At 51.9% G+C, this 141,965-nt stretch overlaps 1 protein-coding gene across 4 annotated transcripts; it reads left to right on the plus strand.

Moving 5' to 3' along the window:
* The first annotated feature begins 16,921 nt into the window (after positions 1 to 16,921).
* Positions 16,922 to 93,261, plus strand: PAX2 (paired box 2). Of its 4 annotated transcripts, none has more exons than XM_035020617.1 (11): positions 16,985 to 17,027; positions 20,546 to 20,714; positions 21,511 to 21,708; positions 48,060 to 48,145; positions 49,683 to 49,802; positions 55,375 to 55,443; positions 73,613 to 73,788; positions 76,054 to 76,180; positions 90,238 to 90,339; positions 92,562 to 92,648; positions 93,140 to 93,261. In XM_035020617.1, exons 1-11 carry the CDS (start codon positions 16,985 to 16,987, stop codon positions 93,259 to 93,261), a joined length of 1,299 nt encoding a protein of 432 aa, XP_034876508.1. The 4 variants fall into 4 exon arrangements, with proteins under 4 accessions (XP_034876533.1, XP_034876508.1, XP_034876519.1 ...); XM_035020628.1 differs by having other exon boundaries at positions 93,121 to 93,197; XM_035020642.1 differs by lacking the exon at positions 55,375 to 55,443 and having other exon boundaries at positions 16,922 to 17,027; positions 93,121 to 93,197.
* Positions 93,262 to 141,965: the final 48,704 nt, after the last annotated feature.

Below are 141,965 nucleotides of genomic sequence, written 5' to 3' on the forward strand. Positions count from 1 at the left end.
ACGCCGAGGGGTCTGAGCTAAGCGGCCGAAGCCCTCCTGCCCCGGGTCCCCGCCTCCCTTCGCGCCAGGGCAGGACGTCCTAGGCTCCCAAGGCGCGTCCAAGAGAGCCTTGCGCCTTGTATCTACCCATCCCCTCCTCCGCCGTGGATCCAGGGTGACACCCCACACACAAACACCATGCCTTCCGGGGTCAGATACTCCTGTGCGCTCAGCGCCCTGGAACTTCAACTTGGAGTCGGGTTCTGCGCCCGACCCGACCCAGAGCCCCGAGGGCGGAGGCTGCGCTGCACGCCCGGGCCTCCCGGGTCTGCGGCCCTGGCGAGGGATCCTTGGCCGCCGCGGGGCGCGTTTTCACTGCCGAGCCTCTGACAGGGGAGTTTCTGTAGATAAAAGCATTTGTTCTTTTGGTCTTCTTTTATTTTCTTTATTCTTTTGTCCCCACCTTCTTAATCTCCCCTCCGCGCCCTCCTTTCTTCTTTAACTTCCCCTTCCCCTCATTTTCCCTTTCTTTTCGTTAGCTTTTATTCCTCACTCTCTGTGTCCGTCTTTTTCTGTATCTCCCTTGCTTATTTTGGCCCCTTCTCTGCCGCTGGGTCCCTGACTTTCTTTGGGTCTCCCTTCCCGGACCCTTCGCTGTCCCTAGACTAGGGTTGCGCCATCTCGCTGCCTCCCTTTCCCCCTGACGCCGTCCCCTTTTCACTTTTTCGTTCTCCCGGCGGCCCCAGTCTGGCGGGCTCCGGTCCGGCTCCCCCGCCGCCGCCGCCGCCGCAGTGATTTATTCGCCTCACCCGGCGGAATCAGGTGCTGAACCGAGCCCCGGAACGAGGGAACAGATTTCTCCCAGGAAGGGTTTGTGAACTAAACGATGCTAATTACGGGGTGGGGGTCGCGCCGCCGGAGGAGGGGAGGCGCGCCAGGCCGAGTGCGCCGGGCGAGGGGAGAGGCCGGGGTCGGGGCACGGCCCTCCCAGGCCGCCTCCCCGGCCTCCTCCCCTGCGGCTCTCGCCCTGGCTTTCGCCTTTCCCTGGGAACTTTCCTGTCTGAGTTAACTATTAACCGCTGGCGAGAGGCAATTTTCTTCGGAATTCAGCGATTTCCTTTCCGCGGTGGAGGCAGATTAACATGCAAATGGGAGATGCTCGGCCTGAGTCTGCGCGCGGACAAGGATGCCTCCGTCCTTCCAAACAGGGTCCTTCGCGACCGCGGAAAACTACAGCCCCGGCCTTCGCGCCCCACCCCCCCACCCCCCGCCCCGTGCCGACGCAGGAAGCCGTGACCGAGCCAGTGCCCGGCAGGTGCCCGGAGTGAAGGTGGAAAAAGCCGAACGCCCGTGCTTGGGGGCGGGGTTGAGGGGGAAGCGTAACCTGGGCAAGCCCGGGGCACCTCAGACTCGGGGCTGGGCACGGCCACCCGAGGAGTCTGGGACCAACACAGCCTGGTCCTTACTCGGAGCCTCGAGTGCGGGGACGCTCGTGGGGGCGTTGGCAAACTTTCCCACCTCCAGAACCCCAAGACTGCGCCTCACGTCCTCCCCCTTCGCCACTGCCGAGCACCCCGACACACTTGCACACACACCCTGCTCTGGCTTGTGCCCGCTGCAAACTTTGTCAAACTTGAGCCGTTGGGCACAACTCCTCGCCTTTTCCTCCTTTCCTCTTTTGCCCGGGCCGCTCTTCCTGGTGCAGGACGGGAGGGGTTCTCGGCTTCCACACATGGGAGAGGACAGTTTGTGAAAGTGCTGGCCTGGCCTTGCTGGGATGCTATTCCCTGCCTCCCTCCAGGCCGCCGGACACCCAACGCGTTCCACCGCAGAAGGCGCTGGTCGTTGCGGCTGAGAGGCTTAGCAGGGCCCTGGCCCACAGCCCCCGCGGTCGCCCCGGCCGGCCCCTCACTGTCGCGTCGGGCCGTGCTGGGCGTGGAGGCCCGCTTCAGGGCTCCCAGGCCCTCGCCAGCCGTCCTCTCTGCGCTCCCTGTCTTCCCAGCTTATTCTCCTCCCCACCCCACCCCCCCAAGCCCTCGCCCCGGGTTAGCTCTCTCTCCTGCCCCACTCGCCAGCTCCGTCTCTGGCGGGCTGCCTGTCTCTCTGTCTCTCCCTGTCTCTCTGTCTCTCCCTGTCTCTCTGTCTCTGTCTCTCTTGTTTGTTTCAACGCGCGGACACTGATTGCGCCTTATGAAGTTCTAACTGGTTTTGTGTCAGGAAGATCTTTCTCGCTGCTACCCAGCCTGGCGTGACGGATTAAACATCAACTAGTTAAATAAAAATTAATATCAACTGCCTCCTAACTTCTAATGTCATGTTGTTTATAACTAATGAACTGATTAGGGGATAAACACATCACGAAGACATTCGGCTCTCCTGCCTGGGCTCCGCCGCCTTCCGGTGCCCGCTCCCCGGGGCAGCCTGCGGGCTGCCAGGCCAGGAGAAGGGCGGTGTCCGGAGGGGCTGGGAGCTCCCCCGGGCTTGCTCCTCTGACTGCCTTGGTCTCTTTCCCGTTCTTTCTCTGTACATTCCTCTGGACATTTCCTTTTCTCAGCCTCTCCTCTTTTCCTTTTCTTTCCTTCTTTCTTTCTTCTGTCTTCCTTCCCTTTCATTCTTCTCTGGCCTCTGCTTTTCTGCAAAGACCAGTCCCTCAGACTGTCCCTGGTTGTGTCTGTCTGTCCGTCTGTCTGTCTCTGTCTCTCTTCCTGTTAGTCTGGGCCCCCAACCCCCCTTTCTCTGTGGGAGTCTACCTCTCCCTTCCCACTTCTCCCCCCTCATTTGGATTCATTTCTCCCCCAGCTCTGAGTGTAATGATTAAAGGTGTCCTTGTGACCGGGCTTCCACCCTGCTACAAAGCAAGAGGCTGTCACCTCTCTTTCAGCACCTTCTCAGTTATTTAGGGGAAAGAAGAGGGTGGAGTTCGGTTTTTTATTTCTCTTCTATTTAATCTGGAACAGGAGAGAGAAAATAAATGTGATTTTTAAAACTTTCACCTTTCCTCTTGTCCCAGAAGCAATTAATACAGGTTCAAGTGCTAAATTTAATTTTCAAGGAAAGAAAAACTGCTCTGATGTTCTTCCTCCAGGGGCTTCAGAGCCCTCTCCACACACACCCATCTCACCAGCCAGTCCCAGTCTGATCTGAGCAGCCTCCTGCAGGGCTCTTTCCCTAAAGATACTTAAACCTAATCACAATTGTCATCATGACAACAATAAGTCAGGAGAGCAAGTAATCACAGACCTGGCCTCAGTGATTTTTTTTTTTCCTAAGAAGCCACAACGTTTAAACTTGGTTTGCCCTGGACCGCAGGGTCTGACAAGACAATAACAACAGAAAAGGCTTTTAAAACCAATTTAGCACACGTGAAAATGTAATTCTAATGAAGAATCAATAGACTGGTGGTTCATTTTTCCTGGGACTCCTTGGAGAACCTGAGAGAGACTTTCAATCAATGGGACAGGCAATGGGCAAAAAGGCCCAAGAGACAGTGTGGGACAGGGGTGAGGGCTGGAAGACAAAGAGAAGCAGAGCCTGAGGGAGGAGGCTGGAAGGAGGCTGAGGTACAAAGCTGGACCCTTTGGCATCACTTTGCAGGCTTCGGGAGTCCCCAAGGCTCCAAGTGTATCAGAGCCAAGAGCTAAGAAAGTTCCTTCCTCCTCTTGGTCCCTCTGGTATGCGACAGGCTACTTAGCACAATGGCCTCAGCTGCCTTCCCCTGGGCTTGGGCCCCAGCCCTGGCACTGCCCCAACCCTGGGTCCAGTGTTCAGGTAACTGTGACGAGCTGGCTCAGGAGCAGGCAGGGACACTGATCCAAGTGTGTGTGTCCCCAGTTCAAAACATCTGGTTTCCCAATGGGTGCCTCCCTGCTATGTGTGTATCTGGAACATTGGGGTCTCAGTTCCTGTCTCTGATAATACAGAAACAAGAGAAATGAATGTGTGTGTAGTCACACTTCACATTTTAGAAATCACTTCCACACAAGTTATCTCTTGAGAAACCTGTGAGAAGTGCAAGGATTATTAACACTATTTTATAGTGGTAACAAAGGCACAAAGAACTATGCAGAGAAGGTGTGACTCAGCAGGCCCTGGGTGATGACTGGGTGTGGTTCTGAGTAGGTGACAGGGTAGGGGGCTGTGTGTGTGTGTGTGAACATCTCGTGGGTGTGTAAAATAGTGACCGCATGAGTGTGATTTGTGTGTGTGTGATTAGGGTTTCATTTATGCATACTGCTTTCCCATCCTTGTTCTTAGGAATGTTGCTCTGTGTATAACAAAAAGCAAAAAAGTAAAATAAATAATGTTTTTTTGCCTTAAGTTTTTGTGCTCTTGGAATGGAAAATCACTGTTTAATTTTTTTAAACAAAGACAGGAAAGAAACACCAGCAAAGTCTGATGTTTAAAATCACAAATGTTGGTAAGATGATAATTTTGCCATGATTTTCCTAAAAAGGGCAGAAATTCTTGTTCCTCTAGGAAGATTTTTAAAAGTTGAGGAACCATGATATAGGTTTTCCCTCTGTGCCACGCCCCCCCCTTCCTGTGCCTGGTCACACAATCTTGAGGAACTTTTGCTGAAATGGATAGGACTCCCAGAGAAGAACTTCCAGTTCCTTACCTAAGTGGGCTCAGTAGGCCCCGTGAACCTGGTCCCTGTCCTTTGCTTGATGCCTTTCTGCCTGGGGCCTGGAGGTGTACGTACAGGAGATGAAGCCAGCCATAGGCTTACCCAGCACTTTCCTTGGCAGCCTCTGAGTGTTACTCAACACATGTGAGCAAGGCTTTGTGAGTGTGGGAGGCCCAGGGTGGGCAAGTTGGTGGGGGTATAAAGCAGGATAAATGAGAAAGGGGTACATGGGGGTTAGAAGGGGGAATATAGTGCTTGAGAGGTGTGTGATTATGTAAGTAGGAGTACAAGAGAGTGCATATGTGAAAAGTGGTTTATGAGAGGTTTGAGGGAGAATTTGTGATAAGGATGTGAGGTGCAAATTCTAGATTGGGGGCGCCTGGGTGGCTCAGTCGTTAAGCGTCTGCCTTCGGCTCAGGTCATATCCCAGGGTCCTGGGATCGAGTCCCACATCGGGCTCCCTGCTCGGCGGGAAGCCTGCTTCTCCCTCTCCCACTCTCCCTGCTTGTGTTCCCTCTCTCGCTGTTTCTCTGTCTGTTAAAAAATAAATAAAATCTTAAAAAAAAAAATTCTAGATTGGGAGGGCATGATGTGGACAAAGCTAAAGTGAGACCTTGATCAGGGCTGAAAGCATGAGTGTGCTTGGAGATGGTGTGAATCTGAGGGTCCAAGGGCCTGGAGAAAGAGGACCAGAATATTTTGGAATGGTGTGGCTCAAGTGGGTGGTTATTTGAGTGAGGCCAGAGCTAGGGAGGGATCTGGTCATTTTCCCTTTCTTCCCTTTCCTGAGGCCCTGATCATCTCCTTACCAGCAAAGAAGCCAAGACTTTTTCCTTTTATTCTAAGTTAAAGGAAGGAGGAGGAGGAGAAGAAGAGGAAAGGGGAGAGAGGAAGGGGAAGGAGGAAAGGGAAGGGGAAGGCAAAGACGAAGAAGGAGGAGGGGGAGAGGGAGGAGAAGGAGGAAGAGGAAGAAAAAGAAAAAGAATCCGCAACAGGAGAGCTTGTGAATGTATTAATGACAAGGACCTTCAGGGAGCGACTATGGGTTCCAACAGAGTTGGGGTGCGTTTGTTGGGCTTGGAAACTGAGGCTGAGACGGGGGTTGGGGGGCTGGCAGGCTGTGGAGCCCAATATCGGGAAAGCAGAACGGGGCAAAGCTGAGAGTGGGGGCGGGAAGGGGGCCGCACAAAGTTGGGGAGTGCACGAGAGTGAAGACGCCCCTGCGTGTGAGGCTGTGCGACTGACGGGGAGCGTGTGACAGTGAAGAAGAGGGGGTGGGGTGAGAGGGTGTGCCGGCATCTAGGCTGGGGATTCGGTCTCTGGGTGCCTCTGGCAGCGCGGGTGGCGGCGTGCCGGCGGCTGGCTCCGGGCCTGGGTGCGTGTGCGCGCGTGTGCGCGGGGCGGAGAGCCGGGGGCTCCTCCGCGCGTGGCTGTGCCTCGGCGCGGCGGGCTGTGCGAGCGCGGGCGCGAGCGGACGCACAGCCCAGGCGGCGGGCAGCCTGGGTTATCTGAGCCGCTCGGTCTTGGGTGGCTGCGCCCAGATCTCGGGGCGGCCGCGGCACAGGCGAGACGCGTTGTCGGGCTGCGGCGGAGCCGAGAAGCGAGACCCGGGCCCAGACGGCAGCGGCGGGGCGCAGAGCATGGAACAGCGCACGGGCCGGGCAGGTAAGAGCGAGTGAGCGCCACAGGCGGGGGTGGGGGTGGGGCGGCGTGTGAGAAAGATGGGGCAACCCGGCCAGCCGAGGACAGACCCCACTCCTCTTTCCTTCTGTGCTTGCCCTGTGGCGGGGGGGCCACTGTAATCGCTGGGGACCGGGGCTCTGCGGCCTCTCCCCACCCGTGGGACCTTCTGGGCCCTCCCTCCCGGTGTCCTCTAAATCTGCTGAAAACTTTCCACCCAGAAAACGTGAGTTTTACAACTTCTCTTGGTCTCTTTACAGAGCCGGGCTTTTCCATTCTGTTGTGCCTTTAGGACTTTATCTTTCCACTTTCCAGTGTATAAATGTTTTGCACAACTTCCTCCAAGTTGGGTGCACAAGGAAGGTCTTGGTTTCTAGTGGGAATGGAGTGTGGGTGTGTGTGCACATGTGTTAGTGGATGGGGACACGCTGTATGCACAGGTGTGAGGGTCTTGTGTCTTTGAGTATGAACCAAAGTGTAAGCACTGGTGTAGGTGTGTCTGACGTTTGCAGAAAAGGCTCTGCCCCCAAAAGAAACAACTCAAGGGAGGCCTGAGGCAAGGGGAGGGATGGCAGGCCTCAGGGGACCCAGATGGAGAGAAGAATCTGAACCTGCTGACCCAAAGGGCTAAGGGAGTGGAGGGCTGCTCCTTTTTTTTTTTTTTTTTCCCCTCCGTACCCCTCTCCTCCAGGCCTGCCAGTTCAGCTCTGTCTGCCCATTAGGTGCCCTAGAGTAATGCAGAGGTGGGAAGCCAGGGACCCAAGTTTAGTTTTGGATTGATGAGGAGGGGGAGGGTTGGATCAGTTTCTAAGTTTTCCAAATAATTCTACAGAGGTCAAGGACCTACTCCCGGCCCTTTTTTGCCTCATTCCTCAACTTTCCCAACTCCCCCCACCCCCCTTTCACCAGACCCCAGCAGCTCAGGTTCTAGTTCTTTCAGCTGATAATCCAGTCTCAGCATTGGTCTTCCTCTAAGCTTCTTGGCCCAGTCCCTAGGCTGCCTCCATTCCCCCTTGGGGGCCTGGACCCACTAGGGAACCTGGGCCCCCAGGAGTGTCAACTGTGGCCTCCTGGGCTTTTAGGGTTCTGGGCCACCCCTCTGCACCAGAGGTTTAAGTAGGGAGATCAATAGCAAACAGTTGTAATGATCTAATTAATTATGGCAAAATTAAAAGCGAGTACAAAATCAATCTCTGATGGTGTTGAAGATGGAATTCAATTGAGAACCCATCTGTGCACCCCCTCGACCGTATAAATATGCAGCCCAAGGACAGACCTAATGGCTAGGCCTTCCTGGAAACCTCTCTCCCCCTTTCTTCCTCCCCTGTACAGGGCTTCTCCCTCACTCATAGCATCTATTTTGCTTCCTACCACCTCCTGCCCCCACCCCTCCTTCTTTCCCTATCCCTCTGCTCAGGCTCTCAACACTCCCACTTTTCCATTTTCCCTCTCCGAAGGCGGCTCTTTTCTGCCTTGCAGACCTGAGGTGCGCGGACCTGGTTCCCAGTCCTGGCAAGTCTCCCAGCCAGGCACCCTCCCCAGTGCCTCGGAAAAGAGAAGGCAGAGCGGGATGGGGAGGCATCCCTGAGCTCTGTTAGGGCCCTCACCCCACGTTTCTGAGCGCGGGATACTCCAGAACGGACCAGGGCTCTTACCCAGGGTCGCCTGCGCCTACCTGCACCAGGCCTGGTAGCCGCTCTCCCAGCGCGGGTGGCAGAGGGGCCGGGCAGACCAGCTGTGCACCGTGCTCCCTTTCCCTTCCCTCCTTTTCCCGCTTTGGCCGGTGTGGGGACTGCACTCCCGCCAGCCGCGGCTTGGGGAAGAGTGGGGAGGAGCTGCGGAGCTGGGCAGGAGGCAGGACTGTGTTTGAGAGAAGGAAGCCACCGTTCCCTTCGAGGCGGCCCCACGGAGCCCCGGAGCCCCGGAGTCTTCTGCCCTCCGAGCCGCTTTCTCTCTTTCTTTCTCTTTTCACCGCCCTCCTCCTGCTCCTCTGCCCTAATTTCTACTTCAGGCACGTCTGGCCGGGGCACAGCTCCCCGGGGGCTCTGCGGCCCCCAGACGGTCCCCACGCCCCTTTGGCTTCATCCGGCTAGTTCAAAATGACAATGACAGGCGCGCGCGAGCGAGCGTGCCTGGCTGACGCCCTGGCGCAACCGCCACAGCCGGGTTTGCGAAGGATGCGGGTTTTATTTAGTCTCGCTGAGCCAGATCGGGAGCAGCGAAAACCACCAGAAAAAGGCCAGGTATGGGGGAAGGAGAGAGAATTTGCAACTAGATCAATTGTGGTCTTTGGCCATCGTAGCCTATACCCCCAGAATCATAAAAATAAGACGTTTATTTGATGTCCGCTGGCCTGTCCTAGTTGGTTCTCTGGCTCCCTGTCGCTGGTCCCCTGCCTCTCCCTCCTGGGGCTCTGGGCCCACTCCCTGGCCCACACTGAGTTTCCAGGTTTCTTTCTGCCCTCGGAGACCCCTCCCACTCCCTGGTCCTGCCCCCCGGGCCCTCAGAGCCTGGGGGAGACACAGCCCGACGCCTCCCCGCCCTCTTTTGCCAGGCCTCCTCACCCCGTTATTAATTGCTGTGTTGACCTGCAGGATTGATTGGCGGCCCCGCAGGAAAAGGCTGAGAAGGCCTTGGCCTCCGAGCAGCCTCGGCGGAAGGCAGAGGGAGGAGGAGGAGGTGCTGGATATGGGTCCTGAGCTCCAGTCTCAGCCCCGCCTGGGACACAGCTGTTTGCCCAGACACCCTTCTCCACCCCCTCACACACACACACACCTTCCACGCACCCTCACAACACACTCAGGCGATCCCCTCACCAAGAGATGTTCAGCCCCCAAGGAGACGCATCAGAAATTCTCCTTAATTGATTTAGAAACGGAAAGAGGCTTCCTCCCTCCATTAGTCAGTTTCTTCAGTATGTTCGTTAGCCGCGGGTCTAGACCTAACCGCCGGTCCAGACATGGCGGAGCAAACTGCTGGGACCAGGGCTTTTTTCTGTCCAAGATTCACTTTGCGTCTTTTTTTTTTTTTTTTTTTCTAGGAACAGTTACAGAAAGTTAAGAAATAATCCTGGATGCAGTGACCTTTAGAGTTTCAAACCAAAGCACTTTTTCCAGAAAGAGCCCTTGTCCTGGCTCCTCAGGGATTCGGTGCAGCCCTTTTGTTTCAAGTTCGGGGAGTGGACGGCTCTGGACCAGGAGGGTGGAGGGCGGAGGCTTGCAGCCTCCTGGGGCTGGGGTCTAACCCTACAGCCGAGACCCTCCCTCCTCCCCACCCCCACCCCCGCCTGCTTAAACCTTAGCGCGCGCGCGGGCGCGCGCGCGCACACACACACACACACACACACACACTCTCTCTCTCTCTCTTTCTCTCTCTCTCTCCCTCTCTCTCTCTCACGGCCCCCACAGCAACACCACTCGCCCCGACCCCAGGCCACAGGCCCACGGGCCAGGCACCCAAGCAGGAGTGAGCCCTCAGACGTCCCAGCTTTGGGCTGGGGTGGGAGGAGGTGGCAGGAGTAAGACAAACCTCCGCCGGTCCCCAGAAGGCCCCCTGTGCTTGGGTTCTCTCCCTGTCTCAACCAGCCCCACTCGCTTCGGTTTTCCCTTCTCCCCTCCGCTCGGGTCCTTTGTCTCCAGCCACTTCGCGGCGCCAAGCAGCCTGTCCCCCGCCTTGGCGGCCCTGCTCTTCGCTTCCCTGTTCCGCTGGCGGGTCCCCCCCCCCCCCCGCCTTACCCGCTCCCGGCTCTGGCGCGTTCTCCGCCTGCTCCTCACATCCACACAGCTGCTGCGAGAGGAGGAAGGGAGGGCGGGCGCGCCGCGGATGGATCCGACAGAGTGGGTTTGGTGCCTGCTCGCAACTCCGGCAAAACTCAGCCCGCCGGGGTGCTCCCGCCCCTCTCCAACTATTCCTCAGCGCTGCCGAGCCGCGCGCCCTCGCCCGCGTTTGGCCCCTTCCTTTCCTTGTACGTCGGCTGTGGCTCTTTCGCTCCCCGCTGGCCGGCCCAGCATCTGCAGTTGCGCTCCCCCTCTGCCCTGCACTCCGAGCCCTTTCGGCTGCCCCCTGCTAGCTGCCGCCTGCCCCCTTTCTCCGCAGGCCCCTGCGTCGCGGTGGCGGTGGCGGTGGCGGTGGCGGGGAGCGCCGGGGCGGTCCGGGGCCCGTCGGCACTGTCTCCCTCCACCCCAGTCAGGTCAGGCTGCGGGCTCGACGTCTGGCTGAGAAGGGGGTTAATCATTACTTGGCCACCGGCACAGCCTCACTCGCACTCTCTCACCCGGGCTTGGGGAGGAAGGGAAGAGGTAGTTGGCCGGCTGGGGACCTCGGCTTTGCCCCAACCAGCCTCTTGGGACCTTCCAGAGACAGGTGTCTTCTCCGTTCCCTCGGCACCCCTTTCATGTCCCTTTTCTTCCTCTCCTCTCTCCCCGCCTTCCACGCCTCCCCTTCAGCAGGCCTCTCCCCACCGTCTCATCTCTGCTCTGGCTTTGGCAGGTTGACCGAAGGTCCTGGGAGGACCAACTTTCTTTGTTTGGAACTGGACTGGACGGGATTTCCTTTCCCAGGTCTCCGTGAATGGGCCAGCCTCCTCCCAACGGTTTTGGCCGGCTGGCCCGCAGGGGACCCCGCCTGAGGCTACAATTAACCTGGCTGTTGGGGGGTGGGTGGGCGGTAGGACTTTAACGGATCCTCTAGCATCTGCCTGACGCAGCGGGGCAAGGGTACTGGAAGAAGTGAGAATGGAGTGGCAGGAAAGATAGATGAGAGCAGAGTGGCAAATATGGACAGGGTGTGGTATAGTCAAAGGAACACAGGAGGGGAGGCAGCAAGGAATCCTCTTGTTTCCTTTATAGGATAGAAGTTGGATGGAAAGCACCACCCCTTGCCCTGCCTAACCAGCCCAGATCCCTCCTTCTCTCTTTGTGGAAGGGTAAGGGCTCAGAAAGCTGGGCACTTATTCCTTAATCTACCACAGAAATGTTTGGTTTTCAAAGTGCTTTGGTCCACGGAGTAGGCAAGACAGGTAATCATCCCTATTTTACAGGTGAGGAGACTGAGGCTCAAAGAGGGAACGGGACCGTGCATGTGGTGGCTGTTGCTCCTAATCATGGGTTGTGGGGTGAGTGGCCCCTTTAGCTGTGCAGAGGTCCATGAGTGTCTGGGGGGTGTGGGACAGGCTGTATGCAGGTCTGAGCTGGGAGTACCACGGCCTCTGTGGGCCTCTTGCCTCCCCCCCCCCACTTTGTTTTCTGTTACACAGGGCCCTCCACTCCTACCCTGTAGACCTACTGGCCCAGTTTCTCCTGGTTTGACAATTTTTTCAGCTCCCCAGTCGGGTGGCCCACCGGCGGCCGCCACCTGGCAGGCCCGTGCCGCTAAGAGGCCGCTTTAGTGGCCAAGTGGCTTGCATTGTCGTTTTCCCTCAAAGGGGCTGCGAAGGGCCGGGCAGGTCGCTGGGACCTCTTGCGAGGAGCAGCCGGGTTAAAGGGGGAGGGGCCGGCGAGGATAAAGGCGCAGCACGTGCGCCCGGCCTCCACAGGACCAACAGACCGAGCGGGCGGGGCCAGCCGGGAGGCGCCCCCCCCCCCAACCCGGGCTTCACGCAGGGAGCCCAAATATTGGGAACAAAAGCGGGAAAAGAACTGAGAGAGCAGGAGGGAGGGAGGGAGCAAGGGAGGGAGCGAGGAAGCAGAAATTAGGGGGTCTTAGATGAAAAAAAAAAAAAGAAAGTAGCTTTAGGGGGAATGTGCCGTGGAGTGTGAAATTGCAGCCCATGGTGCTCCATATTGTACCAGAAGCTCTTCCAAAAAAAAAAAAAAAAAAAGCCATCCTCCAACGTGACCAGAGGGCTAGGAAGGGGGAGGGGCGGGAGAGAATGGGGAGGAGGAGGGGAGAGGGCTGGGCGGGAGCCGGTCAGGCCGAGCTGGAGAGGGGGCCGGGTGCGTGCGCCGGCTGTCCGGGATCTGGTCGCGGAGAGTTGGCGCCCCGGGGTGCGCCAGGACCCAGAGGGCGAGTGGGCCGCGGCCGTCGCGCACTTGGATTGTCAGCGAACTTTTTTTCTCTCCGCCTTTTTCTTTTTTCTGGTGGTAGTGGTGGTGACTTCCAAAACTGGGACTGATTCAGAAAAGGAGCTCGGCTGCGAAGCTGCTACTCTGCTCTACCTTCCTCTCTTCCCTCCGTTTCTGCTTCTCTTCCCTTCGGAGTAGTTTTTCCCCCCTTGGTTCTAAACAGCTTCCCCCCCCCCTCCGAACTTTAATGCGTTTAATTTGGTCCGCGCTGTGGGGAGCATTTCCTAGGGAGATACATTTAATTTCGGAATTTCTAATCCCCTCCCTCAGAGGCCGGGCCCTGGCTCCCTTCGCCGCTCCCCAGGAGGTGGAAGGAGTGGAAGGAGGAAGACAAGCCCAGGCCAGGGGAGAGGGGCAGGGCGGGGAAGCTCCTCGCGGCCCCCAACCCTCCCCCCACGTGGCCCAGCCGCCTTCCCAAAGTGCTCGAGGACCCGGGGTCTGGGCTCTGGGTCAGGGCCCTGCCTTCAGCGGAGAGGCAGCTACACCTCTGCCTTTCCTCACCCGGACGGAAAGCGCTGGGCCAGGGAATGGGAAACCGGAAAAGGAGCAGAAGGGTGGAGAAGAGAGCTGGTGCAAGCCGGGGCAGCGGACAGGGTCTAGATGAGCACTTGACTTCATGCACAATCTACCCAGAAATGCATTTGGTAGCCCTGCGCGCTAGTCGTGCTTGGCTTGCCTTGGGATGCCTGTGGATGTGTACACGTGGGGTGCGGAGGAGGAAGTCAACGGGGGCCCTGCTTCTCCCACACCTACACCCTGCAGAGCAGGCCCTGGACAGCACGAGAGTTAGGCCAGCTGCAGCTCAGCAGCCAGAAAGGAGGCAAGGGCTGGGGCAGCCGAAGAGCCTGGCTGAGCGGAGAAGGCGAAGGAAGGGAGATCCACAAGGAAGATTTATTGGGCAGATCAGATGCACAGAGGCGGCTAATGAAGCAAATCCCGAGATGGGTATCAGAGCAACTCCCCAAAAGTTTATTTGCCTTTAAATTTCCGCAGGGAGGCGGGCGCCTTGTTTGAAGTGTAAATGCCCCTAGGTTGGGGGGTGGAAGGGCCGCTTTGAAAACACCAGAGAGAAAAGGTTCATTTAGAGGCAGACGGGAAAAGCAACCAACCCTGACAGGTCGGAGCCCGGGTTGTGTTTGAGGTTGGGTTGTTTTCTTTCTTTCTCTTTCTTTTCCTCTTTCCTCTACTTTCTTCTTCCCTTTTCCCTTTTCTTGCTTTTTTCTCCTCTACTAGACTCTATAGAAGAAGAAAGGGAAGAACAGGAAAGGGAGCATCAGAGCTGGAGAAGCCAGTGTCTGGAGAGAAATCTGCAGGCCAGCCCTGGAGCCATAGGAGAAGGCAGGGCCTTGGTTAAAAGCGTTTCTAATCATCAGGGATCATTGCTCTTTAACTTTCCAGACCCAGGAATGGGCTGGAGCTGAGGAGGAAGCTGCCAGGGGCTGGGTTGGTGGGAGGGTGAGTGTCCAGCTAGTGCAGTGCTGGGGAAAGGGTCCCAGAACTGGGGGTGGCTGGGGTGGGGGTGATTCTGGAGTCTCAGAGGCTACCTGGGAATTGGACTGTCCGGGAAGGGTCTTCGCCCCTCAGGGGGTGCATGGGAAAGATAGGCGTGTGGGTATAACTTGCAGCACACTCGGCGCATCCAGTCGCCCCAAGTCCCCTTTCACAAAATGTGAAATCCCTCTTGCCCAACACATGAAAATGCCTGTTGTCTGCACCCACACTTCTTCATAGTATGCGCAACACAGACATATGTCTGCTGGTTCTAGAAAAATCAGTGAGTCTATGTGTGGAGGGGGATTCTGTCCACAGTCTTATTCCTCAGTAGCTCAGACTCCCCAAGACTTATTGACTTTCTGGACCAACATAGGGAGACCTGGGGCAAAGGGTTTCTTTAGTTCTGAGCTCCGCTCAGTAAGGATCCTTCCTCTGTACCTCTCCTTCCACCCCCATCTTGGTTAATCACCTTCCTGAAGGAAGCCCAGAGCTGCACCAGGTGATACCACCTGAGAGCCCCTTTCTCCCAGGCCTGGGAGCCTTTCCCTTTAGGCTGCCCGAACGGTATTTTCCTTTTTTTCTCTCCCCACACGAGGTTAGTGCCGGTACAAGGGGTTGTGAGGCCAAAGCAAACCCGGGAGCGCCATCTGCAGGTCTCTAGAGGAAGAGACTGACCTTCGGGGCTGGACCCTGCGCCTTCACCCTCCAGCCCAAGGGAACCAGCCTGGCCACCCAAGGAAGAGGGAGTGAGGGCTGGGAGGGAGGAGCCTGGAGGGAGGTGGGTTTTTGTTTGTTTGTTTTTTGGTTTTTTTTTCCCTCCCAGAAGTTACTCCGCAGGTGGATTAAGCGGATCAGGCTCAGGAGGATCCAGGAAGGGAGTCAAATGTCCAGCCAACTCAGCCCCCTAAGGAGTGGGTGGTTCAGAGTCCTTTGGGGACTGAGCCTGGCTGGATCCCTGTCGGAGGATTAAGGGCACTCTGAACACCTGGGTGCAGGAGGCCCAGTAGGAGTCTCCTGGCTGAGTGGGGCGGGTGCGTCCTCCATCCTAGCTGCTGCCTGGGCACTCGCCAGCGGGACAGCGGCGCGAGTCTGCGGCTCTTTCACGGGCGCCAGGGTCTGCAGTCAGGGGCCAGAGGTGCCTCGAGACCGAGCAGCAAGAGCGGAGCTCGGGCTTCCCTGAGCCGCCCTTTCGCAGACCCAGGGAAGCGGGGGGAGGGAGCGAAGGAGGGAGAGAGAGTTAAAACATCAGCTGAAGTGCCAAGATGATTTATGAGACGAGGGAAAATATTTCATAAAGATCTCCCGGATATTCTGTACTTAACCAGTTAGGAGACAAAGGGCTTCTCCTGCCTGGTGCGTACCAGCGGACCCGAGCGAGTGCGGACGAGGGCTGCGGAGGCTGGGCCAGCGGCTCTGGCAGGAGCGGGACCGGGCCCAGCGCGCTGCGCCTCCTGCGCTACCTCGGGATCCGTCAGGCTGGCAGCGGGCGGCGCTCAGCCTCGTTCGCAGCCTCTTCTCCCCAGCCGGGGAGAGCAAAGCTCGTCTCCCGCGTCCTCTGCCGCCAGCGCCCAGTCGCTCCGCACTGTCTCCCCTCCCCAAGCCCTTCTCCCAGGCCACCCGAGGGTCCAGAAGCCAAGTCCCCGGGCTCTCCCACCGTCCGTTGGGTCCCACTGAGGCAGGTGGGTCCTCGCTGGAGGTCTCCAGCTCCATCCTAAACCGAGCGTTCTGGGCTGCCCAGACTCTGATGGCCAAGGGGAAGAGGGAAGCCCTGCGCGCAGCCGCGCGTGGGATGAGAGAGGACAAACTGCCGGGCACTTTGCCCCGGAATGAGAATTGGGGGTGCGTGGGTGGGGAGGTACCTCAGGAGGGAAAGGCGAAAGGGAAGGACCAGAGAGAGGAAGGAAGAATCAGGAAGGAACGGAAGGGAACTCAGAGCTGAGAGGAGGGGGTTAAGGCTAGGGATGCGGACCGGGGTCCGGGCCGCGTGGCCCACGCGGGCACTGGCCAGTGGATGGCAGGGCTGGGTGAGTTGGGACTGCGAGCCTGGCTTCCGAGAGCGGCGCGCTCCGGGGCACTCTGTCGTTGCCTGAATATTCATTAGACTGGCCGCTCTTTATCCTTATCTAACGTTTATCTTATCGGCGAGTTTCGTTTCTCAGTGCAGTTTTAATCCCGGGCTCCCCTTTCCCCTCCCCCTGGCCCGCTCCCCTCCCTCCCTCTTCCTTCGCCCACTGCTCCCTCCCTCCCTCCCGTTTCCCCCTCCCCTCCCCTCCCCTCGCCGGCACCGGAGTGACAGGCGCGGGGCCCTCCTCGCCGAAGCTCGGGGCTCCGGCGCTGGCGAATCACAGAGTGGTGGAATCTATTGCCTTTGTCTGACAAGTCATCCATCTCCCAGCGCGGGGAGGAGGAGGGGGTCTGGAGGGGGCTTTGCAGCTTTTAGAGAGACACACACCGGGAGCCGAGGCTCCAGTCTCCGGCCGAGTCTTCTCGCAGCCGCAACCCACCTGGGGCCAGCCCAGTGCTGCCGGCGCGGCTCGGCTCCCTCCCTCCCTCCCGGCCCTTCGGCCGCGGCGGCGAGCGCCTGCCTTTTCCGGAGGCGGGGGCCCGGCTCGCGCTCTCCCCTCCCGGAGGCGCCCGCTCGGACATCCCGAGGATTGCTACTTCTCTGCCAACTTCGCCAACTCACCGGCACTTGGAGCGGCCCGGCTCCCCGCCCGGCGCCCTCGGGCCGCCCCCGCTCCTCGCCCTCTCCGACCGCCGCCTCTCGGATGACCGGGTTCCAGGGGAGCTGAGCGAGCCGCCTCCCCCGCCCAGCCTCAGCCCTGGCCTCAGCTGCCGCGCGCGCCATGCGCCCCCAGATCCCCCCGGCCCGGCCCGCCGCCCTGGGGCCGCTCTGCTGACCGCCCAGCCCCGCGCCCCGACGGTGGGAAGTTGCGGTCGCTGCGGGTGCGAGCTCCGATCCGCCCGGGAAGCGTCCCCGCGGGGAGCACAGCGCGGCGTCCCCCGCCCGCCCCGCCGCAGCCGGGCGCCCGTTCACCTCCCCCCCCCCAACGTCCCTCCCTTTTCTCCTCAAGTCCTGAAGTTGAGTTTGAGAGGCGACACGGCGGCGGCGGCCGCGCTGCTCCCGCTCCTCTGCCTCCCCATGGATATGCACTGCAAAGCAGACCCCTTCTCCGCGATGCACCGTGAGTACCGGCGCCCGGCTCCTGTCCCAGCTCGGGGCTCCCCGTCCTAACCCTCTCCCGTCCAGTCCTGGCGCGGCCCTGGCCCCCTGCACTCAGGTCCCATCTTGGAGACTGCGCTGGCTTCTCCAGGCCCCCCCTTTCGTTCTTCCTCTTCCCCTCATTTTCCAGTGTTTCTAAAGCCTCCAGTTTCTCTCTTCTGCCTTAGGTCACCAATACTTCTCCCTCTACCTGCCTTCCTACCTTCCCTCGTGCCCATCACCTGTCTTCCTTTCTTCCACCTGCTCCTTCTTAGGTCATCGATCCACAGCCCCTGGCCCTGGCTCCAGCCATCCTACGCCCTGGTCACCCTCTTGCCCTGGGCTGGGAGACTAAATTGGCAGGCAGTTTTGAGGGGTTTGAGTTGTGTTGTTTTCTCTGTTCTCTCCCTCTCCCTCTCTCCCTCTACCCTCGCTTTCTCCCCCTCTCTCTCTCTGCCTCCCCCACCCTCCATTCATCTCTACCTTTCTCAAACTTAGAGTGTGCTTGTCCAGGTGGAGACTCCTAGCATGGGCAGCTTCCGTGTCAGGGCAATCAGGCAGAAGAGTGTGGGGTTGGGTGCCCCCATCTGACCCTCAGCTCCCAGCATCTCCAGGCCCTGGCAGCCCATCCAGGGCTTGATGTGAGCTGGTTTGTAATACTCCCTCTTCTTTTCTTTCCTACTTCCTTCACCTCTTCTTCTCCTTCCCCTGCTCTTCTCCTTCAGTTGGGAGTCTGAGATTGGCAGGATGTGGTGGTCATCTTTCTCCACCTCTCCCTGGGAGATGCTCTAAAAACAAAGAGGGGTTCCAAGGAGAAATTGAAGTCAGGAAGAGATGGAGTAGAGGAGCCTGCCAGGCAGCCCCTGGGCAGAGCCAAGCTCTGCTTGCAGTTCTGGAGGCGCCTTGCCGGCCTTCCACTCCCTGGTGAAAATGGTCCTGCCAGTGACCTGGCTGGTGGGTAGTCAAAGAGGGGGAAAACGAGGGGGAAAGAACAAAAGGAAGGCAAACGCCAAAGCTGGGGAGAAGGGAAAGAGAAATTTTTTAAAAGGGGAAGAAAATAAAAGAAAGAAAACAGAAAGGATGTTATAGGGGAAAGAGAAGGGGAGAAAAAATGAAAAAATAGGAAAGAGGGAATTATTTTAATGAAATTTGAATTTATCTAATTTATGTCATATGTCTTTAGCTTGGAGAACAATTCAGAGGTTTTTTTTTTTTTTTTTTTTTTAGACAAATGGATTCTAAATAGAGAACTTCTCCTCCTCTGTAGATTAATAATTAAGGATGATTTGTAACTTTTCACAGGGAAACTTTTTTAGACCTGGCTTGGATCGGTGCTCCAGACAAGAGAGCCGAGGAGGAAGAGCTCTGTTTTTCTCTTAAGCATATAATTAGCATTACAGGGGGAGCTTTAAAAAAAATACTCCTGGGGTAAAATATATTTTCCTAAATAATTTCCAAGTACAGGTAATCCAAGTCAGGGGCCTCGGGCCGCCACGGATCTCCGCGAGCTGAGCCCGAAATCCTGTCTCCTTTTCGGAGCGAGTGGAACCGGGTCGACACGCCGGCTTCGCCCAGCCCGCCGGCCTCCCTGCCCCGCCGCCTCTGTTCTCGCTCTTCTCTCGGGCAGATTCCGCGGGGGATTTGCTGAGTCCCAGCCGCCCACTGGGTGTCACTTTGAAACCCAAAGTGGGGCAAGGCGAGCTGAAGGTGGTCGGAGGAGGGAGAGACGGCGGCGCGGGCGGGCGGGCTGGCCAGCAAGCCAGAGCAGCCTGAGTCCGCGCCGGCGGCAGTGGTGCATTCCAGGCCCGACTCAGCGGCGACTCCCGGCCCTGGACCCCTGTCGTGCCCCCTTTCCCGTCCCCTTTCCTTAGATTGGGGACGAGGGGCCGGGCCTGGAGCCCGGGGAGGCTGAATTATTCATCTTTAATCTGCCCGCAGCTGCCGCCTTTTCATACCGGTAACGCGAGTTCTCCCGGGGCCTAAATTATTGATGGTCGGGGTTTGGAGGGAGGGGAGGGGTGAGGAGTGGGGCTAGAGGTAGGGAGAGTAGCGGGAATGTGAGGCAAAAATAAGAGGTTCTAGCCTCCCCCAGCCTCCAGATCTGAAGCCTCTCCCCAGGGGTTTTACCGGCCCTTGCTCTCAGTACCCCCAGAAAGGGACGGGAAAGAAATGAGCAGAGCACAGATGTTCCCGCTTTCTCCGAAAGCCGCCTGAGGCTAGCAGGGCAGGGGCTGTAGGTTGCCGGCCAGGTCAGGCTGGCCGCTAGAACTCTCTGCGCTTGGATTGCTCAGTAACTGCGGCTGCGGGTTGATCGCTCTGGGTGCAGGATTTCTAGACTGCTGTAGGCCAGGGAGAATGGGGTGCCGCGCAGCGTCCTCAGGCCTGGCATCCGGTGACCACTTGGGCTCCGAGGTTGGGGGCCCCAAGCTGGAGTCGGAATGGAGACCCAGCACCCTCCTCCTGGCCGGGAGAGCAAACGCCCTTGCTTCGCGGTGTCCTGGGAGGCTCCCGAGGTCTAAGAGGTCAGAGGGATGGGAGCCGGCTCCGGCAGGCAGCACAGGGTGCCCCGTGAGCCCTCAGCCCGTCTGGGCAACCTGCACCATGCTATCTAGGGGAAGCAGTGGGTCCCAATCCTGGCTCAAGGCGGCAGGCAGACAAGCCCCGGCAGCCTGCGTTCTCTGGCTGCTGCCGAACCGAGCGCGGCGCGGCCCTCCGCTGCCTCCCTGGCTCTGAGCGCAGCAGACTCTGGACCCCTGCGTCTTCAGCCTTCCCTCCTCCACCTGGCTTTCTTTGAACTTTAGACCCTAGGGAGACGAGTGGGAAATATGGCCCCCAAATATCTAAAGATAGAAAACATAAAGGAAAGGAAAAATCCTGATCAAAACCCAGAATAAAACAAAAACACAGGGAAAGAGGCATGAACACTCTAACTCTGATTTAAAATAGATACAAGAGATAAGGAGCAAAAGGAGGGAGTCAGACACTTAGTCCCTCTCTGTGCTCAGAGCCCTTTTGTACTGGGTCAACTGGTCCCAGACCCCCAAAATCATCTGCCTCCAAGCCCTAGCACACACCAACGACTCTCCCTTGCTTGCGGCTCAGGCGGGATCTCACCTGGCCCTGCTTCTGCTCTCTGCTCGGCTCCTCTTTTCCTCTCCTACATTCTTTCCTGCCGGCATCAATTTCCCCCCTGCCCTCTTTCTTCTCACCCTGCTTCTCCGTTCCTTCCCTCACTTTCTCCCTCGAGAGGTACTGGTCTTAGAGCCATGTTCTTCCCAGCTCTCTGCCCTGCGTCTGCGTTTCCGCGTCTCTACGGCCAATGGGTTTCAATCCCCAATCCCCCGTGTTGTGCTTGGCAGCAGACCACTGTTCTGCCGCAAGTCCCAGATCATGCCCCTCCACCCTGCCTGCTCCCTTCGCACAGCCTGGGCCTTGGACCCTGACTAATGGCCGGTCCCTGCTGTGTGTGGGGTGTTGTGTTTTTTTCTTGTCTCTCCCCAGCAGGGCACGGGGGTGTGAACCAGCTCGGGGGGGTGTTTGTGAACGGCCGGCCCCTGCCCGACGTGGTGAGGCAGCGCATCGTGGAGCTGGCCCACCAGGGTGTGCGGCCCTGCGACATATCCCGGCAGCTGCGGGTCAGCCACGGCTGTGTCAGCAAAATCCTGGGCAGGTGAGGGCCTCAGAGCTGCCCCTGGGAGAAGCCTTGCCTCCTTATCCCGCGGCCCTGGGTCTCCAGACCACGGACTTGGCTAAAAGTCCAGGATGCCAGTGGGGGTATCTAGATACTCTGGGGTATCTAGAGAGCTGCTCCTTTTGGAGAGGGCGCTTAGGTGGTGGCCATGGCCCCAGGAGCGAGGATGGAGCAGGGTCATTCAGCTCCTGCCCAGCTTCAGGGTTCTCGTGAGGAGGCTGCCAGATACCAGACTTCAGAAAGGGAGGGATTCCTCTTCAAGCAGAGTTAATGCAGACTTGGGGGGGGGATGTCGGAGGAACAGGGTGGGGAGCGTAAATGGGTCCCCAAGAGGAAAGAAAAAATCAGCATTGGGGAGGGGACAGTTCTCACCCGGGCTCTGTGTTCAGTAGGAAAGGGCTAGAGGTGGTGGCTCAGCCCTGGTGGGCCTGAAGGCCTGGAAGCGGCCGCCTCCTCTTCTTTCCAAATGCAAGGCTGGGCTTTCAGACTCCCAGGGGCACCTATCCCCGCTGGTGTGCTCGCAGCCCCCGGCATGACTGTCTTCCTGGAGGGAGTGTCCCTGTCGTCCTCCCCCGCATCCTGCGGCCCATCCCTCGCCCTAGCCAAGCGCCCTCCGGAAGCTGGCTCAGCCATGCTGAGTCTTTGCCCTCCGCTGCTGCCTCGGGTGGGAGAGTGGTGCTGCCGCCGCGGCCGGCCGCGGCTGCCCTGGAGCCTGCAGCCTCCCTGCCCCTGCCACGGCCTGTTCTCGCTGACCCCGCCGGCCTTCCCGGCGCAGGTACTATGAGACCGGCAGCATCAAGCCCGGAGTGATCGGAGGCTCCAAGCCCAAAGTGGCGACGCCCAAAGTGGTGGACAAGATTGCTGAGTACAAGCGGCAGAACCCAACTATGTTCGCCTGGGAGATCCGAGACCGGCTCCTGGCTGAGGGCATCTGCGACAATGACACGGTGCCCAGCGTCTCTTCCATCAACAGGTGAGCAAACCACCCCGGACTGCAGGGTGGGACTCCAGCTCCCAGCTCCTGCCCATCAGGGCGTCTCCCAGCTTGCAGTCTCGTTCTTTCCCTAGCTTCTGCCCTTGCTCCAGGCTCCCAGTCCCCGAAGTCCTTTGGGCAGGGAGAGGAGACCTGGAAGGCAGAGAGAGACAGACAGAGCTGTCTCCAGCTCAGGGCTGGGTATTCCCTGCCAGGCTTCTCCCGCCGGCGTCCTGGAAATGAATCCAAGTGTTTGTGGTAATTAAGACTCCAAGATTACGTGCCTCGGTATCTAGAGACAATCACAGCCCACAGCCGAAGCCTTTAAAATGACCAGTGTCTATTCATGGCTTCCAAACAGACTTCCCTTTCTAAAGGCATGCTCCCTTCCCCAGGGGCAGCCGCCTGTCCTGGCTGCCCCACCCTCCCTGCCAACTCCCACAAAGCTTGCCTCCCAGGAGCCCAGGCCTTGCTAGCCAGCTCGCACAAATTTCCGGCCTACAAGCACGAGTATCCAGGCCTGCAGAGCAAACGCCAGCCACCAGCCAGCAATTGGCAGGGAGTAGAGAAGCTGGACAAGGAGTGGGACACCAGGAGGGCAGGGAGAGAGCTCTGGACCCCAAGGCTCAACTTTAGGATGCTTAGGGCCAGGGATAAGTCTGCACCGATGACAGGCTCAGGCACATGGGCCAACACAGGCTGGAGTCATCGAGACCTGTAGTTGCACAGGATAGTCTCCCGATCCCCAAGCCACTCCAGCATGCTCTCTGGGAGAGTACACATGTATGTTCCACGTGTGTTTGCCGTGCCAGTGTGCAAATGGTCCTTTGTTGGGTACAACACGTACAAGGAGCAGTGGGATGCAAGCACCCAGGAGGGCTTCAACATCACAGAACTGTACAGTGTGACATCCCCAGAGACCCTGTACAAGTTCCAGACAGCTTGGCCAGCCTTTCAACTACTGCCCCCCATTTTAAGACAGAGTCCCAAATGAGAAGAAGGCTGAGGGTTTCTTACCCTTGTTATTCTTTGTATTCTTCATAGATTCATTGTCAGGACAACTAATAATTCAGATGGTGACTTTTTCTGAAACTGGCATCACATATCAAGGTTGTTTTTTTTTTAATATTTTGCAAATGATATGGAATTATCCCAAATCATCCTGAAAACAGCAGGTAAAATTAGCTGGTAGAATGTACCTTGGCTAAAGAAGATTCCCTCTGCCACACTCGTGCTGTAACATACTGCGAGGCGACCCCAGAAATTATCCCAGTGTGTGCCATATGTATTAAAATGGTTATTCAGTTATGAACAGGGTAACATAATACTGATCAGCTAATTATACACCCTCCGAAAACCCTCCAGCTCCCCGGGCCTGACTCGCTAGCTACTGAAAGCATAGCGGTTTGACATTCAGACACCTTCGAAGGAGCTGGAGAAAGACTCTGGGTGGTTTGGGAGAGGAATGTGTCTTTTTGCATTTAAAAGCCAGAGGAGGCTGGGGAAGCTCTGGGGCTGGGGCAGGATTGGTGGGTTAGGAACGGGCTTGGGACAAAGCATTTGTTTTCGGAGCCATCTGGAGACTCAGCCTCTTGGCTGTCTGCTGGTCCGGGAGTGAGTTGGAACGGAGATCTTGGGAGGAGAGCTGCCTGCTGAGGAGCGATGTTGCTGGGGCTGGGAGCTGGTGTATTGGGGGACATTCAAGAGAAATGCTTGTTGTCAGTGATAGGATTTGCAAGCCTTTGGAGGAACCCGAGACATGCACAGTTAAGGCAGTTTGCTTTTCTTGATGGATGGAGGATTGGAGCAATCAAGGCACTTCTGATGGCAGCATCCCTCACCTACCACCCCGTCTAGAACCCCGTCCCTCCTCTCCCCAACATATACCTTCACTGGCTGAGATGTTTTGAGAAGCTGGCTTATGCAGGAGTTTGGGGATGCTCCCATTCTGAAAAGCCACAGAAAGCAGGGAACAGGTGACCCCAGGATCAAGCTCAGAAGCCTGGGGGTGCACTCCCCAGCACTGGGGAAAGTAGAGGGGTGGGTTGAGAGTAGGAAAAGAATGGCCTCAGCTTGGTAGTGCTGACAGCTGCAGAATCTGCACTGCGTGGAGCCCCACCACCTGAGGGGCACCGAGGCTTCCTTTGGGTGTGTAGACATAGCTATCTGTGGGCAGGTGTTGCTGGAGATGGAGAGGGAGTGGGAGGAGAGGAACGGGGAATACACCGGCAGCATGGGCAGCCAGCCCTGGGTCTGCGGTTAGGCTTCCCGGCTTGCTTTGTCGACAAGGAGCAGTCAGGGTAGTGTTGATTTCACTTTGGGACAGAATCCTACCATGGTTCCAGTTTGGGAAAGAATTCTGAGGGCTTCCCAGTGTGCTGCTGAGTTGGGGCTGGAGGGATGCATCTAGGCCCCCATGTCCTCCACTTCATCCCTGTAGGTGTTTTGCTCTAAAGGGGGAAAGGTTTATCTGAGATTTGTTGTTTCACCCTGAAACCTGATAAAGGCAGGATGTTTCTTCCTGTGTTGGTGATATCAGGAACTTTGTAAATTTCCACTCACTATAGGAAGACCCTGGAGATTTTCCTCTGTGCAGAAAGTGTGGTGCATTGGGGAATGGGTGGTTCTGGAGTGTAGGGCCTTCCTGTTGGTGAGGTACCCACTTATCTTTGGTATTTTATAACCGTTGTGAGTGCATGTGCCGGTGGTTGGCAAGAAAGGAAGTCCACACATGCTCGCCCTCCTGAGCCAAATTGTGAGCTTTTTATTCATCTTCTCCTTCCCAAAACAGATGTTGTCGCCGCACTTGAAATATGCTGTTATGGTTATAAACGAAATTGCTTTTCATGCTTTAAAATTGGTTTTGGTTTTCTCTGATCCTGTCGCGATAAAGGCTTGGATGTTCCATCCATATACTCCACTGGCAAATCCTCAGAGAAATACCTCTCTGAGTCAGTGGAGTAGGTCAGGGAGGCCTCCCAAACCCACTCCTGCCCCCCAGAGACCACTGTCAAAAATCCAGAGGGTTGACAGGATTGCTTAGCACGTGGAATTTCTGTGACTCCGTCTCGATATTGGGTTACTGATCACTAAGCATGGAGTTGCCAGCTCCTCAGCTTATACACGGCCGCTGTAGAGGGCGGATGTTTATAAACAGGTTACTTGAGACTAAAACCTGGTGTGGGGAATGGCCTAGAGGGGGGAAGAGATGGAGGGGGATCCATGCTACTGAAGGGGGGAAAAGTCGCCTAGTTATATCGCTGAGCAATTGACTGGGCAGGAAGGATCTTCCTGATTATATGCCAAAGTCTTCTGATTTGGCTATTGCTCTGGGCAGAGAATACAGCTCCTTTGAAAGAATAGGCACAAACTCCAGGTAGAGTATAGGGTTACCAAGGATCCCCTGAGGGTGTTTCTTGGAATGAGCTGACAAAAAGGCCATTGCTCTCTTAACTTTTCCGGCCTGCACTACACTCTTGGGATCAGGGCCTTCCCCGCCCCTAGATCTTTGGAGTGGGCTCTTCCAGAGTCCATTTCTCACTGATCACCTGCTACCCACACTCTCTCTCAGCCTGTTTGGCTCCAAGTGAGCACGTTCACTGGCTTCAAGGCCACAGCCCCAGTGCTGTGCAAGGGTTCATCCTGTGTCATTCGTAGGCCTCATCAGAGGTCTGGCAGTGGGGTGACCGTAGTGGGCCAGCTGTTCATTGGAAGACCTATCCAAAAAAGCTGGGAATGCTGAAGATATGTTCAGGGCTGGAGTTTGTGTCTTTCTCTGAAACTCAGGTTTTAGAACATTGCACATTTGACTCGTAGACTCTTAGACCTTGCTTGGCATGAATCTGGGCCAGAAGAGCAGCTTTACCTGCCACATCTCTATGCCCTTGTAGCTATTTGGTGGTCAGGGCTGTTGGTCTCATGGCAAAGAGCCAAGGCAAGTTGGTGGGCTAAGAAGAAGACTTCTGGGGCACCTGGGTGGCTCAGTCGGTTAAGCATCTGCCTTCAGCTCAGGTCATGATCCCAGGGTTCTGGGATCGAGCCCCGCATCGGGCTCCTTGCTCTCAGTGGGGAGCGTGCTTCTCCCCTACCTGCCGTTCCCCCTGCTTGTGCTTGCTCTCTCGCTCTCGCTTTCTCTGTGTCAAATAAATAAATAAAATCTTAAAAAAAAAAAAAAAGAAAGAAAGAAAAAGAAGACTTCTGTCCTCAGAGGAGTGGGAGAAATAAGGACAGAGAACTTGCCTTCTGTGGCCCGGGGCCTACCACCCTGGGGTCACAAAGAGCAAACAAATATGCCAATTTCTGTCTGAGAAGGCTTGCTCACTTATCCTTCCCCAGAGAGGGCTCTCCTCCTGCGGAGATCACCAATCATTGGACTAACATGTGAAATAGGTACAGCTGTTGGTCTTATTTCTTAAAATGAGCTGAAGCTGTCCTCCTGAAAAGCCATTTTTGTTCCCTTAGTTACTTTAGACTTCTTGGCCCGCCGTCGTATGGGTCTGACTGTTTCCCTCGTCGGCTGGCTCAGAGCGGGTGTTCAGGCCACTAAATGGCCTTCAGGTGAGAGCAATGGCCGGTTGCCCTGAGTTCTTACCTCAGCTGCCAACTCTGGGGAAGAGAAAGACAGGAGGGGCTGTCCCTAATGAAAACTCCAGGTAGGTTTTGGAGGGCAATGCAAAGCAGAAAAGAGAGGGAAACTCCTCCTAACTAACTAAATAGTGTCCCAACTATTTTGAGAACTCAATAAAACAATCACATCAAATATGAAGAGGCATAAATCTTGTGTCTGCACAGGTAACCTACTCAATTGCTTTTATTATCGTTCAGGCTGCCTCCATTTATTACCGTCCACAGCCTGGGCAAAGGAGGTTGCGTGGAGGGTGGTCTCCAGTGCAATCCTACACCCTGAGAGGCAACAATCAGCCCATAGAGCCAGGGATTTCGATGGGAGCTCGGGAAGGGCCCATCTGTCTGCATGAAAACCAATCAATAACTCTGTAACCAGAGCCCTTGTCACAGGGAAATGGACAACACAACAGTTCAATACAGGGGCCACAGGGGGAATTAGCCAGTGGAGATGGGGCCAGGCAGGAACAGCCCCTGGAGAAGGGAAACAGGGTACCTGGAGAAAGGAAGGTTGGGGAGGGAGTGGCGCTGTGTGTATATTGGCAGATGGGGTGAATGATTGTGCAGAGTAGATCCAGGGAATGGATCTACGGTTGGACTGGTGTGAGAGAAAACAGTTGGGAAACGGGCTTATTCTGGTGCATGCGAGAGAGTGTGGTTGTATTATGTGATGGTATGTGCTTGTGGACTAGAACATTACGGCTTCCAGAGAAAGAGTAGCCATGGTAGAAACTGGTGCAGAAGATGAATCTCCCCCACCCCCCAACACCACCAAGAGCCTGCATCTGAAGAGGGGCTTGTCATGAGCCCACCTGGGAGAGGGGTCCTGCTTCCCCATCTTGTCAGCAGGACTGATGAAGGAACGCCCTAAGCCAAGGGCCCCATTTTCTGCTCCCGGCTTCCTAGGTCTCCAGCTCTGGCTACTCTGTAATTTCCCCTCTTAGTTCTCAGGTTTGTCCTTAGTCCCTCCTTGTTGCTACCTGGAGTTGGAGGTCTCATAGTAAGAGGAAACGATGTATATGTATTTCTTTTTCACTTTTTGTTCTTTCTTTTTTAAAGACTGATTTATTTATTTTAGAGAGAGAGAGTGCACGCACGTGCCAGAGTGAGCATACAGGGGAAGGGGCAGAGGGAGAAGGAAAGAATCCTGAGCAGACTCCCTGCTGAGCCCAAAGTGGAGCGGGTGGGGCTCCATCTCATGACTCTCAGATCGTGACCTGAGCCGAAAAATCAAGAGTCTAACGCTTAACCGACTGGGCCCTCCAGGCACCCCTTCACTTCCTGCTCTTTTAAAGAGTGCAGTAAAGGGTTCTAACCTGGCCTGCCACTTGTCTGAATCCCTGCTGTTTCCCCACACGCCCCAAGCCAGGTGTCCAGAGTTCAGATTCCTGCAAGGAAGGCAGTTACAGGTATAGCTATGGCCAGTGCAGCTCACCTATAGCCATGTGGGTGAGTCTAGAAAGGAGATCGGGGCCCCTGACAGATCTGAGGCGTGGGAACCAGTATCTCACAACCAATGCCCAAATCACAAGTGAAGTAAACAGAGGGGAAATGAAATCGCATTGGGTTGATCAGTCTACCAGGAAACCATGGGGTTGAATGTTTTCCTCCCGTTGAACCTGTTGTTTTGGTGCTAGCAAGGTGCAGCTTGAACATGGTTCACAATGGTTTCTAGGCATAGCGGTTGACATGCTCAGTGTGTATGGATCTGTATGTGTATGCGTGGGCCATCCTGTGTCTGCTCTTTGGTAAAAGGGCTCCAAGGCCAAGAGGAAAGGGAGGAAGTTCCAAAGAATGTGTCCCGCTCTCACAGACAAAGGCTGGACACCTTGTCCTTGGCCCAATAGGTCAATCAGTGAGGTAGTCATTGGGCCATTGGGTGATAAGAGGGCTCAGCTGAAGATTCTTTGTTTCACAATTTGGGCAAACTGAGGTCAGATTTTCCTTCAATCTTTACTCGCGCTGTAACACTCCATGGTCCTGTTAGCCCCCCAAAAGCAGGGCCTGGCTACAGTGATGTCACCTTCATATTGGAGAGCTGTGAGTTCAGCTGTCCATCCTCACTTAGCCACTCATTCAGTTCTAGCCCAGTCAGCAAGACTAGTTAGGGACCAACTGTATAAGCTGCTAAGAAGATGCTCTTCCCAGTGGGCCTCTTTGCTGTAGAGTTCTAGTGCAGAGGCCCACCAAGGGGTGCAGGTCCCTCTAGCAGGAGGTGTGGTGGCAGCTTGCGGACAGTCATTGACAGAGCTCTCCCAAGGTCCAGGTCCCGGGCCCAGCCGCCACGTCCTTCCCCAGGAACCCAGGTGCCAGGGAAATAAGGAAGAGGCTTTTTGTGAGAAACATGTAACTGGGGACTGGAGAGGCCTTGGAGACCAGGCAGGGCATGAAGGCACAGGCAGATGCCTGGGGCCTCCAGGGAGGGCCAGGCCTAGGGGAGCTCTTGGGGGTGGGAAGTAAGAGGAGAGTGACGTGGCCCTGGAGGAGAAGGAGCAAGGCCTCGTGCAGTTCTCCGTGGGTAGGAGAAGAAGGTATATAGGAGGGAGGGAGGGAGATGGGAGGGGCCTTGGAGCCAGGTTCCTCTTGTAGCTCATCCTCAGCAACTACAAAAATAACTGGACTCTTTCTTTTGGTTTTCGAGAGGTAATATGCTAAGAAGATATTTTGTGTTTTTCACATGAGAGTGAGAAACTGAGAGTCGTCAGCATTCTAGAGAGGTCAGGTTTATTGTAGGGATGTGGAGGGAGCAAAGTAGAGCTGCAGGAGCTGGGATGGAGCTGGTGAGAGCTGGACCAAAGGGCTGGGGTATGCGGGCCCAGCCTAGAGGCAGGAAGATTTGGGTTTTGAAAACTCTGTGCTGGCCAAAGAAAACACAGCTTCAGGTCTGATTCAGTCCGTGGGCCCTGGTCTGCAGCCCCAGGGCTGTGTAACCAGACTTGGCCTCTCTTCTCTGCTTCCGACCAGAGCGCTAACAGGGCAGGTGCAAGGGTGAGGGTGATGTTTCCTGAGCCCCTTAGTCCAGGAGCCCCTGAGGAAGGTAGGTCGAGGGGAGAGTCCACTCTCTACCGTGAGGACAGGGGACGGTGAGGCGCGAGTGGGAGGGGAGGGCGGAAGTCAGAAGGAGGGCTCAAGAGTGAGAAAGGAGGTAGGGAGCCTGAGGGGTGAAAGAGAGAGGCCTCGGAACTGGCTTGGCCAGATGAGAACGGAGCGCATGGCCAGAGTACAAAGCAGGGAGCTCTGAAAGCTTGAAAAGGGGGTTGGATCCTGTGCAGCTCTGCCAAAGGCCTCTGGTGGTGCTTGGAGGTGGTCGGATGGAGCCCGAGCTCTGGGCAGCTGGTAGACCAGGCTGAGGGTGACTTCAGGGAGCTCAGAAGGTGGTAAAGGAGAAAAGGGGAGGCCAGCCAGGAAGGACAAAGGTGGCGGGCAAAGGAAGTGGCATGGGAGGGCAAGTCGTGGCCACCTGCACCACAAGGCAGGCCGGCCCTGGCTGTGGGGCTACTGCACTGTCGTTGCTGCAGCCTGGTCGCCAGCAGAAGGGAGAGTGGGGGAGACGCCAAGAGGAAGGGAGGGAGGTCTTCGCTTCCTAGGTGTTCCAGACTCAAGGCCCTCCACCCGGGAGCCTCTGGTCACTCTGCTCTGGACTTCTTCTCTTGCCTGCCTGCAGCCCTGCCTGAACTTCTCTGCAGTGAGCTCACTCTGCTGCCATTCGGGGGCAGAGGAAGCCAGAGGGACGCCACAGGCAGCGCCTGGCGGGAGAAGCAGAAAGGCTGCAAGACAGGGCAGCAGGCTGCAAGGGGACCTGTACCCACCTTGTAGACACAGTAAGGTCAAGAAATCAGAGAGGAAGCCCTCAGAGGTCGGGGAGAGAAGGGAGGAGGGCAGGAAAGGAGGACAGCAGTGGCTGCAGAGCTGGAGCACCTGGGAGCAAGCCCTGAGGCAGCTTCCCCCCTTCCCCCGCCCTTGGCCCCAGGGTCTTTTCTGGACTGGTGGAGGAAGCTGCAGGAAACCAGGGGCCTTGTAGGCAGTATCTGGCTTGACAGGCCACAGAGATGGTCAAGGAGGAGACCCTCATTCTGCCCCTTATCTTGTGACTTTCCATTTAATTCTAGAGGGCAAGATGGTCCTTGCCTACGTGTCCTGTGTCATATGGAGAGAAGTTGGTGATTCTGCGTTGAGGGCCTCTGTGTGTCTCTGTTTTGGAAAGAGCCTGAGAACTTTGGAAAGAACATGTGGTATCTAGCTGAGCCTAACATCCGTGTCCTGGGAAGCTGTCTAAATGGTCCTGGTATTCCAGGGAGCTCTTAAAAGGAGTCAGTCTTGTCAAACAGGGGGCTGGTGGTTTGTTATTCAGGGAGTTTCCAGCTGAAGGGACTGTTTGGTCTCAGAATGAAAGTTTCTGCCATCGTTTGGGCGACCTGTCTATTTGGGATGTTAGCAAATGTTACCTGGCAAGAGTGGGTTGAATGGACGATAGATCTCCCAATGGGCTGACGAGTGGGGGTCCGGTCAGGTACAAAGGGTCCCGGCACACGTAGTCTGTGTGCACACACGTGTGCATTTTCTCTGCTAGAGGTGAGGGTGTACAGTGGCACGTGATGGCCAGGTCAAGGGTGTGTAACACGGCCACCAGGAGTACTGGTAGCTGCGCTTGCTTTGTGTCTGTCCAGGTCCTCAAAGGGCGTGTGCATTTAGGTAGGGACACAGGTCAAGCTGTTTATCTCCTTTTATCATCTCCTTTTATCACTTACCTTTTTCCTTCCTCTCTCTCCTCCTCCTCAGGGTAGCTGGTTTGGGTTAGGAGGCCAATCTCAGTAGACTCTAATTGAAGAGAGAAGAGAATTTGATGAGATAAGGAAGGCCATCCTTCCTCTGGGGACCAATAGAGGTTTCACGTTCCCCTACTCCGCTCGGCTTCTCTAGGGAGCTGACACCAGGGCAGGCGGCCTCCCCACAGACTGTGACTGTCTGGCCTCTGGGAGAGCCAGAGCAAATGACTGGGGTCAAGACTTGGGTTCCCTTCCCAGTCACCATGGGTCTGGATGGAGGGACAGTCTGATGGAGCCCCCGACGAGACAGGCAAAAGGGGTAGAAGAGAGATGGCCCAAGACAGGAGGAGAGAAGTGAGAGGCCAGAAGTGACGGAGACAGGCCAGCTCCAGCTAAAGCCTGTTTTTTGGGCCACAGAAGTGGACTGAGTATGTGTGTTGGGAAGGGAGGTCTTTTTTTTTTTTTAATTAGGGAAGAGGCTCTGAAGCCTTTTGGCCAGTCTGCTGGGCTGAGCACTCAGCTCTTTGCAGAGGGTACAGCCCTGGTTCGGTCCAGCTCCCCGTAGAAATGGTGGCCACCCCTCACTCTTATACCCCCTGCCCTCCCGCCCCAGCACGTATGCATTCCCCTCTTCCCCCTCCCTTAACTCCCCTTAACTTGGCCCTGAGGATCAGGTAGTTCCTGACCCCAGGGAGGCAGCCTGGAGACTCCTTAGGAGATTGACCTCCCAGGGTGGGTACAAAAAAAGTTGAGAGAAATTCATTTCATGGCCAGTGACTGCTTAGAAAAGGCGATTCCAGCATATGAATGTGATAAATGTTAACTGAGCATTAATCGCATTAAAGAGGGCCCTATAAACTTTTCATTTCTAATTAAATTCGTCCAGTGATGCTGCCCAAGCGAGTACTCTGGGCCTTTGTTTATGTGGAAAATTAAAATGCAAATACAATGGGATTTATTTCCAGGAGTGGAGTGATGGGCTGGCCCCTCTGGCTACTGGTCTCCAGGCCTCTCGGGCCAGGTGACTGCTTCTTTGGAAGTGCCATCCCCCCTTGGGACACATTCTGGTGTGAAGGGAGAGGACAGAGTTCAAGGTCAACTAGAGTTAGAGATGAGGAGAGGGTGTGGAAAAAATTGAAGAGAGGGAGAAAAAAGACAGTAGATGACCCAGAAATCTAAGAAGGCATTGCCCTGCCCCCCTCGCCCCCTCCACTTCCAACTCATACCTCTAAGAGAAGAGATCCCCCAAATCTCGCTTGTGAGTAATGTCAGCACAAGCTTCTGCTGCAGCTCGGGGATGAAGGGTGAGTGTGGGAGGGAGAATTTGGAGGAATCAGCCCTGCCAGGCATATGTGGACCTCCGCCTAAAAGAAGCGACTGGTCATCCGCAGGGAGGGCCCTGGATTTATCTCCAGCAGTTTGGGGGGCGGCTGCAGTCCACACCATGCTTTCACTGATCTCTTCCTGCCGGCGCCAAGCAGCATTGACACAGGGCGGCGGAGCGGAGAGGCGCACACCGAGGGCACTGTGCGGGCACACCCGCCCGCCCGCAGCCTTCCCGTGTGTGGGGAGAGCCGGGCACTCATGAGAATAAACAAATGTCCCTTGCAGGGAGTCCTTCGGTGCCGTGATGCCTTTGATAAAAAGCAGTAACCCTAAATACTGTTGACTAGAACGATCTAAAGTTCCTATTTACCAAAACATAAATTAAGTCGAGTGGAGAGCAAACATGGGTCAGAAAAACCATGTGGGTAGATCAGTGGGGACACTGAAGGATCGCCGTGCTGCTCTATGGATAAGGAAGTTGTAAACAGCATTAAAAAGTAGAGAGGGAAAGAAAATGGAAGTGGAGACATGATAAAAAGCAGAGCACTAAATCACAAATAGGGGTACATGCACAAAGTCACAAACCAGATTTATGCCAAGTGTTGCAAGATCTACAGCTTGGTCTGACCACACGTGGAGATACTCTGCGCATGGGCATGCGGGCGTCCGGAGAGCGGATAGAGGCTGTGTCAGCATGAGGAGGGTGGACTTGGTCGTAACCTGGGCCCTCTCTGTCGGACAGTGGGACTGACCCATCAGCTCCACCGTGCAGGGATCTGATTGGGTCCGGTTCTGCAGACAGCCAAGGAAATAGCCTCAGGAGGTTTTTAAAGGTGTTTGGGCACATAAGTCTCCTGTGAGCTGGATCCACGTTCTAATGGATCTCCAAGGCCGCAACCCATTCCCAGATGGAGTCTGCTTGACTAGTTTTGTTAAATAACTTGCTACCCCTGTTCTCTTTAGTCTGTTTTATTCTGGGTTATTTTTGTCCTTTTCAGCGTTCACTCATGTCTCTTAGAAATGCATGAGCACTTGCTGACAAACAGGTAAATGTGACAGCTCCCGAACATCTGGATGAAAACCAAACCTTTAGGCAATCATCTAGGAGGCTTGTCAATAGGATGCCAAATATCTGGTGATTTAGAGTCATCTACATAATTGATCAGATTTCCAGTTTTTATCCAGGCATCGACACTCATTTTCACTTCACTGGTGTCGCATTTCATTGGGAAACCCCTGTTTTCAGAGGAAAATATTCTAGGTGACAAAGTGTCGAGGTTAGGAAGCATCTTTGATGCATTTGGGTCTGGTTTCTGGCTTAAAAGGAGGCTGGTCTTGACTTGAAAGTCAGGTGGAGAGCCGGTGCTTAGAGAGTTTAGTATCTGAACAAGCACAGCAGGTGGATGCTTTCCGTGGAAAGTTGGTTGGGAGGGCAAGTCACTTCGTCTAAATGAGGGTAAGCTGTCCGGTAGGCCTGGCTTCCATAGGGAATCCACTTTGCCATCTTAAAGGAGAGTATTGGGTTCTTAGAAGGCATGGTCTTTCATTCACGTATACTTTCATTTCTCCATTCAGAAAATCTTTGCTGAGCCCCTGCTATATGCCAGGCAAGTCACACAAACCTATGTAACCCAGAAAATGTAAGAAAGTGGGCTCTGGGAGAGATCACTGGAGTTTGAGGCAACTTCCAGACCTACTGGCTACGTGGTTATAGATAAATCTCATCTCCTCTCTGGACCTCGGTTTCTTCACTGAGGTGAAGATAACCATATAAGGTTCTCGTGAGGGTTACATGAGTTAATCCATGTAAACCTGCTTAGCATTGCACCTGGCACATATCAAGTGCTCAATAAATGTTAGTTATTTTCAGGGCAGTCATAGTCATAATGTGTCTATTTCTTGCTATGTGTCTATGTCAATGTGTGTGACTTCTGGCTTGCGTGTGCATCAACAGTGACCTCTTTTAAATAAAAAAGCTTGAGCTGAAAGGATATTCTGTGAAAAGAAATGTGTATCATGAATGCCAGTGAGAATTACGGTCCACTATGAGCCCAGCCGGATTTAGGAAGGGGCCTGTTCCATGTGTGTGCAGGGAAAAAAGCCCATGATGAGTCAGTTATCTGACCATTGAACAGAATTAGTCAGATAATTGCCTCCTTTGTGCACTTTGTTTGAGAGCCCAGCCTCTGTGTGTGTGTGTGTGTGTGTGTGTATAAACTTCTTAGGCCTGCATACTCCTTCTCTGGAATGAACCTACTAGTGTTTGAGGAGTTGAAGGTTGGCATTTTCTGGGCTTCATGGCATTTTCATGGGTTGTGGTGCTTTGCATTTTGTCATTTTTTTTTAAAGATAAAATGAAACAGTAACGGGGAAAAAAATCCTTATTTGATGGGTTTGAAGGGTTCCTCTGATTCTTAAATGTCATAGAGGGAAGAGAAGGAAGGTAAACAGGAAGAGGAAGGGAAGAGAGGAGAGAAAGTAAAGATAAAAGATAGGAGAGGGGGAAGTAAGCAAATATTTGACAGGTTCAAACCAATCTGTCTGCTATTGTCCCACATTTCTGTATGTTCCAGGGAAGAATAGGAGGTTGATTATCATTGCAGTTATTTTCACTGTTAAGGGTTAAAAGATTTTAAGGAGAAAATTTAGGAGAAGAATTTTACTTTGGGCTTGACGTATTAAGTGCAATGGCTCAAAGTAACTGGAAAACTACAGATTCTACTTACTCTGTGCTCAAAGGAGCAAAGATGAAAACTAAGGTTTTCCAAACTCACGATGATGTGTTCTGGCTCCCCATCTTTATGGGAAGGCCCGTGGACTGAGGCCAAGGCCCAATCCCATTCTTGCCTATAGCTCTCCCTGCCCCTTTGGCCTGGGTAGGTAGCCAAGTTCAGCTCAATGGACTTTCTTAAGATCCACACCCAAATGCCTTAATATTCACTGATCTGATTTCTTTCTTACCCCTTCCTTATTTCCCAACTTGACCCCTAGATTTCACTATTCCTTGTTTATACCTATTGCCTGACAAAGGTTCTGAGTTTTTAAATTAGAAAGTAAATCTTTTAAATGAGCTAAATTTGAATCCCGAGAACTCAATTATCCTTGGATTTTTTTCATAACTGTAAAATGTTTAAGGGCCACCATTTTCCTTTTTGCCTATTCATCCTCACAGGGCTGGATGCAACCTCGGTATGGAGATGGGCAGTGGTGAAATCTATCATCCCCCAGCCCCTGCCCCTGTCCAAATGGACCAGAAGGCCAAGGAGGGAACTAGCCCCTGCCTCCATGCTGCCTGACTGACCATACACACACCTCTACTCATCTTAGGGTTTAATGTATATTAGCACACATGTAGACATGCTTGTACACATGCATAGCCAATCTTATGGCTGCTTTACTTGGTAAGCCCTTATATTCATTATGATAGTAGCTAACAAGTGCTTACTATAGTAGAAATCATTATAAGCATGTTGCATGTATTAATTGATTTAAGCCTCGTAAACAACCCCATAGGGCTTTATAGGATTGTTTATAGATGAGGTAACTGGGGTACAGTGACGTTAAATAACTTACTCAGGTCACAGGCTAAGCAGCAGAACTAGGATTTGAACCCAGGCAATACTGGTTCTAAAACCTATGTGCTCATCTAGCGCTCTATACTACATATTATCTTTCCATCAGAGGAAGAGCATGCATCTACAGTCTCTTGTGGGGCTCCGTATATCTTTCAGTCTCATGCCCTGTGATGTAGTGAGACATTTCCTGACAAGCTCAGAACAAAGACCCTGCGCCCTGGTAGAAAGTCACGCCTAGTAGGTATTCCTGTACTCTTCTTTGGTGTGTGTGTGTGGCCCTGAGTGCAGGCCACTGTTGAGCCACATCATCTGGGGATGCTGGGAAGGAAGAAGGTGCTGATGGCCAGAGTCAGAGAGATAGTGGATTGGGGAACTAGAGTTCATGCTGGACTTGGATTCACGTTCATTGGAATCAGTGAGTTTACTCCCACCCATCCTCCTCTTGCCGCATCAGGGATCCAATAGGCATTGAGTCTGGCTTAGGGCTTTGATGCATTAGGCAGATGTAGGGAGGGTGGCACCAGGATCTCTGTCAGAAGTGTTCCATGGATCAGGGACAGCTGGCTTCCAACAGAACAGAACTGTGCATTTGGTCATTGAGAAGAGATTTGTCCCATATCTCTAGAATCTTCCTTCTGGAAAGTAGCAATGCAAATGAACCTAGCTGGAGGAAGCTAAAAAAGCTAAAGGATGGGCCCTCACACCCACCTCCCACAACCACACCGAGAAAGCAATTACTGAATCCTACACCACCACCCAGATCCAACATCATTACTCAACCCACATCACCAAGGAGACACCCATTAACCTAATCTCTGAGACATACATTACAAAAAAAAAAAAAAAAGATGCTGATATGATCAACGAACACAATAATTCAAAGCAGAAACACAGACATTGCTGCTAAACAATACTCAAATTCCTCCAGCTCAGTGTTACACAAAGTGCAGTCACCTCAATACAATATCACAAAACACCAGGTAACAAACCTTAAACCAGCTGCAGGAATGCATCGGGGCACAATGCAATACAATGTACACCCGACACAATTCAAACTCTCCAGCCCACAGGCACACCCATACACAAAGGCTGCAATCATGTGGCCACCAGAGCAATAGCAAACACGGGTCAGGCATGCACAGAGATGGGGCATGCAGTACAGCTCCCAGCCCCTCTGCACGCCCAACAGAAAACGGTCACAGCCACAGCCTCCCCAAGCTCAGTGCACTCCTGATCCCCGGGCCCAGCGCAGCCTGCCAGCAAGCAGCGGCACCATCCCGTTTCTCCAGCAGGTGGATGTGTCCAGACCATCACCTTCAATAAGGCCTCCGGGCTCTGGTTGCTAGTAAGAGAATAAACTGTCCCCTGAGCCTGCTTCCTGAGACAGGACAAATCAGCTCTATCCTGGCTGGGGTTTAATAAGACTTTGCTGTTACTGAAAATGACAGAGCTCCAGGGGTGGAGGGAAAGGTGGGGGTGGGCCGGGAGGGGGGCTCACCAAGCTGGGTGCAGGAATTCCCCCTTCCTCCACCAAGCCCTGCCTTCTGTGGCCATTCCAGAGCCGAAGCCCTCTTGCTGGGTGTTCACTGAGTATCGATTCAGTCTGCAAGCAATTTTAATATTTCTTCAGGGACTTTCCAGCAACAGCACAAGTCATTAATTCACCCTCCCAAATTGCTTATTCAATAGCAGGAACATGGCTCCTGAATAAAGTCCCAGAATTTATGTGACTCGCACGAGTCAGGAGGTCAAACAACTGTTATGGAGCGAAGTTAAAAATCCAAATAAAATATTGACACTTTTTTGGGGGGGGGGGAAGTAAAGGTATTTAAAATAGGTTTTCGTTGCAATGCCCCCAGGATAAAGAATGGAAGGAGACTGAAGACAAGTTGGAGTTTATAAAATCAATGGAATTTATTGCACATCTACTTGGCATTTAATAATTCTCTCATTTCCACATCGCCCCCGCCCCGTCCTAGCCATAGACAGAAAGATACACAGGTGTACAAGTGCACATTTATGCACATCAATACCAGTGCATGGACCAGTATAAAAACACAGTTGGGATGTGAGAATCTCAGACACTCTGGGAAGGGACCAGTGCAGTGTGACCATGGCTTACGTATTTGACAGAAATAGGCATAACTGGGACAAAAATTTGTGAAGTAGGTTCTGATAAATATATCCAGTATTATAAATGGTGGATCAATGCATTAGAGCCGACATGAATATAAAGATACACTAATCATAGTAGTAGTTTCTAGAAACATAGAAACACTTTTGTGTGCACACTCATGTACATGATTTGGAAACTAAATAGATAAACAGAGAGAATTTGGAAACTACACCCAAAACCTACCAGTGCATATAAAATACTGAAACCATAGCCACTTAACCTAAAATTGTGGTTTGTTTGTAACATGGACGTGCTGTTCATCAGATGCAGGGGAGAGGCTAAGCATGTTTAGAATGGCTGGTATATGCAATTTCTGCACATTGTCTACACATACATTTGCTCGGTTGTCCAGATCATAAACGAGAAAAGACTATGCCCAAATAGTTAGTAAAAACAGATAACTATTAGTATAGAAATTTCCAGAAGAGGTAATATGGTTCAACCTGTAGACATTGGAGTCCCAGGCCTGTACCCAAAGTCTGGCTCCAGTGTTATTAAGCACGTGACCTTAGACAAATTGCTCAGGCCACTCTGTTGTCTCCTTGGTATCATAGAGAACATGACTATTTAATAGAGTCGTAGCTAGGATTTATTTTTTTATTTTTTTAAAGATTTTATTTATTTATTTGAGAGAGAGAGCACAAACCGGGAAGAGAGGCAGAGGGAGAGGGAGAAGCAGGCTCTCCGCTGAGCAGGGAGCCCGACGTGGGGCTCGATCCCAGGACCCTGGGATCATGACCTGAGCCGAAGGCAGCCGATTAACTAACTGAGCCACCCAGGCGCCCCTCGTAGCTAGGATTTAAATGACCAAACGCATTTGTCACAATGGCTGTCAGTAAATGAATATGAAATAAGTTCTAATTATTTCCTTTGCTATGATTATATGCAGCTCTTCTGTCTGGGCCCCACCTCTCATAGGTTCTACCATCTGTTCTTGGTATGAGTTATTCTACCCAGCGTGGGTTCTGGAGCCAGGTTCCCCACTTTAAATCCTGGTTCTGCTGCCTAACAGCTGTATGCCCTTGGGTTAGTTACTTAACTTCTCTGAGCCTCAGTTTCCACATCTGTAGAATAGTTAAATTAATCCACGTAAAGTGCTTAGCACAGTGCCTGGTACATAGTGAACATATATTAGCTCACTACATTCCCAAAGATGTTATCCTTATTATTATTAATAATAACATTCGTTTGTTATTCAGCAAATAGTCTTTAAGTGCTAACATTCTGCCAGGCACTATTACTAGGTGCTGGAAATACAATAGTGAGAGAAATGGGTGTGATATCTGCCCTTGTAGAGTTCAGAGTCTAGGGGAGGACTCAATGTGAATTGAATAAGCTAGAAGACAAGCTTTCAGCTCTGTGCTAGACCCTGAGGGGAAGAGGGGTATGGAGAGAAATAGATTGGAAAGCCAGGGTGGAGCCAGATTGGGAAAGATTTTGAAGGCCAGGCTGAGGAATTCTGAATTGATTCTGTTGGTAATAGGAAGCAATTGTAGGGTTTAGCCACATCACATTCTTTCAGGAGACAGAGACTGATGGATTGTTTTCGAATACTGGAGTCACTGGGCAAGAGGTGGGAGGGGCGAGAGGCCAGGAGTTCAGGCCCCACCTTGGCTCCTGGCTGCTGCTCGGGGCACTTGCTCCAGGCTTCCTCCTGCTTGCCTAGGGAGGTGGGCATGCCATGGGGGGACACGGAGCATGGGCAGGGAGGACTTGGTCCCAGCAGTGAGCCTACTCAGCACCTCTTTCACCATCACATCAGGCAGTCTTCTAGCCTCTGGACCTTCGCAAGCAGGACCGTGGGGTGGACAGCTGGTGGACCCCAGTTCTAGCCCGGAAGCACTGAAAGATGAGGGCAGGGCTGGTGGTGAAAGGAGCTAGTCTGGTCACGCTCTGGGCTTGGCATGCACTGCAGACTGGTTTCCAAATGGTTAGTTAAACACATTGCCCCTTAATTTTTAAACCTATGCATATCTTGAAGTTAAATCAATCCATATGCTTACCATTCATCATATAAACCATCACTATTGCCCCCTTGGGCCAGCCCCATGGCCCATCTAGCCTGGTAAATTGTATCTGGCCTGGGCTCCGGGGGACACGTGGTGGAAGGATTATCGCCCTTAGATCCAGTCTTAGAAGGCTAAGTTGATGCAGAATCTCTGAAGAAATAATATCTAAGGTAATATCTAAGGAACCCAGTGGGAATCTATCATCCTGGAATGTACAAAAACCTATTTTGAAATTATTTTTATTTTTAACCTATGATTTAGTTTCCACGGAGGGACTGATAGCTTCTTGAATTTTGGTTACTGGGCCAGTGGGAGTCAGGATCAGCAGATGGAGAGCAATGTCAATTGACAGATATGAGTAAGGAACCTTCTGAGGCTGCTGAGGCTTTCTCTCAACCCTCTCAAGTCTCCCCTATATAACCACAAGTATGGCTTCTTCACCCCCTGGCTTAAACACAGTCTTCTCAAATATTATAGAGTTTAAGAATAATCTGGAGAATTTGCTTAAATACAGATTCCTGGGCCTTAACACCATCAGAAATTTTAATCAGGAGGGCTAAGGTGGGCCCCAGGGGATTTGCATTTTAACACGCACCCCAGGGGATTCTAATGCAGGTGGTTCAAGGACAGTGGTTTGAGGAAACTCTTCTGCAAACTTTTCATCTCTCAGAGCTCAGTCATGCCTTCTGAGAAGCAACAAAGGAAGCAGAAGCTCTGGACACATTTGGGGGGAACCCTGTTAAGCTTGGAAGTTGTGCGTTCCAGCTCTACCATGCTATAGTCAGAATGGAAGTTCCTGCCCGTACCTTCTCCTCATCAGCGGCCATGCTCATGCACAGACCCTTCCTGGCCTTTGGGTGGTTGTCCAAACTGAAAGCTGTAGGGCATGTGAGCGGGTGTAGGCAAGCCACTCTGACCTGCACAGATTGCAAAGCCAGAGCCTAGGAAGACATATTTGCACAAAACACTTCTGGGCTGCCAGTGGGGAGAGCAGGTTAGATGATGCTGTTTCCTCTGTGAGGAGGAGGTCCTAAATTTCAGGGCTTTAGTTCCTGGGATGTACCGAGGGGAAATCCTAGTTCCTTAAAGTTCTGGGGAGTAGGGAGAGGTAGGAACCATTTTTAGGAGAGGTGAAATTTTCCTGGGTAATCTATGATGTTTCACTTGAGGTTCTGCCATGAAGAGTCTCCAGCTGTTTGCACTGCTCCAGCTGGACTCGGGGCTGAGCCAGGGACAGGTACCTGGTAGAGGCAGTTCTCAAAGGCCTGTGTTGAAACAATCATGTGCAGTCACCGGGCAAAATGTCCTTTGCTGAAGCAAATACGGTTTTGCCCTCTGGAATGATCCAGCCTATATAATACCCAGGAAGCCTGAAGGCTCTGGCAGAGGCCCCTCCCCCCACTCACCTGGCTCAGTGGGTTGTGGGGCCAGCTAGTCTGAGACATTCTCTACCCTGGAGTTCCCTTGATTTACCAAATCAGTACAGACTTTCCTCTTATGAGGAATTAAATATTTTCTGCAAAAACTCTGAAGTCGGCAGTCTACCCTAGGACAATTTAAACTGATTTATACATGTGTATGACACATGTATATAGACACCTGACTTCTTACCCTAAAGACCCTTTCAGCAAACCAGTAATATGCCCAAGCCTGGGGCCAGCCTGCCGTTCGTTCTACTAAGAAGTAATTCCATCGTGAGGAAAGCCGTCTGCTCTAGGCAGCCGGACAGGATTTTATGGGGACATGTTTGGAAGTCCCATGTATACATCACATTGTCAGCAGCTGGTTCCAACAGGTGTTATTACTCCCATTTTAGAGAAGGGAATACTAACTCTCAGGGAGCCCCTTACCCTTTGTTTCTCAGAACACAACAGAAGAGGCTGGAAATAGAATCCAAGAGTTGGGATTCTGGGCTTTAGAGTATTTCTTTTCTGGAGGTAGGATAGCTTCGTGGTTATGGGTATGGGCCCTGCATTTAGTGTCCTTGAATTCAAATGCCAGACTTGCCATTTATGAAATGGGTGACGTTGGGCAAATTGCAACATGCTGTATCTCCAAAATGGGTTGCTGTGAGGATTAAGTAAACTGTTTGGGGCATGTAGAACATTGCCTAACACATAGTAAATACTCAGTAGAGAGTGGATTTTATTCCCACTCCTTCCTTAGCTCCTGCTAAGGAAGCATTGCTCCTAGAAATCCTGACCAGCCTAGTCCCGGATATGCTGCCACCTAACTCTCTCCAAGGTGAGCTGTCTGAGGTCACCTCGATGCTAATAGGACCTCTTCTTGTCTCCACCTCAGGGGGAATTTTTGCACACCATTTATTATCATATAATACAATGCAATATAATATCATACATAACATAACATAATATGATAGGTAGGTTAACTTGGAAACCCTGAGGCGGACCGTGGATGGATGGATAGATGAATAGATACATTTGTACTAAGTATACATACATTATATCATTCTATTGATTTGTAAAAAGTTCCTGGTCTGCCTGGCTGTAATGAGATTTTTGAACTTTGCGTGGCGATCAATGAGTGGAATATTATTGGCCTGGAGAATTGATATACCTGCTCTCAGTGGCTTGTTCTGCTCGCAGGCTGCCCCGGCCCCCCAGGTGTACGATTCCAGCAGACACTTAACCTTTTTTACAGTGTCATCAGGCTAAAAGGAATCTAATAGTGACACAGGACTTGTGCTCAGCACTCTGCCACTATTGCTTTCCTGTCACAAATAATTTATAGCCTTCTATTTCCATCCCTGAGCCTGCACCCCAGCCCTGCCTCCTGCTTTCCCCCAGCTCCCGGGAATCAATAACCTCACACAGCCACAGTGGGACTTCAGGGTGCAGAGAGACAGACAGACAGACAAAGAGAAGGGAGACCGACAGAGGGGCAGAGAGAGCCACGGGGGAGAGAGATAGAATGAAACATGGAGGAAGGAAGGAGATGAGGAGGAGGAAGTGGGAGAGGGAGGAGAATCAGAAGAGGAGTAAGGATCTCCCTGGTGCTTTCTTAGAACGTGGAGAGCTCCTCAGTTTCTTCATGAGTTTAGCAAGCTGTTAATAGGAGACTCATTACATGCTTTCATTCTAACTCACAGAGCTGATGAAACTGTTTTGATCTCCAGCTTGGCGGGAGGTGGAGGCCTCCTGGGAATTTAACCAAAGAAAGAGTGACTTCACCTGCCTTGTCATCTATACTCGGAAATGCTGTCACAGCCCCCTGGCACCTGCTGGGCCCCAAAGGAGCTGCTGCTCATACTGTCTGTGGATCCCTCCCAGGGCTCCCAGGCAGGGGACCCTCATCTGTCTTGCTGAGAGTCTCTCTGATGCACCTGCTTTGGGGTCAGGCTGTAACACCTGCTGTGGCTGCTTCGGGTCTTCTCAGCGCTCCATCCGGGGCCTCCGTAGCAGCTGCACTGACCAGGCTGGACCGTGTTGGGCGGCGAGGCCTCCTGCTTGCACCGGGCTCGGTCCCTGGAGAGAAGGCAGCCGGTCCTGATGGTCACCCATAGGAATACTACTACTACCGGTCGTTGTTATTATTATTAGCATTTGCATTTATTGAGCCAAGCGTCATACTAACCACTTGACGTGCATTATCTCATTTAATCCTCACAACAATCCTAGGAAGTGGGCAGTATTATTATCTTACTTTGCAGATGAGGGAGTAAGAAACTGTCAGGGGTTTCACAATAGTAACAGAGCTGGGACTCAGACTCAGGCGGACCGGGCCCAGAGCACATCCCCTTCCTCCCTTTGCCCTAGTCACACCCTTGCTAAGTTCCTCAAGTCCCCCATGCTGGGCCTAGGCAAAGCCAGGGAAAGGGGGGGAGGAAGGGTGCATCCCTGTGAAGGAGAACATGCTGGAAAGAGAAGTGGGGAACAGGGGTCCTGACAGGGCCGTTTTCCCATGGCAACAGGAAGAGAGATGGCCTCCAGGACTCCCCACTGCTTCCCCCCCACCCAAAGATCCTTACCTGCAGACTTGACTTGAAGGCCAGACCTGCCTGGGGCCTTGGAGGCCATACATGTGTCTGGCTGACCTTGCAGTACCAAGAATGAAAAAGATGGGAAAAGAAGGAGGAGAAATGGGGAAATAATATCAGACAATCACCCAAAGCAATGCTTCACTTTATCCTTTTAACCTCTGGTGATAATCCCATGAGTTGTCGGGTTGTGTACGGGATGCAGGTCGGCAATCGATAACCACCAGGTATCCATGATCCCAGTTCTTAAATTTCCGGAGGTCAGCTCTGGGGACTAGTAAGTGCCCACTGCCTGGGGGGCACGGATGGATACCAAGAGTATTAGTGACTCACGCAGGCACCCTGCCCAGCTCCTCTCCCGTGGACCCCCAAGCCGCTGTCAGGGAGTAGTGATTTTCCATCACTTGCTGCCTCAGCTAAATCTACACCAGTGCCCCAGGGGTCAGAGGCTCTGGATAACAAAGATAGAAACTCCGCAAGGCCAGCCAGTTATCTGAGTCAACCAGCCCCAGCCCTGCGGCTCCCTTAGTCCAGGGCTCATCAGCCCGCAGGCTAGAGCCACCCACAGCAGACCCAGTGAGATCCCAGAAGCTTTTGCTGCAATGAGTTCGGAGCAGCTGCTTTGAGCTGCATAGCCTCCCTCTAGACTTTTCCTATAGACCAGTCTAAATGGGCCTTGGCTACCGTCTGATCTTTCCCAGGGTGATCACGCTCCACACCTTCCTCCAGCTCTAGGGAGATGAGCTTCCCTTCTGCTGTGCTGAGAGAGAAGAGCTGTAAAAGCGCCTTTTCAAAGCTTTTGACCGCCTCAGCCTGTACCATCTCTTGCTAGATCCTCCCGGTGCGTCTCCTTGTTCTGCCTCGTTCTCTCGGTTGTTCCGCATTCTGCCAGGCAACTTCAGGCTCTGCCCTTCCCCCCACCCCGTTCTTCCCCCGTTCTTCCTCTTCAGCCTGCCAACATGTCCGGGTCTTTCCTACCCTAAACTGCCTTCCCTCCACTCAGCTGCCAGTTCCATCCACTGGCTTCCACACCTTCCTCTCCTCTCCTTTTCTACAAACTTCTGAAGGCACTAGTCTATTTTCACTGCCTCCCTTACCTCCTATTCACTCCCTAACCTCTTTCTGTCTGGCTCCAGTTGTTCCAGTCGCTTTGTTGAGACCGCCGTCCCCCAAATTCCCAAATCTGTGCCTCTTCTTATTCGCACTTCCCTCCAGTCTTTACATTGTCATTGATGCTGTGAATTATATTCTCCTTCTGGAAACGTTCTTCTCCATTGACTTAGGTGAAACGGCCCAATCCTGGTCCGGCCATTTCCAGTGTGACCGATTCTGAGCCCTCTGCAAGGTCAGGCTCTTTTCCCCCGCCTATGAAAGTAGGTGCCCGCCAACACCCGCTCCTTCGGCCCCTTGTCTCTATCAACACTCTTTTTCCCTGACAGTCTTAGATCTGTGTCTGCCATGCCATCTGGACGCTCCCCTACCACCCCAGACACTGCATGTCCAAGACAGAACCAGCCACCTCCCTCCCTCTCTCCTCCTGACAGCGGTACAAACCACCAGCCTTGCAGGTACCCAGAATTGAGAGTCTTAGAGCCGTGGTTGACTCTGGTTAGTTGCTAAATCCTGGTCATTCCGCCTTCACGGTCTCTTGCAGACTCTTTCCTTTCTTTCCCGAGACCTCGTGCCTGCATGTTGCTTTACCAAGATCTCTAGTTTCGAAATCCCTCATGGCTTGAGACTCTTTAACCCTGGTTGCTGCACGTTGAGAGAAGTATGACAAAGTCACGAAAAAGCACCCATTTTAGAGACTGCGTTCTGCCTCTGCCCTCCCCAACAGTGTGTGGTCTTGACTAAGCCACTTAACCTCTGTCAGCTTTGGTTTTCAACCTGCAAAATGAGGATAGTAGTATCCACTCTGGAGGTTGTTGGGAGAAGGAACAGTAGTATGTATAAGTAATATAAATTGCATATAATACTGGCACCTACTAGATGATCGACAAATGGAAAATCACTCTTTATCATCGTCACTTTCAAGTTTCAGCCTTATTTCCTCTTTCTCCTTTATGTAACTCCACTGTTCCTGGCTGACCGGTTTGGGCTTTAACCGCTAAGACTCACTCGGCCTCCATGCTTTTCTTCTATTTCCCTCCAGCACCTGCTTATAATGCCCCCACCCCCACCCCGCACGGCTGCTTTGTTCATCTTAGAGCCGTAGTATTTTTCACTGGGAACGAGACCTTCGAGATCCTGTAGTCCCACCTTTTTACTTTACAGCTGAAGAAACAGAGGCCCCGAGAGGTAGAATGATGAGCCCAAAGCTATTGTGGCGGATGAGAGGCAGAGTCAGAAGCAGGACTCAGGGCCCCTGCCGAACTGCCTGCTGACCTTTCCACTCTCCTCCATGCCTGGGGTCCCTTCATCTGTTCATCCCTGCCCTCCTTTGAAGGTCTGTGTGAAGATCCACCTCCTCAGGGACTTCTTTCCTAGTCCGCCACCTGCAAGGGGCTGGATTCCTCCTCTGCCTCCTTCTAGTGTTTACTGCCAGGCCCCTCGGGGCTCCTTAGCTTTCTCTGGGTGTGTGTCTTCCCTCTATCCAGCTTCGTCTCCGGCACGTGAGGCAGGCGCCTTATCTCTACTGCCTGTGAGCGCTCACTTAAACCAGAATGGAGTCCGCTCATGGCTTCTGACTCACCTGGCTGGTTTGGGTGAACTTGGCCCACACGCCGCTGCGTAGGGAGGGGCAATGCCACGGGAGAAGTTGCTTCCAAGGGTACCTATTCTTTTTTTTTTTTTTTTTAAGATTTTTTATTTATTTATTTGAGAGAGAGAATGAGAGACAGAGAGCACGAGAGGGAAGAGGGTCAGAGGGAGGAGCAGACCCCCCCCGCTGAGCAGGGAGCCCGATGCGGGACTCGATCCCAGGACTCCGGGATCATGACCCGAGCCGAAGGCAGTCGCCCAACCAACTGAGCCACCCAGGCGCCCCCAAGGGTACCTATTCTGACTAAGGGGCGGCGGGGAGCATTCCTTGGTCTTGGCCCCAGCGTTGGTCTTTTGCCTCCCCGAGCCGTGGGCTCCTCAGATCACTGACAAGCAGGCCCAACCCCAGCCCTGGGATGTTTGATCCCGCCCCTCACCCCGGAGTGCACAGGGTGGGTGCCAGGCTTTTCAACTAGGCTGGTAAAGAAGCTGTGATCTGAGTAAGACCCCAGAAAAGCGGATCATTGGGCCAGCGAGCTGGGCAGGGACAGGGCAGTGAGTGGGCTTAGGAAGAGGTTGTTCAGGACCTGGCATCTGGCAAAGGGACCGTGTGATGTGCTGAAATCTCAGGGACAAAAAGCACCACCTGTGACCCAGCCCTTTCCTGGCTATTTCTTTTTAGCTCAAGACACGGGGAAATCTCACCCTGTCCCCCAACTCTAGAGGACTGTGATACAGTCCCAGTAGGAAAGCCAGCCCCCAAATGATCTCCAGACCCAGGGAGTCCTGTTGCCAGGAGGAGATATGGTGTGGTTGAGGAGGGAAGGGTGGGCAACAAGCCACCAGGGCAGCCCCAGCCCCAGAAAGGGGAAGAATGCCGTGCTGCACTCACCCTGCCGCCCCAGTCCTTGCCGCCAAAAACCAAGCCGCAGCTCAGATGATGCGCAGCGCAGGAGAGAACACCCACCCCCTCTGCCCAGCGGCGCTGGGCTGGATCCGCGGAGCCACCGGGAGGGAAAGCACATGTCTGGCAGCGGTCAGTGAGGGCAGGGGCACAGGGAGCAGATGGATGAGGAAGGAGCTGGGGAGCTTGGGAGAGCCCCTCTGCAGGGCTGGGCTGGAGCTGGGGCAGGCAGGAGCAGGTGTGTGACGTGTGATGCTGTCGTGACACTGTTGCAGGATCATCAGGACCAAAGTTCAGCAGCCTTTCCACCCAACGCCGGATGGGGCCGGGACGGGAGTGACTGCCCCTGGCCACACCATCGGTAAGAGGTCTCAGGGAAGGGAGGAAGCGGGGCCCCACCTAGGAGAGCCAGGCACCCCCCCCGCCGCCGCCGAACAGCCCACCTGCCCACCCACCTGGAGTCCCAGGCCCCCTTTCCCAGCCCCCACTCTCCCTGAGCTCCTAGAGGTCGGGATCTCCTCCAGAGACTTGCTCACCAGGACTGCTCTCTGCCTCCTGCCCACATCTCCTTGCAGCTCCTTGTCCGTCTCTCTGTCTCTGTCTCTGCCTCTCTAAATCAAGACTTTCCTTTAGCTTTTCTTCTCCTCCTTCCTCCTCCTTCCTCATCGTTTGCTTTTATCTGATTCTGTCTCCACTTGCCCTTTTCTTTCATATCTACCTTCTTACTGCATTTTGTAATTTTTAAAATTCTTTCTCTCTTCTCCCCTCCTCTCCCTTCTCTCTCTTCCCTCCTCTCTCTGCCTTTCCCTTTCTCTTTTCTCCTCTCTGCCCGTGTGGCTCTGGATCTGTTCCCATCCCTCTGCTCTGCTCCTCAAGGCCTCTTTCCTCTGAACCCATCTCTTCTTGATCTATCTGTCTCTCTTCCCTCCCCCTGTAACTCTCTGCTGCTCCAGCCTCCTTATTTACTGCTGCTTGCTCATGGCCTCTCAGAGACATGACTGAGGGCCACCAGAACACCAGCTAACGTCCCCTCCCATAGGGTCTTCCCTTTGACGCAAGGGCGCTTGGTGCTGCTAGTAGCCATAGATGAGGCCTGGGGCGTAAGGGGCTGAAATGTGGCTATACTTCTCCCGCTGCCCCTCTTGGCAGCTGTCCCCTTCTCTCTCGGCCAGCAGGAAGTAGAAGTGGCTGGTCCCAGCCCTCCTGAAGTTGGCAGGAGCCACTGTTTCTGAGGCCGTGTTACAGTGTGTGCCGGGAGGGAGGGTTGGGCCAGGCTGTACCCTGAGTTGATCACCTCAGAGTGAATGTTTTCACTAGTCTGTGCCCTGAGGGAGGACTTAGGAACTTCTCAAGTGATTTCAAGACCAGAAGCAACTGGGAGAGACGAGCTGTGGCCTCCTCGGGAATATCACGGCCATTCTTGTATCTCCTAGAGGGTCAGAGACAGATCCTAGAAAGCCACAGCCTCGGAAACAGGATCGGTAAGGGCCAGCCCAGGACGCTAGAGAGAGTGAGCTGGGGTTTGTTTAGAAGGGTTGGCCCGGCCCCAGGGATTGGTGAGCTGTGCTCCCTGCAGAACCACCGAGTCCGTCTCTAGATGAGTCAGTGTTGGTGTGTCCACGTATCCTCGGGAAGTGAGTTTAAGGGCCCAGCGAAGTCTCTAGGGCTGTGGAGAAGGCCTGGGGTTGACTGGTCACCACTTAGCCTGGGGCTTGACAGAAGTGAAGAGCCTGCACTGTGTATAGCCATGCGTTTCCCTCTAAACCTCAGAGGACGAAGGGGAATAGGGACTCCCCATCCCTCTTACTGCCTCTGCTTCTCTCGGCCCCCAGCCTTGGGGCTTTGGCCTGCGATCACAGCTGTTATCCTGATGGCATTTCCTCCTTACTCTCGTCCAGTTCCCAGTACGGCCTCCCCTCCTGTTTCCAGCGCCTCCAATGATCCAGTGGGATCCTACTCCATCAACGGGATCCTGGGGATCCCTCGCTCCAATGGTGAGAAGAGGAAACGTGATGAAGGTAGGGAGGAGGGAAGAGGCTTGGCTTCCCTGTGCATGCTTTGTCCTTGGACTCAGAGCTCCGGTTTCGGCCCGGCTTCGCAGCTGCTCTGCTGTGAGATCAGTTTTAGTAGCAAAGCCCAGGTCCCCCTACTGTCCTGCTGGCTCCTGGAAAGGGAGGCGGGCTGCTGGTAGGGCCCTCAGCTTCACCATCTGCTCAGCAGCCTCAACGGCCTCATCTTCCGCTGGGACTGCCCCTAATATCCCCGTGGGGTACCAGGGGAGGAGCATGAACCATGTAACACCTTGGGAGCGTTCAGGAAGTTGGGGGACAGCTGATCTCTGACCCAAGGATGAAAGGCCGATCTGCCCTTGTTCTTACCTGATCCCAACCCATCAGAAGATGGAGGTGTGATGTCACGTGCAGCTGACCCGGGTGTCCTTTCTCTGTGGCACATGGATTCTGCCCCCCATTGAAACCACTCAGGGAGCTGGACTCTTCCCTACGGGAGGAGACACCACTCAGGCTCCTCCCTGGCCCTTCCCCCGCATTCCCTATAGTGCCTCAAGGTGCAGCCCGGCTGTTAGGCAGGGAGTTCAGGGGAGGGAGAAATGAATAGGAGGAAGAGAGGGGAAAGGACACGAAGAGGGAGTGGTGGCCACAAGCTTGGGAGAAGGCATTTTATAAATGTTGAGACATGAGGGGTCCCTTGGTGACCATCTGGTTCTCTTCTGATGAGGGAAGGGCTCAGGGCACAGGGCCGGCAGGCCCAGACCAACGGAGACACCAGTATCTGGAGCCTACTTCCTCTCCCAGTCCCATGGTCCCTGCTAGGGAAACAGTAACCTTCTGGTCTAGGGAGGGCGTATGATTTTAAGGGTATCTCCCACGAAATAGACAGAATCCTCTAGAGATGAGCATAAAGGGGGACCACATATCCCATTAGCCTGGACAGTCCCAATTTATGCCTTTTGTCTCTGCATCTTGGCCAGTCAGCATCTCTTTTTTCTCTCAAAAATGTCCTGTTTGGACAATCAATCACATGGCCATCCCAAGCATAGACAAGCCCTTGATTGGGGCAGCATTAGAGGGTAAGGAACAGAGAAAAGGGACAGAAGTGAGATTCCCTGGGCCCAGGCTGAGGGCAAAGAGAGTGTGAAAGCCCCGGTCTCCAGCAAAAGGGACCGAGCATGGGAGAGGCCTAGGTCTGGCAAGACAGTGATGACCTGGTGCTGGCCTCCTTCCAGAAGCCCTAATAGCCTCGTTTCACAGGGAAACAGCTTGTCTGGCTCTATTTCTCCTTCTTCCAAAATATCCAAACCCATTTGGCTGCCACGGCCTTTGCCACTCACTAAATTTCATTGTGGTGGTTTTGGCGGCAGCCCCTGATGGGCAGGGGGGAGGCTTCGGGAAAGGCGCTAGGTCCCCGTTCTCCCTGGGGGCTTCCCACACTCCTCTTAGCCAGGCGCCCTGGCACCCTGAGTGGTTTGGAAGATTCTTCCTCAGGCCCCAAGAGTTTCCCCTTTCACCACCAGCCCCTGCCTTTTTTAGAGTGTGAGATGTCCAGCAGGCGGGGTAGGGGGAGGCCACAGGAACCCTCCCCTCCGCTGCCGCCGTGTACTCTCCCCTATTGGTCTGCGGTTGGGGCCAAGCATGCTCTGTTTCCTGGACTCCTATGGGCCATAAGAGCAGGCCAGGGGTAGGGAGGCACTGGCAGGAGGCTGTGGCCACCCAAGGTCAGGCCCAGCCGGCCCAGAACAGAGTGCTCTCCTCCTTGCAATTGATCACATTCATTGTTTCAAGTCAATTCAATTCAGTGAACCTTTCCTGTGCATCAGCTGCAAGAAAGGCTTGAAGACCCCAAAGCAGAACAAGATATGATTCTTGTCCTTAAGGAGCTTATAGTCTAGTGGGGCGTGTAAATCATGTGAGCCCAGAGAGCAGAAAGGCCCATCAGATAGCTGTGTTGTGATGGAGGTCTGGGCTGCAGGCCACGGGAACTCAGAGTCAGGAGGGAGTAGCCTGGCAGAAAGGGCTGCATTTCGAGGAGGGGCCTGAAGGATGGGTCAGGGGCATGTTCAAGGACAATGGCAGTGTGAAATTCTACCTGGTAGACTGAGCCTTGTGACCAGAGGGTGCTATGGTGGGGAAGACGCAGGCGTGCTCTGGCAGGGCTGAAGGGGCAAGAGGGAAGGGCCGGAAGGGAAGGGGAAGTACATGGGTTAGGGCCACAGGAGATCAGGCCAAGACCGGAGCGTATAAGGAGTCTGGACTTTTTTCTGCAGGCAGGAGTAGCCACTGAAAGTGTCTGAGCAGGAAGGGAGAAGAGCAGGGCTGGGTTTGGGAAGACCATCCTCCAGCAGGCTGACCATGATGGCAGGGGACATCTCAGGAAGCAATTGGCATCTTCTAGGTGAGGGGTCATGGGGGCTCTCAGTTTCCTCTTACTGCTTAAACACTTACCTCCTGGGCCTAGCCAGGGGACAAGGAGGACCCGAGGCCCTACTTCTTTTGGGGGGGATGGTTCTCTTGCCTTGACTCTGGCTTTCCCTGACCAATCGCAGCCCAGAGGGAGCTAGCCTTTCCCTGGTGGAGGCCAGCACCTGTGAGCGAAGCCAGTTCTCCCCGACCTGCCCCCCATCACACCCCGGGCCGCCACACACACTTGACCTGTCTGATCCAGGTGGAAGGGAGAGGAAAAGAGAGAGCAAAGGCGGACCTTTCACAGCCCTGCTCCCCTCCCCCATCCTGGGTGCCTCCAAGCAGCCAGGCCCAGTTTGCATTCGGGAGCAGCTCGGATGATTAAGAATAGGAGAGATAATTATGTGTCAAGATGATGTAGCCCAAGTCTGCAGTCGGGCCAAGCTAGCACAACACCTGGCAGGCCTTTGCAGGAGGCAGCCCCAGGCGTGGGCTCCACACACCCAGGTGTGTCCTTCAGATACTGGGCCAGCACCGCAGGCTACGAGTGACTTGGGGCGCTGAGGGGCGCTGGGATGGGAACGGGGGTACATGTCAAGGGACTAGACCTCCAGGGGCGGAGGGGCACATCTCCCTCCAGGAGGACCCCGCCGCCCCTGCCAGGCTGGCCCCCCTTTGGCCCCACGCACTGGGGCATCTCTCTAGAAGTGCCATGCCCCGGGGGCAAGCTGTGAGCCTCCCTGTCCTCAAGGAAGCCGCTCCCGCTCCTGCCTCTGGGTACAGTTCGGCCTATTCTTCAGCTCTAACAATGTCACGGTGGTGGGCATTAGCGAGGACAATCACTGCAGCGTGTGCTGCCATTATTGGAGACAATCTCAGCAGTAGCTGCTGGCGTTCACAGTGCTAATACCCAGAGCATTACTGGCATTGGTGCTCGGAATATGGACAAGCGTTATTAGTATCTGCAGCAATCATATCTGTGGGGATATTAGTAAAGGGCCGATCAGCTGTGACTCTGGGGAAAAAGGGAACTGACAGTGACTGTGAGCCTGCCCGAGACGCCTCCTCACGCCCTGGCCGTCGGAAGTATGGAAGAATCCGCAGACTTTCCTTTGAGAAATGTGCTAGTCAAGACGCCTTAACACTGCCCACCCACCTGGGTCCAGAAGCTCCCAGAATGAGGCAGGAACCAGGGACAGATGAGGAAGCTATGTCATGAAGCATCCAGAAGACAGGCTGTCCGTCAGTCTGAGAAGGTAGCTCCCCAGTTAGTACCCTGCTAAGATCCTTACCTCTTTTTGGCTACAATTTTGGGTGAGTATGTCAGGGTCCCTTGAAGGGACACTGCTTCCCTGAACGCTGCGTGCCCTGGTTTATGTGGCTGGAAGACAGAGGCTGTTGTCTTTTTTCAGGCTGGAAAACCAGAGTCCTTTGCCTTCACCCAGGTGCTTTCGGCCATAGCCCAAAGCGTTGCTGTCCATGCGTGTTGCTGAAGCATAGAGCAATTACGTAACTTGTCCAAAAATCCAAATGAAGTCATATGGTGTGAGTCTGTTGATCTGGGTGAGGGGAGGTGTGTTGGTATCATCCTTTGCCGTGTGGGATTGCAGGGGGCCGTGGTTTTGCATTCCATTAATTCGGTGCACAATGAATTGTGCAGTTGAGAGGTGCCAAACCCGTGCAGGGGTGCATTTGCAGACAGGGCGGGTTGCAGGGAAGCGGCTCAGCCCTGTCGCTGCCTTTAATAGCTCCCTTCTGCTTCGGATGAAGCCGTAACCGGAAAAAGAGGCTTATTTCCTGAGTTAGTTTCCCTCCTCGACGTCCCCGAGTGTGTTCCTCAGGTTGGACATGGAGCAAATGAGGGGATTTGGCCGTGGCAATGAGCAGCACCCGCCCGGTCCAGGAGCCCTGGCTTTGGGCAAGGGGAGGCTGCAGGACCCCCACCCAGCAAGAAGGAGGAGGAGGAGGCCGGGTGGAGGCCAGCAGGCAGTCCCTGGAGTGGCGTGGACGGGCAGTGTGGCTCAGTGGGGAAGGGTGTGGGCCCTGGAGTGAGGCACACCCAGGTTTGAATCCTGGTGGCTCGGGCAAATCACTTACCCTTCATCAGCTCAGTTTTCTCTCTAAAATGGAGACAGCATCAGCACTCACTTCAGGGGGACTGTGGAGAGGGCTACACAAAAGCACGGATATTGCCTTGAGCCAGCTCCATCTTGGAAGACGGGTCATCGTGGGTCTGCGGGGGAGGACCTAATCGGCAGGTTTATGTTTGGGGGGGAAGTGAAGTCATGTTAGAAGGAAACTTATTTGGGCCCAGGCTCCCTAATCTTGGTGCGGGAAGCTGATGCTGGGACAAGCTCACCGGGATGGGACCAGGGAGTGGGGGAAAGATGTCAGCCACCCATGTGTGATTGGGAGGACCTTTGTCCATCTCTGTGTGGTCATTTGCTCTATGGTTATCTGGGTGGGCCACGTGTCATCTCTTAGCATCCAAAGGCATTTTAGATGTACGTAATTAAATCTAGGACCCCTTCTTTTCTAACATGGAGGCATCCCTCCCTCTACCCATTGCTGTGCATTTCTGCTCTCACATGTAAGTTTATTTATTTATCTAGGGAAATGTGTGTTTGTTGTTTTATGGACACCATGTAATTTTTTATGTGGTTTAAGCAAATGTAGGTATGTGTGTTTTCTACCATTCTGAGATCTTTGGGTGAAAAGGGGCATGGAATGCCATATACTGGGCAGGCATGCAGTCTTCTGGGTAGTGTATATACTTGAATAGACGACCAGATGTGAGCAGGTGCGTGTCCACCAATACTAGTGAGAGGGGAGAGCTGTAGGCCAGGCCGGAGGATGTTAAGGCTCCACGGTCCTGAGACACGGGTGTGCATATAGAGTTTTGCCCAAAGGGCCCAGTAGGCATCACCTTGCATTCTGTAGGCAAATACATGGGCTGTCCTGAGCCTGCCTCCAGGTTTACCTGGGGCCCAAGGCTGGGGAGATGGAGGCTGGGAGCCCTTACACCCTAAGGCTATGTGGGAGTTGTGGCTCAGAAACCTCGAAGCCCTTTGAGGAGGAGCCTGGTCTCCCAATCTCAGGGTCTTGTCCCCAGTCTTCTACCTGCCTGTCTTTCGGGATCTCTCAGTGTCTGTCTGTCTCTTATTTGCTCTAGTCGAGGTATACACTGATCCTGCCCACATTAGAGGAGGTGGAGGTTTGCATCTGGTCTGGACTTTAAGAGGTATGGGGGCCAGAGGGAATATGGTGTGGGGGTCAGGGGAAAGAGCTGGGGCGGTGGCGGTTAGAGACAATTCGGAGAGTGGACTCCTAAGAGCCAGGGAGCGGAAATGAGGAGGTGGGTCAGGCTTCCACTGGGAAACCAAGAGGCTAACAGAGTCTCAGGGCCTGGATCACTTCTGCCACGGGCCACTGCTGGGTTTGGGGGCTGAGGCCCCAGTGGCCTGGAGGGTCAGGCACTCAGTGGATGGGGGGCACTTTTTCCAGCCCTTGGAAAAACAAAGAACAGATCGGGTAGTAAAACAAAAGCAAAGGAGACCTGGAAGCACCTGACAGCCCTAATTCATCATGGCCCAAGTTTTTTCCTGTGTTCCCATTATATTTGTTTGTAAAAGTGGAAATCAATTTTGAAGGTAATTTTCTGGAAAGAATGGAAGGGAGGTGGGAGGGCCGGATAAGGCAGAGATGGTAAAAGGAAAAATTTAGGCCAGGCACAGCCCAGGGGCAGCTCTTGGCAAGGTGAAAGAAAATTGCATATTCAGTCTCCATCCATGAATCTCCCTCACTGCTGCCCGCCTCCTGCTTGAAAACAATGAAGGCTTTTTCCCAACGCTGGGCAGGGCCTCGGTATCAGCCTCACTTTAACTTCAGGGTCATTAATTCCCTGATTATTGAAGGAGAAGAGAGGGTTGCAGCATCGTCAATTTCGAAGGCACACCCCACCCCCATGTGATAGGGCCCTGGCTGGGCTGGGGTGGGGGGCAGCCGGGGTGAGGTGAGGTGTTGTTTCAGAAGAGCAAAGGGGTGGGGAGGGAGGAAATGGGGAGCCAACTGGACTGGGGGGAAGGAAGCCAGGAGGAGGGTGGAGGAAGGCAGTCATTACTGCATACCTCTGTTGTGTTGTTATTGCAAATTAAAAGTAGCATGTTCCACTCCACAGCTATCTTTGGGGAGGGAGGGGCACCGAGGGAGGTGGGGGATCTTATCATTGCTTCTTCAGCAGACCAGCCGTGGTGTCACCGTGTGAGGTGACATTTGAATTTACAATTCCGCTGAGAAAAGCCATTAATTCACAAATTAACATTTCTCCCTCTCCCTCTCTCTTTAACACTCTCTCCCTCTCTCACATGGATGTGCAAGCAATTGAAAAGACAAAGGAAATAGCCTTAAGGAAGAGACTTTACTGCTAGTCTGTCTGTGCTGAGATTGCTCCCCCTGCTTCCAGAGAGATAAACCAATTACCTGAGCAGCCCTGCTCCTGGCCGCCCGCGCTCGCCTCCTCTTGTAGGCCGCCTCCGTGGCCGGATTACACCTGGTGTATCTCATTAATGTAAGCCAGGCGAGCCCTGGTCACCGGCCTCTCTTCCCCACTCTCTTCCTGGAGGGGCAGCGGGAGGAGTGCTGGTGTCAGAAAAGGCAGACAAGGAGGACACCCCCCCCCAAAAAAGAGAGGCTCCCCCCAACCCCTCCGCCGCAGCCAGGCCCTAGGACTTCGGCGCGCCCGCCGTCCTGGAAGAGGCTGATGGGGGAAGCGGGAAGGCCGCAGGTGAGCGCTCCTTGGGAGGCTGGCGCAGGCGGAGGGCTTGAGAGGCAGAGGCAGGAGCCAGAGCCTGGCTCCCTCGGGCCCACTGCGCCGTTGTCTGTGGCCTTTTGGTCCAGATGCAGAGGGCGGCTTGCATGGGAAGAGCTTTGGGAAGTTTGGCAGAGTATACACCATGGTAGTGGGACAGGATTCAGCCCGAAGGAGCCGGGAGGGGTGCCAAGGAGTGTCCAGAAGACACCTCGAGGCTGCACCATGTTGCAGAGTCCTTAACCGAAACCCAGAGCGTGGGCACAGTTATGTCTGTGTACCTCCTCCTTCCTCCACACCTACGTGCCCAGCCAGCTGCTTCCCTTCGCAAAGGATACCACCCCCTACCGCCCCAGGAGCGTGGAGCCCAGGGTGGGGTGCTCTCAGAACCCTGGCATGAGCTTCCATCGTGGGCAGGAAACCATAGAACCTCTTTTGGCTTTCGCTCTCCTCTAGGCCCTGGCCGGGCACTGTAAGAAAACATTATATTGGCAGAGGGAAGCTGAACGGAGTTCGAGTTTCTTTAAGGAGAGGTACTCTGTGGATTATGGCTGGAATGATATGATTTCACATGCCCGATACCACCCAGCCCAGGTCACATGAGGCAGGTTCTATGAAAGTCCAGAAACCAAATCTACATGAAGGTAGTCATCTGTCTGGACAAGTGCCTGAGTTTAACTGTATCAACAAAGCTCAACTTATGTTCATTTTCCAACAAATCATCAAAACCTGGCTAATGTCCACTCCAGTCCAAGAAAGAGTTAAGGTTTAAAGGTCAGCACTCACTAAGATACCAAAAAAGAAAAAAAAAAAAAATCCACTTATGAACACACATTCATTGTTATGATTCTATCTTCCCAGTAACCTGGGAAATTAGACCATTCGAACGAGAGGGGGGAGATTCTCTATCTTAGATGGATCACGTATTTTAGCCACATTTTCTGGGTACTCTTGGCCATGAGCCTGTTGAACACTGACCATATCGTTATACAGAGGTGGGGGTAGGTTATGTCGATATTTTATTTGGCATCTGTGCGCATGTGGGCTTACTTTTTTCTGGAAGTACCAGGGTTTAGCCTGTGTAGTTGACATAGGGGCCTGAATTTGTACATAAATCCCTGTGTTTACACCGGAGACTGGCAGCCAGACCACTAACCAGTGGCTTCCCGGCCAGTCCATGCTGTTGTGGAGAAAGAGTTGTATTTGGTTGTTTGAGGAAGTATGTTGAGATTTAGCACAAAAGAGACTTTCTTCATAAGGTGCCAGAATAGACAGGTTGACCCCTGCCCCCAGGAGAGAATGTACAGGTCTGCCGTGGAGGGGCTGCCTGCCTGTGTCCCTCCACCCCTGGAAACTAGGGTGGGTACAGCACAGTATCCCAACTTTCCCAGCAAAGGCCTCAGGTCCTCCCCCCACCCCCTGCATCCGTGCACTCCTGTGCACGTGCATGCACACCCATTTTGTCAGAATCTGTCTTCACCTCCTAGTCTTCCACATGGCGACCCCCTTCTAGCCCTGCAGGTAGGCATCGTTCTCCTTCCTCCACCGGCAAGGGCACCAAGCGAGAAATCCGCTGCCTCAGCTCTGCCCTTCTCCCCCAAGTGCAGGCTATGGATGCAGGAGGGAGGAGCCAGGCCCTGCTGCTTCTGGGCTCCCCTCTCCAGGCGCTGCCTCCTCCTCAGGCCAAGGGGCAGCTGGGAAGGGCAGGGGCATGGGGGACACTTCAGAAAAAGGGTTTGGATGACAGGTAGGCCAGATTGCTGCCTGCCAGAGGAGTGGGTCTGAGCAGCCTCTCTGATCTTGCCGGCTGCCCACGAAGGAGCCCTGAGCTCAGGGCTTCCCTGCCTGCCTTCCTCGGGGCCTCGGTGGCCGCCGGGGCTCTCCGGGACCCTCCCCATTCTGCCCTGGGTGGGGGTGCAAAGGCAAGGAGGCTGGGGGGAGGGCTGGGCCTGACTCTGGGGCTGGGAGACGGATCACGAGCCTCCAAGCCGAGTTGCAGCAGAGCCAGTAATTCAAACCATCCTGACCCTTCGGTGAACCTGAACCTGCTGACCTTGACAACACCAGACAGGGAGGCCTCACAAACCTCAACCTGCACCAAGGCCTCGCCTTCTCTCCCTCCCTTCCTTGGAGCCCCGGGCCCAGCCTCCAGGTGGCTCCTAATTTGGCTGTCCCCAGCAAATGTCAGTATCCCCCCTCCCTGAAGTGCCCGCCTGCCCCCGTCTCAAAGCACCCTCTGTGCTCTGTCCCACCGGAGACAGTATGCAGGCATCTCACAGGCCCCCTCCAGGGCCAGGCCAAGCAATGCTCCTTTACACAAGGCTTGTACACCTTGCCCATTCTCCTCCTGCCTGAGCCTTCATCTCACGCGCGCACACACACACACACACACACACACGCATGCACGCATGTGCGCACACATGAGGTCTGGGTGCACACAGGGCCAGGGACAAAATGTGACCAGGACAGAGCAGACAGAGGAGGGAGGAAAAGCCCGAGGAAAGCAGCCCCAGGAACCTGCATTAAAGTAAATGCAGTTTATGAAGTTTATGCTTTCCTCCTAGGGAGAGCTGGATTCCATCCAACAGCCTCTCAGAGCCTGGCAAAGAGCTCCTGAAGCAGAAAGTACGGGCAGGAGCTCAAGCAAGCCAGTGACAGAGGGAGGGATGCATGAACTCTCTCTCTCTCTCTCTCTCTCTCTCTTCCACGGGCTCACACAGATCTCCCTAGGCCCCCGGCCAACTGCAAAGTCTGGATGGAGGGGTGCAGACGGTGTGTTTGGTAGGAGTGACTCCAGGAGCTTCACTTTCCTTCCCTCTCGCCTGCTCAGCCCCCCATCTTCTTCTCCTTTGGTGGTGTGGCCAACCCAGACACATGGGCAGTGTGCCTCCCCCCTGGGCAGATTGGTGGCGTGGCAAGCCAGACAGAGGGCAGCAAGGAGCCCTGGGGCAGCCAGCCTGTGGAAGCCGCTCTGCGTGAGGGGCAGTGCGGACGGTCCTGGGGTGGTCGTTGGGAGGCCTAAGTAGTAAAAGGGACCAGAATGTGGCCTCCCAGGAAGGTGCCTTTTTTCTGACTCTGGGATTCCTTTTCTCTGGTATCATGGTCTAGGCCAACTGGATACCCTGTAGCTACTGAAGACAGCTGCTGGAGTCTCTTAAGGAGAAACAGAGACAGTATTTTTTTTTTTCTGGGAATTCAAAGGAAATGAATGGTTGACAAGGTTAAGGATATGGGCGCTCTCAGAGGGCCTTATAAGCAAGGTGGGATATCTGCCCTTCTAGGGGTTCACGTGTGCATACACTAATATGTAAATGGGCCAGAATCCTTGACTTTGGAGGAAAGGGGAGTGTGGGGTTGGTGTGCCCCTTGCCCCTGTGCTCTGGTGACATGCCTCAGCTGGGGATGGGATGTGGGGAGGGGAAGTCTGTCTCCCTCCTCTCCCGGGGAACTTAGTGTCCCTGTTCAAGTTCCGCCAGGAGCTGGGACAGAGGAGGACAGCAGAGGTAGAATCATCTGAAGCCGGACAGTCGAGGGAAGACGAGTCGAAGGGAAAGTGAAGGATGGGCAGAAGTTGCTGATTGTGGAGGATGCTCTGGAAGCCAGGAGATGCCAGGCATGGAGGGAGACAGAAACTGGCCAAGGATGGCTTTCGCCCTTTCTCTCTCCTTTCTCTCTCCTTTCCCCCCCTCCTCCCCTCCCTCCCTCTCCTCATCCCTCCCCTCTTCCCGCCACACATCTTTATTGGTTCCGGTAATAGCGTTGATTTGCATGTCAGGCAAAGCCTTGCTCCACACACAAAAAGAAAACCCAGCCTCGGCGGCGGCGGCGTGGCAGTGTCAGCTCTCGCTGTTGTTCGACAGTGTAAAATTAAATTAATAAAGCCCCCAACACAGGAAAACATAACAGGAAATTAATGGCCTTTACTGTCGCTCTGATGCAGTCATTTGCAACCCTGCTTTCCGCACCAAAGACTTCATAAATGCAAGCAGTTTCTCTAAACAAGCATACTTAGGGCGGCCTGGTTTGTAATTTTTCGCCTTGCTTGTGTCCTTTGAGCTAACAAAGCCCCCTTCCCTCCTGGCTCCAGAGAGGTTTCTAACTGGTCCTGGCCCCAGCTGGAACCCAGCACCAGGCAGCAGGCCCCAGCCCCTCCCTGAGAGCCCACATAGGTTGGAAGGAAGTCTCCGTCCCGCACAGACAGATGCTCCTTCTTCCCCACCGGTGGTCGGTGGTCGGTGGCCCCACCGGGGAGCCTGGAGCCCTAGCCTCTGCCAGGCGGCCAGCAGGAAGGCACGGCGCCTGCTCTCAAGCAGGAAAGTTGATCACTCTGGGGAATTCACCCACACCCACCCAGGGCTCACTCCTCCCATTTCTCTGTGCAGTTCGATTCTCTCTCCACTACCTGTTTGCTCCCCTCCCATCATTGCCTCTGGTCTTCCCTTCCCTCCAGCTTCATCTCTACCTGCTCAACCCACTCCTACTTCATAGATGGGTCACATGCACTCACTCGGGCTGTGTGTTGGCCGTGGGTACTCACACCCTTCTTTGCTACAGGTAACTGGGGGGCTTGGGGAGGAGGGGGGACGAACTTTTTCAGAATGCAGAAAGTAACTGTCCTGGTATAATTCTCTGGAGTTCTAGGTCTCTCTTCTAATGTTTGGTGAGGAAGTATGAGGGCCCTAAATGATCATTCACGTCATGCCTCTGTCCTCGGGCAGATTTCCTATAAACCATTTCAGAGTGCTGAGAGTCTGTGGTTTTGCTTTGGTGTCTAAATAGTGGAATATTGAGAAAACCTACACTTATATCTTTGGAGAGCTTTCTATCAGTGTGGGCCCAAGTGCCCAATGTGTTGGGATGTACAAGAGGAACAAATAACTAGGACGTGGGTCTCCAGGCATTTATAATCTACTGGGGGAGACAAGACTATCACACATCAGAAAATAAGCTATTAATTAAATGCTGAACCACGTGGCTGAGCATTCAATAGGAATCCAGGGAAGTGGCTAGAAGAGCGAGGAGGAGATGGGACTTGAGCCCCGGAGTAGCTAGGATGCAGAGAGACTGTCTCGAGAGCCCCCTCCCATGTGGAAGGAGACCAGTGGCTGGGCTAAGGGTGGTGACAAGGCCAAGTCTCCGATTCTTAAAGGTCATCTGGGCTTATCTGCCACTCACATAGAACTCTCCCTTCCTGCAGTGCTGCCTGACAGGACATAGGACATACATGGACAGTTGTCACTGTTGGAAGCACTGCCTTGTACTGAGTCAGGGTAGTGTTGAGGGAAAAACCTTGGAATCCAAACGTCTGGATGTGGGGTCCATCTGCACTCCTTACTGGCTGTGGGACCTTTGGCTATTCACATGATCTCTCTGAATCTCAGGTTCCTCATCTTTAAAATAGAGACAACAATATTCACCACTTAAAGTGATGGTGAAGATCTCCCTTTGACGCCCTCTCTTCTCTCCGTCCCTTCCTCCCTTCTTTCCATTCATCCCGCATGGCCCCCGGTGGATTTTAGTTTCTCACACGATGTGGTTCCTGCACTGGAGGAAGGTTTCCCACCATACTGGTTATCCATCTCTGAATTCATCCTTGACAGTTAAAGTCTCTCCTACATGCACACTGAACTCTAGAGACAGTCTAGCCAATGCCAAGAACAGTAGACCCATTGCCAGTCTCCATCTGGAGATTCTGCATCCATAATGTAGCCTAAGATTACATTCGATTTTTTTTATCAGCTCTGTCAAACTCAAGATCATATTGAGTTCGTGGTCAACGAAAACCTCGAGATCTTTTTCACATCAATTGCTATCAAGCCAGGTCTACCCCATTGTGCACTTGTATAATTGATTTTTTTTTTAACCTAAACATAGGGCATTCCATTTATCCCTGTTGAATTTCATCTTGTTGGTTTGGGCTCTTAATTCCACCTGATTAAGATCATAAGGATGTTTTCTGTAGCATCATCCCAGTAGGGTTTTTTACAAGAATTTGCCTTGGGGCGCCTGGGTGGCTCAGTCAGTTAAGCGTCTGCCTTCGGCTCAGGTCATGATCTCAGGGTCCTGGGGTTGAGCTCCATCCACAACGGTCTCTCTCTTTAGCGGGGAGTCTGCTTCTCCCTCCCCATCTCCCTCTGTGCTCTCTCTCTCTCAAATAAGTAAACACAATCTTAAAAAAAGGAATTATTTGCCTTTACAATAAAGGAGAGAGTGCCCACCAGTGGAAACCTCCCTCCTGGTTGCAGTAAACAAATGCTTTGGGTACTACTGAGCCCAGCAGCCATCAGCCATTTCACTTTTCTCCATCTCGTCCATAAAATTAGGAAGGGGGTTGTTTGTGAAATGTTAACATCCACAGCATTTCCTTAATCAATAAAAAATGCAACTTATGTTGATGAGCAGATTGAGTGCCTGCTATATATAAAACATGGAGGGACTGATTCACAAAAGTAAATAGAATACAGTTCTTGACTGCAAGAAGCTTCTAATCTAGTAGGGAGATAAATGTACACATCATTATACTAGCAGAATGTGATAGATGCTATGATCAAGGTATAAAGTGCTCTGATAAATGTTTTAAAAAGAGAGAGTGCGCAGTTGCTTCCAACCAGGGCAATTAAGGAGGTTTTGGTGGGGTTAGCGTTGGATCCGAGCATTGATAGCTAATTCATGTGCCCCAATTTATATCAACATGTTCTTACCTGGGGCCCACAAATTAACTGTATAACAATTTCTTCTAAAAGATTTCCTGACCCTAGCATTAGATTTATTAGAGCATTATTTGCATAATCCCCCTTTTGCAGGGAAGATGGCATTGGGCTTTGTCACTCATTGCCTCACCCTTTTATTGTGACTTCTCAAGGATTATCAACAAAAAATTTAGGATCCTATCTACTTTCTCCTCCAGGGTCCTGGTAGATGAATTATCTGGGCCGGGGCAAGTTAAGTAAATTGGAATAGATATGAGTTACCTGCCTGGCCCCCTCCTGACCTGGGCAACTCCTGATGGTCCCATTTTGAAGATTCTTTTCTTTGATGGAGAAGACGAAGGCAAGCCGAGGGAGAGAGGGTTGAGAGGTTCTGCCTTCTCTCCCTTTTTTTCTCAGTCTTACTCCCCTTCCCAAGTACTGAACCTAAACCTGCCTTCCTTTTTGTTCTTTCTTCAAACATAGCTACAAAGGCCCTTTTCTGTTGTCTCAGCTTGTTCTGAGCTTTTGTCTTCCTGATAGGTTCATGCTACTCTCATATCTATCCTTGGTTATGGTCCTCTCCTTCCATCTGTTGTGTGTCCTTTTTAAGAGAGGAAAAAATAACTTTTGTCTGATAATAAGTGTCATACATGCTCATTGGAAGATATTTGGAAGATACAGTAAATTTTTTAAAAAATCACCCATAATCTCATCACTAAGAGATAACCACTGTTAGAATTTGGTATATTCTTTACAGTCTTTTTTTTCCTTCTGTGCATATATAATTTTTTTATCAAAATTGGAATGATACTGTACATACAGCTTGTGTCTTGCTATTTTCACTTAACATTATATAGGACCATTTTCACATATCATTAAATATTCTTTGAAAACATGATTTTTTAATGGCTGCATAATCTTCCACTGTTCGGTGTACATGTCCTTTTAAAATCTAGGCTCATCATATTTTAAAGCTTATCCGTGTGCAACAACAATGATTTTCCTTAAATGTCCTTCTCTTTCAACCCCTCCCCCACTCCAGTCCTTTTCCTTTGTCAGGTTGATTATTTGAGCTTGTAGAGGTGGAATTTCATTTTTAGAGCACCCTGTCCTTACAGAATTATACTCCCTTGTAGAATCTCTTGCAATCACACGACTGTTCTTTCCCTCCCCATGTAGCAGTTTGCTTTCCTTAAGTTGGATTCTGTCCAATGCCTCCTTCCTTGGCTACTGTCAACTCTAGACATGCTTGCTTTCTCCCCAGATCGCCATCACTTCCCTTTCATCGGTTTTTGTTTCTCGGTCAGAATTAAGCAGCTTGGAATAGTGAAAAGGGCATTGGGCATTGAGAACCTCATTTCCCATCTTAAAGATGACCAGCTGTGTGACATGGGAAAATTACTCAGCCTTTCTGAGCCTTTTTTTCTTTTTGTCTCTGAGAGGGAATCCGATTAAGTGATCTCCGTGACAATTTGCAGCTGTAAAATGCAATGACACTGAATCCAGAGCAGCAATTTACTTTGTTGCTTCTTTTTTCTTCTAAAAGATAAACTGTTGAGCAAAGCAAGTTAAGAATTTATCAACCTTTGCTTCTGGAATTCTGTTAAATGAATCAGCCAACATTTTTTTTTTTTTTTATCACCTCGGGCCCTATGCTAGGTTTACAAAGATGAAAAAGATGGGTCCCTGCCTTCAAAAATAGTCACAGTTTAGTGGAGAAAACAAACATTAAAAAAACAACTATGATAAAAAAAAAATATATATATATATTAAAAAAACCTATGATACATACAGATTCTAAATTTGGCTCTGCCACTTACTGGCTATAGTAGGTAATTTGGGATAAGTTACTTAACCTTTCCACTCCTTGGTTTCTCCAGGTTACAAACTCAAGCTGCCACAGGCAAATTGCCTGTGTTTGCTTCTGCCTCTTGCATCACTTGTTAGCTGTGTAAACTTAGGAAAGTTCTGGAACCTCTGCACATCCATTTCTTCACCTACAAAATGGGGATAATAATAGAAGCTTCCTGCTTAAGTTCTGGTAAAAATTAAATGAGTTAATATATGTACAATTCTTAAATGAGTACCTAATATATAGTAAGCACTTAATGTTAGTTGCTGTGACTGTAAGGATTAAGTCAGTGTCTATATGTTCCACAGAGTGTCTGCTACTGTAATAGGAACTGGATCGATTTCAGTTATTATTATTATTTCTACAATAGAGGTTTGGATAGATGGCTACTGGCACACAGAGAAAGAAGAAATTAATACTGCTGAGGGAGGAACTAGCCACCCCCTGGTGTAACTTTGAGGAAACTCAATCCAGAAAAGCTCATGGGACTTGGCCAAGGCCATGTAGCACGTGAGCCACAAAACCAGGATTTCAACTCAGATGTCACTCCTAGTCCAGTGTTACGTTACTAGATCACTAACGCGGTATAGTGTCCCTAGAGGCACATGGGTGTGTAAATGGGCACAGCAAGACTGAGGTCAGGCAGGCCAGGCACCACCCCCACTCTTCCCCCTACCATGAACTCACGGAGTGTTTAGAAGCTGAGCTTGGTCAAGGAGAGCAGGTGGTCTGTGAAGGCTAGAAGGCCAGGCAGAACCTAGTCTTGCTCAGAGCCTACACTTTGGGCCATGTTTCCAAGGGCTGCTTTATGCCCTCCTCTTGAGCTTGGCTTGGCCACGGCAGACTCGAAGGTTGTCCGGTTTAAGGATGGGAGGCGACGGGGAATGTCATGCCATCTCCTTGGACAGACTGGGTTCCCACCAGCACACTCTCCAGCCTGGCTCCTGCAGCCCTTCCCAGCACAGGGCAGCAGGCCTCTCCTCTCTTCCTTTTCCTGTCTCTCTCTCCTTTCCCCCAAGCTTCCCCTCCTCCTTCCTTCCTCCCTTCCTCCCTCCCATCCCCTTTCCTCCCACTCTGTCCTCACTCCCCCCCCCCCCCCCCCCCCGGCCCTGTCCCCTCCCCATGGCTCCAATCCCTACTCCTTCCCGATGGGTAAGCCCGGCGGCCGGCTGGCCCCGAGGGGAGGGCGGGCGGCGCGTGGGGGAGGGGCCGGGCCGCACCGGCGGGCTGCCCTGAATGACAAGCGGGGATATTGATCGCGTTCTGAACTCAGCCCAGCCGATAGAAGGTAATTAATGACTCCATTTGCCTCAGTACCGAGGAGAACAATTGAGTTTGAAACTGCAACAACTGGCAGCTGGGGGTGAACCCCGCAGAGGGGGAAGGTAGTGTCAGAGGAGGCGGAGGCGGACGGCATGGAGCCCACGTTAGCCGGAGCCCCCACCCCAACCGCAGCCAGCCCCTGCCCCTCCAGCGGCCGGCCGCCTGGGGCTGAAGTCGGCGAGCGCTGTTCCGACGTCCTCCGAGCTTTTCTCTCTTCTCCCTCTATCGCTCTTTTGGGTCATTTTCTGTCTCCGGATGAAGTAAGACTAACTTTCCCCCAGACTGCTTCCCCTCTGCTGTGCGATCCTGAACATTTATTTTTACTCTCCCTCAGCTTGTTCCCTCATTTGTAAAATTGAACTAAAGCACCTCAAGCCTGCCTAGTACATAGTGTCCATAAATGATGATGATGATGATGATGGTAATGATCTTTGACACTAAAGGCAAATTTGGTAGAGTGGAGAAGGCTTTAGGGTCAGACATCCTGAGTTCAAATCCAGGCTTTGCTGCTTAGTAGTTGGATGATGTTGAACAAATAATTTTGCCTCTCATCTGAAAAATGAGAAGTACCTCGTAAAGTTGAGTGGATTCAATGAATGTATTTAAAAGCTCTAATGTTGTCAGTTTCCCCATAGGTAGATATGTGTACTGGGGCTTAGAAAATTGAAGTTAGCATAGTTCTTTCCTGTACTTTAAAAGGATTCCTCTCAAATGCCTAATTCCTACTTCTTGGGACTTGGGGGATAGCCCTTGTTCATCCCACCTTGATTTTATGGACTTTGATGAGCCTTGGGTGCTTTCTGACCAAGGAAATGGCATTATTTCATTCTGTCTCTAATCATCACCCCACCTACCTTTTGGTCAGTGCACAAGAATTTGTCTTGTCCCTCGCAGTGACTACTTTGAGAATTCAGGTAGAAAGTCATCCCACAAGGAGGACAGAACACTTCTGTGACTAGCCCTCATCCCTCAGACCTGCTATTCAGTGGCTTCCCTCCTGCCCAAGCTGCTGAGCTCTCACTGGACAACACTATTCATGATTGGTCTGGCCTGGAATCAGAAAGGTAGAAGGTAGGGCTCTGCTCCCAGGACGCCCAGAATAGATGGGGAGTGACAAGGCTAAGTGAGTGAGGAGATCAGATCCTTTTGCTGAGGAGTAAAAGACATTTTTATTAACAATTCTAGAAGTGGTACATGCTTAATGTACAAAGCCTGGACAATACGGGAAAACTTAGATGAGAAGAAAATAATTTGCTCACGATCCGAAGGTAACCTTTGTTAACCATGTCAGTGGCTCTACTTCTAGTCAAGATGATCTTTGGTCTTGCAGTTGTCCTTGTCCCCATGGAGACTGGGCACAGCAGCTGGAGCCCACACTCTGAGCGTTGGCTGGGCAGGCAGCTCCTGCAGCCCATTGCCCTTCTGTCCTCAGCTGTCCACGGAGCACCTTCCTGGTGCCAGGCTCCCTGCTGGACATGCCCTTGAGCTAGCCACCTACCCTTATTTAATCTACACTTTGTTTACTCTGAGCCATTTCCTCACCTGTAGAAAGGGGATCATCATCCCTACCTACCTTGGAGAGTGGTTAGGAAGCCCAGATAACCTAAGGTCTGTGAAAGCTTTCTGTTAACTGCTCAGCAAATAGGAAGCAGTCAGAGGAGAAGACAATATGAGCCTTTGTTCCCCTGAGAGAAAAATATTCATCAAAGTTTTAGCTCAGCAGTTTGTTTAATTAATTAATTTATATCCTGCCTTATTCCAAAAAGGACTTGTAGTAGCTCCCTCTCCTTGAGAGTGCTTTTGCTGTAGTGGACAAAACACCCGGAATGGGCTCCAGTCCTGAGAGCCCTACCACCTAGTTGTGTGACCCAGGACTGGTCACTCCCCCACCCCCACCCCCCTCCGCTCACTGCTCACCCCTTCTAGTTTTTCTTACTGTAAAATGGGAAATTTGGACCAAGTGTCTCCTAGTCATTTTCAAACAGTCTGTGCTCAGCCAGCTCAGGGCCATAGGCTGTGCCTTCAGTGTAGGGAGGGTGCAAGGCAGAGAAGTGGGGATGCTAGGAGGGAGACCATGCCCCAGATGGAGTCAAGTGGTCCCCAGCTGAGCCCCTGGGTTTGGAACCCAGGCAGCACAGTGAAATGATGTAGTGGGTAGGCTCTAGGTCAAGCAGACCTGCAAATCCCGATTGTCACTAACCAGCCACCTAGCCTTGGCTAAGCTACTTAACGTCTCTTTGCCTCAGTTTCCCTCTCTTTCACATAGGTATCACAGTCCTGACCTCACAGGGTTGTGGGGAGGATTCAGTGGCATGTAATAAGCTGATTACTGTAAGCTGCTAAGGGCTGGTGGCTGGGGACAGCAGGAGAACAGGGCTGAATCCTCCACACGTGGAGGCTAATTAGCACACGGTCCCTTCCTCGCTCTGGCAGGGTGCGGGGTGCGGTCTTACTAAAATTACAGCAAGCACATTTTCCAGCCTTAATCTAAAAATATGGCCTGGCAGTGGGAAAGAGAATTTTTAAAATCAGAATTGTTCCACAAAGCCCCGGACACGTGGCCACCATACTCCAGCCCTCTTCTGGGAACCCTGACAAGGGGTTGGCTTATCTCATCAAGATAAAGGCCGAGGGCCTCCTCCCTCCCATCATTTAGGAAAGGACTTCTTGGCAACCAGCTCCCACCACGGGCCAATAGACCCATTTTATCCCACCCCTGCTGTCTGTGACAAGGCCTTGGTGTGGGGAGTCCAGCTTAGAGGCTGTCTCTGGTCCCAGTTCTCAAGCGACCTCCGCTGCCTTCTTTGGATGGTGGTTCTGTACCTCCTAGATCAAGTGTTGCTCTTAACTGGGAAGACGATGTTCCCTGTCCCATGAGCAAAGGCACTATAGGTGGGCAGGGTGGTGTTGCTGACAGTGATGCTGTTAGAAGCTCACCAGCAGTAGGGGTGAGTGAAGAAGGGGCATAAGTCTACCCAGGGACCTGGTGTGGATCTTCCCACAACCTTTGATTGCTAGGGATGCATGAGTCTTGCCTGATAGGTGACTGGGTGTTCTGGGGTGCCAAGCCAGTCAGGTGGCCAGTCCAGAGATCTTCAGCCAGGGGTCTGGGTCAGTCATTCATTCAGTCACTCATCAAACACCTACTCTATGCCCATGTCCGTGCTCAGCGCTGGAACCACAGAGATGCATTCAGTCATGGTCTCTGCCCACAGGGAACTCATGGCCTGGCTCCTTGGCACAAGGGAGCTGTCTCTGTTGGGTCAGTAATCTTCTTGGAGAAGGATGCTATCTAATTACTCATACATTTCCTTCCCCACTCACTCCGAAACCTAGATCAAGACGTGCTTCTGCCTCCTCCTCTGTTTTGGCCCAGCTCTGCCAGCAAGCCTTGGATCCCTGGGCCGAGCAATGGTCTCCTAGTGCGGTTCCATCCCTCCCCTTGCTGTCACCTCTGAGAGTCACCCCTTGGGAAGTCCCACCCGGAGCGCTCTCTCTCCATCATCCTCAAGAGGTGCCTGCCAGTGGTCAGCGCTGAGCACCGCTTCATCTTTTCCTCTTCTAGTCTCTTCTTCCATGTTCTCTTTTTGTGTCTGCTCCTCTTCTCTTTTTCCCCTTCTTCACCCTACCCTCCAAACCCACCCCCATCCAGGCCCTTGTTTAGCTGGACACCCAGGTTTCCTGTTCAGGTGCCTTCTCCCCAGCCAGCACCTCCCCGGGCTTCTGGCATAAGGAGCATCTTCCCTTCTTCCTCTGCCCATTCTCTGCCTCTTCCTTTCCTCCTTTCCTGGACTTCTCCTTCTTGGACCTCTGACCCCAGACTTCTCCCAACCACCTCTCCCCTTGCCTTCATCCCTTCCATCCTTCTCCAGCTGAAGGATGGGTGCCACCCCTCCTCCAGAGAGAGCCTGCGAGAGCTTGCTGTCCCCATCAGTGGGGCCATTGTCCTCTCCCTGTCCCTGCGCCCCCACCCCCACAACTTTCTTTATGCTCCTTCGCCATTCATCATTACCAATGCCTTTCCTGCCTCCTCATTGCCTTCCTCCTCCTCTGGGGAGTTTCCTCAAGCCTCCTGTAGCCTCTCTTGGGGTTCTCTGCAGGCTTTCATCACACCACCTTGCTTCCCTGATCCTCCGGCACCTTCTTTCTCTCCCTCAGCCCCACGCCCTTCCTCCTCCTCTCCTTCCCTTTGCCCGCCTCCCGCCACCACCTCTTCCGAAACAGGCTTCCCTTTGCCTTTCCTTCCTCCCTCCCCCTTCCATTGCTGCCTCTGTAACCTGTCTTATCACCAGGGCCTGAGTATACAAAAAAATAAATAAATAAATAGGTCAGTGAGCGGAGGGAGCAGCAATAACCCCTAAAACAGTACCATCAGTGGAACATGATTGATCAATTGAATTCCATAGCGGCTGAAAAATGTGGGATTAAGTAGTGTATTATACGCACAATGAGTTGAGGCATGATGTTCATTTCAAGTTCATTTCGCCGGCCTCTGCCACCAGATCAGGCAATCAATAGGGGCAGCAGATATCATATATCACCTCTCTGCGGGCTGGGGAGAGAGCACCATAATCTCTCGCAAATTTAGAGTGACAGATTTGTCAAGATCTGAAGGGCCCCTGAATAAATGAAGGAAAAGAGACTCCTCCAGCCAGTGACCTGAGGACAAAGCTTCAGTTCAGCCCCTACACACACACACACACACACACACACACACACAAGGTTGAGCCAAGCCACACGCAGGCTTATACACAAATCCCCACAGAGGCATGATACGAGCCTTCCCCCACATATCACACACCCATGCACATAATGTATGAGCACATGCTCCCAGACAAATGCACACCTTCCTCCCCAGGACCCGTTTGGTGACACTGCACTAACCACACCCACAGACACTGCTGCCTCCCTTGGCCCGACAGCAGGGCTTCCTTAAAAGATAGGAGGACCCCAGCAGGGGAGGGTTAGACACAGTGGGACGGCAAACGGCTACAAGGGGTGGAATTAGGAGGATGGCACATCCTTGAAAGAAAAGCAGGCACAGAAGAAACATGGGGCACGTGAGCTCACGCTCCCCGTGCAATCACACACGTGCACACACACACACACACGCTTTGAGAACAGCTCTCGCTCTGTCACTTACACAGACACATATTTCTCTGGATGTTCAGACGTGTACAAATGCATATACACAGAGAATACCCACAGTAAAGGAAAAACTAAATATGCCACACCCCGACTCATATACGAGAGACACACAGTCTCTAAGACAGAAAAGCATTCCAGAGGCTTACGCAGTAAAAAACACAACCACCAAGTTTTGTGTCCATAGGAATGCAGGGAACATAGAAATACCATGGAGGATGCCCCTGTGTCTGTCTATCCACCTCAGACTAGATCCTGCTCTTCATTTCTCTCTCTCTCTCTGTCTCTCTCTCTCTCTCTCTCTCTCACACACACACACACACACACACACTTTCTTTGCTTTCCCACCTCCTGAAGAATAGAGTGGAGGGAGGGGAAGACAGCAGGTCCCATTCGGAAAGCAGACCCCATGCTCCATCTGGGAGGCCAGAAGAGAGGATGGCGGCAGGCTGAGGTTAATCAATATGTAATATTTTCTATGGTCTCCTGAACGATACTGTACGGTGTTACTGTATATAATGCAATATTGATTATATCATATCGTATAATCACCTATAAACTGATATATATAGCAGTCCCAGAGGAACACCCTGAGGCCTACAGCGTGGGCTGGCCCCAGGCCCAGGGCCCCTCAGTGGGTCTTGGGCTGAAGGAAGCCAAGGAGTAGCCACGCTGTGGCTGGCGAGGACCCAGCTTCCGGGGGTAGACATTCAGAGAGAGACAGAGAGCAGGCACTTAGCTCACTGTGTGCTCTGGAAACTCTAACAGACCTGACGCAGGGGGGCAGGTATGGGGAGGGAAGGGTGGCAGAAAGCCCAGGTAGGGCGGGACCCGGACAGCATTGGCCCGAGTGCGGCACCACCGTTGGCCTTTCCTTCACGGAGTGAGTCTCAGCTCTCTGTGAGAACCAGCGGGAGCCGGGGGCCTGAGGAGCTGGCCCCTGACAGAGGCCTCGTCAGAGTCCGGGTCGGAGACAGAGGCTGAGGAGGACGGGCTGGGCACAAGAGCACCCACAGAGATGCTGCCTTTAGCCTCTGCCCAAGGCGGTGTCTCACTGCTCATGGGCCACCTGCTGTCCTCCTGCTCTGGTCTCAGTCCTGGCCCAACGCGAGCAGAATGCTTCCGCTTGACTTTCAGGGGCCCTCCTCCCTCGGTGGAGAAGTTAATTACTTCACCCAGCCCCCATGTTACACTCAGCCTTGGAGATTTGATGACTTTCCACCCTCGGAGTCAGTGGAACTGAAATTCATCTCAGAGCCGAGTTCAATTCTCCACAGGCTCGGTAATGCTGGTCTGAGACACCCAGCTCCTCCCCCAGGCTGACACAGGCCTGGGGACAGAAGGGGTTCAGGGGAGACATCCCCTAAAGAGACCCCTGGCTGTACCTCTGCCCAGTCCTCCCCGCAGCCCCGGGCCCCCGCACTCAGAGGCTCTGGCTTCCCCAGCCAGATCTCTGAGGCACGGTCAGCCCCTGGGTCTGCTGCTCTAGCCTAGAAGCTGGGAATGAGGGGTCCCAGAGGAGGTAGAAAGCCCCCTGACCCACCGTGCCTGTGCTGGCCCGCGCTGATGCCCCCAGTGTCTGTGTGTCCTCCAGATGTGTCCGAGGGCTCAGTCCCCAATGGAGACTCCCAGAGTGGCGTGGACAGTTTGCGGAAGCACTTGCGAGCTGACACCTTCACCCAGCAGCAGCTGGAAGCTTTGGATCGGGTCTTTGAGCGTCCTTCCTACCCCGACGTCTTCCAGGCATCAGAGCACATCAAATCAGAACAGGTGAGGAAGGAGCTCTCTGCTTGCAGGAGTGGACAGGAACGGGGCAGAACAAGGCCTCTGGAGAACGCGCGTAACCAGCGTCACATGCACGGCATATGGGTGCACTGTGTGTGGGCCGAGTGGACACACACAAGGACGTTATGGCAGAGTTAAGAAAAACCATTATGGTATATGGCAGTTAGAAATGATGGGTGACAGGTCTTGGGGAAGTCTTGTCTCCTTTCAGAGCCTCAGTTTCCCGATCTGTAGAATGGAGGACTTGGGTAAGGTCTAACAGGTCCCTCCTGCCCTGTCATTCCACACATCTGGCATAGAATACCCAGGAGACATCCTTGTCCTCTTGCCATGTCCCTTGCCTTAATGGCCCGGAGGTCTTACAGAAAGTTGGGGCAAGGCCGGGGTGCTCTTCTCGCCCGATGTCAGAAGGAGAGCCCTCGGTGCCTGCCTCCTGCTCCCAAGTCCAGCTGTCCAGTGTGACCAGAGGTAGGCGGCCGGCCTAACCCCCCCCCCCCCCTGGCCCCCCCCCCCCCCCCCCGCCGCCCTGATACTTCGTCCAGATGCAGAACAGCCCAGTGCGCCACGCAGCCCACAACACACCCACACAATACACAACGTAGAAACACATCTCCTAACTCCTCGCATTTACCCATGTGCACGTGTTTACCCACCACCACAGGCACCTGCTCCCTCCCCCACTCACAGCTCAAAGTCCTCAGAGCACAGCCCCCCCCATCTGCCAGAAGGGGTGCCTTGTCCCAGACCACAGCTCGGCACACCTCCAGCACCTGCTTGCACCCACACATCCACAGGGGCCCCCAGGGCACACACTCCCATTCCTCCCAACCTACGGCCCAAGCCAGGCCCACAGCCCCCGCACAGCAGTCAACTGGGCGCGCACGGGCACGCGCACGCGCGCCCTCGGACGTGCGTGCGCGCGGCCCCGCAGGCTCCACGCAGCGCAGTTCCGCTCTAGGACTCCGGCAGCTCCCAGCCGCTCGCCGTTCTCTCCGCCCGTCCTTTTATCCCATAAGCTGTTTGTCTTCATAAAACAAAAATCAAAAGTCTTTTTAAGGTGCCCTGAGCCATAAACCAACAAAGGAGGAGCCGGCCGAGGCGGGCGGCTCGGTGCACCCTCCACGAGTCCCCGGCTGTATTACAATGAATAACCTTTATTTACTTTCATTAGACTATTAAACACCAGCACAGTCATTTTTCCCCCTGAAACTCGGAGCAGGGCCCATAAAGCAAATCCGAAGCCTAATTGAGTTCATTTTAATTTCTCTCCGATCACAGCGAATTACTCTGGTGATAAATCAGGGGGCAGCTTCACCCCCAGTAGAAGGCCTAATTTGCAGCTAATTACAAAACTGATTTCTACAGGAAGATCAATACGAGAAGGAATTGGAAATGACGAGGCAATCCCGGCCAGCCAGGGAGGGGAGGGGAGGGGAGGGGGCCCTCTGGGGGGGCCAGGAAGCGGAAGGGAAAAAAACGGACCCGAAAGAGCAGAAAATCAGTTTTAATTTAACGTAATATTAATCAGGGCAACTTTTCCTGCTTTGTGCAGGCTCCTGGTCGGCCCAGCTCCGGGGTCTGGCTGAGCGGTGACGGCAATAAAAAGGCAATTACCCGAGTGTTTCGGGCAGGACACCCTTTCAGAGGCAATGACTGGCCCCCTCCCACCCTTCTGTTAGCCATGTGGACTCTCCCCCTCCCCAATTTCATACCCCAGTGCACAGGCAGAGAGCGAGGGGCCCGTGGGGCTGTCTTTGTTTGTTTTTTAAAAAGGGGGCGCCAGCACCCGATCAGCTAGCCCAGCAGTGCCAGGCCAGAGGCCCCACTCGGCCCTTCCCCCAGCTCCTGCCTCCGCCATCAGCGCGTCATGGTCCGCCCCTCCTCCCCAAGACTCCAGGGGGACCTGAAAACACCCCTTGCCTCTCAGCAGGGGGGACCCAACTGCTACACTCCACCCTTGGGGCTTCTTAGGCAGGAGAAGCTATAGTGGTTTAAAGAGTGCTGGGATCACCACCAATAACTACAGGCTGCACCTCCAGCTTACCCGGAGTCAGGTCTACCCCCCCCCCAAAACTCTCCATCATCTGCTGAGCCTGCCCCTCCCTCGCTCCCCTCCCTCTGCCCGGCCATCTCCTTCCATCCCATCTGGGAAGGCTCCCCGTTCCTCCTCCCCATCTGCACACTGAGCCCTTTCTCCGCATGTTCATGTGCCTATCAATAGAGAGCTGTCGCTTTTCTCTCTTCTCCCAGGGGAACGAGTACTCCCTCCCAGCCCTGACCCCTGGGCTTGATGAAGTCAAGTCGAGTCTATCTGCATCCACCAACCCTGAGCTGGGCAGCAACGTGTCAGGCACGCAGACATACCCCGTTGTGACCGGTAAGGAGGCTTCTGGGGGCGGGGAGGGGGGGCACTGCTTTCAGTAGGGGCACCTCAGCCCATGCCATCTGGGGCCCAGTGTGACCCGTGGGCCCGCTGGCATGATATCTGCAGAGAGAGTGAGCCTCCAAAAACCAGGGTACTTTCTGAATCCTGAACAGATGTGTGCAGATGTGAGGAGAAGAAACTGTGGTCAGGGTCTCTGTGTGCTTCAGCCTGGAAAGGTCAAAGCTAGGAGGAGCTGTTGCTGATTCCTTCTACCCATCCTCTTGCCTCTCTCTTTGCCTTTTCTCTTGCCTCCGCGGAGGTGCCCAGAATTATATGCGTCTTGTGAGGACGTGCACAGAAGAATGCAGAGGGTAAATAGGCCAGGCTGAGGAGAGTGGGGCAGTGTCCAGCCTCCATACTCCCACACCTCCAAGGCTCCTGGGGGATCTGGCTTCCTCTCCCTCTAGGCAGCCTGCGGAGCTGTGGCTTTGGGCTTCAGGGCGTGGCATCCAGCTCTGTGGTTACAGATAAGCACAATTATCGCAGTCCTTCTCCTGCTTCCCAGAGAAATCACTGAGACTGAGGCTTGATTTCAAGGCCAGGCAGGTTCAAGCCTGTCCCACAGTCAAATGCAGGGAGAGAGGACATCTAATCCAGCTGCTCCCATGGATTAGGAGCAGCAGGGGCAGCTCGAGGGGAAGAAGGCCGAGGTGTGGTGCAGCGAAGGGCCCAGCTAAGGAAGCTCTAGGCCGCAGAGCTGCAGGCTGTGGAAGGCTTCTGGCACTGCAGAAGGGTTTCCGGGCCAGAAAAGTGCCCAAGTGGGAGAAACACACATTGAGGTGTTATTAAAATTCACCTAATTATTCTGGAGACACTAAAGCCAATGTGCCGTTTGTTCCTTGGGAGACAGAATGATTGAGAAGGGTCTCGGTGGGGATTGGGAGACACTGAGGCGTTACCTGCTGAGCGAGGCGGGCGGAGGCGGCCTGGGGACCTGGCAGCAGGGCTGTAGGCAGCCATCGTCATAGCTGGTGGCAAAGGCAGGGAGCAAGGCCCTGGTTCTGGCGTGGAGCTGATCTGAGTAGGGCTCAGGCCCGAGCCGGGCTGTGAGTGGCCATCGAGCTTCCACCTGTGGGCTTGGGAGAGCCCTGTCCTTAGCTTTCCCGGGCTCTCCTCATGGGGTGTCCTGGTACAACAGTTTCCAGCCCAGACAAGGTTGAGCTCTTTTGCTAGGCGATCAGAGATTGAGTTCTGGAAGTGTCAGGGAACCAGATGGGGCTTTTGGGAGTGACAACCTTAGCTGGGTCAGGACATAGCCTATTATCAACTGGCCCTTGACATGAGCCCTCCTTGGCCAACGTGGAAGCTCTCTGAGCTGCTGGGTGTTCTGACCCAAGGCAGAGAGATGGTGCAGGCCAGGCCACCCTTCTCATCTGCTGAGAGTTTCAGTGGCCACTTCCTGAAGGTGGCCCACCCCAGGCTGCTGATGAAAGAGAGCCCAGGAGACTTTTCTCTCATCCCAGCTGTGCTTCTCTGTGCCTAGGGCCACAGTCCAGAAGGCAGGGGCTCCCTGGGGTGGAGAGATGGATCTTCGGGTAGGGTTCCTGCTGCAGGAGAACTCGGGCTGGTGCAGAAAAGTGTCTCCACCTTGAGCATCCCCCGCCCGCCTCCCCTGCCATCGCCCTGGAACGGTCCCAGCTCAGCCTGGGAACATCTCCGGCTGATCCATCTGGATCCAAGTGTGAGAAAAGTTCATTTCAGACCCAGCTTGACATTCCCAGGTGGCAAGTTAGCACTAACATCTCAATCTGTATGCGACATTTCAATCAAGCGAGGAGTAACAAAAGCAGAACCATTAACATTCGGAGCTGTTCACCAGTGGTAATGACGGGAAACTCGCTCAGAAACTGGAAATTACCAAAAAGAGAGAAGTGTGTGGAGAGGTGGGGGAGGGGAGGTGGGAGGAGGTGGGGGCAGGGAATGATTTTTCTACACTTAGGCCAAGATCCAATGTTTGGATTAATGGTGCCATTACCAGAGAAAGGGCTGCAGATTATGCTCATTCTTAAAATGTTTTTGCTGGCAATTAAACGGCTGCAGTTATTGATCTTTGTTGATTTTATGTCCTCCTAATTTGCATAATCTATTAAAGATGAATGATTCATGATGTGTTTATTATGGGGACAAACAGAATTTGCTGGAGGTATTGTCAAGGTGAGAAACGGGGCAGTGCCCCGAGACTTGATGGGCCACCTCAGGAGTGGGTCCAGCATGGTGGCCTTCGGGCCAGGACTTTGTGGGTAGTGGTAAGCAGTGATGCAAGGACAGCAGACACACGAGAGGTGGACTTGGGCTAGGTTCTTCTAGAAAGATCTTGGCATCTGTGAAAACTTCAAGCACATCTGGCATATGGGAGAGGCTTTGGGTGTATTTGTAGAAATTCCCCTCGAAGATTCTTAAAAAGCTTATTTTGTTGGAGAATATGAAGGACCTTGGTCGAGAATGAAAAGGGGGAGGCTCTTTCCGACCAGCTGTGTGCAAAACGTGAGGGAGCAGGGAGGTCATCTGTGTCCACAGGCCGGCTTGGGCTTGCTAAGGTGTTCAGGCCCCCTCCTCAGCCCCCATGTCTCAGACACCCAGCTCACCTTCCGCCCCGGAGACAGGCAGCTGTCTTCAGGGATGAGCCCTGGGGAAACCGGCCCAGCAATGCCCTGGCCCAACCTGGAGAGCCGACCTTATTGATATTCCTGCCACCTCCTGGCACTGGAGGCTGATTTCAAACTTCACCAGCCACTTGATACAGCTGTTCCACAAGGTCAGGACTGAGAGGAGAGAGGAGCCCGGGCTATTGTGTGGAGGGGAGAGTGGGGCCCAGTGGGCCAGGACAGCTAATCACATTGCAAGCTAGGGTGGCTGGCGGCGTCTGCGGCTCGGCCTGATAGTCTCCCCTCCCCACCTTCCATCCTGCAACCAAGGAGAGAGACGGATTTTTCTGGGTAGTGTTTGCAAGTTCTGCCGAGATTTTAATTTCACTGCATCACAACTCAGCAAGCTGCCAAGTCAAGCTGGTTATTTAAATTTATCACCCACTTTCCCTTCCGCCGCTGGGCTGCTCTAGCTCAGCGGCATCTCTTCTCTCCAGCCCACTGCTCTAGGCTGCTGGTCTGGAACGGAGCCGAGTCTCTCCGAAGTGATAAGGAAAAAGGGACCAGCTAGAGGAGAGAGTGCGTTGGGGGTACTCTGGCCCCGGGCCTCCTCAGGTTGGCTGGCGGTGGCTGGTACCTTCTTCTATCAACTTCTTACCCTTCCAGAGGACCCCAGAGGGGGCTGTCATCAGCCCCTCCATAGTCCCAGGGGCCTCTGGGCCAGGACTTCAGTGAGGACTCCGGCTCCAGCTGTGTGCTGGTGCCTTCAAATCTCCCTTCACTGGAAGAAAAGAGCCCCTCATCCCCATGACCTTCACCTCGACCTCTCCCTTCCTGTGCCTGTCCAGGTCTTCAGCCATAGAGGAGCATGAGGGGACACTGGCATCAGTGTTGGTCTGGGAGAAGATGAGTACTAGTCTCAGGATGCCCCAAGTCCCTTGGAGAGGCGCCTGAGCATTTAGAGAGTCCCTTGGCCTGGTGAAAGTCCACCGTGAAGGTGAGAGCAGGCTCCCTACCCTGGCGGCCACACGGAGGGAGACAGGGAGTGTGTGGTGGCTCTCCAGGCTAACCCTAGCAGCCCAGGCGTCCACCTGTCAGTCCCCGGGGCTACTGCTCTGAGCGGGCTTCCCTGGCCTCCAGTGGGCATTGGCACTAAGCACTGGGAGAGCTTCGCGCGAGGGTAGTTCTTGCCACCCTCCTTTTAGTCCCAGAGAGGTGAGGGAGGAATGAGATCCATGTCCAGAAGCAAGGTGGGCTACACTCCCCAAAACACAGCTGGATAAAAAGGTCACAACAAGAATTGTTAACACAATAAGCAAACCTCACTCTCCGGGTGCCAGAAGGAGAGGGAAACTCAAAGCCAGGGCAAGAAGTGAGCGACCAGGGGTATCGCCCTGGGGGTGGACCCTAACTGGGGGGACTGCAGCTGTCACATAGCAGATGGAAGCCACAACCTTGAGTCCAAAAGAAGCAGGAAGCTAGAAGTGAGTATTACCCTGTGTAAAGCTGGGAACAGAGCAAGACACCATCTGTGAAAGGGAAACACAGATTATCCCAGTGGTCCAGGGAAGCAAGTGAGTGAAAAATTGTCTCCATGAAAAATGGAGCCCCCAAGCCTGACCCTGGTTCAGAGGCCAAATTTATACCTGAGTACGTGGCAGGAACCCCCAGCCAAGAACTGGCATAAAAATTTGTCTAGGATAATAACCCACTCAGAAACCCCAGCAGGAACCAGGGCAAACCTTCTCTGTAGAGGCATTCCCCAACCTAGGGCACATGGGACTCCACCACTAAAGGTGAGCTCACGCCAAAAAATTACACACCTCATGTGAATACAAGCTATCATGAGGGAGAGTTAGCAGAAGCAAGAAATAGGACAACTAATATCCCCAAGAGCTGGAGATAATAGAACAGTCCAAAAACAAGTATAAAATAAACACGTTTCATATTTAAAAAATAATAATAATAAATAAAAGTATTAGTTTTGTGTTTATCACGGTTCCAGATCCCACATCCCCTTCCCCACCACAGCTCAGCCAATCTTCAGGTAATAAAAATCAAGAAGGACAAGGAAGGAAGACCACACTTATATATAGCTTACTGTTTTGAGGTTCAGGAGCCTCAGGCAGCCCTGAGAGTAGAGCCTGTCCCCTGCTTATTCAAGCTCCCAGACTCAAGTGTCAGCAGAGAATCTTCCCTTTGGAAAAATGTCTGAACTTTGGAAAGCTAGGGACAAGGAAAATACAGTCCTTCTCAGTGAAGAAAGAGCCTTATTAGCTTCTCTTCCCTGGGTGGATGGCAGTGGGGAGAGAAGGTGGTTTTATTCAAGAGTTTGGGAGCTAAGATCTGGAGGATGTGGATGCTGCCCAAGAGGGGAGAGTGCCCAAGGTGGGGAGAGGGAGCACAAGCTTCTCCTGGAACCTGGTAAATTGAGGGGAAGTCAGTAAGGCAAAATGCAAAGCTGAAAAGCAGGGCTGACCCCCCAGGTCCTGGAGGCCTGTGAGAACCAACCATGCAGGCTCAGCTTCAGAGAAAGGGTTGTGAGCCCTCAGAAGCTCAGACCCCTTGCCCAGATCTGGGATGGTCAGCGAAGTGGCCTTTTAGCAGACAGAAGTGTGGATCCTGGGAAACCCTCCTCCTCCTACGCAGGGAGTCCTGAGGACCTCCAGAAACTGCCTCTTTCCTGTAGTTAACAACCCCCTTCCAATGCAACTGCACTTCCCTCCATAAAACAAACAGCTTAGCCCTTGGCCAGCCCCTCCGGGGGAGGAGAGGGCAATAAAGGCTGAGAAATGTTTCTAAAGGAGGCTGGGAGTCTCCTAGCCTTGTCTGTCGGCTCAAAGCCCCTGATTAGCTAGAGGAATTTAGGGCACAGACATCAGAGCTCCTCTCCAACCTTGAAAGGAACGGGCTAGGGCAACTTCTGACATACAAGTCGGAGCCCTTTGCTGCGGAGGCCAAACCAAGCCAGAGGGCTTCTCCACGGCACCCATGCACCCTGGACCCTCTACTTAGGCCCCGAAGGCCCAATAGTATGAAGCTAGCTTCCTCCAAACATCCCTGAGGCCTCCAGCCACATCCCCAAGGACCTCCAGCCCCCAGACCTCAGCTCTGATTTAATTACGGGGGCATTTCCATAGCAATGAGACATTGACAGATAATGCGGGTGCCCTGGGCCTGCGGCCTAGGGAGTCATTGGATCTGGGCTCTTTCCCTTCCTCCTTTATCCAGTTCACCTTTAGAGGGAAAGGATATTGAAAAGAAGGAACACTAATCCACTCTAGGCCTGGGAGAGTCAGATCGAATTGGAGCAGAATAAAAGCTGTACCACCTCAATCTCCATCCTAAATCCACGTCCATGTCTGTGCTACCAACCATGCCTGGTGGTGATGGGCTGTACATCCCAGCAGGGGGCCTTGGACAGAAGCACATGGGGCTGCTAATGGAGCTGCAGAGGGGAGGACAGAGCCATGGGGAAGATGAAGAAGGTCTGAAAGGCTCCCAGGTATTTTAGCAAAGATGCAGTACCATGGTCTTCTAAGCTGAGCTCAGATGTGGCCCATTACCTTGGGCCTTTCTCTTGACTTCTCCCTTCATCTCTTTCCTCCACCCATGAGACCCAAAGGCTGAGCACCCCAAATGGACTGTGCTTAGTCCTCCACACCGCCAGGGCCCACTGATCCATGTAGAGATCAGGGAGAGGGGCCAGTTTTAATATGAATCAAAATATGTTTAAGAAATCAATGATCTCTATTTCAAGTGCATATAGTAGCCAACTCAGGGTAACAAAGCGCTGCCTAATAGAAAGCACTGGGCACCATTTTTATGATTAACTAGGTTATGGAGAACCTCTCAGCTGTTCTATAGATGTTTAGAGATGCTTGGGGTGTCCCAAAGGAGAATTCTCCAAAAGGGGATCTCCTGGCACTGAGCTTGTTTACTCCATTATTTGGCACTTTCTGAGAAGAGAAGATTGGCTAAGTAAAAGTACAATCCGTCAACTCGGTCTTTTCTGAATGACCAGAAATCCTAAATGGTGGTGTCCCAATGAATATTACAGGTATGCACTGGGACCAAGGGCTCCAAACTGACTGCCGGTGGCCTGAAAGCCACCAAGGTAAGACCTGAACGCCTGTTTCCCCGAGAGAGCCAGCCAGCCCCCAAGGGACAGGAAGACCTCTTCTCCCGCGAACACACACACACACTGCCTCCCTGGGGCGATCAGAATCTTTCCTTTGCTATCAGCCTCAGAACGAACAAGCCAGCACTTTTTCAACCCTGAGCTTTGGGAGGCAAGCCCCGCCACCACTGTTACTTCTGAGAGGGCTTTGCTCCCTTCAGCCTGGAATCCTCCCCTCTCCTCCCTGGGCTGCCAGGCAGGGAGGGAGGAAGTCCGAGGGCCCGCTCCCAGAGCAGCCTAATGCTCCAGCAGCTTAAGTGGCCGTTTTCCTTGGGATTAGGGTTTCACTTACACAGAGCGCCTGAAAAACGCTGCGCTTTTGGAAGGATTAAAGCTGACAATTCAGTGCTCTCAGAGAACAAAATAAAGCCGGAGAGGAACTGGGAGACCTGGAGTATCGGGAGACTGTGCAAACAGGCTTAACCTTTGCCCACCCAGCATGAGGGTCTCTGGTGCTCGGAGCCCATCGGTGAGTTGAGCCCAGCCTCCCCAGCGCCGGGGCACCTGCCGACTCCAGTCTCCGCTTGCGATATGCTAAAGGAGCTAGAGAAGGCAGCTTGGAGAAGTGAAGGAGGAGAGGGCTGGGATGTCTTCCCCTCTCTCTGAGCCTCAGTTTCCTTCTCTAGAAGATAGCCAGACTCCCGTTCAAGCTTCTGAAAATGTGATACTCGCCAACACTCCCTAGCCTTCTCCCGGGATCCGGAGGCTGCAGCTCCAACCACAGTCCAGCTGAGTTCAAAGGAAGCCACCTCTTGGGGGGTCCTAGGGCAGCAGGCGACCATGGCCCAGATGAGGGCAGTGTGCTGGAAGGAGAAGGGGTGGGAAAAGCATAACTGGTTATACACAGCTGGTTGGCTGACAGGGTGCAGACCTTCCCGAGCCCACACAGATCCGGGCAGCATCCCTGCCTAGGACACAGCAGGGACGAAAGGTCCAGCTGTGTGGGAAGCAAGATCAGCTAGGAGAACAGCCACCTGAGCTGCGGGCACAGCCCCCTCTGCTGGAACCCAGAGAAGGCAAGGCTCAGGATGAAGAGCTCTGGGGCCAACCCAGTGCCTGGGCTGGGGGCTCTCACGCAGGCACCTCTGCGCCGCCCCACCCCCACCCCCATAGAAACCTTGGGGAGGATTCAGAAACATGGGAGATAAGAAACAAAATGAAACATATAGAAAACTCTTTTCCTGACCTTTAAAAGCAGTTTTTACAGATTTAAAGTTTGTTACTTCAGTGTGTTATGTAAACTTGGATTGGTCATAAAGTGATCATAATTGGTATAGTCAATGTAAATGTACAGTATATGTAGGCAGTAATTACAAATTTAATAACTGTGTTCTTGGAAGTATTATAAATGCTTGTGTCAAATGCAGGCACAGACTGCCAACCTTGGAACAATCTAATGTCTTCATCTTCACGACCTTATGAGAAGCAGACAAAACTTGAGAATAGGATAGTAAAACAAGAGTTATGTTTTCTGGCCTTAGGGTCCTCCACAGTGTCAAGTGGATAGCAGAAGTGCTCATTTTCAGAGAACGATGCTGAGGAAAAGCATCTCTACACTCACTGAATAGAACTTTTGCTGTATAAATCTATGTCTAGTAAGTCTTGTGGTCTGAGTCATCCCGAGGCCAGAGCATCTCTGCCGCTTTGGCAGCTGCGTTTTTATTATTTCCTGGGTCTTGTGGATGCTGACGTTTTCCTCACTTGCAATCAGCCTCTCTGCTCCTTCACCTGTTATTTTGCTGTTCTTTGTATGAGCAGACTTGTCTATTGGTACAATTCAAGTACATTTAAACAAATTGGTGTCTTTCTTACGCCAAAGAACAGGTTCTTTTGCTTTGTTATAAATACTGTTTATCCATATTCGAGTCATGAATACTTTTGAGAGTATGACAAAAGCCCTATAGATGTTATATATGTGTACCTATAACATTTGATGTATGGCTTTATATGGACCCTGTGAAGCGCATCCATGGAGTCCTACGGAATCAGTGAACCCCAGTTTAAAATCCTTGCTGTAGAAAATGGAAGAACCCGAAGCACGCAAGCAACAAGAAGCAACAAGATGTTGTTTTAGGAAGGATTCACTTAGCATAATCCCAGGTTACTCTCCTGGACCAAAGACCTATTTTCTGAGTCTATAATATTCAAGGATGTCATTCTAGAATCAGTTCCCAAGTATACTGCTTGTTCTGTTCATCCAGATTCTGCCATCTACTATCTGTGGAATCTTGAACATAATACTTAGTCCCTCTGAGTTTCAGTTTTCCATCTATACAGTGGGGATTAAAAACAGATCAACATCATTGGTTGATACGAGAATTAAAAGAGATAAGACATAGAAAATATTTAGGACGGTGCCTAGCTGTAGGAGGTGCTCAGTGAAGGCTAGCTAGTCTAGCTTAAGTAGAAACGCAACTCTGTCCTGGAGTCTTAGAGCTGACAGAACAGCATAAATTATCTGGTGACTGAAATTTTCCAATTTCTTAATAAAGTCATTCCCTTTGCTGTTCTTTGTACTTGTAAGAGGAACTGCACTTAGATTCTCCAAAACAGTTGATTTGATCTGGCCCATTTGGTAAGGAATGTCTGACAAAAGTGCGCTGTCTGATTCAGATGCAGTGATTGCTGTAGAAATTGGCTGTAGACTCTTCGGGGACTTCCGCACTTGAACCGAGAAGACATCCTCATCAAGTACAGTGCTTCTAACACTTCTGGGTACTTTAAGATTCTCAACTACTACTGTTTCTTGAACAGCCTCTTTGTTTTTTAGAAAACTCTCCAAGGAGATTAATACTCCACCCCATGGAGTTTTACCATAGACTTTCAGTGTCAGTATTTTATTCTTTATGTCCTGTTTTTCTTGCCTCGTCTTAACGACGACAGTGACGATAGGAGATTTTTTGCTTGTTGGGTGACTTCGTTTCCTTTCCTTCAGCCCTTTTGGGGATTATCTGGCTTCATGTTGTCATTCAAAGCCAGTGTGTGACAGACATAGCTTCGAACGTGGGCTCTCCCGTTTGGCCATGAGGAAGTCCTTATGCCTTTGCGCCTCCATTCGCTCAACTTGGAGACAAGGAGGTTAGACAGATCATCTCGAAGGTTCGTCCATCTTTAAAACTTTGTGACCTTAGGAAGCACGTCTCCCACACGAAATACCCACCCCCCTGGTAATATGTGGGTTTTTGTTTTTATCCATTTGTGATTCTTGGTGCTGCTGTCACGTGACCGGCATTGCGGGTGAGCAAAGCACCTTGCTGCTCCCTGGCTTCTTCTGGGCGGCACGTGCTTTGTAACTGATGTATTTTGCCATGTCGCTCTTTTCTCCTCTTTCTGTGCGTTTGCTTGTTTGTTTTTAGGGGGTGGTTGTGCTTACAGTTCTAGAGCCCGTCTCCGCTCCCCTCTGTCCCTCCATCTGCAGTGCTCTGTTGATTCTTCCTTGCACACCTTCCATTACGCATTCATATCTCTCACTAAAAGAGGCTTGCTCCAAGAATGCTGTGGGCAAATGGTGTGACGGTCTTAGTAATTTGAAAACTTCCTGCAGTATGTGTTTTCCATTATTGACAATGGTGTTCCAGAAGAATATATGGCTCTGGCAAGAGTTTGGTCAATTTTTTCCTCCTCTTCAGGTGTCCCCTGCGTACTAATGAAGCTGTTGGGAGTGCTTTGTATGCGGTGGCTTACGCCTCTGTTGGTTCAGGGCTCCTGACGGGCACCTCTTTATGGTGATGCTGATGTCCCAGGATAGAACAGCACGGCTGTGTGCCGAACACTGGGAAGCAAGTAGGCTTCTTCCTCATCATGGGCCTCTTCTCTCACATTTTAAAAATGTCTGAATGGCACTTCCCGGATTCAGTTTTTTAACCAGAATTTAGAAGTGTGTCTTTCAGTGAACAGTTCTCGGGGCAACTTGCAGCAAGCAGAAGTTTCTGTATGCCACAAGTTAGCCTGACTGTTTTGCAAGAGGAAAAGCCAGTGGAAATAAACATCGCGATAGGGTAACTCCAGGTTAGCTGGAGACACCTTTCTAGGCATCCGGCCTTTCTTCCTCTCTCCTGAAGCCAGGTAGGGAATTGTATGACAAAACCTTAGATTACAAGGAATTCACGTGTGACAGCTTGTAGGAACCAGGAGGCTGAAAATCAGAATTCGGGTGCATTTAAATTCCTGTTTTTAAAGAAAGAAGCCTACTTCTTTCTCTGAATGCTCTGTAGGCATTAAGATCACAGGACCAGGAGGAATTGGGTTTCTATATCTTTTTAATTGCAAAACCTCTGCCTCTTCCCTAACTCTCCTCTGTCTTGGGGCCTTTTGACCAACAAATGCTATATTATTAATCTCTCAAGGAATTGATAGATATTGCTGTCCTTGTCCACTTCAGACCCACTCCACTGAGAGATGGGCAGGAGGAATAAAACTTTTATTAACAATAGAAGTCAGTGAAAGAAAACCCACAACAAAGCAGATGCAGATTCTTTCTTCTGTCTCCCTGGGAGTCTGAAGTGATCTCTTGTCTGACAGTTCTGCTCTGTTGTCTGTTCTTGAGTTTTAGGAAATGTAAAATCTTCGCTATATTAGGTATACAGGAGAAGCGTTCTATTTCATGATAAAACTGAGTCACAATAAGTCACTGTCATCTCTCCCCATCTTATAAATATAAATTCATAATCCCTGTTCAGACTGTTTTTAGAGAAAAAGCAGATTTCAGCATTTACGTTTTGTCCCAGCCTTTACCTCTTCAAAGGAGACCAACACACATGAAACAATTAGAAAACAGTACAACCCACCTGGAATTGGCTATGAGTGCAATAAAGTGATAGGGAATCAATCAGTAAAGTATTTACTGAGCATCGTTTATTGATTTCTCAGCTATGCAAGACAGAGCAGAAGACGAGACCCTGCCCTCAGTTTGATTATGGTCTATTTGAGGAGGCGAGCCATAATATGAAACAGGTCTGATGCCTTACGGAATGTAATGACGTGGTCAACCATGCAGCACAGACACTGTAGAAGTTTAGAAGAAAGAAACTTCCCTGATGGGTAGAATGGTAGGCATTTTAAGGCTTGAGTTGGAAAGAGAGGGGAAACTAGGAGGAAGAAGAAAATGATACAGCAAAAGCACAGAGAGTTTCCACAGCACACACGTCTGTGAAAACAGTCCAACCAAACCAGGCGGAGTGAGAATCCGAGCTGAGAAAGTCAGATGGGGAGAGTATTCAGGAGGCTTTGAAAGCCTGGCAGAGTGTAGATTCCAGCTGTGGACTACAGAGAATCAGTGGTGGTTTTCACAAGGGAAGTGATATGTTGAAAGCAACGTTTCATGAGGACTAGCCCGGCAGCCACACCTGGGATAGACTGGAGGAGCAAGAATGTGCAGGCAGGAAATACAAGCAAAAGCGCTGTTACGGCAGACCAAGGGCTCATGCTCAGGAGCTGAGCTCTGGAGGCTGTAGACGAAACGGAGATGGGGCCAATGTAACAGACATTGCGAAGGGGAATTGGTAACACTTGGTGCCTGACTTCATCCAGAGGGGAAGGACACAGGCTATACCAAGAAGGATTTCAGGGCACCTGGGTGGCTCAGTCAGTTAAGCATCTGACTCTTGATTTCGGCTCAGGTCATGATCTCAGGGTTGTTCAGGGTCATGAGATCGAGCCCTGTGTCGGGTTGGGAGTGGAGCCTGCTTAAGATTCTCTCTCTCATGCTCCCTCTGCCCTCCCCCCCACCGCCCCGCCGTCCCTCCGCTCACGAGTGCTTTCTCTCAAAACAAAAGAAGGATTCCAAAGTTTTTTGGTGGTCTTCAAGAAGTTCTTCGACACACCTGATTGGGGGGAAGATGAGTTGGCTTTTATTCCCATTAGGTTTGAGGTGACAGTGGGACAGCTGATGAAAATGTTCGGCAGGCAGCTGGAAATACAAAAAGCTGAGCTGAAGCTCTGTATACTTAGGGAAAGATGAATCACTCAGATGCGTTAAGGGAGGAGTGAGGAAACTCAGGTCTCAGAAAAGTAGGAGATGAGGTGAAATTCAAGGATAGAGTGGCAAGGAGAGCAATGGGGCGCTTTGGAATAGCCATAGGGAGGATGAAGACTAGGGCAACTGATGAAAAGAAAATGAGCTGGGCCAGATATGCATAGTTCTTCCCCCAGCCACACTTTGCCTTCTCAGGGCCAGACAGAGGCACTAGGGTGGGAGAGTGGCACAGGCTGAAGAGGATAAGGGGGAATCTGGAGAGGATAAATGGCACCCAGGAGAGCATCACATTGTCTCTAGGGCATGGAAATGTGGGAGAGGGAAGAGGGCAAATTATTGTCATTAAAGATTGGGGCATAAATTGCAAGTCAGGTGGTGATCCCTTCGTGGCGCTGGAGGGGACAGGCAAGGAAAGGAGGCCACTCAGGTGTAGCTGTGTCCCAGAGATGTCTGTGGACCAGGGTGGCTCCCTAATACTGGCTTGCTTTACCTTCACTCCAGGACACTGCTAAGGAAAGCCCTGCCTCCCACCCTCCAGACTCTGGCTCGCAGAATTTTCCAGGGACAGAAGTCTAGCAGCTCGTGGGGGGAGCAGGTTCTGCTCATTGGAACTTAATCTGATCCACTTGAACTGTTGGCTCAAAGCTCCTGGTTTTCACTTCAGGGATGATTTTCTATCGTTTAAATGCCATAAACCCTAACAGCAAAATAGCCCACTGGCTGCACAACCCCCCTCCCCCCACTCTCCACACCTGCCAGGCCCAGCACCTGCAGCTCTACCCAGAGGGGACAAGGAAGACCATCAGCCCCAGTACAGGTGGGGGTGGGGGTATCCTCCAAGCCTGAAGGAAAGATGGGGTGCTAGAGAGGTGAGCAAGATGATAGAGGTCCATTTGGCTCCCGGAGAAACCACAGCTGAATATGTGGCCTGAGAGGAGGAATAAAAGCAGGTCATCTCCCTCCCTTCTCCGTCTGGGTTTGGGCTACGAAGAGACACAAGCAAGGGGAAACACATGTGCACATAAACGCACACAGAGAGATGCAAAGCGCTACGCAGAGCAGAGGTGACAGCCGAACGCAGGGCACTTAGGTAACACGCTTAAACACGTGTCAAGGCACACCCGCACCTGCTCGTTCAGATATTCTCCCACACGTCGGCGCACAGCTCTTTCCTTTCTAAGACTTTCCTTCCCACGAAGTACCCTGGTGTGAGCAGAGAGGCAGGCCTCTCTCTTCCAGGCCTCACCCCTTCCCCTTTGTGTTTTTCCAGGTCGTGACATGGCGAGCACCACCCTGCCTGGTTACCCCCCTCACGTGCCCCCCACTGGCCAGGGAAGCTACCCCACCTCCACCCTGGCAGGAATGGTGCCTGGTAGGTGACAATTCTGCAGCTGCCTAATTTAGGTGGGGGTGACTAAGCTGCCTAATTTAGGTGGGGGTGACTAAATTGTGGATGAGCTGCTGAGTGGTCTGTGGTCTGAGGCTGAGGGTGGGGGGAGACCCAACGTCCCTTCCCGCCCAAACCATTGCTGTTCCATCCCTCTCTCCTTAGAGGCTGCAGTTGGTCCCTCATCCTCCCTCATGAGCAACGCAGGGAGGGAGTTTGCAGAAGTGGCCCCTGTGTGCACCCCACTGTATGTCATGCCCCCTCCACAGTGCCCACCCCCCTGAGTCTGTGCCTGGGGAGCACTCAGCCTCAGCTCCTCTCTGTGCCCCAGCCCACCCCCAGCCAGCTGACACTGCTTGGAAGAGCCTGCCCTGGTTTCCATGGAAACTTGGAGCCAAGAACCATTTCCAGGGGCATTGTCAGCCACTCAGACAAAGCCACCCTGGTCCACACCAACTCACAGGGAAAACCAGTGTGGGGAACTGACCCCACCCCAGGGAGAAGACGGAGCTGGTCCCTAAGGAAAGAGGAACAGAGGACAGGCTATGGCAGGACCCAGAGAGACATTGGCTTCCGAGAGACAAGCTAGAGCACGACGCCTCCTCAGAGGAACCGGGGCCTTCGTTGCTCCTGAGGAGTTGGGTCTGGACTGTGTGGATCAGAGAGGCGGAGGCCGGACTTTGGGTCTGAGCACTGCAGCTGGATGTTGTGCTCTTCCCAACCTCTCACCCCTGATTGGGAGCTGGGCTTGAAGCCAGAGAGTTGAAGTTTCTATTCGCAGAAACACCAAAACACTCTTGTCTTAAAGAGGGTGAGACTCGCTGGGCCTGCAGCCCACTCCTGCTGGCGGCCCTCCCCTGACGCACAACCCCCGTGGAGGGGGAGGATAGAAGAGGGTGATAGCCCCATTCCCGGATGTCCATCCAGGGACAGCCCTGGCTAAGCAGAGCTTGAGGGGATGGGCGGTGGCAAAGAGGGAGACTGCGGCAGGATGCTGTACCACAGGGGCTGAAGGGAGTTAGAGGGACTGGCTAAGGAGAGCTGGGAGGTGTGGATGAGGGGCTTCCTGCCCAGATCTGGAGTGGGGGTAGAAGTGTTGGGGACAAGGAGATTCTTCTGGGAAAGTCCCAGCAGTGAGCAGGTGGAGGCTGGAGAAGGTCTTAGAGAGGTGGGGGTGAGGGAGGGGGTGTCTGCAAGGAGGTGGGGATGAGGGGAGCGGCAGAGAGCTCATGGTGGCAAGGGGGGAGTCGTTAAACAGAATCTAGTGCTGATGAGGAAATTACACTTGTTTCATTAGCGATGGGGAAGGAGATAGCTCAGTTCCTCTTGGTCACAGTTGAGCTCAGAAGCTCATTATCCTGCTGCACGCATGCTTTCCCTCCTCGTCAATAAACAGGCTTTCCAGTGGCTGCATCCCCCACCCCCACCCCAGCTCCCTCTCAGAGAGGGGCCCCTTCTCCTCTACTTAACCCGCGGTTAGGGATCACTGTAAACAGTCTGGGGTCATCACACAGGAGAAAGGGCGAGGGGGAAACCCAGAGGCCTGGCCTTTCTCCCGCGGAGGGAGGGAAGCAGCTTCCAACGGCTCCCAGCCCACGGGGCCCTGGGCTAAACGCTCATGGACCGGCGGGCAGTCCACCTGCTTCCCACCGCCTCCTTCTCCTGCTGCGTGGCCCATGTATCGAATCTCTCGAGAGGGAAAGGCGGGAGGGGGTTGTTTCCCAGCAGAGCCCCCACCCCTTGCGTTGGCACCTTGCTGAGATGCCATTCTTAGGACTTTCTGGGACAAAGTGTCCCGAGGGCCTTCCTTTGCCACCTTCCCGTCCCCCCCCCCCCCCCCCGCCCGCTTCCACCCCGTGGGGCTATGGCTCCTAGAACCAGAGTGTCTACTAAAAAGGCCCTGGCCCGCAGAGCAGCGGCGTAGACGCTGGGACCCGGAACAAACCCTTCCCTGGTGGTCCGGAGCGCCACCTCGGGGAGCCCCAAGCCCCCAGGCCCATGTCCGTGCTTCTGCACCCTCCCCACCATGGGCTCTCCCCACGCAGACCCGGTGGATTGCTCTGCCTCCGTCTGCCCTCACGCCCTTGGCGGGCATTGCTCTGCCCGCCGCACCTGCACCTCGGACCCGGGGGAGGCCGCTGGCCGGGCACGTCGGGTCCGCCCCGGCGTTGCGCGTGTCTGATCCCCACTCCACCACCCTCCCGCAGGGAGCGAGTTCTCCGGCAACCCGTACAGCCACCCCCAGTACACGGCCTACAACGAGGCTTGGAGATTCAGCAACCCCGCCTTACTAAGTGAGTACGCCACCTGGCTGGCCGGCGGCTCAGCGCGTCAGCCCGCGGGCCAGCTCGGCCGGGCTGCTTCCGACGCCGGGCCGACTCCCCGCGACCCAACGTTCGGGTGCCGGGCGGGCGGGCTCGTTAGTGCAGCACTGAGGTCCCGGGATCCCTTGAGGACGCCCGCGCCTCCCGCCCCTTCCCTCCTTTTCTCTCCCTCCCCCGGGGCTACAAGGCTCTGCGCCGCCGCCGCCCTCGGTCCCTCTAGAAGGTCCCCCCACTCGGGCGGCGGCGGTCACCGATCGATCGGGTCCCTCTCCCACCGGTGAATGAAGCTCTCCCGGGGGCGACCGGCCCCGTAGCCCAACCAAGGTGTCCCTGCCCCGATCCAGCCAGACCGCAGCCCCGGGAGGTCTTTGCTTTTCTTTCCTTTTTTGTTCTCCTGTTTGTCCTCTCACCCAGCCCATTCTTCTCCTGTGTTAACTTCCAGGTTCCCCTTATTATTATAGTGCCGCCCCCCGGGGCTCCGCCCCTGCCGCTGCTGCCGCTGCCTATGACCGCCACTAGTTACCGCGGGGACCACATCAAGCTTCAGGCCGACAGCTTCGGCCTCCACATCGTCCCCGTCTGACCGCCCACCCCGGAGGGAGGGAGGACCGACGCGACGCGATGCCTCCCGGCCGCCGCCCCAGCCCCAGCCCCATCCCAGGAACCCTGCAGCCCTTCACACCACGCCGTCGAAGGCCGGACAGGACGGGTGGAGCCGCGGGCGGGACCCTCAGGCCCGGGCCCGCCGCCCCCAGCCCCGCCCGCCGCCCCTCCCCGCCTGCCTGGACCGCGCGGCGTCGAGAGGGGGGCGCGCCCCAGCTCGCCCGGGCTTGGCCGGAGCCGGCCCCGGAACGGACCAGCCCCGCCGCCCGACCCTGGCCGGGCCCGCCGCCGCGCGCGGGGGACACGTTTCTGTGACACACAATCAGCACGGACTGCAGCGCGGCCCAGCCCCCGGAGCAGCCCGCCTCGGAAGCTCCGGCGCCGGGAGGCTTCGCTGGCGGGACTGGGCGAAGGAAATTGAGAACAAAACGATTTTCTGCGGAAGGAGGAAGAGCCCCCTGCCGAACCCTCCGGGAAGAGTCCTTACCCTCGCGCTAGCCGGACTGCCCCCACCTTCCGAGTGTGCCCTGCCCCGCGAGGTGGAGTGGAATGGGGGCGTGGGGTCCGGGCTCTTGGGACGGGGGTTGGGGTCGTCAGGTCTTCCCGAAGTTGGGACCCAAGGCACGCAGGCCCCAGCAGCGCGCACCCACCGAGCCCTACTCTTGGCTCTTCCCCACCCCACCCGAACGGCCTGGTTCCCCAGGGTCCAGGCACTCCTACTAGGGACCGGACTCTCAGCCCCACCTTGCCCCTACCTCAGCGTCTCTTCCATCTGCCGACCTCCCATTCTCCCCTCACGCCCGTCCTTTTCCCATCCCACGACGCTCCCCATCTCTCCCGCCTAACTCCTGGCCCCTTCCGAGGCTCTCCAGTGCCTGCCGCAGGACCAGTTTCCGTAGGCCGCGGGCACTGGTCTGGCCGAGCGGCTCCTGGACGTCTCCTCCCCCGACACAGACTCGCGATCTGCCGGTGGTAGGAGCCGGTTCTGAGCTGCGGCGGGGTGGAAGTGGGGGCTGCCCAGTCCACCCCCACCCCCGCCCCCAGCCCCAGCCCCAGCCCCAGCCCCAGCCTCCTCCTCCGGCAGGAACTGAAGAGAACCGCGAAAAGTCTGCATTTATTTAATATGATGGTCTTTGCAAAAAGGAAAAACAAAACAAAACAGAAACTCAACAGGCTGCTGCTTTGTAGAAAGACGGTGTGTGTCGTGTGAAGGCGAACCCCCGTGTATATAAGCCCGCCCCGCCGCCCCGCCCCGCCCCGCCCGGTAGAGTCCCCGCTGCCCGCCCGCCCTGCCTGTAGATACGCCCCTCTGTCTGTGCTGTGAGAGTCGCCGCTCGCTGGGGGGGAGGGGGGGACACAGCTACACGCCCACTAAAGCACAGCACGTCCTGGGGGAGGGGGGCATTTTTTATGTTACAAAAAAAATTACGAAAGAAAAGAAATCTCTATGCAAAACGACGAACATGGTCCTGTGGACTCCTCTCGCCTCTGTTTCGTTGGCTATTTCTCTGTAATTCCGTGTTTTCGCTCTCCTCGTCTCTCTCCTCCGCATCTCTCCCCTCTCTCCATCTCTCTCTGCCCTGCTTCTCGCCCCCTCTGTCTCTGTCTCTCCGTCTCTGCCCCTCCCTCGGCCTCTCCCCCAGCCCCGCCCCGGCCACCTGGCCCACGGCAGGCCAGCCCCGAGGCGGCAGCTCCAGCCCCGGGCTCGCCACCCGCCCCCGGCCGTGCCCCGCGCGCCCTGGGCCGCCGGCGGCCGGGCCGCCCCGCCCCGTAGTTGCTCTCTCGGTAGCGGCGATGCGCCCTGCATGTCTCCTCACCCGTGGATCGTGACGACTCGAAATAACAGAAACAAAGTCAATAAAAGTGAAAATAAATAACTAAATAAATAAATAAATAAAAATCCTTGAACAAATCCGAAAAGGCTTGGAGTCCTCGCCCAGATCTCTCTCCCCTTCGAGCCTTTTTATTTGAAAAGGAAAACGAGAAAAGAGAATAGTTTAAGGGAACTGCCGGCGCCCGGCCAGGCTCCGTGGCCCGAGCGGGGCGGCGAGGGCGCTGAGGTTCAAACTGCGAGGCCCGGTCCGTCCAGTCCCTGTGGAGCTGGCCCGGCAGGGGCCCCAGCCCCAGGACCCAGCCGAACCCTCGAGAGATCCCCTGACAGCTCTGGTCTGCTTAGCCACTTCCAGCGCGTCGGTTCGTTTTCTTTTCTTTTTCTTTCTTTCTTTTCTTTTCCTTTTTTTTTTTTTTGTGCACATGAGAAATAAAATAATAATAAATAATAATAATAAATAAATAAATAATAATAATAATAATAAAATTTTGTATGTCACTCCCCTTGGCTCCAGGTTTGTCTCTCCCTGTCTCTGGGATAGGCCTCCCCTCACACTGTCGATCCCAAATAACCCCCCCAGTGACCCTCCCAACGGCACTCCCACTGCGACCGACGTCCCACCCTCTCGCCGAGACCCTCTCGGTGGCGGCCCAACGCAGGCGGACGCGCAGACGGCTGCGCCCTTCGCTCGTGCCCGCACCGCCCTCCCCGCCCTTGGGGCAAGGAGTTTCGCTTTCCAAAACTTAACAGAAACGTCGAGTTACGCGTCTGTACCAGGCCGGTTCGGTCGCCCTGCCTCTCCACCAGCCCCAGATGTAGGGTTCAGGCTCTCAGAACGCGACGTCGGACGCGCTCTCCCCACGGGTGGGGGTGTCCGCCGCGCAGCCGCAACTTTATCCCCCGAGTCCGCACAGAGACTGCGGATGCCGCACGCGCCCGCCACGAGTTTCCTCGCCGATCATTTCCTTCAGGGCCGGACCGTGCCGGGCCCTGCGGAGACCCAGGGACAACCTGCCGCTCACGGGACCTCGCGCGCCCTTGGGTCCGTCCCGGGGAGGGCGCGCGGGCGCTTATGTCTGTGTCGGTAGGTGGCTTCTGTTTCTGTTTGCGTGGGTCTGTCCCTGGGAGGGTCTGGCGGTGCGGAAGTAGGAAAACGGTTTTGTTTTTTCAGACACTCTTACTGTTCTTGTCCCCCGGTGTCCAGGGAACGATCTTGTGTCTCTGTACCTGTGTCTGTTCCTGCGTTGGGGAGGGATGGAGTGATTGTCCAGGATTATCCAGGCTGCGTCCGAGATATTTGGAAGGGGTCCGCCCCTCTATCTCTTTAGCAGCCTCCCAACTCCAGCTCTCCCACAAAGGCCACAGTGTCCACCTGGTGGTCTCTGCTCTTGGAGACTTTCTCTGCCCTGGGGAAACCTGTCCCTTAGCCCCCATCTCTGCCTCTTCCCACTTGAAAGGCTGTTGACACTCTGAGCTGCCAAGGATGGCAAACAAGGCCTGGAGGCTAAGGAGTGACCTTCTCCCTCGGTTCGTGTCTCCCAGACACCTCCTTCCCACCAGGATCCCAAAGACCTTTCTTTCCCCAAGCCCATTTGCTCAGCTTCACCCTCATCATGGGCCTTCAGGAGGATATGAAGGGTCCCCAACAAATCAGCAAGCCCCTAATCAAGTCCATTCCCTCTCTTCTCCCTCTCCACCTAGGTCTCCTCCCTATTCCCCATCTCATCAAATGACAGTCCCATTGTCCACCCTGCTCTGTGCTGCTCCTTTTGATCACGAGTCTCCTAGAAGGGTGGTCTTCAAACTTCTTTGATCATACACACTATCAGTAAAAAGAATTCTGAATGTGTGCTCCCAGTATAGGTATATTTACTTATGTACCAATTCCATAAATATACTACTGGACTAACATGAATTTTATAGGACAAAAAATAGAAAAAGGATACGATTGGAATACATAGAAAGAGAAGTTCTAATGTTCTTATCTCATGCCTAAATGGATAATTTTGCACTCCCTGGAAAATATACACCCCACTTCAGAGACCTTGCTTAGGATCCATCAAAACCCAACATGGCCGAACTCCTGGCTATTGCCTGATACCCAGTCGCGAGTTCCTGGAAGTTGTCAGGACCCTGGGTTGGCCCAGCCAATACTGCCCCTCATCATATGTAGCAGGCTACCTGGCCCCCAGTGCCTGGCTTTGCCTCCGGGTGCCCCAGACTGGGAACCCTGTCCTGCCCAACCCATTAAATTGGAAGCCAGGGCCTTCCGTGGGCCCCACCAGAACTCCTTATGTTCTGTTCTATTTCTGGTCACCTTCAGACGCAGCAAGGATCCCACTGTCTACAGTGACCACTTTTGCCCAGAAGTTTTCATGCTGTGTTGTGCCCCTCTTGAGGTACTGATTTCTGCTTGGAAATCTGAGGGGCCCCCCAAGCATGTTCTGTACTCTTTGGCCAGTTTTCTGTTCTAACTGCAGCCCCATTTACCCACCTCAAACACAAATGGGGCCCGCTTCAGTATTCCCCAGAACTCACCTAATTCTGACTCTGCAGGTCCTGTCCCCGCCCCACCCCCACAGAGTTCCCAGCTGAGGTACACCAAGTATGACAATTAGAAACAGATGAAGGAAGGTGTCCTGGGTTGAAGGAACAGCAGGAGCCAAGACATGGAGGCATGGAAATATACCAGATAAAATGTGGCTGGAGTATCAGGTGCCTGGGGAGAGTCAGAGCGGGTAGAGGGAGATGGCAGGAGATGAAGCGTCAAAGTAGTTGAGAGTCAGGACACTGGACTGGAAATGTCAAAATGATATCCATCACTTAACACGGCTCCTTTAGGCAAGCTGCCCCACTCCCAGCCCCTCCTGCCCGTGTAGACACCGTATCTGTACTCTGCTACTGGAACTGGACTCTAGCACAAATCCAAGCCGAGCCAATCAGGACAGGACACAGGACGCAGGAGAGAATGAGGACAATCCCCGAGGGAGCAAAGCCCAGTGGAGGCCCCGAGGGGATTCCCCAGCCTTTGTCACCTCAGGAAAGGACAGCTCCAGTCTACCGCTCACTCAGGCCAGAAGTTCAAATCTGCCCTCACGCCCTTGTCTTTCCCATCTCACATCTGAGCCCCCAGCACAACCAGACAGCTCTACCTTTAAAAGAGGCACAGAATTGGACCACTTCTGACTACCTGCCCTGTACTGTCCTAGTCCAAGCCACCACGATCCTTTAGCTGGGCTTGCAAAAGAACGTTCTAATTGGTCTTTCTGCTTCCATCTTTGCCCCACCCACCCCAGCCCATTCTCCCCCTAGCAGCCAGAGTGATGCTCAACATGTAGAGCAGATCATGTCCCTCCTCTGCTCGGAGCCCTCCAGTGGCTCCCCTTCTCCCGCAGAGTTCAAGTCAGGACCCTAAAACTGACCTACAAAGCCCTGCGTGTTCTGGCTGTCTCCCCCTCGCCCCCACCCCCACCCTACCCCCACCGCTGCTGGTAACTCACCTCCCATGACCCCCTTCAGCTCACCAAGCTTGGAGCTCGCTGGCCTCTGCATAAGCGCTTCAGTTACTCCAAGCATGAGCCTTCTCAAGACATTTGCGCTCGACGTGCCTCCCCGACCCCAGACAGCCCCCCACTTCTTTAAGGGCTCTGCTCCAAATTCCCTTATCAACAGGGCCTTCCCTGACCAGTTTAAATAAACTAGTGCACACACACCCTCACTCTGTTCCCTTCCCCAGCTTCTCCATACTCTACTACGCCTGACAGGTTGTGTTTTATTGGTTTCTGTCTTGTCCTCTCCCATTAGAATGGGAGCTCCACGAGGACAGATTTTTGTCTGATCTGTTTGCTGCTCTATCACCATGACTGGACAGCGTTTGGCACACAGGTGTTCAACAAACGATGATGGACAAATAAACGAATGGAGTGATGGGAACAGGAAATCAGGAGTAAGCAGGAGGCTGACTCAGGGGAGAGAAACAGAGAGTGAGAGATGGTAGGAACCCTCAATCACCTGGAGGAGGAGGATGACCTGCAGAGAGCAGCCGAGTGGCTAACAGAGGAGATGAGAAAGGACAGATGCTGCTCCTACTTTTCTAGAAGCCCAGGGGTTTGATGTGATCACTGAACTCCTTAAACAACTCCCCCTATTACCTAGGGTGACTTTTCTTTACCACAGAAGCACCCACCATTGTCCCCATGGGGGCATCAAGGGTGCACCCCTTCATCCACTGGGAAACGGTCCCTCTACCTTCTTGTGTAGCTCTTGTGGAGCTGTCCATCAGAGCGCCCCATCAGCTCTTGACCACAGAGATGGGCCTGAGACCCACATCTGCCCAAAGGGGACCTCACATCCCTATCCAAAGCACATAGTCCTCAGGTTAGGAGCAGAGTCCTCTCAGAAGGCTCATTACTGGGGACTGGAAGAGAGAGTTTCTCTTCTTTTGGACTGTCAGCTAAAAGGATTAAGGGCTTTGGACCCCTAAGGACGGCCCCCTAGCACATGGAGAGAGCAGACCCACTCGGAGTCAGGCAAGAACACACAGAGCTGAGAGAGGTAGAGAGAAAAAAAGCTCTGGTGGTATCGTCCAAGCCTCTGGAGCCAGCTAGGCCAGAAACAAGACCACTTTGGGACTTCCAGAGTCATAAGCCAGTATATTCTCCTTATTTCACCTAAGCAGAAGTGTTGAATGTCTGTCCACTGTAGTCTAAAAGGGTCTGACTTAAATAGTTCTGGAGTGCAAATGCCCTGTGAAGTACTTTGGATTTTTTTTCTATAGTCCATGAGAGCTGCAGAAAGTTTTTGAGCAAGAGAGAGTGGTTTAATAGGCCTGCATTTTTGGAAGAGCTCTCTGTCCATATGTGAGGAGTGGGATATGAGAAGAGACATTTTGGAAGAGCTCTCTGTCCATATGTGAGGAGTGGGATATGAGAAGAGACAGTGGGTACAGAGAGACCTGTACGAACTTACTTTGGTGGCCCAGGCAAGAGATGGTGGTGGTCCGTCTACACTCAGGATTCACTCAGGAAGGACACTGGCATGGAAAATGGTATGGTTATATTTTTAAATAAAAAAGAAAAGTACCAAACAGTAGATATATCATATAAGAAAGAGGAAAAATAGAAATAATTTGCATCTATATACATAAACATTGGAAAGATAAACAGCAGTCTTATAAAAATGTTTGCTCTGGGTGGGGAACAGTGTGGATGCAGACCCAGTAAGAGGAAGGTGTCTGTGAGTATATACCCTTTTAATGTAATTTTAATTTTATTGAAAAATGAAATTTAAATTAAAAATGTAAAGAGACAATCAGGTCCTTGACACATATAAGCGTAATTGTTCAGTGAATAAACCAAATTTTGCTTTTTTGCTGTACAGCTGAGTAAAAGGCCATTGGATTTGGTGAATAGGTGACCAGAAGGCTAGTGCTTTCTAAAGGGGGGGGGGGGGGGGGGGGGGGGCAGTGGTGGCAGGGAGAGGTAGCTAAGACCTGAGGAAGCAGGAGGCAGAGGGTAAACAATTCTTTGGAAAGGTTTGGAGGGGGAGGGACTTGGGATGATGTGGTTGGCGAGCTCAAGGGAAGGTTCTTTCAGGCGCAGGGCTGTGGACAAGCCTGCTGGCTAAGGCAGAGGGTGGAAGACAGGGGTAGGTGGTGAAGATGTTTGGAGATGGATGTGAGAGGCTTATGGAAGGAGGTCTGAAAGAATAGGGCCGAGGCGTAGGGGTGAGGGATGGGGAGGACCCAGAGAATGCTACTGGGGAAAGGAAGGTCATAAGGGGAAGGGAGCTGCTGGGGTTGCTCCGAGGGATTGCAGGAGGCCCAACAGCTGTCTGCCCAGAGTGTGGGGAGCAGGGCTGGGTCCAGCCTTGAGGAGGGTAGAGTTTTGGAAGAATCTCCTGGGGATTCAGAAGGAAGTCTAAGAGCAGGAGCGTGTTGCCAGCCAGCAGCAAGGAGAACGCACACGAGTGGTAGATCTCTGGCTCCCCTTGCCCAGGCTGGTTCCATCTCTCGGGACACAGCAGCTAGACTTCCAAGATTACGTTGCTCCTCCCTTTCCGACCTGATCCACATCCCCCTCCTCCACGTGGCCTCCTTACCTGACAGAAGCCTGGCAGCAACTCGGGCCCATTTTCATGGTCTGATCTTGGTGACTGTCCCTCCGCAAGTGTCCCGGCACAGCCTCAACTGCCTCGTAGGAGAGGTCTGTGGAAGAACCATCCCCAGCCCTCCCCCCTCAAGGCATTCCCAGCCCCCATATGCAACCTAAAGGGGGGACGACACGCACGTGTGCATGGAGGCATCTCTAAGCCAAGAACAGAAGGGACCTAAAAGTTGGCTAGGTGACCTTCAATGAGGCCCCTTCCTCTCTCTGTGCCTTAGTTCCCTCGTGTGCAAAAACCAGATGGCGCTAGGACTCCTTCCCACTTGGACATCCTAGGCTTCTATAGTTGTATACTAGAGGTGCTCGGGCAATCTCTGTGACCAGAGGAATTTGAGAAAGCTCCATGGAAGTGGAGTGGGTACATTCAGATGGTGAAGGGGATGGAGTGTTTTTTTTAACTGCAGAAGGAGGAGGCATGGATTTATTTATGTGTTGCCATCTCTCCCATCAGGGAGTTAGTACTGCCTTTTCCTATCTCTCTTCCCAGTGTCTGCCCAGAGGTCTCGAGGGACAGCGGCTGCAACCATTGAGACAGGAAAGTGGTGGGGTCCATTGAGGGTGCAAGGTAGGGGACTAAGGGAGGAAGACAAAGGAAGCAGCCATTTGGGGCCAACTACATTCCCTGCCTCCCCCCACACCCCCACCTGCCCAAAGCATCCCAATACCCTAATTAGCCAGTCCCTTAGGCCCCTGTTAGCCAGGCCGGCTGAGCGCCCAACTCCCAGGGGACCAGCCCCCTTACCCCCCAGACTAATCAGTCCTTTGCTCCTTGAGTGCATGAGCGTGTGCATGCACGTGGGCACACATACACACACACACCTTTATTCTCTCCCAGAGTCCCAGGCCCCATTACAGCCTTCAGAGGGTTAATTTAAGGTGGTACTGAATTCTCCCTATGAAGACACCCCCATCTGAGATGATTGAAGAGTTGGGGAGAAGCCAGGCAAAGTTTGGGGGGGTCCTTTCCAGTTGGGGTTTTCTCTCAAACTTGTAGGACCAAGAATGTGTAGCAAAAGATGAAGCCATGAGTGGGGGTGCTCTATGGCACCCCAAGCCCTTGGGTGGGCACCTCTCAGGTCCCTGTTTATGGTCAATATTCACCCCAACCCAGACCCCCTCCTCCCCTTCATCTCCCATTCGTCTCCCCACCCCCTTACCCCCCGACACCCGCACTGTCAGCCCAAACACATGATAAATTGCCCTGTCAACAGAATTCATTCAGGGACCAATTAATTCCACAGAAATGAACCAGGAGCCATCAGTTGCTGAAAAACTCAGAGTGCAGGGAGCGGAGGGAGGGGGTGCAGGCGGGGGGGTGGGCGGCAGAGGAGGGGACGGGGAGGCTGGGGAAGTTAGTCTGACAGAAATTGGTCATTTAATGCTTAAGTGCACGCTAGACAGCCCTGTCATCGCCCGCGGCCCCCGCGTGGGATTAATTATCAGAGGAGGAGAGGGCAGCCCAGCCCAGCCCAGCCATCTGTCACCAACCAAGGCTAGAGTCACCCAGGACTTGGGCCACCCTGAGTCCACTTCCAAGTCTTCAGGCCTCCTGCTTCCTCAGCTTACATGTCCTCCCAGATCCCAATCCTAGGTCCAACCTCATGTCTTAGACCCTCAGCTGCATTTAGGCAGGCCTTGCCATCAGCTAGCCCAACCAGGAAGTCTTCTTTGACCCTTTGACTAGGTTGGGCCCCATAACTCCCCGTACTCCCCCATCATTACCCTCAACCATCTTGGGTGACTCTTTTTGTGGAGGCCAAGATATGATTGTCCCACCCATTGATCCTAGTGTAAGGGAATGGCACCATCTTCCACATAACTGCTCAAGCCAGAACCCTACTAGTCATCCTTGACTCTCTGCTCTCCCTCATCCCTCTCATTCAATCAGAGTCCAAGTCCTGTCAGTTCAACCTCCTGTAAACATATGAAATCTGAGTCAGCTGCTTCTAGCTCCTCACTACCACGGGCTCTCCTGATTTAAGGCTCTTGCTAGTAGCTAATATTATCTTTAAAAATACAAATAATATCCTCTTGTGCCCCTCCACATGCATGCGCGCTGGTGCACACATGCACACACACATACACACACACACACACTACCTTCCAGTTTAATACTCTTTGGTGGACGACCATAGACCTATAGGGTGTCAAGTTCAAAGTCTTAACTTGACTCACGAGACACAAAACCCCAGCCTCACCTCCAGCATGCTTCCCCTGCTTTCTCTGCTCCAGGCCCACTGACCTTCCTTTCCAGCTTTGCACACTCTGTTTTCCTCCCAGTCTTCAAACCCCTCCCCACAAATTAAATTTACTAACTCCTATTCATCTTTGAGATCTCAGATTAAATGTTGCTCCCTCCAGGAAGCCTTCCCTGACCCTCTGATGTGCTTTTACAGCTCCCAGACTTCCTCATTCATCAACATGTCACCTTACTTGTGCCTTGTCTGTCTTTCGACAAAAACGTTATTTTCATGAGAATAGAGTCCATGTCTTTATCCTTCTATCCTGGCACTTAATGGATACCAGAAAATATTTGTTGAATAAATAAATTAATGAATAAAGGCCTAACCTTGTCTTGGCTCTATCCCTGGCCTGACTCTGGAGCCACGCTCCCCAGCGTCAGATCATTCCTGGAAACCCAAGACATGCTGGGGTGGCTGGGGAGACGAGAAATCCTCAGGGAACACTCAGGAAACTTGTGAGCCCATCAGACTGACCCAAACCAGCTGTGTTAGCTGGGTTCAGCTGAGGCTGCTGAGAGATGGAGGTTAGAATGGTCAAGAGAATGGCTGGAAGGACTTCCTAGAAGAGCAAAGCCCAGGGTCTGGAAGAAGCATGCTCTGTGCAGAGACATGGGTTGGCTGAAGCATGGGGCTGATCAGAGAAGGAGAGGGTAAAAAAGTTGGAAAGAGAACTTTCCAAATATGATTTTGATATATTTACCAAAGGTTGAACTGACAGGACTTGGATATTGATTGGACGAGAGGGATGAGGGAGGGGAGGCCAGTTTGTGAAGGCAATGAATGCCAGGGTGAGTTTGGCCTTTCTCCTGCCCTTGATGGTGGCAGAGGGTTGGGGCAGTCATGATGGCCAGATGCAAAGTTTGATTTGCAAAGTTAACTCCAGCTGCAGACAGGGTGGTTAAAGAAAAAGTTGAGGCAGAGAAATCATTAGGAGGACAGTACAATTATGAGAGAAAGAGAGAGAGACGGTGACCTGTGGAAAGGTTTGTGATGGAGAAGTCTCCCATGACAGGCAGAGGGGGATGAGGTGAGCTGAGTGATCTCCATCTCCAAGAAGCCAAGAAGGCCTGGTGGCAGCCTCAGTCAGAGAGCATATCTGGACTTGGCTGCCTATTGGATCTGAAGGTGAGAAAGAGAGCGAGCGAGCAAAGATCTCTGTCTCCAAAGTTTGTTTTCCAAGAGCCTGGATGACTGATGAGGCCATCAGCAGTGGTAAGAAGAGAGGCTGATTTAGTACTAGAAACAATAAGCTCGACTTTGTATACATGCCTGAGTTTGGCAGGCCTGAGCATGATTTCCAATAGATAGAATTAAAGAGCAGTAGCTCAAGGGTGTGAATTGGCCTTGGGATATAGAATTGGGGTATATACCCTCCTACATTTGCTCTCCTATCATCCAAATTTGCATTTCAGTTTGGATAAGCCAGGGTAATTTTGTGACAAAGTAATAGTATAATTCTCAAAGTGATCCTCCAATAATATATATAATGCTGTAAAGATGTGTCATCAGGTACAAGTGATAGTGTAGGGCTTTCATAATGTAATCTAGAAATAAAATAACTCTATGCCAGTTTACTGATCTCAACCAGGAAATGGTGGGTCAATATATTGGCTAACAATATGGGCTGTGTTGTGGTAATGAGGTAACCATGTCATCAGCGATACTGTAAGTACTGAAATGACTGTAACAAGGCATACGACCCAGCAATAAAATGACAACCTGACAGTGTAATCATGTTAACCTGGTAATGAGGTCCTGATGCAATGGTGCCATGACTTAATGGCAGAGTAGTGATGATGTCACACAATAGTAAAGCCTCAAGGACAATGGGAAGAAAGAGGCTAGAACCCTTAACCGGAGCCCTGGGGCCCTGAGAACTGAGTGAGAGAGCTCTAAGTTTGAATAGAAGCTTGCTCAGGATGCAGCAGAGGTCTGGAAGCAGCTTCTGGAGGGATGACACAACCCGAGACAGGAAAGAGCTGAGCCAAGAAGGAAGGTTGGCAAGGCCAAAAAGAACAGTGGTGGCTTTGCAGGACAGGACAGGGCTCTGTGGAGCTGGCCTGAATGGAGGGGCCTGGGCTGGGGTCAGAAGGAGGCAGCCCCCGATTGCCGAGTAGTATCTGAGCAACCCTGACAGCATTCAGTGCTCTGAGTGCTCATTTGGCCCAAGAGGTGTCTGCTCCCTCAGGAGCTAAAGAAGATGGCAAATCACATCCAAATACTTGCAAGATTCTTGGAATCATCAAATTGACAAAAATATAAAAGAAAACCCAGAGCTAATAATAACACAATTGAAAATTCACATTTATCCCATCTTTAGCAAGGGCTGGGCACTGTGCTCGGTACTTTCCCTGCATTATCCACAATAACCCCATTAAGAAGGTTTTATTGTTTCTATTTGATAGAGAAGGATGATGAGACTGGTTAACATATTTGCCCAAATCACATGGCAAGTAAGGGGTAGAGCTGGAATTCAAACTCAGGCCCAGTTCCCTTTAAAGCACACCATGTCTTTGCCATTGGGTTTCTGCTTTAATAAGTGCATGTTCCTAAGTAAGAAGCAAACCAGGGAGCAGGTTGAGCCACAACAAAAATACGTAACATATTCCAAGACACTAATTTTATTAAAAGACCAACGTTAAGCTGGATAAAAATATGTATAATAAGCAACCATTTAGCAAGAAAGGAGGAATATGAATACATATACTTATTTACTTACATTTTACAAAATGGAAAGATAAACCAAAAAGGCTTTTTAAAATGTTCATCCTTTGAAGAAGGGAGGAAATGAAAGGACAGGACAGGGTAGAAGGTAGACATAACTGATGATAGTTTATTTTGTAGGTTTGACTTTAGAACCATGTAAATATTTTACATAATAATACAACAAAATTAAGTAAATAAATAAGCAATCCCCCCCCCCCAAAAAGCAAAATGGAACAAATAAATCTATCTATGGAGTTGGTGTCATAACCACATAGACAGAAAATATTTCAAGTAATTTAAAACATAATAATTGACTGTACATACATTCCCTAGTGGGACATATACTAATAGAGCAAATAAATAGTGATATCAATATTCATGGAGGTTTTCAGTGTGAGAGGAACAAACAAATAAAACCAGATGGAAGATCAATGAAGACAAGTAAAATCCCCATATTCCTGGATTTAATTGGACATTTATTAATAACTTTTGATGCATTTTACCTTTTTAAAAAAATTTTCCTGGATCTGTCCATGGAAAAAGGACAAGAAAATGACCAACTCACTACCAATAAGCACCCCTAGTCCCCAGACTGTGGTCTTTAAATACCACTTTGCACTAAAAGGGGACAGGACTCTTTGGGGAAATTGAAGATTCCAAGTCTGAAATAGGAAATGTAAAAAAATAATTCTGGAAATCTTCTTATCTCAGAAAGCAGAAAAGCTATTAAAGACTACTAGGGTCATGTTAAAAGGACTTAGTTGCCCATTAGAGGCTCCTATTGGCCAATGACTAGATAACTGAACATCAATGAGAATAATAACTGCAATTAACTGAAACTCATCAAATATATTTAAATTCAAGAGTCCATAATTATACCTAAAAGAAAAGCCTTATTGATCTTCTTTGGAGGGTGCTAGAGAATCAACTAATTATTTGGGAAACTGATAAAGAGAAAAAAAATCAAATACTTCTACTGTTTTTCTTATATGAAAGTACCTCAGGAAAATCAAATGGTGGGTGAGGGGAAATTTCTTTTTATAGAAGTTTTCCAGCTAATAAATGAAGATGGAATTGATAGAATTAGAATATAATCATTTTGTAACCCCTAACGGAATAATAGATCTAGACAATGCTCATTGATGGCCGTTAATTTCACAAAAAAGAAGCAACAGAACATTATGTGCCTCTCGATGAAAATACAAAAAAAAACTACAAAAAACCCTATTAAGTAGGGTTTCCAAAAAAAATCATACCTGAATCTGATCAAACCACTAGATGTAACTATCATTTTACAGAAAATATTATGAACAGAGGTACCACAAAGATGCAATCTGATTTAGGCGCTTGCTTGTATAGTTTCCCCAGACTGTGAGAAACTTTAGTGCAAATAATCTGGCTTCTTCAGTAAGGAAGTTGCAAGGGAGGGGGAACAGATAGACTAAAAGAGACTTAAGAGACTTATCAACGAATTGCAATATATTTGAATCTTGCAAATAGTTAAAAAGAAGAGGAGGAGCAGGAAGAGGAAAAGGAGGAAGATCAGGAAGAGGAGAAGCTATGAGGTAATCAGGGAAATGTAAACACCACACTAATGGCACATTATGAAGTTTTTTAAAAATTATTTATTTATTTATTTATTTATTTATTTATTTATTTATTTATTTATAGTTTCAGGAGTAGAATCTAGTGATTCATCATTACATATAACACCCAGTGCTCATCACAAGTGCCCTCCTTAATGCCCATCACCCATTTAGCCCATCCCCCCCCCCACTTCCCCTCCAGCAACCCTGTTTGTTCTCTATAGTTAAGAGTCTCTTATAGTTTACCTCCCTCTCTTTTTTCTTTCCCCTATGTTCATCTGTTTTGTTTCTTAAATTCCACATATGAGTGAAATCATATGGCATTTGTCTTTCTCTGACTGACTTATTTCACTTAGCATAATACACTTTAGCTCCATCCATGTCATTGCAAATGGCAAGATTTCATTCTTTTGATGGCTGAGTAGTATTTCATTGTGTATATATATATATATATATATATATATACCACATCTTCTTTACCCATTCATCAGTTGATGGACATTTGGGCTCTGTCCATAATTTGGCTATTGTTGATAATACTGCTATAAACATAGGGGTGCATGTACCTCTTTGAATCATATTTTTGTATCCTTTGGGTAAATGCCTGGTAGTGCATTTGCTGGGTTGGAGGGTAGTTCTATTTTTAAGCTTTTTGAGGAACCTCCATACTGTTTTCCAGAGTGGCTGCACCAGTTTGCATTCCCACAAATAGTGTAAGAGGGCTCCCCTTTGTCTGCATCCTCACCAACATCTGTTGTTTTCCTTAATTTTAGCCATTCTGACTGGTATGAAGTGATATCTCACTGTAGTTTGATTTGTATTTCCCTGATGATGAGTGATGTTGATCATCTTTTCATGTGTCTTTGGCCATCTCTGTGTCTTCCTTGGAAAAATGTCTATTCATGTCTTCTGCTCATCTCTTTTTTTTTTCTTTTCTTTTAAAGATTTTCTTTATTTGATGGAGAGATAGAGAGAAAGCACAAGCAGGCAGAGCAGCAGGCAGAGGGAGAGGGAGAAGCAGGCTCTCTGCTGAGCAGGGAGCCCAATATGGGGCTCGATCCCAGGACCCCAGGATCATGACCTGAACCAAAGGCAGACACTCAACCAACTGAGCCACCCAGGCACCCCTCTTCTGCTCATTTCTTAACTGGATTATTTGTTTTTTTAGTGTTGAGTTTGATAAGTTCTTTATAGATTTTGGATACTAACCCTTCATCAGATATGTCATTTGCAAATATCTTCTCCCATTCCATAGATTGCCTTTTAGTTTTGTTGATTGTTTCCTACACTGTGCAGAAGCTTTTTATCTTGATCAAGTCCCAATAGTTCATTTTTGCTTTTGCTTCCCTTGCCTCAGGAGGTGTGTCTAGAAAGAAGTTGCTATGGCCGAGGTCAGAGAGGTTGCTGCTTGTGTTCTCCTCTAGGATTTTGATAGTTTCCTGTCTCACATTTAGGTCTTTCATCCATTTTGAATTTATTTTTATGTATGGTATTAGAAAGTGGTCCAGTTTCATTCTTTTGAAAGTTGCTATCCAGTTTTCTCAACACCATTTGTTGAAGAGACTTTTTTACACTGCATATTCTTTCCTGCTTTGTTGAAGATTAGTTGACCGTATAGTTATAGGTTTATTTATGGGTTTTCTATTTTGTTCCATTGACCTATGTGTCTGTTTTTTTGCCAATACCATACTGTCTTGATGATTACAGCTTTGTAATATAGCTTGAAGTCCGGAATTGTGATGCCCCCAGCTTTGCTTTTCTTTTTCAAGATTGCTTTGGCTATTTGTGGTCTTGTGGTTCCATACAAATTTTAGGATTGTTTGTTCTAGCTCTGTGAAAAATGCTGGTGGTATTTTGATAGAGATTGCATTAAATGTGTAGATGCTTTGGATAATATAGACATTTTAACAATATCTGTTCTTCTAATCTATGAGCATGGAATTTTTTTTTCACTTCTCTGGATCACTTTCGATTTCTTTCATCATTTATTAATAGTTTTCAGAGTAGAGATCTTTTACTTCTTTGGTTAGGCTTATTCCTTGGTATCTTATGGGCTTTGGTACAATTGTAAGTGGGATCAATTCCTTGATTTCTCTTTCTGCTGCTTCATTATTGTGTATGGAAATGCAACAGATGTCTCTACATTGATTTTGTATCTTGTGACTTTACTGAATTTGTGTATCAATTCTAGCAATTTTTTGGTGGAGTTTTTCAGGTTTTTTCTGCAGAGTATCATGTCGTCTGTGAATAGTGAAAGTTTGACTCCTTGCTAATTTGGATGCCTTTTATTTCTTTTTGTTGTCTGATTGCTGAAGCTTGGACTTCCAGTACTATGTTAAATAACACTGGTGAGAGTGGACATCCCTGTTGTGTTCCTGACTGTAGAGGAAAAGCTCTCAGTTTTTCCCCATTGAGGATGATATTAGTTGTGGGCCTTTTGTTTATGGCCTTTATGATGTTGAGCTGTGTTCCCTCTATCCCTACTTTGTTGAGGATTTTTATCAAGAATGGATGCTCTACTTTGTCAAATGCTTTTTCTGCATCTATCAAGAGGATCATATGGTTCTTATCCTTTCTTTTATTAATATGATGTATCACGTTGCTTGATTTGTGAATATTGAACCACCCATGCAGCCCAGGAATAAATCCTACTTGATCGTGGTGGATAATTTTTTAATGTACTGTTGGATTTGACTTACCAGCATCTTGTTGAGAACATTATGAAGTTTTTAGATGTGCTAATGATATTATGGTCATTTTAGAAGTCCTTTTATTTTAGAAATATAAACTGAAATATTTACAGATTAAATGGTATAATATCTGGGATTTGTTATAAAATAATTTGGGAGTGGAGTAGTTGGGGATTATATGGAATAAGACTAGATATAAACTGATCATTGTTGGAGCTGGGTTTGTTATAATATCCTCTCTATTTTTATATATGTTTGAATTTTTCAGTAATAAAAAATTTTAAAGCATTGTTATATTGAAACAAACTAGTTAAATTTGGAGATAGCCATTTCCCCCACCTTGATTTTCAGAAAGTGGACATCTGTCTTCAATTGTTTAGTTGTCCAAGCTGGAGAGTCTGAAAAAAAACTGACCAGCCCAAAAGAAAACATTTCTAGATTCTGACAATTGGGGTCCCCCACAAAACATTTGGGTCCCCACCTTATTACTTTTCAGTGATGTCTACTAATCAAGATCTCAAACATGCACACAGAGTTTCCAAGCAGTCTTTTATTGCCTTACTTTTGTATGTTAATGGACAGGAAAGGATACTAATGGTTTTAAATGAGCTTCTAACATAAGAGGTAAAGACCAAAATTGAATGCCACAGGGAAAAGAACTTGAAAGAATCAAAGACAATTCAGGGAAAAGAAGAAAACTAAAAACAAACGAAAGAAACAAAAATCCATCTATAATTAATAGCCTCAGAGAGGTAAAAGAAACACATCCATGAGGCAAAAAAAAGAAAGTAACACTTTCTTTTACTCTCAAATGTGTCAAAGGTATATTTTTAAGGTACATTTGGAGAATAATAATAAGTTTAACCCCCCTGGAAATTAATATATATGTATATGTGCTTATATGTATATTATATATGTGTATATATATAATATCAGAAGTAAAAATATATTTTTTTAAGATTTTATTTATTTATTTGAGACAGAATGAGAGAGAGAGAGAGAGCACATGATAGGGGGGAGGGTCAGAGGAAGAAGCAGGCTCGCTGCCGAGCAGGGAGCCCGATGCGGTACTCGATCCAGGGACTCCAGGATCATGACCTGAGCCGAAGGCAGTCGCTTAACCAACTGAGCCACCCAGGCGTCCCAGAAGTAAAAATATTTAATAGCGGGTTTTCAAGGTAAAGTTAAGAAAATATCCAGAAAGTAGAATGAATAGCCATAGAGGTGAAACCAGGAAAAAAAAAAAAAAAAGAATACTAGAGGATAGATTCAGAAAGAATAAACATCTGAGTAATTGGAGTGAGAAAAAGAAGACAAAGAAAATGGAGGTGAGAAAATTATTTAAAATTAGTTCCATAAATTTTCCAAAAATAAAGAACATAGATTTCTAGATTGAAAGGACTTGCCAAATACCTAGAACAATGGATTTACAAATTCCCACACCAAAGCACATAATCATAAAATTTTAAAATACCAAGAGATAAAGGGACGCTTCCAGAGTGAGAGAAATAAGGGGGGGAAGTGTTTACTACAACAGTTAGGAAATAAGAATGTCAGCAAACTTCTCAACAGCAACAATGGAAACTATTAGATGATGGAACAATATCTTCAAAATTCCTAGGAAAAATGTTTTTGTGTCTAGAATTCCCACCATAAATATCATTGTAGTATGAGACCAAAATAAAGTCTTTCTTACAGTTCCAAAGTTCCCCCACATTCTTTTGCATCCTTTCTTAACAAATTACTGGAGGATGTCTTCTATCAAAAATGAACTAAGGAAGAGGAATATTTGGGTCCCAGTAAGCAAAGGATCGAACACAGGAAAGAAGTGAGGGGAATTCCTAAAATGATGGAGGAGGAAAATTTCATAATGACAGTTGTGGAACATATCCATGGAATAATCAGTACAGATGGAAACAGGAGCAGGTACACCACCTACAGTTACGTAAGTTGTTCCTGACCAAAGGTGTCTAGCTTGGTGGCCATAAATGGGAGCCAAAATTCGTCTTGCACTCTGCTTGCCACACCACATTCCTGGTGAAGGATTGCATCAAACCTAGAGGAAGAAGATGGCCTTACTCATTGATCTTGCCAAAGAGAGCAGTATTCTGTAACTTGTCATCCCAGGAAGCTCCTTTGTATAATCCATCTGTCCAGAAGGGATACCTTTTTAAGGAAATTGACTCAAAAGGGCCATTTGTGTTAGTGATGGCCCTGCCTGGAAAAATTGTAGGTCCAAAAAGGATGCCACCAATAAAAACACGGTAACAATAGATTGCAAAATATGCTTGACAAAAATAAAAAGAGTTTCATATCTCCGTTGGGAATTTGGATATGAATTAGTAACAAGTAACTAGAAAACTTAGCAACCAACCAAAAAAAACAAAAACAAAAACAACTAAGGCAGTTTTTAACTCCAGGTAAAACACAACAAATAAATAATGTGTGGCTACCTCTGAGGCAAATGACTGATATGTCAGGGATGGGAGTTAGTGGGAAAAGGGAGAACTTTTTTTTCTTTTAAACAGTTTTATTTTTATTTTTATCTTACAGATTCTTATGCCGTGCATTATTCTAAAGAATTTGCACTCATTTAATCCTCATAACAATTCAAGGTGGATCATCTTCATTTGACAGGAGAGTTGGCTCTCATTCGAAGTTTTTTCAATGAACAGGTGTTCCTTTTTAAATAATAATTTTTAAAAATAATGAGCCAAAGAAATCTATTCTCTTTCTCATATGACAACCATTTGGTTGTTTGAATTCTTTTCTTCCCTAGTCCAAAAACTCCTAGTTCTTCCAATGAGGTCTCAAAGGTAGAATTATTATGTATTGCAGTTATTAGTAACACTTTCTTAACTGACTGAGCCACCCAGGCGCCCCTAGCAACACTTTCTTTTACTCTCAAATGTGTCCTAGTTTAAGTAATAAATTTTATGGTCATAGTACTTGGTGTTCAGATCCTTTACCATGGGGGTTGCTGTCCCCTGGCCATCACTCTTTAGAAGGGTCCTCAGCTCTCAACCTAGCAAAATATGGAAACTAGTAGGACCATTGGCCTTTCTTATTCCAAGCTTTCTGCATCCACTAAGGCAGCTTGGGAGCCTGGGTCACCATACTCCTGGCAGTGCCACATAATTCATTCACAATGAATTAACTGTCAAATAAACTGTCTTTTTTGAGTGACTCATTCTTTTTTTAAGATTTTATTTTTAAATATTTTAAAATAATCTCTACACCCAACGTGGGGCTTGAAAACTCACAACCCTGAGATCAAGAGTCACATGCTCTTCCGACTGAGCTAGCCAGGTGCCCCTGAGTGACTCATTCTTAAAAGAGGGCTCCCAGTCCCATGTTTGCACCTTTGATCTTTTTAACCCACCTGCAGGATTCCATATCCACCCTCCTCCAGATGTCATTTGTTCATGTGGGATCATTGTTCCAGCCTGTCAAGATCATTTTGAATCTCAATTCTGTCACCCAACCTATTAGTAATCCTGTTCCTCCTTGTGACAGTTGGAAGTATGATGAGCTGGACACCTACATCTTCATCTGAGCCACTGATAGAAACATTGCGAGATCAAGGCCTTCCACTGGCAAGACCACCCACTAACAAGACATCATCCTTTTCATCATTGCACTTCTTTGGGTATAGTGAGTCACCAGTTATGAATCTCCCAAGCGGGGCCATCATGCAGCCCACATTTCTTCATTGTATCCACAAGGATTATATGACAAATTACTTCATACCTTGTTGAAAGCAAAAAACTTCAGCATTCCCCTAACCTCCTCATTCAGTGTCCTTACCAACAAAGCAAGTATAATATTCTGCCCTTTGATATGTATTCTTAGAGAACTCATGCTGGCTTCTGCCAAAAAGCAGACACAGTTTCCTTGCTGAGCACTGCCATATCCCATATATAATAATCATTTCAAGAATTTTGCCAGGAATCAACATCAGTCTTGACAGTCTTTAATTTCCAAATCCATTGTCTATGATGAATATAAAAGCAATACTTGTCCATTTCCATCCCATGGCACCCCTCCCGTCCTCCATGATTCCCCAAAGGTCACTGAATGCAAATTCCTGATCACATATGATCTTGACACCTGTCTGGACATGGACCCTTTCACCATGATTTTTTTCCTACTATTTCTGATTTGAAATCATTCTCCTAGACACCCTGGAAAGAAGGGAGTTCTAAAGACTTCTCAGTCTTTAGTTAACACCACACCATGACCTTCTACCCCAAAGGTTGTCCTGGGTATTAAACACATTTTATTCATCTATTTACTTAATAATAAGTAAATAGTAAGTAAAATCCAACCATTCATTCATTTATGTTTAATCACACAAGTGATACATACTCATTAAAATGCAAATATTACAGATAAAGCTAGAGCGGTCATTGACCAGTCCTCCTAATTCTAGTCCATTCTTTTTTGTTTTGTTTTGTTTTTAGAAAGGGAGGAGGGGGAGAGAGAGAGAGAGAGAGAGAGAGAGAGAGAGAGAATTTTAAGCAGGCTCCAAGGCCAGCGCAGAGCATAATGCGGGGCTACATCTCACAACCCTGAGATCACTACTGCAGCCAAAATCAAGAGTTAGTAGCTTAACCGACTGAGTCACCCAGGCACTCCTGTAGTCCATTCTTTATTGTTACTGGTTTGGTGTCTACTCTTCTATGCATTTACACACATTTATGTACATAAAAAAACATATGCTTTGGGCTTTTGCTTAACTATGTTGATATATCCTGTAGAACATATCCCCCCATTAACATTTTCCTGGCAGAATACCTCTAGGTTTTCTGTACCCAGATTTTACAGAACACAGGTATTTTCCAATAATGTATTTCAGTTCTTTATATGGGAAACATATATATAGTATTTGCATCCCCAAAACTCAATATGGCATTCTAAACTTAATGATGTACAGGGAAAATCCTGAGTTCCACTTCAAATAGAATTGGTAGAGTGTCAGAATCACATGTAGACGTTTTGAAAAGTGTCAACAAAGGGGATGTGAGTCTGGAGCATGGCTGATGCTAAGGGGCCTTATTATTGCTAACAAAGCAGCCATTTGTCACAACCACATTCATTGTTTGGTAACCAGGAAGCAGTGTTTTGAGCATTTTCCATCCTAACATAATAAATAATTTGTTATTTACATAGAGGCATTTTACTGGGATTTCGTTATATTTTAGGAAATCTGTTGAGAGATCTGAGTTGGCATATAACCTGTTATCATTTTTCCCATTTAAAATAATAGAAAACAGGCTCCCACTTAGTGTTTGCAAAAAGAGCACTTGATCTGAAGGGACAGGTTTCTGACATTAAGAGAGAAAATGCTTCCCCTCCATTGACAGGGATTGAACAAAATGTGGTATGTACATACAATGAAATATCATTCAGTCATAAAGAAGAATAAAGTTCTGACACGTGCTACAGCATGGATGAATCTTGAAAGCATTATGCTCATTGAAAGAAGCCAGACACAAAAAGACAAATACTGTAATGATTTCATTTATATGAAATACGTTATAAGCAAATTTGGAAAGACAGAAAGTAGATTAGTTTCCCAGGAGCTTATGTGGAATAGGGGGTAATGACTTAATGGGTACAGAGTTTCTGTTTGGGATGATGAGAACATTTAGGAAATAGTGGTGATGGCTACATAACACTGTGAATATGGTTAACGCCACTGAATTGTACACTTCAAAATGGTTAAAATGGTGAATTTTATGTTATTTATTTACCACAATAAAAAAGGAAAGGTTCTATGTATTTTTTTAAAAGATTTTATTTATTTATTTGAGAGAGAGAGAGACAGAGAGAGGGAGCATGAGCAGGGGAGGGGCAGAGGGAGAAGCAGACTCCCCACTGACTGAGCAGGGAGCCCAATGTGGGGCTCAATCCCGGGAACCTGGAATCATGACCTGAGCCGAAGGCAGAGGCTTAAGCAACTGAGCCACCCAGGCACCCCAGGAAAGGTTCTATGTATTTAAAACAAACAAACAAACAAACACAACTCTTGGGGCACCTGGGTGGCTCAGTTGGTTAAGTGTCCGACTCTTGGTTTTGGCTCAGGTCCTGATCTCAGGGTCATGAGATGGAGCCCCGTATGGGTCCCTGCACTCAGCAGGGAGTCTGCTTGAAGATTCTCTCTCCCTCTGACCCTCCTCCTCCCTCTCTCTCTCTAAAATAAATAAATAAAGTCTTTTTAAAAATATCCTCTTTTTAGGGGCACCTGGGTGGCTCAGTCATTAAGCATCTGCCTTTGGCTCAGGTCATGATCCCAGAGTCCTGGGATCGAGCCCCACATCGGGCTCCCTGCTCTGCGGGAAGCCTGTTTCCCCCTCTCCCACTCCCCCTGCTTGTGTTCCCTCTCTCGCAGTGTCTCTCTCTGTCAAATAAATAAATAAATAAAATCTTTTTAAAAATAAATAAATAAATAAAAGCTCCTCTTTTTAGCACTGAGATTCTTATCCACATTGAGTCTTACAAAGATTAACATACATATGGAGAAATTCAAAGAGAATCTTGTTTTTATCTTATTAAACTTCTTATTTTTCTTGGAGAAAAAAAGAGGTAAGATGACAAATGTCTTGTTATGTAACTTGCTTTTCTCATTCGACAGTATGACTGGAAGGCCCCTGTGCCAGTACCTGGATTTTTGCAGAGTCCTGCGTAGGATACATGTGTGGGGGGTTTATCTGCCCATTGCAGTGCTTGGCAGCTTTTAGCAGCCTTCCTTGTTTGGGGGCTCTAACCTTGCAGGTGCTCCTCACAGTGTGTTGACAGTGTCCCTCTCCCAGTCCCTCTTCCTTCCTCCCATGGTCTATGTGGAGTCAGTCTGGCCTCATTAGAGACCTTCCCAGGCAGTCAACACGGGTATGCTCCCATGCCTGTCCTGGGTTTAAAGATATATGCTCAGAGCTGTTCCTTGCATTATTGTTTCCAAAGAGGAAAGCATCCATGTCCATCAATAAGAGGTTACTCAATGGCATTATCCTTACAGTAGACTCCTATGCAAGCATTAACAAGGTTGGTATAGATTATAGAACTATATTTATTGACATAAAAAATTGCCCACAATTGTTAAGTTAAAAAACAAATTAAAAAAAATATATGTATTGGGGCGCCTGGGTGGCTCAACTGGTTAAGTGTCTGCCTTCAACTAAGGTCATGATCCCAGGGCCCTGGGATTGAGCTCCACGTCGGGCTCCCTGTTCAGCAGGGGAGTCTGCTTCTCCCTCTCCCTCTGCTCCTCCCCCCTGCTCATGCTCTCTCTTTCGCTCTCTCAAATAAATAAATAAAATTAAAAAAAAAAAACATGTATTATACAATACCATTTTTGTAAAAAAAAAAAAATTGATATGTACCTAAAAATAAAGTCTGGAAGGCTATACACCGAAACATGAACAGTGGTATTCTGGGTAATAGGATGGCAAGTGATGTTTTCTTTTGCACACCTGAATTGCCCAGTTTTTGTTCAATTAACATTCATAACTCATATAATGCAGGCAAAGAACTTTTTTTTTAAAGTCAAGTTTGATGTCCCTGACTTCAGTAATTGTATGAAGCTATTTTAGAGTACAAATAGCATTTCTTTTTTTTAATATTTATTTATTTATTTATTTGAGAGCGCGCATGAGCTGGAGGGGCAGAGGGAGAAGGAGAGAATATTGAGCAGATTCCGTGCTAAGCACTGAGCCTGATGCGGGGCTCAATCTCATGACCCTGAGATCACAACCTGAGACGAAACCAAGAGGCAGATGCTTAACTGACTGCACACCCAAGCACCCCCACAAATATAATTTCTTACACTCTTCTCTCCCTCTCCATGAGAGTTGCTGTCTCCACTCTAAGGCAGAAGGCAGGGGGGAGGAGGGAGGAGGCGGGCCCCCATTCCTAGACACGGTGCCAAGCTTTGGCCAGGGGCTTTATCTCCATCCTTGCATTTAATCCACACAACAACTGAGAAGGCGTAGATATTATTAGGCCTTGTTTTACAGATGAAAAAACTGAAATGATAAATAATCACCTTCAACCATGCAGCTAATAAATAAAAAAGCAAAATTCAAAACCAGGTCTGCTTGACCCCAAAGCCTTCCTCCTTTCATGGGTCCCTATAGCACCCAGTTTTACAAATTTATCTGGGCTTCAATTTTCCTGACACCCAGTCCTCAACTTAACCATTTCCAGCTCTTGTAATCAGCAGCAAGTCTCTTCCCGAAACTTCCTTGACTACCCCTGCACAGTCCTCCAAAGCAAATCCTAGCCTTTAGTCTTCAAGACCATTTGTAAGCTCACTTTCACATCTCTTCTTCAATCCTTCCCTGCAGGAACATGAACTCCAAATGCCAGAAGAAATGAAGTCATTCCCCACACCTCCAAGCGGACCTGGATCTCTTCAGGGTCTCTACCTATAACTGTGAGGTTCTGCCAGACAGCATCTGGGAGTTCCAGCAGGTCTGGGCAGGGTTCTGCCAGACCTCGGATGCGAACCACAGAAGGTTCTCTGGGATCCCTATCAGGGACATTTCAGGATGTCCCTCCCCACCTACATCAGGGAAGTTTCCAAGATCCTTCCCACTTGCTTCCTTGGCTTCCCTATGTGAGAGAACCTAGCCCTTCCTCTGCGAGCACCTGAGCTCCTGCAGGGTAGGCTAGCTCCTCTCTGGGGGCGTCTCACTCTGGCTTTGCCTCCCTACCTTCATTTCGGCGTCTTTTCATTGCCAGATTTTTCTTTCCTTCCTTGTCCCAGAAAGATGGAGTGCAACCAGATGGCCCTTTAACCCTTTTACCTTCTCCTCTGGTAGACACACCAGTTTGCATTTCCAGCATCCAGAGCCAATGACAAGCTCAGTCAGGTAAGTACAAGCTCCTGTCCCTCCCACTTCCCTGTCCGGTGGCCACTTCTGCCTCATGGTCCTGGGGGGCATTCCTGAGAAGCAGCCTAGAGCCCCCTCTCTTCCCAGTATTCAATCCCTTTCTGCTCAATATGGGGGGGCATCTGGTTTCCTGCAACTGAACCCTTCATGACGCAAAAATAATTACTCCCCCTTCTTATTCCAGTGGGCCCTTCACTATGTGAAAGGTTGAACATCCATTACCTCATCTAATTTACATAGCAATCATGTGAATTTACTGTTTTCCCAATTTGCATGTGAGGAAACCAAAGATCAGAGAGGTTGCCCAAGCACGCGTGACCAGTAAGTTGCTGAGCGTTGGCTTGAAAACAGGTCTGCAAACTCCAGAGCTTGTGTTCCTAACCACATGCCATATGGCCTCTCCCAGGGTTCCTTGTGAGAGGGACACAGAACTGCGTAACAGACAATATCCTCAACAGACTTTGTAGAAGATACAGAGCTGTTTTATAAACTGTGATACCGTAAGTGATAATGTATATAAATATAACCGTAAGTTATAATGCCTTTGCACCAAGGATTCTGCTCTCTCTCCACTGTCTCCCCCAGTCCACCCCTCCAAGCCTACACACTTTCCTTCCCTTGGCCCTGCCTTCCCCCGGGCCAGGAGCCCATAGTCTTGTTTCCTGTCACCACACTTTCTGGAAGAGCACCTGCTCTGTTCTTTCCTCCCCCACCCTCGGCCCTATTCCCACTGTCACCTGGCTTCTGTCCCCACTACCCCAGGGAAACTGTTCCAGCCAAGATTTTTGTGTCCTTTCATTGCAAATTCCATGGCTCTCTCTGAGGCCTCATCCTGTTCATGTCAACCTGCTGCCTCCCCCCACCTTCTTGGAGCTCTTTCCTCCCTTGGCTTCCTGATGACAGTCTCCCCGGATTTTCTTCCAGCCTTTCTGATGGTGACTCTCAGCCTTACTGGCTCTCTAACTCCCTTATCTCTTGGCTTCCCTATGTGAGAGAACCTAGCCAGCCTCACTGGCTCTCTAACTCCCATTAGGGTGCCTGAAGGAGGGGGTCAGGGCTGAGGGCTGAGGGCGGAACCTTCAGGCACCCTAATCCTTCCTAGAGCGGTAATGGCCGCATATACGCAGTGACGCAGTGACGACTCCTAACCTGTTGTCTTCAGCTCAAATTACTCTCTCACACTTTAGGCTCATGTTCCCATCTGCCTAACAGGCACCTCCCACTGGAAGTTCCCCTGAAAACCCCAGTTCAGTGTGTTTAAAACTAAAGAGTGCAACATGTCTCCCATAGCACATGCACATGCACAACATTATGGGTGGTAGGATTACATGCGATGTTTTATTTTGCATATCTGAATTTTCCAGCGTTTCTTCGATTGACATTCATAAGCCACATAATGAGGAAAAACAACTTTTTTATAAAAATGTCAAGGTTGACTTCCCAGATTCTGGTGAATGAATAGAGATATTTTGGACCACAAACACCATTCCTCACACTCTTCTTTCTCCCTAAGTTTCAGTCTCCACTCTAAGGAGAAGGGAGGGGAGAGAAGAAAGGAGGCGGGGCCACCATTTCTAGGCACAGCCCCAAACTTTGGCGGGGGACTTGGTCTCTATCACTGCATCAATCCTCTCAACAGCTGAAGGGAACGGATATTATTAGGCCCATTTTACAGGTGAAAAAAACAGATTCTGAAATGACAAGCAATTGCCCGCAGTCTTGCAGCTATAAATAACTCAAGCAAAATTCAAAGCCACGTCGGCCTGATCCTAAAGCTTGTGCTCTCTCTCGCTCTCTCTCTCTCTCTCTCTCTCTCTCTCACACACACACACACTCTCTCTCTCCCTTTCTTTGAGATATATTTCTTTGAAATATAGGTATTCAAAACCCTATATGTCCTCTCCCTAGAAAGTCTCTCTCCCTAGAAATTCCCCTGAGTTCTTGCTGAAAATTTTCCACAAAATCTCCCTCTCCTCTCCACCCCTTCACTTCCAGCAGGGCCCAGAAGATGGGTGCTGGGGACAGTAACACACTCTGATGTTCCTGACGTTTTGTGCAATAGCACAAACCAACTACCCTAACCCAACGACCATCCTCATTTCTGTCAGAGAAGTCATTTATTCTCTCATTGACTCTACACTCAGCACCTCCTATGTCTCAGACAAGCAGGGGAGCAGCAGAGGGAGAGGGAGAAGCAGGCTCCCCGCCGAGCAGGGAGCCCGATGCGGGGCTCGATCCCAGGACCCTGGGATCATGACCTGAGCTCAAGGCAGATGCTTAACGACGGAGCCACCCAGGCGCCCTCTATCCTAAACTATCCTAAGGGGGCAGGAACCTAGAGAAAGCCCCTGTCTGGTCACCCTCGCACCCCCTGTGTCCCCATATGCTTCTGTGCCCCTGGCCCCTCATCCTCTCACCCTCAGCATGGCCCCATTCGCAAACCCAGGTCTCCCTCAGACCCCAGACCCCCAGTTCCCTTTCCCTCCTCCTGTACCCTCCCCCGAGAATCTCTGTCATTATCTCTGGAAAGCGAGGCTTGTGCATCATCATTAATGGGCTAAACAGCAGGGTCAGCGAGGCAGGTAGCAGTAAACGCAGCAATTACGGCCGCGCCTCCATCCGAGCGCCTTCGCTCCCAATCCATCTCCCCTCATCACCGGGTGGTGCTGAGCTGGCCCTGCCTTTATTACATTAATCAGGTTAATTCCAAGTTAGAGTCCACATTCTAATCAAAAGGTAGTCGACAGGGGTGGGGTGCCAGGGGACGTGGGAAGAGTTGTCCTCCCAAGGCCTGGACACCTGACAGGCTGGTCTCTGGGGCCCCATTCCTTCCAGGGACTGCTCTTGCTGTGTCTGGGCCTTGCTCCTGAGACCTCTCTTGCATCCTGGATTCAAGCCAGGCCTGAGGCTCTAGATATGTCATTAGATGCAAGAGAGAGTCTCTTTCCTTGTCTCTCTAAAAAGGCTAACCACACCCTCATGGATTGTTGGCAAGCTTGTACGCTGACAACTCTAGGAGAGCACCATATTCATGTTGTAGTCTACATGAATCACGTCCTTAGTGTTGTACAGTGTACAACCTACACAACGGTCCAGAGCAACCCTGTGGTCCACCTTCTGAGAAACTAATGGCCTAAGGAAATAGGGGGACAGTGGAGGAGGAAGACTAGAGGCCATAGAGCCAACACTGGAGCTCAAAGAGCTCGTGAAGAGGAAACAGAGATCAGTAGACCTCCACTGCCAGCAACAACTCCATCAGCCCCAACATTGGCATGTCCCCAAGGTTCTCTCCTTATCCTCTGCCAGGTAAGCTCATCTGTTTTCACAGCTTCAAATATCACCATCTTTTGATGAAGAACCTCTTCCCAAACTCTTTCCCACCCTGGCTTTATATTCCATATGGGTGGCTCCACAGAGAGGTCCCTCCAGCCGTGTAAAGAACGTGGCTGACATAGCTCAGAAGCCTCTCTTTCAAATTTACTTCTCTTCCTTTTCTCAGTAAACCCCTCTCTATCTGGCCCAAGCTAGAGATCTTGGAAGTAACTTGAGAGCCCCCTTTCTTCGACTCCTTATTAAGTTTCTATTATTGCTGTAACAAATTACCAGAAACTTAGTGGCTTAAGACAACACAGATTTATTATCTTTCAGTGATGGAGGTCAGGTCTAAAACGGGTCTCACTGAGTTCAACTCAAGGTGTCGGCAGGACTACGGAGGCTTTAAGGGAGAATCTGTTTCCTTGCCTTTTCCAGCCTCTGGGTCGCCTGCATTCCTTGGCTCATGGCCCCTTTCTCCATCTTCAACACCAGGAGCATAGCATCTTCAAATCTTTCTTTGACTCTGACCATCTCGCCTCCCCTTTCACTTATAACGGCCCTTGTAACTACACTGGGCCACCCAGATAATCCAGGATAATCTCCTGGACATGATTAGTAACCTTAATTCCATCTGCAACCTTAAATTCCCCCCTTGCTATGTAACATATATATGTATAGACTCTTGGGATTAGGTTGCGGACATTGAGGGGCCATTATTCTGCTCACCACAAACCTAAATGCCCTGTTGATCTTCAAGTTCTATTAATTCTATGCCTCCCAGGTGATCCTTCTATCCATTCCTACATTCTTCGTCTCGGCTTGTCTGGACATTGCAGTCATCTTCTAACTGATATCTCTACCTCTAACCTCGCCTTCCTAGTCCATCTCCCAAGTGACTGTCAGAATGTAGCAGATGCTTTTATCGTCTGCAGCATCGCTTCCCCTCATCCCCTTCTGATTGCAGTGCAGCCAGCCTAAGAAAGGGGGTGAATGGGCCAGGGGGCAGCTGTCAACCAATGGGAGACCTCAGTCAGTACATTATGCTCAGCTTCCTATCGTTTACAGGGACAATGCTGAGGTATATTCTACATGATTCTTGACACAGTCCCCAAAGATTGATCATCATTTGCCCACAGGGACAAACCCAACTTTCTTCTCTGTTTCCTTCTCCCCACTCCCTCTCTACTGCTCCCTGGGATCACCTCCCAAATAAACTGTCTTCACCCAAGTCTTTGTCTCAAGCTCTGATTTGGGGGGAAATCAAACTAAGACATAGATGTCTCTAAAATGAAATCTGATCAAGTTATCTTCCTTATTAAAAGACAGTCAGTGGGGTTCCTGGCTGGCTGTGTCAGAAGAGCATGTGACTCTTGATCTCAGGGTTGTGAGTTTAAGCCCCACTTTGGGTATAGAGATTACTTAAAAATAAAATCTTAAAAAAAAAGAAAAGACAGTCAAAAACTCCCGCCCTCAGATTAAAGTACCAATTTGCAGGTTGGTATTCAAAACCCTATATGTCCCAACTCACTTCTCCAATCTCACTGTCTTCTCCATCCATCTGTATACCAGCCACATGGGATTCCAGCACACACTCCCACATCTCCAAGCCCTCACTCGTGCTGAGAGCTCAGAGTTCTAGATGCTGGCCCCGGGTACCTCCACATGAGCGTTCCTAGCAAACTTCAAACTCAGCATGTCTAGAACTGAACTCAACTTCTCATCAATGCACTCCTCCCTTTCCAAACTTCCTCTCAGTTTTCCTTTGTTTTGTCTAATTCTTTGTCATCTTTCCCTGACTCTTGTTCTTCCTCTGGTCTCATATACATGGGTGATCTCCAGGCTCTTTGCTCTTGACCCTCTTCTCTTCTCGATCTCAATGCTTTTCCTGGGTAGTCTCACTCATTCCCACAGCATCATTCACTACCTACACATGCTGATGATGATTCTCTTTTTGTCACCAGGCTGGGCCTCTCTGCTGAGCTCCAGACTCATGCCCAGCTGCTTGCTATCACAACTTCAACTCTACATGTTCAAGACCTTCCCCTCCAACTTGCTCTTTCTCCAATATCTCCTTTTATAGAATCACCTATTACCTAGACATTCATAAACCTTCAATACTTTCTGTTCTTTCCCTCAAATACTTTCCCTCAAATCCCGCCTGTTTTACCTCCTTTGTTCTCTCTTCCCTCTTCCCTCAGACACTCACAGTCTCTTCCCTGGAGTTTGCAATGGTTTGTAACTGGTTTCCTTGCCTTTGGTCTTACCTTCTCCAATCCGTCCTCCACCCAACAGTCAGAGAGGCTTTCTAACACATACATACATCTGGCTGGGTTACTTCCCATTCACTCAGTAACACCCTACAGGAAAGGTCCACATTTCTTAGCATGACCAAAATCCTTCCTGCTGGGGGCTGCCCTCCTGAGCAGCCCCAGCTCCCCGTCATGCTCCACATACTGTTCCCTCTGGTTGTCATGTCCTTCCTCTATCACAACCCCATCAACCCCTTGGAAACTTGCTTATCTTTTAAACCACCTCTTCTGGGAGGCTTTCAGAGCAATGCTCCTGGAGTGATCCGTGCAGCACAGTCCTATCACATTTCCTTACTAGTCTTTCTCCTTTTTTAGACTTTGAGTGACCTCCGCCATCACTTACCTACAGCCCAAGGCCAACATTCACCCACACACCCACCTCCACATCCGCCACGTCTCTCATAGTCACACCCACACCAACATGTCTAGTCACAAACACTCTACACGATTGTACACACAAACTCCCACAGAGCCACATATCCACAGCCACACACACAGCTCCAAACACCTCGAGGGCACACTTCATCTCCAATTGTGAGCAAATGCTGTTGGTTTTCATTAATCTGCAGACTCTGTGTTTGCCAGTCTCTCTGGCTCCCCCTCTCCCTCTTCCCTACTCTCTCTCTTTCTGCTCGGAGGCAGGTGAGCGCATCAATTTTCTCCTCGTCTGTGGCAGTTAAATTAAATGGAATCGGCCTGATTGCTGAAAATCAAAGGGAAGGCTGATAAAGCAATTAAATCCCTCTAATTCCTCGTCCTGAAAGGTGCAGCGGCTCTGAAGCTAATTAACTTCATAATGAAAATCCTTCTTCACCCTTTTAGGCTCTTCTCCCCGGGTCTCCTCTCCTCTTCTTCTCTCCTTCTGGGGAGAAGCGGGTTACTGAGGAAAAGCTGGATCAGCAGCATTAAGAGTCATAACCCTGGAGAGGTCTCAGGGGCTCTCCGCTATGCTCCCAAATCCAGCACCCTTCTCCATCCCTTCCACACTCACCTGCCCACCCTCAACACCCAGCCTCCTTTCTCCTACACTCAGTTGCCTGCTTGCCTCTCAACATTACATTTCTAACACCCATCCCTACCCCAAACAAACAGTACAATGCCAACACCATCCCAACCTCCAACACCTAGCCACACCTCCAACACCAGCGCTCCCCCAACACCCAGGCCCACTGCAACAACCATCCCACCTCCAGCACCCACACATTCCACCTCTAATACCCAGTCCTACCTCCATACCTAGACTTACCTGCACACTAGCCCTCTCCAACCACCTCTGTCTCTAATACCAGCCCTACCCTAACACTCAGCCCCACTTCCAATACTCCACCCTACCCCAAAACCAGCTCTACCCCTACAGCCAACCCTACCTCTTCACCAGCCCTACCCTAAAACCCAGCCCTACCTTGACACCTAGCCTCACCTTTACATCAGCCCTCCCTACTCTCTAACACCAGCCTGTCTCTAATACCAGCCTACCCAACACCCAGCCCCAACTCCAACTCCAGCCCTGTCTCAACACCAGCCTACCTCCAATGCACAACCTATAATTTTGTGCTCTTATACGTGTCCAGAACTACACCAGGCACTGGGGCTATAGAGAAAAACAAAAACAAAAACGAGCCCTACTCTAAAGTATCTCCTGATCTAGAAATAGAGACAGATAAGCAAAAAGACAATCACTGTAAGAGCTATAAGACCTTTCTAAAGAGAAGTCTGTGACAGGGGGCCCTAAGGGGCTCTGGCAAATAGAGAAGGCTCCCAGATGGGAGACACTTGAGCGAGGTCATTAAGAATTGCTGGGCTGGCTTGATGGGAGAGGGAGATGGTATCAAGAAAAAGAGCATGTGCAAGGTTTGGAGGTGGGGGAGAGCAAGGACTGACCAGGGATTGGGATTGGAAAGAGAGCCACCAGGACATTGACCGGGACATTGAGGAGCCTTGGCAGAGGTGAGGCTGAATAACCCAGCAGGGACCAGTTCATGAAGGGTTTTGAAGACCATAGCAATGAGCTTTGGTTTCTTTTAAAAATGTCAGGAGCTGAAGGGCTACATGGCAGATTGAGCCAGAGTCTGTTGGACTTGTCTCCTACTACCCCACATGTGGAAGCAAGGCAGACGCAGGGAGCCTGGCCGCCCCACATGCAGTGTCCTTGGGCACCCTGGCAGGAGGTAGGCCTGGAGAATGGGGACCACAGGAGACATCCAGTCAAAGCTTATCTAAGAAGGTAATGGAGCGAGTGTACCAGATTGCCTTCCATGATTTGAGAGAGACAAGACGCCCTAGTTCTGCAGCCGTCCCTCATCCAGCCTTGCGATGCTGGCACTCTAATGCCTTCCATTCCTCACCCCCTGGGAAGATCATCTGCTCTCATGGCTTCAGATACCACCTCACCATTGATAGATGTGAGCCCCACAAGGGAAGGGTGTACCCTATCTCATTTACCATTACATCCCCAGGCCGATCTACCACAGATGCTCAATAATATTTGTTAACTAATACATAGAAATGAACAATGACTTCCAAATTTGTAACCCCAAGCTCTAGACCCTTGTGTTCCACTGTCAACTAAACATTTCCACTTGGATAATTCCATCTCACACCATGTCCAAACCCAAACCCAGACCTTCTGCCACCCCCACCCCAATCCTGCTCCTCTTCTGAGTTCCCCATTCTAGTGAATGATACCACCAGCCACACTAGTGACCAAGCCACAGGCCTGGGGTTCATTCTTGGCTCCTCCGTCTCTCCCAGCCTTACTGCCACATCAAACCGGTCCCCGGTCCCAGTCATTCTGACTTCCTGATGGTTCCCCTCTCCCTTCTCCCACCGTAACACTCTAGTCATCACCTCGTGTTGCCTCTCTCAGACTACTGCATTGATTTCCTAACTGGTCTTCCTGCTTCCGGTCTTGGCTGCTTCCAATCCATCCTCCAGAATAACTGCTCTAAAATGGAAAATAGGATCGCACCATTCCCTGCTCATTACTCTCCAGGGTGGCTCCTCACTGCCCAAAGAACCAGGGCTAGAACCCTCAGCCAGCCTCTGGAACCGCCAGGCTTCAGCCACAGCTATCCCACATCCCAGATTCATGTCATGGTGCCTTGACTCCTGCCCCCACCCCTGCCGGGAATGCCTTCTCCGGCACTTTCCCCCACAGTGTCCTCATCACCACACCATTCACTTGGTAAAACTCCATTCATCTCTCGAGACTCCCTGCAATTTTCTTTAGAGACTATTTTGTTTCTGTTTTCCTTTGAGTTTTCCTGTGCCTTTTTGGCATTCCAGATTGAGCAAGTATTATTTTTGTGAGTAGAAAGGGGAAAATGTTTTTATTGCAGCTGAGAAACACACACACACACACACGCACACACCTCCGCCTATAAAGTTTCTCTCCAAGCTTCCACACACCTACCCATAGAATTCAACCTCCTTTGGGTGTCACTGGGCCCTCTCTCCCACCCCCTGAAACACCGGCATCCTTATCTGTTTGCACACCTGTCTCCCTCAAGGGAGGGAAGCCCTTGAGGGCGGGTTCTTGCTCATATTGGTCAGCACAGTGCTTGGCAGATCAAACTGGTGACATGATTATTGAATGAATGCATGCATGAATGAATGAATGAATGACCAAATGACCTGAGAAGGATCTCAGGGTTTGATCCAACGACAGCATTCCATGGAGGGTAAGGATGCTGGGAACACTTGATCTAGGAGATGTGAAGAGCAACCCGCATGCCCATCCCTGCCTTAGGGCTCCATGACAGACACAAGCTCCCACCACTACCCATATACATGGGTGATCTCCAGGCTCCAGGCCAGGACTCCTATCTCCTTGCCATAAAGGGGAAGGGTAGTAATAGAACTTCCCAAATGGAAAAGACCACCCTAGGGGCCTAGGCTCCAGCCTCAGCCCAGCCCTGATCTCCATTGTCACAGACCCTCATGGGAGTGGCCAGAGGCATAAGTTGAGAAAAATGGTGGTCAGAGAGGAGCAGGAATGTGGAAGAAAGGCAGAGACTGGGAGAGTAGCAGAGGGAAGGCAGTACTCATGAAGACCAGGGAAGGAGACAGAGAGAGACAACAGCAGAGACACAGGAAGGGCAGATGGGCAGCAAGACCCCAAGCACAACCCAGGAAACTAGGAGCACACAAAGCTAAATCTGGGGTTGGAGGACAGGGCCCCAGGGAGGCAGGAGAGGAGAGCTATTCCCAGTCTCCTGCAGGTGCTTCTAGGCTGGCTCCCCACTGGATTCCAGAGCTGGCGGGCCAAGCACCCAGCACGGGGGAAATGAGGCTGCGATGTGAGTGATGGGCACTGATTTGGGCCCAGATTCGCGGTGCTTGGGGGGCTGGCACAGCTCTGAGACCAGGAGGAGGGATGGACTGGGCATTTGGGAGCTGGACCGGTGATCAGAAGGGGGTATCTCTCTGGAGAAATGCCTGGCTCTCTTCATTGAGCACTGAGTGGAGTTCTAGTGACCAAGGACTCAGGGCAGCAGCTGGGGGACTTGAGAGGGGTTCTCTGCCCGGAGCCAGACTTCGGTTTGCAGAGAATGCAGGACGTGCGCCCCGAAGGGCTGGTCACAGGCAAGCAAGCGGGGGTGTGTGGGTAGCCCCCTGGAACTGCCCAGGGGGTGCGTGCACACACACCATTTCACAGGCCCAGGACACACCACCATGAGGTGGCTGGCTGGATATACTCAGCAGCACTGCTTGAGCACCTACTGTGTACCACAGCCCATCTGAACCATTCCCACACTCAGCCACACCCACACCACTCCCCACAGATCAATCCCACATGCACCGTGGTCTCCCTCGTGGTCACACCTCCTCATACCCACACACCCTCCTCGTCACACAACTCATGCTCTGTCACTCACACTTCCCAAGTCACAAGGCCCACCCAGACATCCTACTCAGTGAGACTCGCTCCGTCACAAAGGGCCACCAACACTCATTCACCCCTCTCCCAGGGGCTCAGAGTGTAAGTCAGACAATCCGCACAGACATAACCCATCCCACGAGGGGTCTCACGGTCTCTCTTTCCCCTCCCACATAAGCAGGCAGGCGTACGTGCATGCACCCTCAAATCAGTCAGTTTGGCTAAAGTGTTGGGGATAACCCCGGAGATTAAGAACTGGGTGTCTGGGTCTTGGTGTTGAAGAGAGAAAGAGATGATCTCAGGCTGCTGGGAGATAAATCTCTGGCCACCACCCTAGAGAGTCCAATGAGGCCGGTCGGGGATAGTCTTTCTGTCCTAGTTGACTCGGGCCTTGCCCACACTGTCTCTAGACATCCTCCGGCCCCCTGCCAGGGTCCAGTCCCCTTCAGTCCCTACAGTTACCCCCTCCCCGGCTCCCCTCCTGCAGCTCATTCTCTTTCCATCTGCATCCCTTCTCCTCCCCCTCTCCGACCCCCCCCATCCCGCCCCCCCAGCCTCGGTGATAAAAGAGCCAGATTGGAGCGGGTGCCACGCAGCTTCATTCCCCACCATATGGGCCCAAAAGCCAAATCGTCAGCTAAGCGATTAAATCAAGTATGTCGAACAAAATGTTATGAACTGACATTATGGGTATATAATTTTATGCCATTTGTTGCCATCTGTTTATCTAAACAGCCCCCATTCCACACAGACATACAGACTCACACCTTCCCTCCTACCCCCCTCCCCACCTGGCAGGATCCCCCCACCCCTAACCAGAGCCAAGGGTCAGGGACGGGAAGACGTGTGCCTGGAAGTTGGAGAGCTGGGGCCTCCAGGGTTCTCGGGGATCAGAAGGAATCGTGAGGCCCAAGTCCCAGGGACTTGAGGGATAGGAGACTAGGGATCAGGCTCAGTCGCCGGCCTGGGAGGCACAGGGCCCTTGGGTAGCCAGAGGTTAGGGAGTCAGGAGTCCTGGGTATAAGGAATGTGGCCAGGGCCCTGGTGCAGGAACACGGACCAAAGGCAGGGGAGACTCACGCGCAAGCCTCCAGCCGGGTCCGTGGCTCACGGGAGCGAGTGTGCGCATGCGCGGGGCGGGCGCGGTGCCGGCCGTCGGGGCTTCCTCGCCCTCTGCGCCATGTCTGTCCTGGGGCCTGCGGCTCTCAGAGCCTCGTGCGCGTGCGGTGGGCTGGCTCCTCCTGAGACCGCGGGCACAGAGCAGGGGGCCCGCGGCTTGGGCTGGAGCGACCCATGTCTCCTCGTGAGCATGAGGCCCCGGGGCAGCGCGGGGTCAAGCCCAGGGGACGGCGAGCCCCCCTTCTCACAGCCCCTCAGAGCCCCTCAAGCAGCCTCAGGGTCCGGACCGGCCCCTCAACGCTGGGCCTGTGGCGTCGGTGAGCATGAGTATGAGCCCCCGGTGCTGACCCTGAGCCGCCCCAGCCCCGCGGGCGCGGACTCCTGGGCCCTGACCCGGCTCGGTGTCGGTGGCCCCTCGGCCTGCCTCCCTTGTCCCCCGCCTGTGCCCTGCTGTGCCCGGGAGTCTCTTTCACCTCTGTGCTGGTTTTCCTCCCTCTCTCCTTTTTCTGCCTGTTGGCCTCGGACTCTCCGCTCGGGGCAGGCTTGGCCTCGGGGATGCCCACCCGAGGGGCAGCGGCTCTGCAGAGGGGTGCAGGCCAGAGTCGGGGTGCGGGTCTGGACATGGCGGGGCGAAACACTGAGACCCCGGGGACTGCACAGGGGACAGTGAGGTGATCCTGGGCAATGAAGGCCTCCGGGCTGTTCGGGAGCTAAAAGGAAGTCGGCCTGGGAGTCAAGAAGATCCCCCCGGCCCCGCCCGGAAAGGGAGGGAAGCCGCCTGCCACCCGTGAGGCTAAGCCGAGGGGCCGAGGCGGAAGCCCTGCCCGAAGGTGCGCTGGGCAGAGGGCCGGGAACCTCGCCCAGGGTTGGTTAAAACACTACCCCGAACCCGCACACGCACACTCACAGGTCACATCCACACCCGCGCGCCAGAGCCGCCACCCCCCACACAGGGCACGGCGACGCTCCCCATGTAAACAAACACCTCAAGGTCACTCACGCAAATAACCTCGCAATCAGGGCCAAGCTTGCTAGCAAAGCAGTAGCTCCGCAGCTCACTGAGCCCCAGGCCAGGCATTCCAAGGCCCAGCCTTTTCCAGGGCTCCCCCAGGTATGTGTGCGCAAGGGGGCACCCCAAGCCTGGTTCACACTCCACTGCCCCACGCAGCATCCCGCATCCGCCAGGCATGGCTCCAGGTCCCTGTCCCTCCGGCAGGAGGAGACAGGTGAGCGACAGAAACCCAAGCCGGGGAGAAAGAAACATCCAGAAAGACTCAAGGGAAGACTGAGGCAGAGAGGAAGACGGGGAGAAGGAGATGAAGAAACAGAGAGAGGCAGAGACACCAGGCAGAGGACGGAAAGAGAGAGACAAAGACAAAGAGAAGCAGGAGACTTGACCAACAGGGAGAGCGCGGGACCGCGGCGGGGCGAGGGGACGCTGCGGGCGGGCGGGCGGGCGGGGGCGCCCAGGCCGAGCAGGGCCGGGAAGGCGCGGTGGTGGTGGTGGCGGCGCTGAGGATGGAAAAGCTCATTTTGCTGGTAATTTACTCTCCTGCTTTTGGGCCGCTCCGCCTGCCGCTGCCGCCCGCCCGGGCTGCCTGTTCCAATATTAGATATAAACAAGTAAACTGTGTAATGGATCACATTAAGCAGGCCTTGCGTCTTGAGGCAGGATTTAATTTGCATGGCAGATTAGCTTGTCTTCCCAGCAAGGCACCCCGGGGCACCCCGAGCTGTAATAGGATCCCGCCTCTTAGAGCCCATTAAGGCAATTGAGAGCGCCTCTTAATCTCCTTCCCCGCCCCGCACCAGAATCCCCTCCTGCCGGACCCCCATCTTCCAACCCCCATTCAGGCCCCACCTCGCCCTTAAAGCAGCAACTCCAAATCCCCTGGGAGGCACCCTTTCCAACCTCAAAACTTTCTCTCTACACACCCCATCTCTGCTTCAGAGCCCCCCAACTGCCTTGAACCCTTTTTTCCCCATTTTCCCAAAGTGTCCTCAAACTCCAGGCCAGTGCTCCGACCCCAACTTCTCTATTTCCTGCATGGCTCCCCCAAACCCTCCACCAATTAGTTGACTTCTTAGCTGAGGTTAGGGATGAGAGTATGTTCCACCCTTTTCTTCAATTTCCCATTGAACGGCTACTCATCGAGCTTCCTATATCCTTAGTAATATTGTCACCAGCCCAGGAATCAGAGCAGGACTGAGGATCTATGCAAAGATTGATGTTCAAGGCACAATTTGGTTTCAAACTGAGGCTGAGGTAAGTAGTTATAACGACTCTCATTTGTGGGGTGATTTAAAGTTTATAAGTGTTACACCTATTAAGTCACAAATCCTCATAGGAGCCCTTTTAAATCCACCTCACTTTAAGATAAGGAAACTGAGGTTCAGAGAGGAGAAATGGGTCAAACAACTGCTCAGTGTCAGCTCCAGGACTCAAGCCATGTCCTCCCGACCCCCGTGGAGCAGCCTTTCTGATCCATCAGTGCTGGGGTCAGCTCAGGGCTCCAGAGAGGGACGGGGCAGTCTTGGGGTTAAGAACCACACAAGGGTCTGTATCAGGGTCAGGACAACCACGGATTTCCATCCCCTGCCTAGGCCCGGACCAGGGTGGGTGGAGCCCGCACCATGGTCAATTTCCCCTCTCATTGAACAGGAGGTGCTCCTGCAGGGGAGTGCCTGAATGCTTGTTAAGAGGACAAAGCAACCAAAGGCCAGGGGCATCAGAAACGAGAGAAATTAGGGGTAGGCATGGAGAAGAACTTGCAGTCTGTGGGAACATCAGGTAGGGCTCCCTCGGCTTCGGAGGCACCCTGAGCCAGATCATGCCGGGCTGGGGAGGGGGGCTATGGAGGCTGCGGGCAGTGCGTTGGGGCCCAGGGCGGGTGGGTATGGGGCCAGGCCAGTGGAGAAGGGTCAGCTCAGCCCTGTGGAGCTCACAAAGGGTCCTTGTTGTGGGTAATGGGACTCCCCTGGCAGCTTTATTTGCTGTCAGTGGCTTTTATTAAAGTCTCCAGTTTCAGACCCTCCACCTCCAGCCATTGTGTGTGCTCCCCCCGGGCCCTGCCCCCAGCCCCTGGCTAGGCTGACTCTGAAGAGCCCCCTTGCCCCATCCCCCGGGGCCCCAGGCCCCCCAGCTACCAGCCTCCCACCTCCACCTCCCAGCGAGAGGGCAGAGAGGCTATGCACTGGAGGAGGAATGTCTCAGCCTTGGCCCTCAGCACCCAAACAGACCCTAATCTTCCAGATGTTGTGACTGGTGCCAGGGGGTGGGGCCATGAGTCAGCCTGGGCAGAATACACAGAGTGACACACACGTGTGCACATCTTTGTGCATCCATGTGTGTCTTTGCGGGGTGTGCACCCATCTGTTCCCTCAGCTCATCTCTGCACACAGCCACGCAGACCACTCTAGGAATGGGTAGCGTTTAGGCATTGGGGGGGGTGGCTAGAGTTTGATTTCATAAGCAGTTAGGGACACCGTCTGCCCCCGCCAGATACCTGGTCACTGCTAGGGGCTGGGAGGATAGGGAAGTATCTCCCAGTTTAAGCTGTCACCTGGGGTACTGGCACCCCACCACCTTTGTTCATCCAGTAGGCAGGAGAGAGTGTTTGCCAGGGGAAGGATGGGGACAGAGGGAGGAAGGCTGGGCCATGACCTGGGTGGGGAAGAGACTCAAATGCACGAACATCAGCACAGGGTTCAACCTCCCTTCACCCAGATCCAAACTCTTCCTCTGTCACTCAGAACCCAGCCCTGAACTCACAGCCCACAGCCCAAGGAGCTGAGGCCAGAGAACACACTTCCTTCCCAGAGAACATACTGGAGTTGGGGCACGAAGAGACCCAGGCTGGGCTCTGCAGCGTGACCACCCCCTCCTCCCCAGACAAAAGTTTGGAGTGAAAATGAATATTCATCCCAGGAAATGCTTGCTGAGCAGGGGAAATAGAAGAGGGGCATAGCAGGGGGCCAGAGAGCCGCAGGTGGCCACTGGAGGGGCCTCGGAGCCCACCCAGAGCCCACCCAGAGCTTCTAGCCCGGGCCCCACCCCGGCCCTTGTGGAGCAAGAGGGGCAAGCTGGTGACTCCTCTCCCTTATGCACAAATGTGCAGGGTCAGTGACTCTGTGTGCAGTTGGGTGTGGGCCACGCATGGATGTTGGGGGTCACATCAGCATGAATATTTGGAGTCAGACAGGATATCAATTTGTGTGCCTGTATGTCTCTTTTCTGGGGGTGTCTGCTCTGGGGGGGCAGCTGAGTGGATTTATGTGAGAAAAAAGTGTTTGTGTTGAAGGTGACTACATGTACTGGTTATGGGATGTTTGTTCTGCATATGGTCACGTGCCGAAGAGAGAGGGAGATCCAAGGGGGTCCACAGCCCTCCCCGGGGTCTCCTGAGCTCCTGGCTCGGCCTGTGCCAGGCCATTCAGGGAGCACGCGTGCTTTATGGTGCGCGGGTGAAAAATGGAAATGCTAATAAGGAGTCGTTAAGTTGTCTTGCAAAAATGTTAAATGATAAATTGGGTAATGTTATTGTTGAAATGAAATATGTAAAATAAATGAGTTATTTATTTCTAATAAATATTTTGTTTACGATATATTTGTAGGGGTGTTAATTATTTTCCCCCTCAATCGGGGCAGTGTATAAATTCTAATAAAGTGCAGGCCGTGGTGAAGGCAGTGGTGAAGGTGGCAGCCCCGCCGGGCCGGGCTGCTGGAGGACCGGGCTGTGATGGACGCTCCAGGCACATGTCATTGCTCTGTCTGGTGTGGCCTGCTATCTCTCCTCAACAAAAAGAAAGGCAGAAAGGGAGCGGGGAGAGAGGGAGGGAGGGAAGGAAGGAGAGAGGGAGGGAAGGAGGGAGGAGGGAGTCCAGGAGGAAAACAAATAACAAGCTAGGGTCTCCAGGATGAGATGAGGAAATTTCCCTAGACCAGGTCTTGCTCCTTAGCTAGCTGCTGGAACGTCACTGCTGGAACCAGCTGCAAGGAAGAAGAAATAAATATGTAAGCAAACCAAGTGGTGAAGACGCTTCATGTCCCTAAGACCCATCTGCAGCCCTGACCCACCGCAATAACCCTCCAGGCTGGGCGCCCTCAGTTACTCCCACTCTCCCCTACTCCAGCTGGGAGATCTCCAGGGAGGCAGAAACCCCCACCTCTGGCTGTTTCTAAACCTGCCCTACCCAAACTTCCTCCTTCCTCCCACCAAGGGAAGCCCCCTCCTCCCCCCGACCCTGCCTCCTCTCCCTCTCTTGCTTTGCCTCCGCCCCTTCCTATGAGGACCTCCAGGTCTGTCCACAGCCTCTCCAGGGGAACCCCCTAGTTTAGCCCCTCAGGATCTATCAGACGGGAAATTCAAGGAGGCCCTGGCCTGGCCCCTGAGGCTGGGATGGGTGGAGGGGAGTACATTCCCCTTCAGAACAGGCTGCCTCCCCCCAGGGCGTTATCTCCCCCTGAGTAATAAAACTGCTGATGCAGGACGGCCTGGTGGGCAGGGACAGGTGGCAAGGGCATGGGATGCAGGGCCGCTGTGTCCCTGCCGCGGGCACCAGCCACCTCTCCCTCCAACCCCCTGTGCCAACTCCTGGGGCTGAGCTGGGCTCCAGGTTCTCACCGTGGAGCTCCCACCGGGGAGCCACGAGGGCAGACCTCCCATCAGGGAGCTCAAGCCCTTGGAACACAGCCTTCCTCACGGTGGGGCAACTCGGGGGGGGGGCTACATCCCCAAAGGAGCTGGGGTGGGGCCGATTCAAGGGGTTGCTGTGTGTCTTTAGAGTTGGGGCGCGGAAGCCACGGCCTGAGGTAATGCCTTCCAGGCTAGGGTCCCCCACAGTCGGCCAGGAAGGGGACCTGGACCTCTCCCAGCCACCTACCACTTCCCACCACTCGAAGCTGAGCCTTCGGGGGCCGCCGCTCAAAAGGCGGCCCTCAGCACAAGTGTGACCTGTTTGTGTGTGCACATGCCGCTGCGTGTGCAAGAGGAATAGGCTCATGGGTGGGGACACCCTCAGCATGACACCGAGCAAGGTGAATAATAGAGGAAACAAACAGGGACGCGCCACAGACTCTGGCGTGCGCACGCAGGCCCCCACGGACGCATGCGCAGATACTGGACTGGCACGCAGTCCGTCCCCCTCAGTGCTTGCGGGGTGCACGTCCGGGTGCAAAGCCCAGTACCACGCAGTCACAGATCCACAAACAGAAATGCCTCCAGCTGTGCTTTCAGGGGCATTGAGACAGGTCCACGAAGAGACAAGACGGGACATGAAATCATCGCCTATCTGTGGGGCTTTGATTAGGTGGAGGGAGGGGGTATCAACACCGTGGGGAGGGCGCCCCCTACTGGATAGAACAGCCATAACGCCCCACCTCCCCAACCCCCAAGCCCCGCCGTCTAAACCTGCCCCTAACTTACCCGCACCCCGCTCCTACCTCCTACCGAGTCATCCACACACCTCACACTTGTCTGCCACACTCTGGATAAGCCCCCAGCCAGGCTGCATAACTCTGGGTTGTCTTCAAAACGTGTAAAATCTTTGATCATCATTTGTTTAAACTGTATAAATAATCCACCCGGTTTTAATAGGATTTTTCTATGAATCGGCAACAAAGCATGAAATGTGATATTTTCACCATGAGTAGTCGGGAAATTAGTCACCTCTGTCCATGGCTCTCTGCTGGCTGGAGACCCCCATTCTGTCTGGCCCCTCCCTCCCCTCCACGTCAGACTGTCCTGGGCCCTTCAAATGCTACCCCCTCAGCTCCCACCTTTTGGGGGGTAGTGGGGGAATTCTATGGCATTGCTCTGAGGAGCCCTTGTAGTCATCTCTGGCTCTGAGAGCAGAGACCAGGCCGCGCTGGCGCTCTGTTTCCCAGACTCCTCGCCTGCCATCAGGGCCCCACCGTGGGCTCCAGTGCACTTTGGGGTAGGCTTTCAGGATGGGCGGTGGGCTGTGGGAGAGTTATTTGGGGCAGAATGCTGGAATGAGGCAGAGAGCGGGGGTCATTCACCATCTGCCCCAATCACCCAAAGTGTTTCCACACTTGCCTACTCCCCAGGCTGTTACACAGTCACAAAGGCAAGACCTACGTGCAAGCTCCAGAGGTCGGGCCTGTCTTCTGGGACTGACAAGTTGCCCACCCGCTCTGGAAACAGAAGATGCTGAGTCTGAGGGAAGAGCCCCTGTTGGTAACAGGGAGGGCGGCGGGGGCTGGGGAGGATGGGGGTCAGATCTGGGGAAGTGGGGGATGGGAGCATCAGAGAGGGGAGCCGGACAGGAATCAGAGATCAGGCCAGGACCAGGGAGGGGGAGTGAAGAGGCGGCGGGATGGTGGAAACTGCCCGAATACACCAGAGAGCCTTTCAGTCCCACTCCCAAATGACTCCTGACCCCGGCCCCCACCACCAAGTACAGCAACCCCAAAGCAGCCCTCCTCTGCCTCAGTGCCACATGGAGAAAAGCCAGCAGCCAACACCAGGGACCAAGGGCCTACAGAGCAGGCTGGCCCGAGTCACCCAGCCAGGCCTTGGGCCTCCCAGGTCTCGGGCCACAGCCTGGTGGGGCTCAGCCACAGACTGGGCACAGCCATGGGGGAGGGCCATGGGGGGTCCCCCCGCCCCTATGCTGCACGACAGTCCACGTGCTCCAGGCTGAGCAGGGCCCCCCTTCCTTTCTGTCCCCTGCCCCTGGCCTGAGATGAATAAAACTCAGGAGGTGGGGGGAGCTATTCATGGACCAGAGAATGTGTGAGCCGCCCAGCAGCCCCCTCTCATTAGGGGACCCCCGTCAGGTGGCGCTCATTAACTTCAAGTTGTCTCTTGTTTTAAAACTCCGGTGAGGGGGGCAGGGTGGAGGGGCACATTGTCTGGCTGCCGCCCCAGAGAGATTAGGCGCCCAGGAGGAGGGGGCAGGCAAAGGCCCTTTAATTAGTTACTTTCAAAGGTTCCCTGTCCCCTTTCTCTCGGGTCCCCCTCCTGCCCCCGGCTGGGCCCAGCTTCGAGGGGGGTGGTCTTTTCTGCTTGGCAGAGCCGCCTGGTCACTCAGCTTAAATCCGCAGTCTTTGTTCCCGCCTGGACAATGGGCCCAACACATCAGCCACGGAGGCCACGGAAGAAGCGGGGCCTTCTTCTGTAAGCCTGGAGCCAGTGGAGAGGGGTGCACCGTGGCTCAGGGTGCAGCCTGGGGCTCCAGACAGGGGCCTGGGCACCAGGGGCCTTTCTGGGCTAAGAAGAAAAGGGGACACACACACCCCAACCTCAAGACCTAACTCTAGCAGAGGAAAATTTGGGACAAACCTCATGTCAGGGACTCTTGCACACAGGAAGTTTCTAGGGGAGATATCTAGAAGCTAGCTCAAGGATGGGCGTCCCCTTCCCTCTATATAGCTGAAAAAAAACACAAGGTTTTAAAATCAAGCTGATCTGAGTCAATCCCAGTCTTGGCTCTGCTACTCATTAACAAGTAATTCGTCTCTCAAGCCTCAATTCCCCTCATCTCTAAAATGGGGGAAATAGTGCTTGTCTCATGGGTCGTGAGGATTAGATTCCTTAACTAGATAAAAGTGTCTAGCACAGTGCCTGGCAAACAGGAAGACCTCAGCACGGTGCCTTGTATGGTTCCCACAGCCAGAGCCTGACCCCACACCCGCCACCACCAGGCCGCAGGCTCAGCTGACCCTCTCCTTTGGCAGGTGCTTGCTGGGGGCAGACATGGGCTCACTGCCTTGCAGACAAAGTACTGGTGCTCACATGTGGGGAAACACTTAGAAGTCAGTGAATATGTGGACAGCAATGAAGAGAAAGGAGGGTCCCAGATGGGGGATGATGGGGTGAGGGAGGCCAGCAAATAGAAGGCATAAGCAGGAACAGGAGGAGGAAGGGGAGAGTGGGCCAGCCTGGGGAGCGGGGGTTGGGGCGGGTGGTGACTAGCAGATCCTGGGGGGTGGTCTTGGGGGGATGAGTTGAGAGGCTGAGTTGCAGGAAGAGTTGGTGATTTGCCTGGGTCAGCAGATTAATGGTACTAACGAAGTTTCCAAGAGCGTGGTGAGTTGGGGGGCCGGGGGCGCCCATGTGGAAAGGCACATGACTGGGGATTGATCAGGCTGAAGATGAAACAGAGAAAGCTTCCCGGGCAGGAGAGGTAGGAAACGCCAAAACCAATTACTCCCCAACCCCTCTGGCCTCCGGATCCCTCCCCCAGGGAGGAGGGAAGGGGCTGTGACCTCTCTCTGTGGGTGCCTGCACTCCAGGCGTGCACACACACAGACAGCTCACGTGGGTAGGCGTGTGCACCGGGGAAGGCCCATGCGTGGGAGTGAGCAGGCCTGGATATGATGGTGGGTCACATGTTGGTCTGTGCGCTCTTCCCCTTGTGTGTGGGTCATTTGACTTCTCCCAGGTGTCCCCTGTCACAGATGACTCCTCTCAGGTATCCCTACCTCCCACCTAAGTGCCCCATGTGACAAGCGCATGTGTCACCAGGAGGAGTCAGGGTCCCACAGGTGGAAGCAGAAGTGGGGGGCGTTGCTGTGGATCATCTTCATTCAGTTTGGGCCTTGAGTAGCACCTCCACAAATCTGTTAGTTTGGGCTCACCCCTAGTTTCCAGTCAGAGGCAACCCTGGATTACCATTTAGGTGGCTAAGTCCCTGGGCGGATAATTGACAACTTAGCCTCTGGTTAATGGGAGTGTACCCCACTTAGGGAAAACCCACCCTTTCGGAAGGAATCAATTACACACAGGTTCCTTTTAATAGCCCCTGATGTTTGTTGAATGAATAAGTGTGACAGACTGAGCAGCCCTCTTCAGCTTCAAGAATTCACAAAGGATATCAAAGAACTAGATCAAAGGGCAAGCAAACATCTCCTACAGGACCTAAAGAAGCCCTTAGTTAAAATTCAACAGTTAAGAGGTGATTAGACATAAGATAAGGGCCCTTCAAACTCCTAACACAAACCCAATAGTGGTCCACCTTGGGGGTCTTGAAGGAAGATGGAAGTGGGGGAGGGGGAGAGAGGAGGCACGAGGCAGCTCTTGCCCGGATCCACCTCTTGCCCGAGGAGGGAGGGATGGAGGGACGGAGGGATGGACCCCTTCCAAGCAGCGTGTCGTGTTGTGCAGAGATTGCACCTCCAGATTCAGGACAGAATTTGTGTTTCATGCCATATGCTGAGTGGTGTTATTATAGTTATTAGCAATTATGTTTTATCATAAAATCACTTTTCCTTTAAATATGTGAGTAAGAAAATATCAGTTGTTCTTAGAGTAAGTTCTAGCCAATCTATTCCTCTTGGAAATTACTTCTAGTTTTAGAATACATGCCAACAGGCAAATGGGCTGGGAGCCCTGGACGTTTGCACTGGTGCGTGTTGGAAACCTGGCCATTCCACGCAGGAAGCAGCCACCACAGCGCTGGACCCAGATGGTTGGGGGATGGGCATCGTGCTGCAAAGGTGCTGTAGTCAGTCCCCCCCACCCAGGCCCAGGCCTGGCCCTTCCCCCAACCTCCAACCCAGTGACCACTTTCCTGAGGCTGTCACTGGGTTCCTGGCCCCAAGATGCCTCCCCCTGCCCCCTGCCCCCCCCCATCCCCACCTTGTGCCCCTGCTGCAATGTCTACGAAGGAGACCGGCTCCTCTTGGGGCCTGCAAGCTTTTGTTAGCGTTATGTGAGCCGCTAGTAACAAGGCCCTGAAACCCAACTCGACCAAACTCATAAAAGGGGTCACTGTCTCTTTAATTAAAGTTCCCTGTTTGGAGGTTAAAGACAAACCCGTTTGATGGTGCAGGTGTGTGGAGGGGGGGAGTGGGGTGGAGGGGGCTGGAGGGAAATGGAATTCTATCCTTGGAGGGAGCAGGGAGGGGGCCTCACCAGGGCCAGACTGGCTGACCACGGAAAGTCTGATGGGGAGCGCAAGGGGTCCCCGGTGTGGTAAGTGT

This window comes from Mirounga leonina, unplaced genomic scaffold, assembly GCF_011800145.1.
Source record: "Mirounga leonina isolate KUSES-001 unplaced genomic scaffold, KU_Mleo_1.0 Mir_114, whole genome shotgun sequence".
Classification (NCBI taxonomy): Eukaryota; Metazoa; Chordata; class Mammalia; order Carnivora; family Phocidae; genus Mirounga; species Mirounga leonina.

Bases quoted from the DNA above. Each gene is read 5' to 3' on its own strand.
- PAX2 (XM_035020617.1), top strand. From the start codon at position 16,985: ATGGATATGCACTGCAAAGCAGACCCCTTCTCCGCGATGCACC. The intron at 20,715-21,510 runs GTGAGGGCCTCA...TTCCCGGCGCAG, and splicing joins GTCAGCAAAATCCTGGGCAG to GTACTATGAGACCGGCAGCA. The intron at 90,340-92,561 runs GTAGGTGACAAT...ACCCTCCCGCAG, and splicing joins CCTGGCAGGAATGGTGCCTG to GGAGCGAGTTCTCCGGCAAC.